Source organism: Capra hircus, chromosome 13 (assembly GCF_001704415.2).
Source record: "Capra hircus breed San Clemente chromosome 13, ASM170441v1, whole genome shotgun sequence".
Lineage (NCBI taxonomy): Eukaryota > Metazoa > Chordata > Mammalia > Artiodactyla > Bovidae > Capra > Capra hircus.
Window position 1 is genome coordinate 26,332,515 of NC_030820.1, and position 144,179 is coordinate 26,476,693.

Sequence of the window (144,179 nt, forward strand, 5' to 3'; positions counted from 1 at the left end):
CGTCCTCTGAATATGGGGATGGAGTAGTATATAGTCTCCACAGGAATCACATAGCATACTCAATTTCAAAAGGAGTAAATAAGGGCAGGAGGAGAAGGAGACAACAGAGATGGTTGGACCGCATCACTGACTCAATGGACATGAGTTTGAGGAAACTCTGGGAAATGGTGAAGGACAGGGAAGCCTGGTGTGCTGCAGTCCATGGCATCACAAAGAGTTGGACACGACTGAGTGAATGAACGATAACAGAAAGGGGGCAAATTACTGAGGGGTGGGTAGGGTTAAGGAGGCCAACAAAGAATGGTGAAGCTCCCAGGGACTAGGAATTATGGGAAGATGGTGCCACCCCTGAGGCTGAGGTCCGCAGAGGCAGCTGTGTCACGGAAACAAAATGAGTCATAGTCGTGGGAAAGCCCTGCAGGTGGGAGCTGGGGCCAGGAGGAAACTCAGCTGGGGTGCCACGTAAGGCTGACCCCACATAGGAGCCTGAGGGCAAGGAAGACCAGGTAATGCCGAGAACAGGGTGAGAGGGGCAAGAGGTGGGGGTGAGGGGGTCAGGGTGTGCTTATTTCTGGAAGGATCAATGCGGCCTAAGCATCGTGTCAGTGGAACAAATATGTTAGGAATAAGGAAGTGGGGACGCAGGAGGAGGTGGCAGCCTCTATGTCCAAAGCAGCCCTGAATCCATTCTCCATCCCTGGGCCAGGGGGATCATCTAAAAGGCAAACATAGCCCAGTCAATTTCCTGCTTTGAATCTTTTTTCAATTTTTAGTCTCACCCAGTGGCATGTGGGATCTTAGTTCCCTGGCCAGGGGTCCATTACATGTGCCCTACAGAGGAAGTGTGGAATCTTAAACCACTGGACCACCAGGAAAGTCCATTTTCCTGCTTTTACCCTTTAGGATAAAGATCTTGGTGTGTGTGCCAGGGCGAGAAGTTCCAAACCCACCTTCTCCCTCCAGCCTCCCTGCCACCTCTTCCCCTGATGGGTCTGAGCTCCAGAGATTGGATTCCTTCAGCTTTCTTCTCCCAGGTGAGCTTGTCTGTGACCATTGCTTCTTCTCAAAGCCACCCACCTGCTGCTCTCTTCAGGTGGGTAACTGGATGATTTTGCCTCCTGTCTGTTCCACGAAACTGTGAGCCCCTCCAGGGCAAGGCTTGGCCCTCCTTCCTCTATGGAGGAGGATCTGTGGGATGATTTCCCACCTAAAGGAACCCTGAATTCATTCTATTCCGCAGCCTTTATCACCATCCAGGAGAGCACTGCCTGGGGCTAAGCCCTTGCTCTATATCTCATGACCTTGACTGAATCTCTGAACTTTTTGAGTCTATTTCCTCATTTATAAAACAGAGATTTAAAAATAACTTTTGGGATGTTCTGAGGCACAAACATAATACTTTGGCCACCTGATGTGAAGAACTGACTCATTGAAAAGACTCTGATGTTGGGAAAGGTTGAAGGCGGGAGGAGAAGGGGATAACAGAGGATGAGATGGTTGGATGGCATCACTGACTCGATGGACCTGAGTTTGAGCAAGCTCTGGGAGTTGGTAATGGACAGGGAAGCCTGGGGTGCTGCAGTCCAAGGGGTTGCAGAGTCGGACACGACTGAGCGACGGAACTGACTGATTGACTGAGGCACAAATGTAATAATTGTAAGCCTTCTGGTACCTGATGCCAGGTTCCTACTTTTTTCCACCATCTAGTCCCCATGCTATGCTTAGTCACTCAGTCATGTCCAACTCTTTGTGGTCCCATGGACTGTAGCCTGCCAAGCTACTCTGTCCATGGGGATTCTCCAGGCAAGAATACTGGAGTGGGTTGCCATGCCCTTCTCCAGAGGATCTTCCCAACCCAGGGATCGAACCAGGGTCTCCTGCATTGCAGGCAGATTCTTTACCAACTGAGCTATCAGGGAAGCCCCAGTTCAGTGTTCCTTGCAGTCTTTTAGTTCAGCCTGCTTTCCATGCATAGGCCGAGGCCTTCGCCTTGGCTCCACCGCAGCCCTGCCTCTTAGCCCCTGAGGCTTCTGACCTAAGCCCCCTTCATGGACACCCAGGTTATACTTCACCTTCTTTCTCTGAGCTCCAGCTGAACTTAGGCTCACACTTTAGGGAATGAGGTCAAAAAACCTGCTTGGAAATTGTAGACAATGGGGCAGACCAGTGGTTGAGACTTCGCCTTCCAATGCAGGGGGATGCGAGTTCGATCCCTGTCTGGGGAGCTAAGATCCCTCATATCTCCTGGCCAAAACAAAACAAAACAAACATAAAACAGAAGCACTAATGAAATAAATTCAATAAATACTTAAAGAAAAAAAAACTGTAGATAAAACAAAGGAGACTTTTTAGCAGAGTTGAGATGTTACGTGACCTCCAATCTAGTTCTGACACTTCTAGAAACAAAGCACAATGAGTCTCAAGTCAAGACATTTTAAAACACTACTAACTGCTTTTACCAAGCGGTGACAAAGGCTGTTGCTATCCTGTGTGTTAATTTCAGCTGGATATTTTACCACCATCACTGGAGAAACCAGAGTCAGGGACCTATTATATATCTTCACAGTGGCCAAGAGCTGGCTGGTGCCTTTCCCACAGGGTCAGCATCCCCTCCCCCAGCATCTTCCTTCAGCAGGGGTGCAATCTGCCCCTCTCCCCATTATTGTCAAATCATCCACTGGCCTTCTTTGATCTTGCCTGTGGCACAGAAATAACTCTATTTAGGGTCTGTCAATCTGTATAAGATTTATCGTAAAATGGATGTGGCATACAACGAAAAGTCGCATTCTGCTGCAGCCTAAAATTTAGAAAATGGAGCAGAAATAAAAGATTCCCAAAAGTATGAAATATTTGAATTGAATAAGGCCTTCTCCTCTGACCCCATCTCCCCTCCTCCTCAACCCCCCTCCTTCACCCCCAGCCTTCCAACACAAAACGGAGCAGCAGTCCAAGCTGGCCTTGTCAGGCAGCAGTACCGACTCCAGGAGGGCTGCATAATGCATTTACATAATTGCACAAATTAGAGATACCTCGGAATGAAAGGTTTCCTGGTGCTTTTTCTCTGCCCTTTCATTTGCTGGTCGCAAAATTACCAGCTCTCCCGTGGCGCTGCAGGCTCTCCTCTAGTAGGTGGAGGAGCCCTGTGTGGCTGGGTCTGCAAAGGGCCACCAGGCGACCCACCTGCACTGCGCATGCGCAGGTGACTCCCGGGCCAAGTGCTCACCCTCCCTGTACTTGTACCTCCACCTCCGCCCTCACCTCCACAGTCTGCAAAATGAGAGCCCAGGTCAGGTGGAGCTCCTGGACATGTGTTTAGTAGGGAGCTTTGTCTTTCCTACCTTAGATTACAAACTGCCCTCTAAAAAGTTCTGGGAGGGACGTCGTTGGCGGTCCAATGATTAAGCCTACTCCTTTCTTTCTCTTAGGTCTGATAGCTTTTGTAGAGCAGCTGGGAGTGATTTTCTATGTAGAACAGACCTGGTGATTCTGGATGAAGAATCCAGTAAAGACCTCAGAGAGGAGGATTGGAGATAAGAATGAAGAGATTTGGGGACTTCCCTGGTGGTCCAGGGGTTAAGACTCCATCTTCCAAGGTAGGGGGTGCCTGTTTGATTCCTGGTCTGGGAACTAAAATCACACATGCCTCTTGACCAAAAAAATCCCAAAACATAAGGCAGTAACAGTATTGTAACAAATTCAATGAAGACTTTAAAAAATGGTCCATGTTTAAAAAAGAAAACTTAGAAAAAATAGTGAAATGATTTTAATGTATGAAATACAGGCAAACAACAAGGTCCTACTGTATAGCCCAAGGAACTATATTCAATATATTGTAATAACTTACAGTGGAAAAGAATATATAAAACTAAGTCATTTGCTGTACACCTGAAGCTAACACAACTCTGTACATAAACTATGCTTCAAAAATAATACAGAAGAAAAGAAAGAAATTGAAGGTCAGAGAAGTGAAGTGATTCGCCCAAGATTACTCAGTTAAATACGTATCAGAATTAGTTCTCTGTTTCTTCCATTATTCCACAGCAATCCATGTCTCCCAAACTAATTATTCTACCAACATTCACTGCCAAGTTTTCGATCGTAATTTACTTCCTGTAACCATACTTTTAGCCAATGGGTCTAGACAAAAATAAGAGAATTAATAGGATATAAAATTGCAGGGCAGGTTTGCATAACATTAGAAGTAAGATACAGCCAAAGGTTATAACTAAATGAAATCCATGGCCCTTTTAAACCACTTTTCCTCCTTCATATATAAATTTTTTTAAGTAGAAATGGGTGAGTAAAGCTCTAGCTTCTGTGCTCACTACTACAGAAGTTAAAATCAATGGAACTCTAGTGTAATTAAAAATTAAAATGACCTCAGTGTTTTTCATGGAAATAAAAAGACCTCATGAATAAAGAATTACTATTATGCAAAAAATAAAGGAGAAAGGGGTTTTCATTCAGTAGACATTGCTCTACACTCTGGGGACAAAAACAACCCCAACCATTGATGGGCATCATCTCTCAGTGTTAGGAGCTCCAGGCTGGAATTCCTTGTTTAATGAGAAAATGGTCTTGAATGGGGAAAAAGAGGACTGTGAAGGGGCTTATTGGGTTGGCCAAAACGTTTGTTTGAATTTTCTGTGACACGTTGCTGGAAAACCCAACTGAACTTTTTGGCCAACCCGATACATTGCTCACCAGGGCCAGGTGGAGAGACGAGACTGGGAAGAGAAGGAGTCTTATCTACCAAGAAGAGCTGTCAGCTCAGATATTTTCAGAGGCTGGAAAATGGCAGTGATGGGAGGCTCTCGGTAAGACTTCTCCCACCCACAATAGACAGCATCCTGTGTCCATTAGAGAAGCAGGCAAGGAACCCAACTAGAGAGTAATTTATACCTGATTCATAGTCACAGCCTTTATGAAGAGAGTTTAATAAGAATGGCTTGGAGAAGGTGGGACCGTGGTTACAGGCTGTAACCCTGAGATAATGCTGCAGATACCTTGTTGACAGTGGGTGACTCTGTTGACTTGAGCCCAGGGTCAAGCCTGTTGCTCTCGTTTCAGAGCACAGTGATTCTGACTTACAAGAGCTGCCTTTACCTCGCAATTATATAAGCTATTCTCCTTAATTGTTCCTTGACTTGGGTGAACCTAATTTCTGACCAAAAAACTGAAAAAATACCCAGCTAAATTCAGGCAAAGATCTACCTTTTAACATTTTGCAGCTGCCTCTTTGTTTTCTCAGACTCTCTAGAATTTGGTAGTCGTGTCCAACAGAGGAAATTCACTATCGGCTTGAATGACAGACAGTCTCCCTTAGTCTCCGTTTGGGTTTGTAGTTGATTCATGACCTCATGCATAGGGAAATCCTTTCTCAATCTATCAAGTCACTGCAGACTTTTCTCACAGCAAACTGAAGGCAGCAGAGCTATCGGATTCCGTTGGTTTTTCACAGAGATTTCCAGCAAGTGGCTTGCATTTTCTCACCAGATCTATCTTCACACCTGGGTTGGTTTAGAAACTGTTTTCTCAGGCCATGATCAGACGATCGCTATGATCCCATGAGCAGATGCTCACGGTGATGACCCCACGAGCTGACGTCTTCTGGTTCTCCCCTTTAGCTCCGGGATGCCACCTCCTAGTATTCTCAGAACCCCCCACTCCTGCATTCCTCGCTCAGCCTTCCTCCTTTGCAAGCAGCAGAATTAGGGGAAACAAAAATAACTCCTTCATCAGGAAAAAGGGGTCTTAAACTGAAGGGACATGGGTGAAGGGGAAGAGGACAAAGACCCTCGAGGCATCAGAAACTTTAGGCTCTGGGGTGAACCACTTGGAGGAAATAGATGCTCAGAGTCAAAGATCTAATACAATGCAGGAAAGCAAGTAACTCCAATTCCTGGCTTTCCCATTCCCTCCTTTTACCTTTTTCTTCTCTCTCTCTTCCTCCCTTTCCCACTTGTTAAATGCATTTGATGTTCACAAGGTCTCCGAGAAGAGTATGTGTAATTTTCTTTTCGTCTGCGCTCTGCAAGCAGAGGTCCAGTGATGCATTTTTGTCAGCATTTTCCTTCTCTGCACAAGTTGAGCATCTGTCATCCTGTCATTTACTCGTGGATTCATTTGTGCATTTTAGATACTAGGCACATACTTTGTTCCAGTTCTAGTGCTTTAAAACAGTGCGAGCTAGGATTTACTCTTCTACTAGCAGGCCCTATGCTAATAGGCTGAATACATTCACTGAAAGGTCCCGACAGCTTATTCCTCCCTGTTTTCCAGATGCAATTTGGGGTTTAAGGGACATAAATAACTCGTCCTCAGGCAGCAGAGCCTGGGTTTGCACACAGCAGCTTGATGACAGACTCGAGTTGTGATCTGTGTTTCCTCTTTCTAGGCCACTGGTTCTCAAATGTTAGCTGCACTGAAATGACCAGAAGGGCTTTTTTAAGCACAATTTTCTGGGCCCCACTCCTAAAGTCTCTGATTCTTAAGGCTGATAATTTGCATTTCTAACAAGTTCCCCGATGGTATTAGCGAGGCCCCTATATTGAGAAATGCAGGTCCAGTCCTCTCGTGTGTCCCCATCCCAGTGGTTCCAGTTGCTTTACGAAAGATGAAATGTGAGATTGCTACCAATTTGCAGCTGGCTTGTACTGCACCCATCAGTAAAACAGCCAGGAGGCCACAGTGCTGCTTCTCCTGTACTGAATCTGTATCTGTGATAGCATCTCAGTTTTTAGTCTTCCCTCAGTGCTCCAGAGGAGGAAGCTGTTTTGAATTGAGGTGCTTGTTGTTCCCAGTGGCCGGCTGAAGACAATATTTCCTGTAACTCGGGATGTCCCAGTGTGTGGGAGTGGAAGGCTTACAAACAATATCGCACAGAGTCCTCCCCCAAGTCATTTCTGCTCAATCTACTGGGTCAGAGTCTAACTAATCTGGAGCACCATTCTGAATTTTGAAAGCAGATAGTAAAAACAGCAGCTGTACCAAGACTGTTTATTTATTTAATCCCTCATGTAAACACAGTGACAATGACAGATCATCACTCGGCTCGTCAACATGACCGAGCTCCAGCAGGGACCTTGTCCTCATGTGAGCCCACTAGCCTTTTCCTGTGTCTGCAAACAGTGGCAAAGAGGAAACAGAAGGGAACTATGAGTGAGGAAATGGTGTTGAGTTGCAAAACATGGATAAAACAATCGGTGCTACAATTCCCAGGATAAACAGGACCCTGCCGGGTTGCGGAGGTCCAAATCCTAGCAGGACAGTTCCGGTCTCTGGCACCGAGGTTATGCCCTTTTTGCAGCCTTGGACTTGTCGTGCCCCTGAGGAAACTATTTACAGTTTTGTACAGTGGGACAGTTTTATGAGCCAGCCCACTCATTTTTATGAGGGTCCCCAGGGTAAAGCAGTCCTACAATCTTACACCAGCGCACCGACATCAGCTCAGTACAAACAATATAAAGTAGGCCATCCAGGCCTGTAAAACAGGCACTGCCAAGCGGTTGTGATTTAAGTTCAGTTCAGCGGTGACCTGGCTCATTACGATAAGATAGAGGAATGAATAGGGCCTACACAGAGAGAAAGAGCAAGTGAGTGGGAAATAAATAATTCACTGGGCTCCTTCCAGAGGCTGTAAGTTGAAGGGACTGAAATCCTGGTATCAAAAAAGGACCCAAACTCCATCTCTAGGATGGTCTTTCAAATGACTTTTCAGATTTGTTGGCTGAGGGAAATGACACCACCTTCCACCAAATATTTGGTCAGCACTCCATCGCCAACGCAAGAAGTCTTTCAGGTCTTAATATGGCTTTCTGTGATAAACCAACTTTTCCCCAGTGAAACTGTCGAGCACCGAGGTCTCTGGCTGTGCTTGTATTTACAAATGAGTGTGCTAAGCTTTGACTTCATAAGAAGACAGGGTTAATTATGAACCAGACTATGGATCTGAAATTTATCAGCAGGCTAAGTAGCTGGTGACTGCCCCAATCAGAGTCAGCTTCCAGGAAATGAAACGGGACTTATTTACATTTAGAGTGATGCCCAGCTTCTTAATCACCTCAAAGCATTTAAAAATTAACTTTCCTACTAGCAGCTTGAGAGGCATAATGAACTCTGGGAGGGCGTTGGCTACTCTGGTTCCCTTCTCCTCTGGAGTACCCTATTCCTTATTTCAGTCTGTGTTCTTTGCCTGTGTCTTTTTGTTAAAGCTTGGAAACTTTCTTTCTGTTTATTTGTTAAGTCTCCCGATAAAGCAGTTTTCTACAACCTTACCAGAATTGCAAATGATCATTGGGATAGCTGAGTGTTTGGGGTACAATAAGAGACAAGAATCATTCTGCTGAATTTCCTTTTATATAGAATCTTTCAGCTAAATAGGTCAGTTACCAAAAGATTATTATGGATTACATGTGCTGGACAAGAGGGGTGACCCAACACCCCAAGAACTTCTCACATGGCCATGTGGTTCCTTTTAATTTTTATCATTTTTGCTTTTGTAAAAGATTTGTTGTACATCTGTTTTTAAAATTTTTTTTAAATTTTATCTTAGTGTATAGTTGACTACAATGTTGTGTTAGTTTCAGGTGCACAGCAAAGTGATTCAGTTATGCACATATCCATTCATTTTCAGATACTTTTCCCATGTAGGTTGTCACAGAATATTGAGTAGAGTCCCCTGCGCTATACAGTATGTGCTTATTGAGTATTTTATATATAGTAGGGTATATATGTTAATCCTGAATTCCTAATTTATCCCTCCTTCTCCTTTTCCTCTTTGGTAACCTAAAGTTTGTTTCTGAAGTCTGTGAGTCTGTTTTTTAGATAAATCCATTTGTATCAGGACCCCAGGCATTTCTCACATGGCCATGTGGTCCCTTTTAAATGAACACTAGACTAGTATTGACTGAATAAATTGTGGGTTAGAAGTAACTAGTCAACAACAATGACCAGAACAGCTAGGATGAGAGATGCCTGTATAAATGGCCATTTCTGCCACATTTTAGTTTAACACAATCTACAATTCAACCTAAAATTTTTATGATTTAGACCTGCAGTCTCTATTTCATAGTTTTGAAATCAACAGAGGAAGTTATGATTTGCTGGTGGAATGTGAGTGATGGTAATACATCCCTGGCCCTCCTCAAAGGAGCTATTGGAAAGATTCCCAAGATTTTTGTCAGTTTAGAGGGGCTGTGCAAACATAAGATATTTTAATATTCCAGTATTCACTTCCATTATTTAATATATTAGAATCTTTATCCACTGTTTTCAGTTTTAAAAACTGAAACTGTATAAAATATCATCCCTTTCAAATCATTATTTCTCCTTTTTATGTAATAATCTGAAATGCAGAAACCTTATTTTAAAGAAAACTTTTGTTTTCTAGAATATGTTAACAACAACAAAAAATTGGATCTAAATGAGGCATGATCAGAGGGACTTTTTGGTTATAGGGGAAAGAAAGAAATATTTCCATGTAAAGGATTTGTGTGCTTTCCATTTAGAAATCCAACATGACATGAATTTGGGTAAAAATGAGGCTTCTCATTCTCGTTAATTGCAACAATTAAGGGGCAAGCCTGGTAGGTTCTTGGAGCTTCAATATTGACCACAGAAGTTGGTTTACCTAATATGGTGAAAGGAGGGATACTCAGCTTCTTAGGGGCTATTCTTCAAAATTGAGCAGAAGCCAGTGACTCAGGATCTGTGTCTTTATTAGAAGCAGAAAGCCCTGTTCCTACAGTTAGTTGGGAATGTGCAGATTCTGCTGGAGGAAGATTGGCGGCTGCACCTCTTGGGCTTTCCCATAACAAGATATTCATCTCTGGAGGCTATCCTGGTGAGTCAAGGCATACATAAATCCATTCTAATTAAATATGCTACTCTCCAGGGGGAGATGCCTTCATTAGAGGACTTATTTCAGGGGAATATAGATATGTGCATATCTATATTTTAGTGATAGACACCAGTGTCTGTTTGCAAGCAAGCAGCTCTACCCTCCCCCCTCTCTTCCCTCTCATCTTCCATCTTGCTATCTGGAGACTCACACAAAACAAATCCCCTGGGAATGAACATACTTGCGAATATGTGAAGTTAAACCCTTCTCAGACATATGTGTCTTTCCATTAGGAGTACAATGAGAAGCTTCCTACAACTCTGCATTTGATGGTGCCATCTCTAATTGAAGCACCTGGCCCAATTAGGGCTTAATGAGTGCTTTCTGATGATCAAGATAATGAGAGCTCACAGCTACAACCCAGAAGCATTGCTTTTATATTTTTCTAAAATATAATCCAAGGAAGAAAAGCAAACCTACAAGTTAGTGGTGAAAATATTGTCCTCTTCTTGCTTTTTAAAAAAAAATAATTAATTTGTTTTTTATCTGTGTTGGGTCTTAGCTGCAGCACATAAGATCTTCAGCTGCAGCATGCGGGCTTCCCTCTAAGGGGTTTAGTTGACCTGCAGCCCTGGGATCTTAGTTCCTGACCAGGGATCGAATCTGCATCCTTCGAAGTGGAATACAGATTCTTCTTAAATACTGGACCACCGGGGAAGTTCCCCCTTGCTTGTTTATAAAAGTAAAATTACTGTCAAATCTTAAAGAAAAAGTTATACTCACACCCCATACTGACTTATTAACTGGACTCTGCTTCAGAAATAGAGGCGATAAGAGAAGATTCTAGAAGCACAGAACTTGCTGGAGAAGAGTTTTGACTCCTCCCTTATTGATCTCCAGAGCCACACGGAAATGACAGCAGGATCCTGGGTAAAACGTGACACAGATGTTGAGGTCAGAAGAGTTTCCTTCTCACCTTTGTGATGTGATGAGTCATAAGACCTTTGTAAAGTACTGTCAGTCTCATCCTCTAACTCAGGGATTTAGTCATTATAGGGTACAAGTGAAAGTGAAGTCGCTCAGTCGTGTCCGACTCTTTGCGACGCCGAGGACTGTAACCTACCAGGCTCCTCTGTCCATGGGATTCTCCAGGCAAGAATACTGGAGTGGGTTGCCATTTCCTTCTCCAGGGGATCTTCCCAACCCAGGGATTGAACCCGGGTCTCCTGCCTTGCAGGCAAACGCTTTAACCTCTGAGCCACCAAGACAGAGAAATGAACCAAGCACTACACATTAAAACTTTTTTTTTTTTTTTTTGGCAGCGCTAGGTGGCATGTGGAGTCTTAGCTTTTAACCAGGGATCAAACCCATGCCTCCTGCAGTGAAAGCACAGAATCCTAACCACTGGACCACCAAGGAATTCCCTAAACAATTTGTACATGTAATCCTATTCATAAAACCTTTGAGCTGCTGATCTCATTTAGCACAATGCCCTCAAGATCCATTCATGCTGTTGCAAATGGCAGAATTTCAGGAATTATGTATCATATTTTTTTTAAATCCATACATCCACTGATGGACACTTAGGTTACTTTCATATCTTGGCTATTGTAAATAATGCTGCAGTGAACATGCAGGTGCAGATACCTTTTCCAGATAGTGATTTCATTTTATTAGGATAAGTACCCAGAAGTGACATTGCTGAATCATATTGTTGCTCTATTTAATTTTTCAAGGAAACTCCCTACTGTTTCCCATAGTGGCTGCATCAGTTTGCCTTCCCACTAACAGTGCATAAGAGATCCTCTTTCTCCATATCCCCACCAAGACTTGTTCAGTTCAGTTCAGTTCAGTTCAGTCGCTCAATCGTGTCCAACTCTTTGTGACCCCATGAACCTGCAGCACACCAGGCCTCCCTGTCTATCACCAATTCCCGGAGTTCACCCAAACCCATGTCCATTGAGTCAGTGAGGCCATCCAACCATCTTATCCTCTGTCGTCCCCTTCTCCTCCTGCCCTCAATCTTTCCCAGCATCAGGGTCTTTTCCAATGAGTCAGCTCTTCATGTCAGGTGGCCAAAGTATCGGAGTTTCAGCTTCAACATCAGTCCTTGCAATGAACACCCAGGACTGACCTCCTTTAGGATGAACTGGTTGGATCTCCTTGCAGTCCAAGGGACTCTCAAGAATCTTCTCCAACACCGCAGTTCAAAAGCATCAATTCTTCAGCACTCAGCTTTCTTTATAGTCTAACTCTTACATCCATATATAACCACTGGAAAAACCATAGCCTTGACTAGAAAACCTTTGTTGACAAAGTAATGCCTCTGCTTTTTAATATGCTGTCTAGGTTGGTCATCGGAGAAGGCAATGACAACCCACTCCAGTACTCTTGCCTGGAAAATCCCATGGACGGAGGGGCCTGGTGGGCTGCAGTCCATGGGGTCGCTAGGAGTCAGACACGACTGAGCGACTTCACTTTCACTTTTCACTCTCATGCATTGGAGAAGGAAATGGCAACCCACTCCAGTGTTCTTGCCTGGAGAATCCCAAGGACTGGGGAGCCTGGTGGGCTGCCGTCTATGGGGTCGCACAGAGTCGGACACGACTGAAGTGACTTAGCTGCAGCAGCAGCAGCAGCAGCAGGTTGGCCATAACTTACCTCCCAAGGAGTAAGCGTCTTTTTATTTCATGGCTGCATCACCATCTGCAGTGATTTTGGAGCCCAAAAAAATAAAGTCAGCCACAGTTTCCACTGTTTCCCCATCTATTTGCCATGAAATGATGGGACCGGATGCCATGAATTTAGTTTTCTGAATATTGAGGTTTAAGCCAACTTTTTCACTCTCCTCTTTCATCAGGAGGGTCTTTAGTTCTTCTTCACAAGACTTGTTATTTCTCCTCTTTTTGATAATTGCCATTCTAATAGATGTGAGGTGATGTCTCATTGTGCTTTTGATTTGCATTTTCCTCATGGTTAGGGATATTGGGCACATTTTTATGTATCTGTTGGCCACTTGTTTATCTTATTTAAAAAAATGTCTATTCAGATCCTCTGCCTATTTTGTAATTGGATTTTATGCTGTGTGTTATGTAAGTTCTTGATATATTTTAGATATTGACTCCTTATCATATAGATGATTTTCAGATATTTTCTCCCATTCTATAGGTTGCCTTTTCATTTTGTTGCTAGTTTCCCTTGTTGTGCAGAAGCTTTTTAGTTTAATGTAGTCCCACTTGATTATTTTGGCTTTTGCTGCCTTTGATTTTGGGGTCAAATCCAAAATATTATCACCAAGTTGCATGTCAAGGAGCTTACCTAATAGGTTTTCTCCAGGGAGTTTCATGGTATCAGGTCTTATGTTCAAGTTTTTAATCTATTTTGAGTTGGTGTTTGTGTATGGTGCAAGATAGTGGCCCAGTTATATTCTTTTGCATGTGGCTGTCCAGTTTTCCCAACACTATTGAAGAGGCTGCCCTTTCCCAATTATACATTCTTGGCTCTTTTGTTAAAAATTAATTGACCATATAGGTGTGGTTTTACTTCTGGACTCTCTTCTATGTGTCTGTTTTTGTGCCAATGTCATTCTGTTTTGGTTACTATAGCTTTATAATACAGTTTGAAACCAGGAAGCATGATGTTGTCAACTTTGTTCTTTTTTTTTTTCCAATTTCTTTGGCTGTTTGGGGTGTTGTGTGGGTCCATGTAAATCTTAGGATTTTTTGTCCCATTTCTGTGAGAAATTCTGTTGGAAGTTTGATAGGGATTACATTGATACGGTTAATTGCTTTGGTTAATGCTGACTTTTTTTTTAAAAAAACAGCTTTAATTCTTTCAAATTGAAAGCATGGAATATCTTTCCATGCATTTGTGACTTCTTCAGTCTCATTCATCAGTGTCTTACAGTTTTCCATGTACAAGTCATTCCTGCCTTTACTTAAATTTATCTCTAGGTATTTTATTCTTCTTGAGGCAATTTCAAATAAAATTGTGTGGGGGGAATACTCTCCTTGGAGGATGGAATGAGGGTAGCAGACCAAAGGGGACCAGAGTCGCGGCTTAGGGTGGATAAACAAGGCTGCTGAGACCAGGAGACTGTTTTAGGGGATGTCCCAAATAGAGTGGTAATCTTATTTCAGGAAAAAAAAAATAAATTTAAACCTCTCCCCACAGTCATCTCCCTTAGAGAAGCAGCTGTAGGGGGAGTGTTCAGGGAAGACATCAGACCGAGTTTTACCGTGGTCTGACCTCAGCGTGATAGGGACATATCTTTCTACTGTTTGTTTCTTCTCTTGATCTCTCGGCTTAGATGCTAAATCAACATGGCAGGAACATTTATGTTTCTGTTCACTTGCTAGAGAGCTGGGCACGCAGAGCATACCTGATATGGTTAAATGGTGATACTGTGACAAGAAACACAGACCCTGAGCTGGGGTTGGCAGGCAGAAAAACAGTGCAAAATAGGTGTCAGAAAATGTATACAAGTTTGGGCAAATCGTCCACCTTTGCCGTTGAGTGGCTTGTGACAGATACGAATGGGGCCTTACTCATGAGTGGTAAAATACGTGCAAATTGCAGCAAAATCAAGCTGTGAACACAGGAAATAGCATTCAGAGGAGCCAGTGAGCAACTTGATGGTGTGAAGACCCCAGAGCAGCTGGGAGCTGCAATGTCATCAACCCCTGGACCCTGTCGCCTTAGCTCGTCACACCCCGGGGCGGCTGCAGGTGGAGGAGGGAGCCCGACTTCAGGCTGGATACTGTCTTCTCAGGGCTGCCCTTTGTCCTTTGTTCTCATTCAGGAGCCGGGGTTGGTGGCTTTTGTTAACCAAAACACAGGATAAAAAAGTAACGATTTTTAAAAGGAATTCTTCCGATTAGCTGTGAAAGCAAATTTGCTCCCATCAAAGAATGCAGTCATTTGAAAATGCGTTTGCATACCCTTAACAACCTATAGCAGTGTGGGTCACTTGCCTTTGGGGATTTAAAAGTCTGCACACTGAGAACGTTGGGTAACCAAGAATCGAGTGAATTTCTCCAAAGGCCCGATTGGTACATTCTCTCCAGACCCCACAGCTGGGTGCTGACCTGGACAGTCCATGTGCCTTGAGGACCTCAGTGTGCATCTGGCCTAAAACAGATGGTGCAGCAGGGCTGATCAAGCCCCGTGCTGGGGGCCAAGGACACAGTGGCCCGCAGACGCTGCAGGGCCCAGCTCTCATGTTGTTGACCCCTTTGGGACCTCCAGGGGCCACAGTCCAAGGGCTTTCCCAGGGGGTGCCTGGCCTGGGAGGGGCTCTTGGGAGGAAGTGAAGGTCAGCCTCACAGGTGTCTGCAATGGGATGGGTTCTCGGTTTACGGGGCTCGGGGCAGTCCTGCACTTTGGGACCCACAGTAGAATTTGCTGTGTGGGGGTTGATCCTGGACCCAGCTCTGACCAGGTTTGTCTAATAGCCGTTTGCTTCCATGAACAAGGACCCCTGGCAGCACAAGTGACCTCCATGGCCTTCCAGCCCCTCGTCCTGCAGTGGATCATAAATATCCCTTAAATTTCAAAAGAGACTCTTGAGAATTTTCAAAACCCCTTGCACAGTTATTTGATCTTCCTGGCCACCTGCAATGGTGGCTTGTGTCTGTGTTAAAGATGGAGATGCCAAGATAGGAGGAAGAGAGAGCTTCCTTGGTGTATTTGCTGTGGAGGCATGGCTTGAACTCAAGTTCCTCTCACCCAGCCCAAGTGGCTGCCTGGTGCCCGTCTCCCAGGGCCCTGGTGCATGGTGAAGCTGGGGCAGCACAGCGTGGGGTAAGGACCAGCCCTGTTGCCAGGTGAGGGCCCAGCTCCACTGCTGACCAACTGTGTGATGAAGCTGTGTGTTCACTCCTGTGCTCAGTTTCTGTCTGTAAGTGGGACTGGAACTAGTGCCCGTGCCAAAACTGTGTAATACACACTTGTTACTGCAAGTAGAGTGCCTATCATAATGGAAGCTGGAGACTTCCCCACCAGTCTTCCTTCCAATGCAGGGGATGCAGGTTCGATCCCTGATTGGGGAGCTAAGATCTCATATGCCCAAATATGCCTAAGATCCCATATGCCTGTGGCCAAAACATAAAACTGAAGCAATACTCTAACAAATTAAATAAAGACTTAAAAAAAAGTGATCTGCATCAAAAAAATCTTTTAAAAAAAACAAGCTATATTTTGATGTTTATTAGTGCTGGCATTATGCTATGCACTGTATGTGCATTATTTTATGGTGGCATTATAGCATGTTCAGGGGATAAGTTACTATTCCCATTTTTGAGAAGAAACAGGCACAGAGAGATGAAGCAGTGTCTTGGTGGTAGGAGGCCCAGGGGGCCATGCTCTTAGCCACAGCACCAGGCTTCGTTTACAACAGGGCTTGGATCCAACTAAGCACTCAAGTAGCTGGGGAAAAAGTGGAAACATTGACAGACTTAATTTTCTTGGGTTTCCAAATCCCCATGAAAGGTGACTGCAGCCATGAAATTAAAAGACGCTTGTTCCTTGGAAGAAAAACTATGACAAACCTAGACAGCATATTAAAAAGCAGAGATAGCATTTTGTAGACAAGGGTCCGTCTAGTCAAAGCTATGTTTTTTTCCAGTAGTCAAGTACAAATGTGAGAGCTGGATCGTAAAGAAGGCTGAGCTTTCAAACTGTGGTGCTGGAGAAGACTCTTGAGAATCCCTTGGAGAGCAAGGAGTTCAAAACTGTCAATCCTAAATGAAATTAACCCTAATATTCATCAGAAGGACTGATGCTGAAGTTCCAATACTTTGGCCACCTGATGCAAAAAGCCTGATGCTGGGAAAGATTGAGGACAGGAAGAGAAGGGGACAGTAGAGGCTGAGGTGGTTGAATGGAATCACTGACTCAATGGACTTGAGTTTGAGCAAACTCCAGGAGATGGTGAAGGACAGGGAAGCCTGGCATGCTGCAGTCCATTGCAAAGAGTCGAACACAACAGAACAACAACAAAGGTTCAATACCACTTAACAACAACAACTCGAAGGTGTATGATATCAAGGTCCCGTCACCCAGATGCGTCTGCAGGTTAGTTCCCAGTGGCTGGAATCCCAGAGGCATGTGTCCCCTGTTGAAATGCAGAGTCTCCCTGGATGGCTTACACTTAGCTTTAATTCTTTTCTAACCTTGGCAGCAGTGAGGCTGTTTCTGAAGTGGCTTTGATGGGGGAGAGGGAGAGAGATCCCAAGGACATTGCTCAGAGAGGTAACGATGGACATTGTTGTCGGTGGGGATGTGGCAGAAGAGGTAGAAATTTCGTAAAAAAAGGAAGATGAGGACTCATCTGGTTAAGATTTTTTTCCCCAGCTGCTAAAATGATCCATATTGTAGGACCTCTTTAGAGTTCATTTTCTGAGCACTCTTTGCATGAATTGTTTTAGTACTGTTATGTGATGGGAATCACAGACTAATAGGGCTCCTCTGACAGAAGAGGGATTCAGAGTACAGAAAGTTTCTACAACTAGCCTCCTAAATCCAGCACTTGACACCCTGCCTCCGGTATGAATACGCACTGCCTTCCCGATGCTCTGCTGAGACTTTCAAGGAGGTGCTGCCTGTGATCCTGGCAATAAATGGAACACTTTGGTGTTGAGTCTCTTCCTTGGCTCTGATGGGGAGGCCAGGTTCTTACTTGCCAGTTTGGGCATCAGGCTGAGCCTTTCTAGTGGAGGGTTTCAGCTTCCCATCTCTTCTCTTGAAACCAGGTTCAGAGATGCTTCCCAGCTTTCCAGGTATTCAGGGAGGGTTAATTAGGTAGTATTTGTGGAGGGCTTTGAAGAGGAAAGCACCGCACAATTGTCACTACAGAGCATCTCTTCCAGAAACCAGGAATGTTTCTGCTTCAAGGACACTTGACTTTGTCTTCACAGGCAAGGCTCACTTGAGGGTAAAACTTGGCAGTCACTGGTGAACTAATGCTAGCATGTAGAGCATGAAGGATCAAACAGGCAAAACAGACAACAGGAATGGAGAAGCCCTCATATCACCAGGAAGCAGCTGCCAGGGGGCTTGTGATGGCAGGCGCCCACCAATTGGGTTGCCAGCTGCCAGGCAGCATTTCCGTCACTGGGCCCAGCACAGGGAATGTGGGTCAGGAAGAGAAGATCATGGCTCTGGAGGCCTGAAAGTGCTGAAATAGGATCTCCCCTGGCAGTCCAGTGGGTAAGACACTACACTTCCAACTCAGGGGCCTCAGGTTCGATCCCTGGTCAGGGAACTAAGATCCCACATGCCGCATGGCGTGGCCAAGTTAAAAAAAATAAAATAAAATAAAATCTAAGAAAAAAGAAAGAAAATGTTGAAACAGACAGGAGAGGCAGGAAATGACATTTTGGAAGAACTGGGACAGGAGAGAGGGGGTAACGTGGAGTGAAAGACCCTTCTTTATCTGCTTGAACATTATTTCCAGATGCCCCCATTGGAGTCCCCACGTGCTGTTTGAATCCAGTGTGTGTTCCTTCTACTGTCTGGTTCATTGCACTTTTCACCATGGCTCATCTGTGGTTTGTAAATCTTTAGGACCATCCTCTTGCTTAGAAAATGAGGTCCAAACCTTTCCTGTGACCTCAAGACCCTTTATCTTCTGCCTCCTATTGGTTTTTCCAGTCAATTCACTTACACCCTTCCTTGGGTGGGAACTCTCTCTCCCCAACCAGCCCATGACACCCCCAGGCTCAGGATGAAAATGCCTGCTCTTCCCAGCACCCATCCCCACACCAATCCTGCCCATTCAGCCCAGTTCCTGGTTCCTTGCTGACTTTCTCTGATTGTACAAGTCCCAAGAATTCTCTTCTTCTACTCAATTCTGTTCAAACCTCTAGCACTTACCAGTATATTCTTATATTGGTATACTACTGTTTCTATGAATATGTTCTATATTGCTATTTGTATAGCAAAATCGGGGAGACCAGAGTTTGCTTACCTGCACAGAGATTACTGGGTCGGCAAGGTTTAAACTCCACGAGGAGAGAAGTGTCCCAATACCTAACACAGTGCCTGACGTACATTAAGGACCTTTTCCAATTTTCCGTGCCAAGAAACAGATCACCCAAATTCAGTGGTGAAAATAGTGTCTGATGTGGAGCTGAGAAAAAGGAAGCATGGAGAATAAATCTGAGTTTTCTGTCTCAAGGATTTGGGTGCTGATGCCACTCCCAGACCTGGGTACCCCAGCATGGAGTAAGTACTATGGCGAAAAGAGAAAAGTACCCGACCCATTTTGAGCATCTGTAAGAACACAGTCCTTCTGAGGCAACAAGGTGTGCAGGTGATCACTTTATAACATCTTCCCCCATCGCTTCCTCACATTAGAGGAGTCTTGGCATCTGCCACCCACTTTGAGTTTTTGCACCATTCCTGTAAACTTGGTCACTCAGAGTGAGGTCGGACCCTCAGCACTGTCCACAAAGGGGAGCTGATTAGAAACAGGCTCTCCCCAATTCTACCTCAGCCATGCTGGAATGAACACTGCCCCACCCCAAGATGAGCTACCTGCACAGTAAGGTCCAGGCGCCTTGGACCTCTATTCACTCATCTTCCACCCCCTTCTCTGCCTGCATCTGCAGTGACTATTGAAATCTCAGACAATCTTCCATCCCACCCAGTGCTCTGCATTGATCTCTTGGGAAGGAGAGGTGGCTTCTCTTCCCCCCGCTGGGGGTCAGGGGAAGCTCCTGGATGGAGGGGAGCTTGGAGTGAAGATGCTAGGACAATGTGCCCAGTAGTTGTTTCTTCTAAGTGACACTACAGCCCTGGGGGCAAGAGGCTGTGTGCACCCCTAAAGGTGGTCTTCTACCAGGAGCATCTTTGCATCTCCTAGATTTTCTTCCCATGAATCCTAGTATAAGTGAGGCAAAATTAGACGATCCCTCATCATCTTATGTTTGTAGCTCACAGAACATGTGCCTTTATTTCTCTGTATCATCTTCAGTAACATCTCAGTATGGTAGGCTGAAACTTGCTAGCTTCTGTTTTCAGGCAAACTTATCCTTGACTCAATTTATTGTTGGTGGTGGTGGGTTTTTTTGGGTCTTGTTTTATTTTACCCTTCTTCCTCTTCCTGTAGATGGATGCATTGCTTCTTACTAAGGAATGACTGTTTTTCTCAATACTGACATGCAGGCCAATGGAGTCAGTATGATTATTTTCATTTGACTGTTAGGGGATCAAGTTGTGCCATCTGTTGGGTGGAGTTAGGAATATTGCTTGTTATCCCAGGGGCTAGCTGAGAATGCGGTATGGTCTTCTCTCCTGTGGTAGAGCTGAGAGGGGAGCTGCCCTCTTTCCAAATACCCACAGAAATATCCAGATCTGAGATACTTTGGATGTCAGTCTTGCTAGGCTTGGTTGTTTAGGCTAGATCGTTATTCTGTAGGGTAGCTGAGAGGACACAGGAAGCTTTGAGCTTGGAGTCTGGCTTCCTCTTCACAAATAATGCAATGAATGTAGCAACTTCTCTCTTGGGTGAAAGATCTGGATTTAATAAACGATCTACTACTTGGCTTGCAAGATCCCCACAGATGTCTTATTCTATAGCAAGAATTCCTTGTAATGAGTAGAAAATGGCTCTATGTCATTTTAGAGGTTAAGAATCTTTTAAAATAAATAATGACAAGTCTTCTGTGGAGCTGGAGTTCTATTTCTTGGCAGTCCGTGCCTAACTTGTGCCCTTTGTCATTCCAGTGTTTGAAGATAAGGAGTTGTCTAAAAAATAAAGATAAAAAATCCAAAATTTTGATTTTCTTAGCATAATTCTATTTAAGTTATACTGCAAACAATTTCTCTTTCTCTGACACACCTAGCTATTGGAATTCCATGTTGACTTTTATTTTTATTTTTAAAAATTTATTTTAATTGGAGGCTAATTACTTTATAATATTGTATTGGTTTTGCCAAAACGTTGGCTTAGGATCATTGAAACCAACAGCATTAGAAATAGCTGGCAACTTTAAAAAAGTATAAAACTTATAGCTGATTCATGTTGTTGTACAGCAGAAACTAACACAACATTGCAAAGCAATTATCCTTCAATTAAAAAAAAAGAGTATAAAGTTTAACCGGTCATCTCCCTACCACCCACCCACACCCCTCCCCACCCCACCCCCCTACACACAGCACAATTCTGCAGAGACTAGTCAGCTGACTGCGTGGTGGTTTAGCATAAGGTCTTACTTCTCAGGTCTGTTTGGACAGAACCCATTCCCTGGTGCTTAAGCTCTTAGCTCCCATGCAAATACCTGCTTCGAGGGGGCTGAAGCCTGTGCTGCTTTGGGGCCTAAATTGATTGCTGAAGTTACAGGATTGAAATGCCTCGGGTGAAAAATTCAGTCAAAAGAAAAACATTAAGTCGACAGCTCTGTAAAGCCTGCTGTCTGACAGCCAGGGACGCTCCGGGGATGGAGAAGCTGCAGCAAATAAGGTCAGCGGAATTAACACTCAATTACCCCTGACGATGAAAAGGATGAAAGGCTATCCAGGGGGGTTGCCCCTCCTCCAGACAAATTTCTGACTTAGTGGATTTGAGGTTAACCCCTTTCTCTACTCTCACTGTCCATAAATGAAAGATGGATCATCCATTTTCTCTTTCCTGCCCCATTTTCAGCTGTTCTCTTTACTGTTTGTAACTTTTGGTCTCTAAGCACCCCAAATTATATTAATGCTGCTCCTTGGTTTGTGTCAATTAAAAGATTTATTCTAATCAGAAACCTTTTCATTGTTCCCTTTCATCTTTCAACTGCAGTGGCTCTCATAAGGGGCTGAATCCCGTCAGCTTAATGGTCAGTCTTCTTTTATGGATACATATGGATATCTATAAAAAATACGTGTTTTGCGTATCCTCTGAACTTGATCTTAATATAACTGTATTAGACACTGGGTTGAACTTAGGTTTTTTTTTCTCAACATTGTTTTCCAGTTCCGTTCTTGGTAATGAATCATTTCTTGACCTCTGAATAGTTGTTACTGTTGTTTAGTTGGTAAGTCATGCCCAACTCTGTGACCCCATGGACTGCAGCCCGCCAGGTTCCTCTGTCCATGGGAATTCCCAGGCAAGATTACTCGAGCCGGCTGCCATTTCCTTCTCCAGGGGATCTTACCGACCCAGGGATCAGACCCTTGCCGCTGGCATTGGCAGGCAGAATCTTTCACCACGGAGCCACCTGTGAAACCCCTCTCTGAATAGTAATAGGTACAAAAACACCATTTGGAAAATATTTTCCCCTTATTTTGCTATTCTAACAAACTCTTTTTAAAGTCTTTATGGAACTTGTTTTAAAATTGTTTTTATGTTTTGGTTTTTTGGTCTTGAGGCATGTGGAGTCTTAGCTCCATTGAGGGGAGCTAAGACCCACAGCCCCTGCCTTGCAACATGAAATCTTAATCACTGGACCTTCTGAGAAGTCCCTATTCTAACAATCTTTATACATTGTCTTTATTGAGTTCTCTGGAGGCATGTATCTGGAAATTCTTGTGTTAAAGGGTGTGTGCTAATATAATGTTACAACATACTGCTGGATTGCTCAGCAAAATGATTGTTGTAAATATTTGCAGAGTCAGTAACACATGTGAGAGTAATGATTTCCCATCATGCTTGCTGACATTGGCTATTATCTGAATATTTATTTTTTGTCTGTGTGGCTGTAAATTGATGCCTGTATTTTGGCATTCTCTGGTTACCTACCAGTGAAGACAAGTATATTTCGTATCAGTCATCCCATTCCTACTCAGGAAGCTGAGCTTTTATAGCTGTTGTACATTTTTCTATTAGATGGCTTTTTGTTTTTACTGATTTATAAAATTTTCTTAAATATTCTGAGTATTAATCTTTTTCTTGATTGTATACCTTGGAAACATCTTTTCTCCATCTGTCACCTATCTTTTAACTTTGTCTATAGTGTATTTGAAATAGCAACCCACTCCAGTATTTCTGCCTGGAGAATCCCAGGGACAGAGGATCCTAGTGGGCTGCCGTCTATGGCGTCGCACAGAGTCTGACACGACTGAAGCGACTTAGCAGCAGCAGCAGCAGCAGCAGCAGCCAGTATTCTTGCCTGGAGAATGCCATGGACAAAGGAGCCTGGCAGGCTATAGTACATGGGGTCACAAAGAGCCGGACATGAATGAGCAACTATCACTCACTCATAGTGTATTTAACAAAGCAGAAATCTTTAATTTTGGTGTAATCAGATCTTTCCATTCCCCCCCTTTACAGGTAGTGCTTTTTCTGGCATACTTAAAAACATCTTTCTTAATCCCAGAATCATAAAGCTAGTCTCCTTCTTTCCCCTCCTCACTTTACTTGTTTAATGCTGAAGTTTAAAATTTAAAAAAATTGAAGTATAGTTGATTTACAATGCTGTGTTAGTTTCAGGTGTATAGCAAGCGATTCAATTACGCACACATAAATCTATTTTGTTTTCATATTATTTTCCCTTATAGGTTATTAAAAGATGTTGAATATAGTTTCCTGTCCTGTTGTTTATTTATTTTATGTTCAGTAGTGTATATCTTTTAATCCCAGATGCCCAATTTATCACTCCCCTACTTTCCCCATTGGTAACCGTCAGTTTGTTTTCTATGTCTGCGAGACTGTTTCTTTTTTTGGTAAATAAGTACATTTGTATCCTTTGTTATATTTTTATTCCACATACATGATATCCTGCGATATTTGTCTTTCTCTGTCTGATTTACTTTACTTAGTAAGATACTCTCCTGGTACATATACTAAGGTTTTGAAGCCATCTGAATTTATTTTTCCGTGTAAAGTGCGAGAGGGATATAATTGCACCTTTTCATTACAATGATCTCATTTCGCCAGCACTACTGAACATGATCGATGTTTCCTCTGCTCGTGTGTGATGCCACTTCTATCACAACTCAGTTTGGTATGAGTCTGGGTCTGTTTTAAAATTCTCCATTCTGTTCCATTGCTCAATTTTTTAAAATAACTGGACCAGAAATATAATCTTTTAATCGTTACAGCATGTTCCATGCCTTAATATCTGGTAGAGTCATTTTAACTACATGGCTCTTGTTTTTCAGACTCCAGCTGGAATTCTGGTTGGAGCTGCATTGGTTTAATATGATTCTGGGTAGTTTTTGCCTTTGACGTCTGTACATGTGGAATATACTGTCTCCAAATAGCACAGGGACTCTGCAAAGTTCATTTCAAAAGGTCTAGATTTCTAGAGAAGGAATGAAGTTCTGCGCTAAATAAAGCTTTCAATTTTGCAATTGAAATCCTGTGATGATGGCTTTAGAAGCCCTTCCCTCCTGAGTCCATGTCTAACTCTTTGTGACTCCATGGACTGTAGCACACCGGACTTTTCTGTCCATGGAATTCTCCAGGTAAGACTACCGAAGTGGGGGTGCCATTCCCTTCTTCTGAGTATCTTCCTGACCCAGGGATAGAACCTGGGTCTCCCACATTGCAGGCAGATTCTTTACCATCTCATGTTTGTTAGACAAACCAACTATTCTTTTATCTTATAGAGATTTAATAACTGCTTGGATGATAAGACTTCAGGACATCTGTGTTTTGTAGTAAATAACTCTGTGTATTTTAGTAAAAGATATTGACACTTTCATGGCTTAATGTTGTCAGATTTCGACGCAGATATTGGCCCATGTTCTCTGGAGGTCTGGGCTTTGGTTTCCAGTATACTACCAACTCACAGATCAGTTAAATGACCTGAGCCTCAGTTTTCTCATTTGTAAAATTAAGACATCAGACAAAGTGGTTTCTACAGTTTCTTTCATCTCTCAAATGGATTTATGAGTCCTTGACAAGCGGGCTGTGGAAGCTGTCAGGTTATACATGAAAGGGTGCCCATGAGTCTGGGTAGTGAGGTGAGTGATATTAAGTGGGAATATTGTCCCCAAGGAGCAGAGGTGGAGCTGAGCTGAAGGGACGTGAGGTGGGTCACTGAAGGACCTAGGAGGCAGAATCATAGCAAAGACATGAACCACATGGAGGGTGAAAGGTAAATTTTTCTCACTGAAATATATCTGAGCTGAAGCTGAAGGTCAGAGAGAGAGATGAGAGTATCAATTGTAGGTAGACCTTAAAATCTTTACTATTCATGACATGATTCTTCATAATAATGTGTGCCTTCTGTTTACTGACGCAGTACAGAGGGAAGTCGTATGTGATTGACCTGATCTTCAGAATCCCATCCTTATATATATGAAGAATTCTTAGCTTTCTTTTGCACATGAGGAAACAGAAGCCCAGAAGTTCATACTGTCCATCAGCTTATCATGGTGGGTCTGGGCTCAGCCTATATGCTTCCTGACTCCAAAGTGAAAGTGAAAGTGAAGTCGCTCAGTCATGTCCGACTCTTTGCAACCCCATGGACTGTAGCCTACCAGGCTCCTCCCTCCATGGGATTCTCCAGGCAAGAGTACTGGAGTGGGTTGCCATTTCCGTCTCCAGGGGATCTTCCCGACCCAGGGATCGACGGTGCTTGTAATTCCACTTCCCCCCACTATATGGACCAGATTTTTTTTTTTTTTTAATTTACTTTTATTTTTTTAGTTTTTATTTTTACTTTATTTTACTTTACAATTCTGTATTGGTTTTGCCATACATTGACATGCATCCACCATGGGTGTACATGTGTTCCCAAACATGAACCCCCCTCCCTCCTCCCTCCCCATAACATCTCTCTGGGTCATCCCCGTATACCAGCCCCAAGCATGCTGTATCCTGCATCGGACATAGACTGGCGATTCGATTCTTACATGATATTATACATGTTTCTATGCCATTCTCCCAAATTATCTCACCCTCTCCCTCTCCCTCTGAGTCCAAAAGTCCGCTATACTTGATTTTGCTTTTACTTTAAGATTTTTTCTTTAAAATGCGGACCATTTTCAAAGTCTTTATTGAATTTGTCACAATATTGCTTCTGTTTTATGTTTTGGCTTTTTGGCCACAAAGCATATGGAATTTTAGCACTCAACCAGCAATCAAACCTGCACCCCCTGCATTGGAAGGTGAAGTCTTAACCACTGGACCACCAGGGAAATTCCAGACCAGAGTTTTAATTTAATGATATACGCATTTAAGAAGGGTCTAGGACTTCTGTACCCAGGGTCTCAGAATGAATCATCTTAAATCTGGTGGATTTCTTTGACTGTCTTCAGCAACCAAGGTTCTGATGGAAGCCCCCTGATTAACAAAGAATACTCCCTGACCCCCTTTAAAATATATCTCAGTTTATATTTGCTGTTGAGACAGACCTGCAACTGTCAGGGCTTTCAAATTCCCCTGACCTCCCCAGACCTTCCCACATGGGCAGTGGGAAAGTATTGCAGGGGAAAACAAGCTCAAATGTTGGCCGTGTATTGCAGCTTCCCGATTTCATGGCATTTGGAGAGTTCAATTGTTTCCAGTTAGGGGCTAAGATGGGCTTCTGTTCTTTAAATAGTATTATGAAAACAGGTGGAGACAGAGCCTAGCAAGGCTTTCCAAGAGTTCAGGAAGCCAGGCTGGGAGCTGGAGATGGACACACCCTGGAGCCTAATGCCAGAGCTTGGGGCTAGTCTGGTGATTCACTGTCCAGGACACAGAGAGAGGCCATGAGGGTCTGGGTTTAAGAATGTTCTGATTCCATGTCCCTAAAATGGTAGGGACTCTATCTTTTTGAAAACATTAGATGCCTTCAATTTGAAGTTAAAATTTTGGTTTTCTCTATGATAAAAAAATTTCATATTTTTCTGCCCTAATTCAAACTCTTTTCTTTTCAATCACACTAATCTTCAATATTCTAAGAAAGAATTTCTCAAGAAAATAAAGTGAAATAAACCAAGAAAGAGTCTGTAGTTTGCTGCTTTAAGTGTTTCAGTTCAGTTCAGTTCAGTCACTCAGTCGTGCCCAACTCTTTGCGACCCCGTGAACCGCAGCTTGCCAGGCCTCCCTGTCCATCACCAATTCCCGGAGTTCACCCAAACCCATGTCCATTGAGTCAGTGATGCCATCCAACCATCATCCTCTGCCATCCCCTTCTCCTCCTGACCTCAATCTTTTGCAGCATCAGGGTCTTTTCAAATGATTCAGCTCTTTGCATCAAGCGGTCAAAGTATTGGAGTTTCAGCTTCAACATCAGACCTTGCAATGAACACCCAGGACCAATCTCCTTTAGGATGGACTGGTTTGATCTCCTTGCAGTCCAAGGGACTCTCAAGAGTCTTCTCCAACACCACAGTTCAAAAGCATCAATTCTTCGGCACTCAGCTTTCTTCACAGTCCAACTCTCACATCCATACATGACCACTGGAAAAATATCTCTGCATTTCAATATGCTATCTAGGTTGGTCACAACTTTCCTTCCAAGGAGAAAGCATCTTTTAATTTCATGGCTGCAGTCACCATCTGCAGTGGTTTTGGAGCCCCCATAAATAAAGTCAACCACAGTTTCCACTGTTTCCCCATCTATTTGTCTTGAAGTGATGGGACCAGATGCCATGATCTTCATTTTCTGAATGTTGAGCTTTAAGCCTACTTTTTCACTCTCCTCTTTCACCTTCATCAAGAGGCTCTTTAGTTCTTCTTCACTTTCTGCCATAAGGATGGTGTCATCTGCATATCTGAGGTTATTGATATTTCTCCCGGCAATCTTGATTCCAGTTTGTGCTTCCTCCAGCCCAGTGTTTCTCATGATGTACTCTGCATATAAGTTAAATAAGCAGGGTGACAATATACAGCCTTGACGTACTTCTTTTCCTATTTGGAACCAGTCTGTTGTTCCATGTCCAGTTCTAACTGTTGCTTCCTGACCTGCATACAGGTTTCTCAAGAGGCAGGTCAGGTGGTCTGGTATTCCAATCTCTTTCAGAATTTTCCACAGTTTATTGTGATCCACACAGTCAAAGGCTTTGGCATAGCCAATAAAGCAGAAATAGATGTTTTTCTGGAACTCTCTTGCTTTTTCCATGATCCAACAGATGTTGGCAATTTGATCTCAGGTTCCTGTGCCTTTTCTAAAACCAGCTTGAACATCTGGAAGTTCATCGTTCATGTATTGCTGAAGCCTGGCTTGGAGAATTTAAAGCATTACTACTAGCATGTGAGATGAGTGCAATTGTGTGGTAGTTTGAGCATTCTTTGGCATTGCCTTTCTTTGGTATTGGAATGAAAACTGATCTTTTCCAGTCCTGTGGCCACTGCTGAGTTTTCCAAATTTGCTGGCATATTTAAATGTTTAAAATTTGTTAAATTGGCTAGAATCACTCTCTTACTTATCTTTATATTTCCAGAATCATGGCTGAAGCCCCCAGGTATCTTAACGGAGAAAAGGAAAGGGGGGTAACATTGCTTCCTGCTATGAAAAAGAGACATATTATGCTGATTACAAAGGGTGCAATTTTATGATATGGTTATATGAGATCTTTCTGTTGGCAAAACTAGACTTTTGGTAATATGAAAAGGTTTTAAAAATTGCTGATGCCCATCAGCAGAGATTCTGATTTATTGTTATTAAGATATATCAGGTGATTTAAATGTGCAACAGGGCTGAGGACTATTCATGCCTTCCTAGACCATCCTGACCTGAAGGTGCTTATTTTGTTAGGATCTTGATATGAAAAGAGGACAGACCCAGCTGGACATTTCTGTCAATCAAAGCTTAGGATGACAGACTTCCCTGGTGGTCCAATGGTTAAAACTCTGTGCTTCCACTACAGGAGGCGTGGGTTTGATCCTTGGTCACAAGAAGTGGCCAATAAATAAATAAATAAATAATTCACAAAACAAAAAATAGTTTAAAAAAACTTGCTATGAATTTTATGTGTTTTTAAATTAATGGAACAGATTTAGAATAACACAAAAATTGAGCAAATAGTATAAAGAATTCACATATATCCCCTGTACAGTAGCTGTACTGCTATTTTCCCAATTATTAACATCTTACACTAGTATGGTATACTTTTTATAATTAATGAATCAATATTGATACATTATAATTTACTAAAGACCATAGTTTACTCTGATGTCCTTAGTTTTTATCTAACATTCTTTTCTTGACCTCCGAATCCCATCCAGGATATTGCCTTACATTTAGTCAAGGTTCCTCTTAGCTGTGACAGTGTCTTAGACTTTCCTTATTTAAGGTGATCTTGACAGTTTGGAGGAGTACTGGGCAGGTATATTGTCAGATGCCCCTCTATTAGAATTTGTGCAATTGTTTTCCTTATGAGCAGGCTGGGAGTTTAGGTTTTGAGGAGGAGATCACAGAGGTAAAGCACCATTGTCATCACATGATATCTTGGGAACATAATATCACAGTGTGTTGACCTTGACCACATGGCTTGAGTAGCATTTGCTAGACTTCTCCTCTTTGAAGTTACTTTTTCCCCACTTCCCAGACTGTAGTCTTTAGAAGGAGGTCATGAGGCACAGCCCACATTTAAGGAGCAGAGAGTTATGCCCCTCAGCTTTAGGATGAAGTATCTATGTCATTTGCTTGTTTTTATGCATGAGAAATTGTCTCTATCTCCCCTATTTATTAATTTATTCAATTGCTTATCTATATCAGGATGGATTTATGGGTATTTATTTCATACTCTGAATTATAATCCAATGCTACCCTATTTTGTTGTTTAAATTGTCCAGTGTTGTTCTTGGGGACCTCTTTCGCTTGTCTTCTGTGTCCTTTTGACACAACCTCATCATTGTGGGCTTTTGTTTCTCTTTGCTTTTTTTGAGTACTACAAATGCTCCAGGCTCATCTTGTATTTTTCCTGTTCCAGTCGTCAAATCAATCATATCTTCAAGGTGCCCTGCTCCCTTTTATTGGAGAATGGTACTAGAATCCAAGATCTGGAAGCTTATAGTTTATCTTCAAAGAAACTTAAATTGCATCGGGTAAAAACTCTAACTTAATCAGCCTGGTCTGCTAATGTCTTGCTCTGATTAACTAGAATATTTTATTAACTGGCATTAAGTCATTCACACTGTGATGTTTTAGAGGAGAAGATTTGTCTTTAATTGCTCTTCAGTTTATGCCAGGGTGAGTTGTGATATTTTTTGTGAATGACACCCCCTTCAAACATGTTCAGAAAGTAACACGTGAGCCTGAGTCAATTATACTTAAGGTTCACTCTATTATTTATTTTTAAGCTTTGTTTCTATATTATTAAAACACTTTTTTTCTACTCCCACCACCCCTCCCAACTATAACTCCCAGCAATGATGAAGGGGAACTACATGGAGTTCTGAAGGGACCTTTTGGCTATAGAGCTGGAAAATCTGTGGTACTATTTTTGGCACTTGCCCTATAATTTAGTAAAAAGTGACTTCATTTTAGTCTGACATGTTGCTAGTAGAATTTTTTTAATCATTTGGTCACAGCTCTATGAAAATATATATACAGACTTGAAGAAAAATACCAAAATGCTAACTAAGTGTGATATCTGGCTTTCTATGACATATGTGACTTTTCTCTTTCCAGTTTTAATTGAGAAAAACTTTCAAAATTTTAAAAATCTATGCAAACTGTTATATATAAGATTGATAAACAACAAGATCTCACTGGACAGCACAGGGAACTATATTAAATATCTTGTGATAAACCATAATGAAAAAGAATATATATATATGTACAATTGAATCACTGCTGTCCAGCAGAAATTAACAAAACACTGTAAATTAACTATACTTCAGTAAAATAAATTTTTTAAAAATTGTAAGAACCTGCTTGCAGATACCCATGAGACCAGTGTTGGCTTCCTGTTTTCCGAGGTCCAACCCAGCTGTCCTGCCACTTCCCTCACGGGGACCGCCCCGTGATGGAGGAATCTGACTGGTCAGGGAGGCAGAGGCAGCTTCCCCAAGGAAGAGGGCTGTGCATTGTGGTGTCGGGGAGGAGACACTGCTTGGTGAAAAGAGGCATGTTCATTCACGCTGAGTGTGTAGATGATCCTTGGAGAGTTTGGGAAGTGTGTGCATTGATGCCTTTACAAAGAATTGACCTTTACAAAGAGTTCTCTCCTCTGTAGGATGGGAAATCGTCTGGGGAAAAGCCATGTGTATCAGAGCTTGGAGGTTGCTGAGACAGACATTGAAGACCAGACAATGGCATTAAAGATATTCAGCAGGTCTGGGGATAGATAAATTAGAGGTGGAGGACAAGTCAAAGAAAGGTGCCCAGAGGTTCTTCCTTACTCCTACATTGAGCTGACTGGTAACTTTCAGTGGTGACTCTTCTTGGAAAGGGAGAGGACTAGAGGACGATCAGATCCACAAACCAGCGTGGGGGTCCTAGGGAGGAGATGAGGATAGAAAATCAGATCATAATTAGGATGGAAGAGCTTCTTGAAAAACTGCTTTCAAAATCTTTGGATTTGACCTTAAGGGATAACTGTGAATTGTTTTATAGAGTTACACACAAATTCTTCCTATTTAGATCAGGATGATTGTGTGCAAGGCTGTGTGGTGGCTGGAGGAGGTGACCAGAGAGCATCCTATTCATTTTGGAGTTGAGGAGCTGAGTCCAGATAGCTAATCCAACTTCCCCCAGGGCCCCCAACTGCCTCTAATTTCCTTGTTCTGGTTGCTCAAAATTTTTTCTTTTAAAAAAGTATTCCATTGAGTTCAGGTTTGGGGAAATCCTACGAAAAGAAGAAAGAAGATTCCTCTTCCCTCGTTTTTACTGTACATCCTTAAGCCCCCCTGGGGAATGGAAAGGTTGATGAGAGTCCTTTCATGCCAACCCACCAGCTCTGTTTGGGGGCAGAGACTTTAACTAGAAACCAATACTTTATCTCACATTTCAGACACACACTCCAGAAATGTATCATGTCAGCCTGTGGCCTCCAGGCTGGAATTCTGAAACACTTTTTTTTTTTTTTTTTTTGCTGTGGAGGAGCACCTAGAAATATTTTATTTTGCTAGTATTGTGGAAATAAATCCATGGTTTAGAATTCTTTAAAAAAATTTGGCCATATGATGTTTACATTTTGATCACAGTAAAATTATTCTGTAAAAAGACGTATGTATCTTTCTGTGCCTAAAGTGACAGTGTTGGGGAGGCAGAGATGGGAGGCAGTCCCTCAAGTAATTCAGTGGAAAATATGCTTGCTTTCCCAATTGTTGAAATAATTCATATTTATCAAAAATTATAATTGTAAATTATAATCTATTCTTTCCAGTGTCCTAAGACCAGAACTTGGAATTTCTTAGTCCTTCATTCTTTTTCTTATCTTAGAGTGCCTCATTTTATGTTGTGGAATGATTATATATTTTCTTCTAGATTTATTGAGGTATAATTGACAAATGAAAATTGTATGTAATTTAAAAATTATATATATACATATATAAGTGCACAACCTCATGTTTTGATAATGCATATCCACTGTGAAGTAATCCTCTCAGTCAAGCTAATTAGCATATTCATCACCTCACAGTTACCACATCTTTTTTTTAATGTGATGAAAACAAGTAAGATCAACCCTCAGGAAATTTCAGGTATACAATACAGGCTTGTTAACTCTAGTTACAATGCTGTGCATCATATCTCCAGAACTATTCACCTTGCATAGTTGAACCTTTGTACTCTTTGGCCAAAATTGGGCCAATAGGTGATTTAATAGCTGGTCTCATAAGAGAACAGAGTAGCTGAAACATCTTGTAAAAGAATTTATTCATATATATACTCTATTGTGTATGAAGTAGATGACCTGTGCTACTGTACAGCACAGGGAAAATAAGGAAGGTACAATTCATTTGTGGGACATCTATTAAGTTAACCTTAAAAATGCATTCCAATATACAGTAGATGCAGACAAATACTGCTTGATTTACTTATACGAAGTACCTAGAATAGTCAAATTCATAGAATCAGAAAGTACACTGGTGGATACCAGGAGCTAGGGATGGAGGGGTAGGGAGTAGAAAGAGAGATTTAGTATTTAATAGGGACAGAGTTTCAGTTTCAGAGGAAGGTGAAGAATTCGGGAGATGGATGATGATGGGAGTTGTACAACCATGTGAATGTATTTAGTGCCACTGAGCTGTACAGTTAAACATGGTGAAAATAGTATGTTTTACGTAATGTGACTTTTTCAACAATAAACAAATTTAATTTAAAGAAGCCTGGATGGAGGAGGGTTTGGGGGAGAATGGTTACCTGTATATGTATGGCTGAGTTCCTTCACTGTTCACCTGAGACCATCGCAACATTGTTAATCAGCTATACCCCAAGACGAATTTAAAAATTCAAAAGAAAACAAAAAAGAACCTACTCAGATGTGAACAACGGAACTCAACTCAAATGACTGAACAATGAAGAGAAGTTATCTTCTCTCGTAAAAAAGCTTAGAGGAAGAACAGATCCCTGGGGAAGTTAATTGAGTGGCTCTGCAGATATCAAGGGCCAAGTTCCCCTCATCTTTTTTTCTGCCTTTTGCCATCAGGCTGCTCCCTTGTGACTGTAAGGTGCTGATTGGTTCGATGGGGCCATCCTTAGACAACACTGAGGCCAGAGGATGAACAAGAGGTCATCCAGATTTTATGATCCATCTTAAGATGGAGGAAATTGTCCCCAGCAGAACTAGCAGAAATCTCACATGTCACAGACTGGAGTTGTGACTGACAGACTGGAGTTGTGACTGACATTCCTGCTGACCCCTCACTGGCAAGAGGAACAGGAGATTTGGCTCAGAAAATGTCTATTTCTCTACAGTTGAACTGGGATTCTGGAGTGAGGAGAGAGTGGATGAATGATTAGTAGGCAAAAACACTGTCTGCCAAGTCCTTCCAGCCCTGATGGTCTCAAGAACTCCACATTCTGGTCAAGCTTTTCAGATGATCGCATCACTGCTGCGAGCTTCCGTGTTGCCTTGAGTGAAGCCACCTGTCAACTGAACAAGGAGTTATAGATGGAACCTCAGGACTGGCTCTGCTCATGGGGTGTGGTCCCAGCCTGTCCAGGTCTTGCCTTCTGTTTATGCAAATAAGGGCTGGGTACATGACCGCTGGCATATCTTCCAGGACTACCGAGGCCTCCCCTCTTGTTTAGATGATCTAAGTGGTCATAAACTCTCCCAGAGAAGACTTCTTGTGGACCAGCATCTGGGTGCTGGTGTGTTTCTCATCTAGGGAGCCAGGGAACCAGATTTTCAGGGCCAAGGTCTCTGGCTCACCCCTCTGTGTTGCTTCAGCTTCACACCTTGACCTTCCTCAGTGAGTCTGATGTGATTAATCCTGAAGACCCACTAACAATTTGAGGTGCATGACCCAGGGGGAATATCTTACTGAATTTAGTTTCACATAGGAAGGGCTGTGGGCGAAAAAGTTGCAATTATTCAAGCTAATAGTCTAGACAGATTGAGTCTAGAAAAATCTGGAAAATGTACATTTACATGGTGAGAGAGCAGCCGAGTGAAAACTATGAAATAAATGTGAAGAAAATAACTGAATTTTGAATGTTAGGAGGTATGATGAGTTGGTTTCTAAATATTTAAATGCAATTAAGATAAAAATAGACAATGTAAAGTTTTTTTGTCTTCTCTCATCTTTTTTTCCTATAAGGAAAAAAGGCTAATGAACAGAAACGGAAAGCAAACAATTAGAAAAAAATTTCCAGTAAAGGCAATATGCAAGGAGTTACAGAAATGTCGGTAACGGTTTTAATTTTTCAGGTTTATGGCACACATTCCCAGACACATTGCTTAATAATGATTATCTTGGACAGACTCAGGTTTTTCTTGTCACTGTTTGCTTCTTTCCATGAAGCAAACATCTGGGAGAAACATCTTAAACTGGATCCTTTACTTCCTAAGAAAAATAAAACAGTTTTTCATCTATTTTTTCCCCAATACTAAGAAATATGTGTTCCTATACAGCATCTGTAGTTTGACTAGGGCTGCATCTCCAGGTCAACATTTCTTTTGAAATGTTTGTCTGAAAAAACAATCTATTAATAAGTATTTGGGCCTCTAGCAAGATGTAAAACTAAGAGGGAAGCCTGGAGTACTGCAGTTCTCAGGGTCTCAAAGAGTCGGACACGACTTAGGTTACTGAAGACAAAAACTAACATCTAGTGGCATGTACCACGTTTTAGACTTTGGACACTTGACATTGTGTTGATGAATATAAAACACAATTAATTACAATAATATGGCTGATTTTTTAGCACAAATCAGGCCTATCACAAATGCCACTCATCAAATGGGTGGATAATAGTTTCAAAGAAAGGGAAGCCTCATCAAAGTTATTCTGAATATGTGGCACTTTCTTAAAGCCTACTCATTAGAGAGTAGTGACTCAAGTTTAGGGGGAATTTTGAACCATCTGGAGCCACTAAGTTCCAGGTAAACAAGAAGCTATTGCTGCTATGCTATGGGCATAAGTCCCTGACTATCTCTCTGCAGATGACCTCAGCGGCAGATCTTTGACTTCTGTTGGATTTCCCACGGACTGACATAGTCATGCAGATGAACTATAGACATCTTTTACGTATAAGCAGATATTCTATGTACCAAAAGCCCAGACCAAGTCAAAACTATGCCTTGAACACAACTCGTAAGCGTTGCCTTTGTTTGGCTCGTATTGTCTGTGCTCTGTTATTTATTGCTAGGTGGCAGAGTTAAAAATTCTATAACATTCATTCTCAAGAACAGCCAGAAAAAGCTCAAAAATTATTTTATCTTTTCCATTTCTTGTTCAATAAATAACTGATGAATTTTCTAGTTGGCAAAAATGAAGAACTGTTCAAGATGCTGTTATTAATTAATAGCAGTAGTGTGATCAACAAAAATATTATTTTAGTTTGAAAACATGTTCTTAATTTTTTCTAGGTCCTTTTGTAATTTATTAAAGCAGAGAGTTGCAAAAGAAAAGACAATAAAATAATTACTTTGTCAGCTCATCGTTGTTCCTGAGATCACGGTTGTTTTGATGCCATGAGTAAGAAACTGCAAAGGTAAAACAAATATTTTTAGAGTTAATTATGAGCCAGGCACTTTCAATGCATCTTGTGGGGGTATGAAATATTATTATCATTTTGTAAAAGAGAAACGTTAGGCTCAGTGTGGTTAAATTGTTAGCCCAAATTCTCACCATTCACAAGTGGTGGTCCTGGATTTTGAAGCCACACTTATTTAACTCCAAAGCATAAGCCATCCATCCTGACAGAGCATGAGAGAGATTTCCTCTGTCATAAACATATTGAGGGAAATTCGACTAAAGTCAAATATAGGCTACTGTGCAGTGCGTTTCTTCCAGGAATCTCAAATTACAGATGAACAATCTGGTGTGATGGTTGCTATCTCATGCTCATTAAATGGAGTCACACAGTCTCCGGCCAGTCAAGAGAGGAACAGTGCAGAGCTGGGGGACCTTCCCAGACAGCATTAACCCCATTCTCAGAAGCGTGTTGAAAGGAAGATGACGCAGCGTCCTCAGCCTCCCAACCAAAAGGGACACTTTCCAGTTCGAACAATCACCCCTTTCAAACTTTTCTTTGCTGTCCATTTGTACAAACATTTCCTAGATTCATAGATATAGTGAAAGTACTTTTTAAAAAATTCAAATTCTTCACAGGAAAATAAAATCATATTGAGATGTGCTTTCTAGACCTTGTTGGTAATGAGATAACTGCAGGCAATAAACCCTTTTTTTTTTTTTAGCTCAGTATGGCTCTGACTCAGAGGTTAACAAAAACCGTCTTAACATTAGAATTTTTTTTTAATTTTTTATTTTTTTTAAATTTTAAAATCTTTAATTCTTACATGCGTTCCCAAACATGAACCCCCCTCCAACCTCCCTCCTGGAGCAGGTGCTCAAGAAATAGATTCAGATTTAATTAAGTTATTCACTCTTAGACACCAGATGATAAATGTTTGTACTTGTGATTGACCAGTCTTTTAGGTGTATTTTTTGTTCAAATTTATAAATAAAAGTGAAGAAACAGGATCTAAGTGATTTTGCTTTTTATGAGCACCAGGAATCTTAGCACCTAATTTAAATGCCCAGTTGATACCCATAGTAGATTTTTGTTGCTGTAAATCGTGTCCAACTCTTTGTGACTCCATGCACTATAGTCCACCAGGCTCCTCTGTCCATGGAATTCCCAAGACAAGAATACTGGAGTGGGTTGCCATTTCCTTCTCCAGGGGATCTTCTTGGCCCAGGGATCGAACCTGAGTTTCCTGCTTCAGTCAGTTCAGTCTCTCAGTCATGTCTGACACTTTTTGACCCCATGGACTGCAGCACGCCAGGCCTCCCTACCCATCAGCAACTCCCAGAGTTTACTAAAACTCATGTCCATTGAGTCAGTGATGCCATCCAACCATCTCATCCTCTGTTGTCCCCTTTCCACCTTCTGTCAATCTTTCCCAACATCAGGGTCTTTTCAAATGAGTCAGTTCTTTGCATCAGATGGCCGAAGTATTGGAGTTTAAGCTTCAGCATCAGTCCTGATGAATATTCAGGACTGATTTCCTTTAGGATGTACTGGTTGGATCTCCTTGCAGTCTAAGGGACTCTCAAGAGTCTTCTCCAACACCACAATTCAAAAGCATCGGTGCTCAGTTTTCTTCATAGTCCAACTCTCATATCCATACATGACTTCTGGAAAAACCATAGCTTTGACTAGACGGACCTTTGTTGGCAAAGTAATGTCTCTGCTTTTTACTATGATGTTTAGGTTGGTCATAACTTTTCTTCCAAGGAGTAAACGTCTTTTAATTTCATGGCTGCAGTCACCATCTGCAGTGATTTTGGAGCCCCCAAAATAAAGTATGCCATTGTTTCACTGTTTCCTTATCTATTTGCCAAGAAGTGATGGGACCAAATGCCATGATCTTAGTTTTCTGAATGTTGAGTTTTAAGCCAACTTTTTCACTCTCTTTTATCAGTTTCATCAAGAAGCTCTTTAGTTCTTCTTTGCTTTCTGCCATAAGGGTGATGTCACCTGCATATCTGAGGTTATTGTTATTTCTCCCAGCAATCTTGATTCCAGCTTGTGCTTCATCCAGCCCAGCGTTTCTCATGATGTACTCTGCATAGAAGTTAAATAAGCAGGGTGACAATATACAGCCTTGATGTACTCCTTTCCTGATTTGGAACCAGTCTGTTGTTCCATGTCCAGTTCTAACTGTTGCTTCCTGATCTGCATACATATTTCTCAAGAGGCAGGTCAGGTGGTCTGGTATTCCTATCTCTTTAAGAATTTTCCAGAGTTTGTTGTGATCCACACAGTCAAAGGCTTTGGCATAGTCAATAAAGCAGAAGTAGATGTTTTCTGGAACTTTCTTGCTTTTTCAATAACCCGATAGATGTTGGCAATTTGATCTCTGGAGCCTCTGCCTTTTCTAAATCCAGGTTGAACACCTGGAAGTTCACGGTTCACATACTGTTGAAGCCTGGCTTGGAGAATTTGGAGGATTACTTTACTAGCGTGTGAGATGAGTACAATTGTGCAGTGGTTTGAACATTCTTTGGCATTGCCTTTCTTTGGTATTGGAATGAAAACTGACCTTTTCCAGTCCTGTGGCTACTGCTAAGATTTCTAAATTTGCTGGTGTGTTGAGGGCCGCACTTTCACAGCATCATCTTTTAGGATTTGAAATAGTCCAACTGGAATTCCATCACCTCCACTAGCTATGTTTGTAGTGATCCTTCTTAAAGCCCACTTGACTTCACATTCCAGGATGTCTGCCTCTAGGTGAGTGATCACACCATCATGATTATCTAGGTCGTGAAGGTCTTTTTTGTATAGTCCTTCTGTGTATTCTTGCCACCTTTTCTTAATATCTTCTGTTTCTGCTATGTTCATACCATTTCTGTCCTTTATTGTGCCCATCTTTGCAGGAAATGTTCCCTTGGTATCTCTAATTTTCTTGAAGTGATCCCTAGTCATTCCCATGCTATTGTTTTCCTCTATTTCTTTGCATTGAACACTGAAGAAGACATTCTTATCTCTCTTTGTTATTCTTTGGAACTCTGCATTCAAATGGGTATATCTTTCCTTTTCTCCTTTGCCTTTCTCTTCTCTTCTTTTCTCAGCTATTTTTAAGTCCTCCTCAGACAACCATTTTGCCTTTTTGCATTTCTTTTTCTTGGGGATGGTCTTGATCACTGTCTCCTGTACAATGTTATGAACCTCTGTCCATAGTTCTTCAGGCACTCTGTCTATCAGATCTAATCTCTTGAATCTATTTCTCACATCCACTGTATAATCGTAAGGGATTTGACTTAGGTCATACCTGAATGGTCTAGTGGTTTTCCCTACTTTCTACAATTTAAGTCTGAATTTGGCAATAAGGAGTTCATGATTGGAGCCACAGTCAGCTCCTGGTCTTGTTTTTGCTGACTGTATAGAGCTTCTCCATCTTTTGCTGCAGAGAATATAATTAATCTGATTTCAGTATTGACCATCTGGTGATGCCCATGTGTAGAGTCCTTTCTTATGTTGTTGCAAGAGGGTGTTTGCTTTGACCAATGCGTTCTATTGGCAAATCTCTATTAGCCTTTGCCTTGCTTCATAGTACTCCAAGGCCAAATTTGCCTGTTACTCCAGGTATTTCTTGACTTCCTACTTTTGCATTCCCGTCCCCTGTAATGAAAAGGACATCTTTTTTTGGGTGTTAGTTCTAGAAGGTCTTGTAGGTCTTCATAGAACCATTGAAGTTCAACTTCTTCAGCATTACTGGTTGGGGCATAGACTTGGATTACTCTGATATTGAATGGTTTGCCTTGGAAATAAACAGAGATCATTCTGTTGTTTTTGAGATTGCAATCATGTTCTGCATTTCGAACTCTTTGGTTGACTGTGATGGCTACTCGATTTCTTCTAAGGGGTTCTTGCCCACAGTAGTGTACATAATGGTCATCTGAGTTAAATTCGCCCATTCCAGTCTATTTCAGTTCACTGATTCCTAAAATGTCGATATTCACTCTTGCCATTTCCTGTTTGACCACTTCCAATTTGCCTTGATTCGTGGACCAAACATTCCAGGTTCCTATGCAGTATTGCTCTTTACAGCATCAGACTTTACTTCTATCCCCAGTCAACATCCACAACTAGGTGTTGTTTTTGCTTTGGCTCTGTCTCTTCATTTTTTCTGGAGTTATTTCTCCACTGATCTCCAGTAGCATTGGGCACCTACCAACCTAGAGAGTTCATCTTTCAGTGTCCTGTCCTTTTGCCTTTTCATACTGTTCATGGGGTTTTCAAGGAAAAATACTGAAGTGGTTTGCCATTCCCTTCTCCAGTGGACCACGTTTTATCAGAACTCTTCATCACGATCCATCCATCTTGGGTGGCCCAAATGGCTTGGTTCATAGTTTCATTGAGTTAGACAAGGCTGTGGTCCATGTGATTAGATTGGTTAGTTTTCTGTGATTGTGGTTTTCAGTCTGTCTGCCCTCTGGTGGAGAAGTATAAGAGGCTTATGGAAGCTTCCTGATGGGAGAGACTGACTGAGCGGACAACTGGGTCTTGTTCTGATGAGGGGGGCCATGTTCAGTAAATCTTTAATCCAATTTTCTGTTGATGGGCGGAGCTGTGTTCCCTCCCTTTTATTTACCTGGGGCCAAACTATGGTGGAGGTAAGGAAGACAGTGGTGACCTCCTTCAGTAGCTCCCATGCATGCACTACTACGCTCAGTGCCCCCAGCCGTGCAGCAGGCCACCACTGACCCACTCCTCTGCCGGAGACTCCCGGACGCTCAAGAGCAAGCCTGGGTCAGTTGCTTGTGGGATCACTGCTGCTTTCTCCTGGGTTCTGGTGCACAAGGTTCTGTTTGTGCCCTCCAAGAGTCCGTTTCCCCAGTCCCGTGTTAAGTTCTGGCAGCTCTGTGGTGGGGTTTATGGCGACCTCCTCCAAGAGGGCTCATGCCATACCTAGGTGCTGCACTCAGAGCCCCTGCCCCTGTGGCAGGCCACTGCTGACCCATACCTCCAAAGGAGACACTCAAACACAGTTCTGTCTCAGTCTCTGTGAGATCTCTGTGTCCTGGTGCACACAAGGTTTGTTTGAGCCCTCTGAGTGTCTCTGGTGGGTATGGGTTTGATTCTAAATGTGATTTCACCCCTCCTACCATCTTGCTGACTTTCCTGCTTGGCAGGTGAACTCTTTACCGCTGAGCCACGTGGGAACCCATGTAGATACATCTTATAAATTGTTTACTTTATTCATTTTAACATTTTCCTTATCTGTGTTCATTTTTAACTTGTTTTTGGTACCTCTGTAAATCCCCTCAATTCCTTGCTTCTCTTTCTTTTTTTAAAAAATTATTTTGTTTTTAAAGGAGAGAAAGCCAAATTAATGGCATAAATGATATAGAATGACCTTGTTTGCCTTAGCTACTGCTTCGTTTCTAGTCTATGACAGAGCCAGGAATGGAATTCAGGCTACCTTGTTCCCTTCCTTAAGGGCTAGGTTCTGAATAATCATACCTGTAATTAGTGGGATTGCTCTTTTAAAAAACGGCAGCTCCATCCTCAATAGTTCAGGGACTGATTGGTAAGAGAGAAAGAGGAAAAATTAAGACAGAAAGCAAACATACTAATGGACCAAGACGCTGCTCCAGTGGCCTTTAAGAGCAGGGAAGATGCCATCACAGGTTTGCTTCCTCCCCTCCCTCCCCTTGTCCACCTCCTTGAAGTTTCAGCCTTGAGGTGAGAGACCAGACCAGACTTCAGTAGACTTGCAGGAAAGAAGGCAAGTCTGGCCAAGCAGAATTCCAAATCAGGGGGCATTTCTTTCAAAAGTGGTAACTTGGTTAACAAGTGACACCTTTCTAGACTTCAAAAGGCAGGCAAGTGTGAGGAGAAAAAGTGCCAAATGCACTCATTAACCTCACGGAACATATTTTGTCAACATGCTGCTGTGTGACCTTCTGCTGTAGACACAGCTCAAACTCAGTCGTCACAGCTGGAACTCAGAACGTGTGAAGTCTGAGTGGCGAGATGCTGTCTTATCCACACCCCGGAGCTGGCATCATCATTTGTTGTTGCTACTCTGTAATTCACACCCACGTGTTTATGTAACTCTAGGTAGATCAGATGACATGGTTTCCAGTTTAATGACATTCTCTGGAGTGAAAAAGTGAGAGGAATGACTTTAAAAAGTGCCATTCACATAGGTGTTTGTTGACCAGATAAATAAGTACAATGGATGAAAAGTAAATGATGAAGCAATTAAAATAGATTTTCTTGATCAAGGGTCTGATGCAAGAATGCTGTACAATTTTTGTTAGAGAAAGAGTATCCCAATTTGTTCAGTAATAAAACCACTCCTTCTAACCCAGAAGTGCTGTGTAGCAGAGATTTAAGGAGCTAGAAACTTGGAAAACTGTGACATTTGTTGTTTAAAAAAATTTTTTAAATTATAGAATAGTTGATTTACAACATTGTGTCAGTTTCAGGTGTACAACAAAGTAATTCAGTTTTACATATATGAAGTGAAAGTGTTAGTTGCTCAGTTGTGTCCAACTCTTTGTGATTCCATGGATTGTAACCCACCAGGCTCCTTTGTCCATGGGATTTTCCAGGCAAGAATACTGGAGTGGGTTGCCATTTCCTTCTCCAGGGATCTTCCCAACCCAGGGATCAAACCTAGGTTTCCTGCATTGCAAGCAAAGTCTTTACCATCTGAGCCACCAGGGAAGCCCAAAATAAAATAAATACTTTAGCTCAGTTGTGTCTGACTCTTTGCAACCTCATGGACTGTAGCCCACCAGACTCCTCTCTCCATGGGAATTCTCCAGGCAAGAATACTGGAGTGGGCTGCCATGCCCTCCTCCAGGGGATCTTCCCAACCCAGGGATCGAACCCTGGTCTCCCACATTGCAGGTGAGTTCTTTACCATCTGAACTATCAGGGAAGCCCATGAATACTGGAGTGGGAACCTGTCACTTCTCCAGGGGATTGTCCCAACCTAGGAATCGAACCTGAGTCTTCTGCATTGCAGGTGGATTCTTTACCAGCTGAGCTACCAGGAAAGCACGTATATATATGTATATAAACATATATATGACTATATATACAGAATGTATGCACATATATATGATTATATATAGAGAGAGTATGTATAGCATATTTAGATATATTTTGTTGTTGTTTAGTTCTTAAGTTCTGTCTGACTCTTTTGTGATTCCATAGACTGTAGCCCACCAGGCTCCTCTCTCCATGGGATTCTCCAGGCAAGAATACTGGAGTGGGTTGCCATGTCCTTCTCCAGAGGATCTTCATTGACCAGGGATCAAACACACATCTCCTGAGTCTCCTGCATTGGTAGGCAGATTCTTTACCACTCTGCCACTTGGAAAGCCCATTGGGAAGCAATATATATGTATATTATATATATAATATAAAATATATACTATATATATATGTATGGTTTTCCAGGTAATGCAGTGGTAAAGAATCCACCTGCCAATGCAGGAGACTCAGGAGACATGGGTTCGATTCCCATGGAGGAGGAAATAGTAACCCATTCCAGTATTCTTGCCTGGGAAATCCCATGGATAGAGGAGCTTGGCAGGCTCTATTGTGATGGGGATCACAATAGAGTCAAACACAACTTAGTGAGTAAACAACAATTTGTGTCCCTTTGATGCAAAGTCAGGTAGACACACACTCATTATTGGTTTGGCCTAATTTATCATTATTGGATGCTCATGTCTAGCATGGGGCCAGGTTTTTAGGAGAGACAAAGTACTTCCATATTTTCCTTCTGCTTTGCCAAACTGTTTCTCTGTGTCATATTATTTTGAGTCTTTGATATTTTTTTTCTTTTCAAATCTTGCTTAACCTCATTGGTGAGATGAATTCTTTTTGTATGTTTACTTCCAATTGGTTCTAAAAGACATGTTAGACAATGTCTTCACTTTTGAAACAAATTCTTCATTTAAAAAAAATCGTTTATTTTTTCAGATACCGCAAGCTGTTTAAGGCCATTTCCTTCAAACAGCAAGAAGGCAGTTTTGTTTTGTTTTACCTTACTGCATCTTATGAAAACACTTCATTGTCAAAGGAAAAAGCCAGTTTAACACCCTATGGTATTGACTAGCTAACTCTAGTTGAAACTTTATGCTTATTAAGTTAAGAACATGTAGAGTTCCCAGTCCTTCTACAGCTGTAGACACTGGTAAACTGATGACGTGTCCCTTACCTCCCCACCAATGTGTCCCTGTGTCCCTCCTTCTGAGGCTGCTGTCATCCCCTTTATGTGACTTCTGCAAGTTCCTTCCTGCTTTTTCTATTCTTACAGTGCTGCATCTGTTGGATCTGCCCTGGATGCCTGACCATGTTCTGAGTGGCTTAAAGAGGCTTTTTCTTACACTGAGCCCATGCTTTCAAAAATCGCATCTCAGTGCTTACTGCTGTCTTAGTGCTACAGCCAAAGCTACATAAACTTCCCTTCCTGGGGGCCATCTGTATTTCCTGTTGGCTCTACAATACCCTACTCAGACTTTAGACTGGTGCGTATTTGAGAAATGGAAGGGAGGGAGGGGATATTCTAGAACCCACGAGGAGGCACGTGTAGACATGTTCTCCCTGAAACTTATTGGCTTCAGGTAAATGGTCCAACAGTTAAGTGCTCATCTGATTTATATCCTGACTGTCCTGAAAACGCTGGGGGCTTTCCAGAACTGTGAGTTATGCTTCATGTGTTTGTTTCCCCGGCAGCACTCGCTTTCCTGACTGTATTTTTGGTCTTGACTCTATCTCCACTCATCACGGGGTGACCTTGCAGTCACCCAGACTCACCCTTGGTGATGCAAAGCCGCTGTCTCTTTCTCACCATGGGAAATAACATCCCTGCCCTTCATCCAGTGCTTGGTTTAAACTTCCTACTGACTAATTCTAACAGAAAGAAATCTTACTATGCCCTATATTTAAAAGCAAAACAAAATATCTGTAGCAATTGTTTTTTTTTTCTCCTTGATTTGTTCATGAAGTTATTTTCCAACCAAATTTTAAGATGCAAGCTAAAAATTGCTTTCACAGATACCTATTCTATAAAAACTTGTTTTCCAATCTTACGTGAAATTTATTCCTCAAGAACGAATGTAGCCTCTCATAACATCTTTGCAGTTGACCTATTTCTGTAGTTTCTGTCAGGATTTTTGTTGTGCTAGCTTCCCAGAATGTGACCTGAGGATGCATTTTCTGTGGCTGATGTTTTTCCTCACACTTCTTGCTTGGACAGAGTACCTGCTGTGAAAATACAGATGCTGCAAGTATGAGATGATGATTCTTTAGCACCAGGCTTGAGGGTACAATTCCAGACTCAAGGGTCCCCAAATAAGACCTAAATACTGAAAGTACTGAGTGCCTTCAGTGACGCCTGCATCCATCCATGGGATCGCAGAAGATGAAAGGGTACTCTGAATTTGAAACACTCTACTCTTGGTCAGAACTGTTCCTCTGTGAACATGTGCTTGTGTAAGCAGCAAACATCTATTTGTTTGTTACCAGTAACAATTTGTTTGTTGCTATGTTGGGCACTGGATCACTTACTGCTCATATGATGCTGCCTTTGTGACATAACCAAGGATACACAGACTGGACACACAAACACGAAGAGCATACAATGCTTGCCCACAAGGAGTTTATAACCAAGTGGGTCTGACAGATCCACAACTGGACTATAGTTCCATGTTCCCTATGCCACTTTGGCATGTGTCTTTGTACACCTGTATTTCCTGGGTGGCACTAGCAGTAAAGAATCTGCCTGCCATTGCAGGAAATTCAAGAGATGCAGTTCGATCCTTAGGTCAAGAAGATCCCTGGAGGAGGGCACGGCATTTGACTCCAGGATTCTTGCCTGGAAAATTCCATCGACAGAGGAGCCTGACTGACTTCAGTCCATGCAGTCGCAAAGAGCTGGACACGACTGAGTGACCAGGCACACATGCACTGATATTTGGGGCCAGCTTTATGGGTATGTGACCTGTATTGTCATACAGCACCCTATGCTGAGGTGCAGCCAATGCTGTTTAATACTCTGCTGTTACTATCTTGCAAGTCTTCCTCATTTTCGAATAAGACTCTGTGTTTTCATTTTACACTGGGTCCCACAAATATGGAACCTGTTTGGCTGATATTCGTATACTCATTCAACATGCCTCTTTGAGGGCTAACTGCCACACACTCTTCCGGGTGCAGAAATATTTCAGGGAACAAGGCAGCAGAGTTTCCTGCCTTCATGGAATGTACATTCCAGTTGCCAGAAGATGACAATAAAGTCAAGCACACTAAAACATTCTTATATGTCATGCTTGAAGATGAAGGATGCTAAGGAAAAAAAAAAAACAAAAAACAGAGCCAGGTAAAAGGAGGTTAGGAGAATTCAGAGGAGGATTGCAGTTTTAAATTATGCCAGGAGCTGGAGTGTAAGATGGCTTTTCCATGTGTTTGTTGTTATTAATGTGACTTTAGTATTATAACTGCTGCTGCTGCTGCTGCTGCTGCTAAGTTGCTTCAGTCTTGTCCGACTCTGTGCAACCCCAGAGATGGCAGCCCACCAGGCTCCCCCGTCCCTGGGATTCTCCAGGCAAGAATACTGGAGTGGGTTGCCATTTCCTTTTCCAATGCATGAAAGTGAAAAGTGAAAGTGAATTCAGTTGTGTCCGACTCTTAGCGACCCAAGGGACTGCAGCCTACCGGGCTCCTCCGTCCATGGGATTTTCCAAGCAAGAGTACTGGAGTGGGGTGCCGTTGAAAACTAGAGTCTCACAAAGCCACAGAGAGCACAGAAACCTACTGGGTGTCATATTGCTATCCTTAGGAATTGTGTCTTTGGCAAAAGAAGAAAAAAATGAGAGGAAAAATGTTTATTAGATCTGATCTTCTCAAATTAGGTGGTAAAAATTATGAAAGAAATACCTTAGAGTCTGAGGAATCAGGTGAAATGCCCAGTAAAAAGAGTTTTTAGAATCAGGCAGACATTAGAATGTCATGAAAGAGCAGTGAACCAAAACCAAACCAACAAATAAACCTCCTAGATCCAAACAGGCAGGGCATGAGGTTAACTGTTCCTGTAAAGCAGGTGGGAATAGGTGCAAGTCAGAGGGGAATATTAAGCAATATGGAATTCAATATAGTGTTGTATACCAGGAGTTATAAAGTTATAAGTTAAACTTAAAAGCTTAGGTAACCACAAGTCTGTCCTAGAAATCTGTGAATCTGCCTCTATCCCACAAAACAAGTCCATCTATATAATTTCTTTTTAGTCAGATTCCAGATATGAGTGACATCACCTGATATTTGTCTTTTTCTAAGTATGATAATGTCTAAGTCCATCCATATTGCTGCAAATAGCATAATTTTATTCTTTTTTATGGCTGAATAACACTGGATTGTGTATATAAAATAAGTACCACATCTTCTTTATCCATCCTTCTGTCAATGAATATTCGGGTTGCTATTGTAAATATTGTTGCAATGAACATTAGGGTGAATGTACCTTTTCAAATTATGATTTTCTCCAGATATATGCCCAGGAGTGGGATTGCTGGATCATATGGTAGTTTTATTTTTAGCTCTTTTAAGGAAGTTTTTTTTAAAGGAAGCTCCATACTGTTTCCCATAGGAGCTATACCAATTTATTTTCCCACCAACATGTAGAAGGGTTCCCTATTCTCCATACCATCTCCAGCATTTATTGTTTGTAGATGTTTTGATGATGGCTGTTCATACCTCATTGTAGTTTTGAGTTTCTCTTCTCTGATTAATTAGTGATTAGTGATGTTGGGCATCTTTTCAAGTACTTTTTTTGCCATCTATACACCTTCTTTGGAGAAAAGTCTATTTAGATCTTCTGCCTGGTTACCAAGGGGGAAATATGGTGGGGAGGGGTGAACTGGGTGCTTGGGGTTGACATTCATACACTACTAAGTATATATAGGGTAGATGACCAGTAGTGACCTACTCTGCAGCATGGGCAGCTTTACTCAGTGTTTTGCGGTCACCTGTATGGGAGAGGAATCTGAAAAATAATCTGAAAAATACATGCACATATATGTGCCTGTATGGCTGAATCACTATGCTGTATGCTTGAAAATATAATAATACATTGTAGATCAGCTATACATCAATAAAATTTTTTAAAAATAAAACCTTGGGTAAGAAATAGAGTTTTGAATTAATGACTGTGATAAAGCTTAAAGTCCAAAGTAACTATAGCCTTTTTTGTACCTAAAAGTCACCGTCAAGGACACCTAAATTAATTGTGGTGTTTGAACTAAAGTTGTCAGTTAAGTATTTGTGGCCCCAACTGGCTGTTGCTTTTTCTTTAAAGTCTGCCTTGATCTTTGTTGTAAAACAAATAGGACTGGAATGATGAAATTACCTTTTCTCTCTCTTTTAAATATATATATATATATATATATATATATATACACATATATTTTGTTGTTGTTGTTGCATCTGGGCTTAGTTGCAGCGTGCACACATAGTTGTCCCACAGCATGTGAGATCTTAGTTCCCCCTGTCAGGGCCTAAACCCACGTTCCCTATATTAGAAGACAGATTCTTAACCATTGGGCCACCAGGGAAGTCCCCATTTTCTCTTATAAGATGCAAGGTTATGAAGGATTTTTCTAAAAACAAAGATTAATTTTACCTAAAGAAACACTACTCACCAATGCTTGAAATTCCTAGAATGAAAAGTGCATTCATGTAACACTGGCTATCCTAGACTGCTGAGAGATAAAAAGGCAAGTTTTAGACCCAGTGAACTTTATAATCTGGTTAAGAAGCTGGAGCATTTAAGAATAACTAAGAACCAGTGTAGAATATGATACATGATCAAAGAAAAAGTGAAGAGAGACTGAGGGGTGAGAAAGAATTCTATTTGAAGAAAGGATGGAAGCGGGTCATCTCAAGTGTGTGAGGAGTATGGCAGAGGTCTTCAGGGTCTTTCCAGATAGAGGTGGGCTGTGAGGGCAGCCAGCTGGCTAGATCAGAGGGAACAGAGGTGCAGAGGCTGAAATCTGAAGTCACACATCAGTAATGAGGAGAGGATCTTGGAAACAGGAGTAAAAAGGGGAAGTAAGATTGGAAGACTCCACGTTTGCTCCTGGGGTATTCTTCCCCACTCACCATCCCCAGATGCTCCCTCCAGTTCCAGGAATGCCTCTTCCTCCACTCAAATCCTTCCACTAAGAGTCAGGTATTCCCAAGTGTTAGATGATGCCTCCCTCTTCTAAAATTCTCGTTCACGCCACTTCTTTGTCATGCAGGGTCATACTGTCAATATGGTGCTGGACGGTGTCCAAAGTGAACTGTCAAGGAAGAGGAACACTTCTGTTCAACTCCTCTTGTTTCCTGGAGGGAAAATGCTTCCCTGAGCATACTGCCTCTTGCCCTGATTGGTGAGCCTGGGATGGGAAAATGGGTGGTCCATTGCTTGGTCCCTTCCTCTCTAATCCTCTCCTTGGGGCCAGACTTTCCTACACATTATTTCTTGCTTCTCTGCTTGAAAAGTTTTCTGGGGATAACATCAACACAAATTTCTGTGGCTGTCCACTGTGTCTGCAACTGGGTGATTTTGTCTTATTTTGGGGTTTCTTATTAGGAAGCCCATTACTGCCACATACCAAGGGCATATTTTCCAGCCCAGCCATTCTGTGTTGAAGGTATTATTTTGATTTTCATTTTCCTTCTCCTTGCCTCTTTCATAGTTGGTTCAGCATATGATATGGTCACCTGAAAATAAGTATTTTACCTCTGCAATGAAACCACAAACACAAATCAGAATAATAATATGTACTTTGTCCACCCCTTGGTTCATTCACTTATTTGTTCTTTTAGCAAACATTTGTGGGTCATCTGGCATGTCATCTGTTGATAGATGATTTTTTGTTTCCTCCATAGTATTAGGGCTGTACAATGTAAAATGTTAGGCACTCAAATATTTGTTGATTTGTTAATGTTAAGGAATTCGGGCTTTACTCCACAGTCAATGCCAAGTAATCAAAGGTCCAATGAGACAATGTCAAAGTCTTTCTCACCCTTCCGTCCTTCAGAGGTCAGGTATAGATTCCAGGGGAAATACATAAGGATCACACTGACTTAACTGTACATTTATGTGCAAATAACTAGTCATTTTCTACATGCAGTTTTGCTTGGATTAGAATATAGATGCCACGAAATAAATCTAAGAAGTCTGGAGGGTGAAGAAGGATATCTGCATGCAGAAAATTAGGTTGGGAATCTTTAAAAAATACTTAAATAAGTAGGTCTCACCAGAGAGTGCTGTAACAATTAGGCATTATAAGTGATAAAAAAAAAGTCTTCCACATCTTTGTCCTTTGCTGTTTTCTTAATTCCTTGCAAGACATCATAAAGAATCATGATGGATAAACCCAGACTGTGCTATTGACTCTACAGCCCTTTTCTCTTTAAAGCCGTAGCATCGGTCCCACTGACCGGTTCATTTGGATCAGCCCAGCTTTTTTGACAGGTAGTCCCAACTAGATCTAGAGTCTTAAATACATTGTATCAAGATATGGATTGTGACACCTGATACTTGCCAGTAAAGCCACAGCCTGGAAGGCTCATATCATCAGGCTTATTTACAACAGAGAAATGCAACATGTCAAGTAGTTACCTTCCAGATAAATGAAGCCAGTGACAAGGGAAAATCATCTTCTTCCCTCTGCCTGAGGAAATCTTATCCCTGCTGGGTCTTGCCTGGGAAAAGATTCCTGCTTGGTCTTCCCTGCTGCTGGGAGGGTTGGCCTAACTCAGGACAGAATTCAGCTCAGAGTCTGTGGGAGTGGAACAGACAGATTCTACAGGCAGGGTCCTTTCTACCCAAAATTCAGAGTCAGGGACCACATGTGGCTGAGAAAGAGCTCCTTTTTTTTTTTTTTAACCAGAGGCGTTTCTTGTAATCAAAACCCAAGGCTTTGTGGTTCTGTTCAGAATAGTGTGCGACTTGTCACAATGTGTTTGCCAAGTCCGAGAGAGCTTGAGTGAACATGTGTGTGTCTAATCCCCAGCCACGTCCGCCTCCGCAGCAGGGGCTGGCGCTCAGGGCAAGATTGGTTTTCACCAGCTGTTTGGAGACCGAGACACATGACAGGTGGGCAAGGCTGGCAGACGCAACAGCTTGCTTTCTGATTGCCAAGAAATAGATGGGCCAGCTACAGACGTGGTTGGTCTGAGGAGCCAGATGCTTTTTGCACAACCAGAAAAGTGTGGCCACCCTGATAGAGAAAGTCACCAAAGCATCCTGGGAGTGCCTGGGTGGTCCTGATTTCAACCACTGTGGACACTGTCAGACTGTGTGACCGACATGCCCATCCCTGTGTCCCCTATACCAGGGCACACATGTAGCTTGATTGACAGCCCATGAGCAGTACTTCTTTCCTCTAGTTGTTTCCGGTTGTTTGCTGTTTTTGTTCAGTTGCTCAGTTGTGTCCGACTCTCTGTGACCCCACAGACTGAGGCCCGCCAGGCTCCTCTGTCCATGGAATTTTCCAGGCAAGAATACGAGAGTAGGTTGCCCTTTTCTTCTCCAGGGGATCTTCCTGACCCAGAGATTGAACCCACATCTCCTGCATTGGCAGGATAGTTCTTTACCACTGAGCCACCAGGGAAGCCCTTTCAGTTGTTACAGGTCTGAAATTCCATCATTAAGAATTTTATCCTTGGGATTTCCCTGGCTGTCCAGTAGTTAAGACTCCACCCTCCAATGCAAGGAGTGTGGGTTCAGTCTTTGGTCAGGGAGCTGAGATTCCTCGTACCTCTCGGTCAAAAAGCCAAAAAGTAAAATAGAAGCAACATTGCAACAAATCAAAAAAGACTTTAAAAATGGTCCACATGAAAAATTAAAAAAAAATTTCAATCCTTGGATGTGGAAGTCTTTTGTAAAATTTTCAAGAACTTCTATTATAATAGCTGACTTCATAAGTCATGACTCACAGAGAGTAAATTTCTCATTAGGGCAAATGGTACCAGGAGTGGAAGAAAGTCATTTAAAAGTCTTGGTTGATCAGGCAACAGAAGAAAAACTCTACCTCATTGAAACTCTAGTCCATGGCTGCCCCTCATCTAAGGCCATTCCAATTAATTTGCTGACCTTACTGAAAAAAAGTTTTTTTTAATGAGAAAAGACAGGATTTTAGATTCTATTTTGTTGAAAAAAAAAAACAAAACAAAACACTATCTACTTTGTTTAAAAATGTTAGACCATATGTAATGCTTTTTAGCACTAGAAAACAGCAGAGGCTAATTTCCAGATTTCCTTGTGACCAGGACAGTGATGGTAAGATTTCCAGTCCCTGATATGGGGAGAACAGGAAGAGATGGAATAATCAGAGTACAGGAAATGGTTGATGGGTAGGGTAGAATCAAATGTTACAAAATTCGATTTCTGCTATTGCCTCATTTCTGTACTTTTCTTTTGCCACCGGGCAAAAGCAATCTGCACTATAATCAGAGAATTGCTCAGAACATGCATGGGCTTCCTCTCAAATGAGTTGGAAGTAATTGGGTCTGTGTTATAGGAACTACATGATCAAGGGGGCGTGGAAGCTCCTTGAGAGGAAAAAAAGCCCATCTCACCACTTAGCATCCCTCAGATTAAGGGGAAATCAACTTTAGGTGAATCAATGTTGAATGCAGATGGTTGGAAAATGTCAACACTTTTTAGATTAGTAGTCCCTCAATCTCACTGTTCAGTTCTGCAGAATAAGTATGTTCCAGAAATCTGCTGCACAACAGCATGCCCATAGGAACAAGACTGAATTGTGTACTTAAGCCTTTGAAAAGAGAGGCGATCTCATGTTGAATGTTCTTACTACAACTAAGAAAAAGAGAAATCTATTTCAATGTTTCAGAGTGTTCCTAGAAACTTTTTTCTAAATGGTCTTCAACTGAATATTGAATATTTTTGATAGTTTCTTTCTTTTATTTTTTTGGTAGTATTGTGTTCTGTATTCTCTGATTTAGGTAAATGTGTCTGTGGGAAGTGACTGCCTAGACCATAAGACATCACTGGTCACCTGGTGACCCTTGATGTTGGCTGTGGTATGAGGACATTGCTGAAAATAAAAAAGGCCACCTGGGTACTGACCCCTTAGTTGTCACCATGCCACTGAAACTGCCCTTGCTAAGGTCTCTACTGCCTCCTATTTGAAAAGTCCAATAGAATTTCAGCTCTTTTTTTTTCCCCAGTGAATTTCCTGAGATATCTAATGCCATCTCCTCCTAGTTCTCTTTCTACTGAGATGATTGCTTTTTCCAGGCTTTTCCACTGGCTTCCTCTCAGACTCTGGATACTGGTATTCCCTGGGATTTCATGTCCCCACTGGCTCTTTCTTCTCCTTTCTACTCCACTGTCCTGAGTGACCCCACACATTCTTGTGGCTTCTCCTTCCTTCTGAATGGGGCTGCAACCCCCTGACAAAGCCAATGAAGCCTTCATGTTATGTCTTTTTGTCTGACTTTCAGTTTCATCCCTCTCTGATCAGCCCCTCACTACTCCAAAATGACAGCATTTTTACATGACATATTCTTTCCACAAATCAGGCTGCTCCCTCCCTCTGTGTGCGTGTTTATCCCCACTGCCTGGAATCCAATTGGATTGACCCTGTATCCTAGTAAAGAACCAGTGAGGACCCCTTCGTTTGATGTCATTTGCTCCCTTTTCTCTCTCTCTACCTTGTGTTTACCTATCTTTCAGCCTAAGTGCTGTATGCAATTTGTGCATTTCATATTAGATTAGAATCTGAGATCAAAGGCAATCATAGGTTTTACTTGGTTTTGTATCTCCCGTCACTAAGGGACTATATTGACTCATATAAGAAACTTGGTAAAACCTTGTACACAAAATTTCTGAAGCCAACCCTTAACTCAGTGAAATGACTACATGGATCAGAGTTGATCTGATCTTTGTTTCTCCCATCTCATACCCCCCAATTTAAAGACTGCACAGTTAATCGTAAACCCGAAAGGACTAATTTCAGATGCATCAGTCAACTGGAGGGAGAATGACAGGAAGGGTTGGGTCCAAGTCTCCTCTGCTTATTTTGTAAATTGGATCAAATCAGGTAGTCCCAGTCTCATCACACATCAGCAGCAGCCTTGCACTTCCCTTTTGATGCATCCTATACATTTGCTTAATCTAGATGAAAAGCTCACCCCAAATCCTAACTCTAGGTTGATAACCACACCATTTACTTTTCCAGGAAAACACAGTCAACCCCCTGTCTGTCCAAACTTCCATCTTTTTCTCCTCTTCTGTTGAGGAAAGTGTAAGTTCTCCTCCAACCCTTCTCCTTCTCCCCCTCCATTTCCTCTTCCTCCCCATCTCATCCAATCATTTCCTTTTCCCATCCTCCTTCATCTAAATCTGGTCTCACTTCTCTCTGCTTTTCTGGTTGTTCCCTGCCCCAATGTTTTTCACCTTTAATACAGCCTTCTTCCCCGGTTCTTCTCTGTAATCTCAAATGTGTCCTATTCTTTTCCCTCGAATGTATCTGCCTTTAAGCTATCATCCTAATGCCCACCTCACCACTGCCAAGGCCAGCTTGGACCCTCAGCAACCTGCTCTCTGCCTCCTCACTCTGCTGTTGCTGGTTTTGCAAGGATCGCTTAGCAATTACCCTGCTTCCATGTCTCCCCATCTTGGTCTTCCTGTGGAATCAGACAATTGTTGATTGTTCTCTTCCTTTATCTTGGAGGTATAGCTTCTCATTTTTTGCTCTCATCTTTGCGATAGTCCATCTTAGCTTTTGCATTCCTTGGCTAGGGCTGCCATAGCAAGCACCACAGACTGGGTGGCTTACTCAACAGAAATTGATTTCCTTATAGATCTGGAGGCTAAGAATTTAAGAATCAAGTTTTCAGGAGGATTGGTGTCTTCTCAGGCCTTTCTCCTTTTTTGTAGATGGCCATCTTCTTTCAGAGTCCTCTCTTGGCCATCCTTCTGTGTGTGTCTGTGTCTTAATCTTCCCTTCTTATGGAGACACTAGTCATATTGGACCACCAATATGGCCTTGATACACTTTGATTATCTCTTTAAAGGCCTTCTCTCCAAATACAGTCCCATTCTGAGGCAAAGAGTGGGGAGGAGGTAGGACTTCAACATATTAATTCTGGGGGTTCACAGTTCAGTCCTGAGGCATTTAGGCTTATCCTTATGTTGGGTCCACATCAATGTTTCTCAAAATATGGCCTCTGGGATCACCTGTACTTCTGGTTACAAATATTTATCCCTGAGCCACATCCTAGCCTCTTGGATCAGAATCTCTAAGGAATAGCTCAAGGAATATATCTTTGAACAGACTTCTTAGTTGATTCTTATTCTTTTGAAAGTTTGAGAGCTATTAGTCCACATGGTCCCTGGTTAATTCATCTGTTGCCCTGGCTTCAGCTCCTGTCTCTTGCTGGTATCTTTCTGTTTAGGGGTCTTCACTGTTTTTAAGCTTAAAATACACTTTTCCAACTATCATATGGACAGATCCACCTTGATGCCTTATTGATATCTCAAACCCCACCTGTCTAAAGTGAAACACTTTATCATCCTTCCCCTGAAACTGATATTCCAAATACTGAAACTCAGTCAGTGGCATGTCTGTCTACTTAGACTTTTGAGCAAGAAGCATTAGAGTTATGCTCTGTTTCTCCTGATTGACCTCACCTCCTTCCCATAACACCTGGGGGATTCTTCCACGGAAAGCTCTCTTCAGTCTCCCCATAAAGCCATGTTCCAGACCAGATCCACATCACTGCTGCCTTCCCTGATTCTTGCAGTGCCTTCCAGGCGCCTTCTCTTCGCCCTCCACACTGCATTCCCCTCCATACTGCTTCTGCAGTCACTTTTCCAGTCTCCAAAGGCCATCACATTACTTTCTTTACTTAAACCCTTCCGTGGTAGATTAGGCCAGGGCTTCCCAATAAGACTGGTCATCAGCATGATGGGGGTAGTTTTTAACAGCGCAGACTCCCAGGCTCCATGGCTCTCCTGATTCATTGGTCTGGGCTGAGATCCCGGTTATTCTGAGGATCAGCAAGTCTGGGCACACCTCGCAGCTGGATTCCAGCCTGTAGGATGGAAAACAAACTCCTCGGCTTAGCTGCCTTCCCACAGGACTAACCCTAGTCTTCCACCTCACCCTCTGAGCTTCAGATCCACGGGCAGCAGGACTCACACTTTTCTAAATGTGGCTGAGGTTCTCATCATAATTTTGCAGCTTCTTTTATCTAAAATTCCTTTCTTTACCATCATCAGCCGACAAACTCTTGTTCATCCTTTAGATTCAGTTTAAATGCCCCCTCTTTGGTCAAGTTTCCCTGAGCCTTTGGTACCCACCAACTTGTCATTCATATTTCTGGAGCAAAAATTACGACATTACAATGCAATTTATTTATACATATCTTTCCAAAACATCAGTAATTCCTCAAGTATCTAGTGTCCAGTGACATAAAGCAGAAGCCTAGTAAACATTTATTGGTTGAATAATCTGGGCCAGAATGTAATATTCTGGTGTCTGATCTTATGAAGAAAGCTAGAAGCCACAAGAACCTCTTACCATGACTGGGGCACAAGTTTGGAACTGGATACCAGCTGGTGCCTTGGGGTACAGCTGTTTCCTGGGGGACAGGGGACGGTCACAACCCAATAGACTGAAGCTCAGGACAAGACTCTAGACCCAGCAGAGTAACCAACGTCCATCAGAGAATGGATTCAGCACCACAGTTGAAGGATGGGCTTAGCAGAGGGTGTTACATAATGTGAGCATGTGATGGGTTAAACATATTCACACATTCTTTGCAGCTCCTCCCACCAAGACATGGAGTCTATTTCCCCCACACTTGACTCACCATGTGACTGGTTTTGCCCAAAAGAGCACACTGGATGCTGTACCACTTGACTTCTGAGCAAGTTCTCGAGAGCGCTTCTCACTTCTCCTCTTGTCCTCTTTGGATGCTCCCACCATCAAGAAAAAGAGCTCCATCCAGCCCACTGGAGGATGACAGGCTTGTGGAAGAGAAGCTGGGAGCCCTGGCTGACCACCCCAGGCAGCTGCCAAGTGTGAGTGAGGCCACCTGGGGTGAGCCAGTCTGCAGCTGACCTACCAACACCACAGGGACAGAGACCTGCCCTCCCAGCTGTACCCCAGCCTCACTGTGAACCCAAAGAATCAGGACCAGATAAATGGGTGGTTATTCTGGTCCACTAAGTCTTGGGGCAGAGTGGGAAGTTCCCCTGGAGAAGGGATAGGCTACCCACTCCAGTATTCTTGGACTTCCCTGGTTGGCTCAGTCGATAAAGAATCTGCCAGCAATGTGGGAGACCCAGGTTTGATCCCTGGGTTAGGAAGACCCCCTGGAGGAGGGCATGGCAACCTACTCCAGTATTCTTGCCTGAGAAACCCCATGGACAGAGGAGACTGGTGGGCTACGGTCCATGGTGTCAAAAAAAGTTGGACGTGACTGAGCGACTAAGTGTGCTCAGCACAGCATAAGAGATAAGGCATACACAGCTTAATAGGCATAGCAAGGGTATTTTGGAACATTTATTACTGAAGTAACAGACATCTTCGAGAAACCTCCATGTGGGCAGGCTCCGATCTACTGCAAGACTTGGGGACTGGGAGGAGTGGAGCGGAGCCTCAGCCTGACAACCAGGTTGTGCTCTTGGCAGCCAAGAGACTCTAGGGCAGACAGATGGGCAGGAGAGGGGAGCAAACCACAAGCATCCCAGGGCAGCATGGCCAGTTGTCAATGATCTCATCCGTGGACATGAGCTGGGCCAAATTGGATGTTGTTGACATCAGGTATGTAAAACTGTAGCAGGACTCAAACGGGCTCCTGAGAACTCTGTGAAAATACATGCCTTTCAAGTGTTGTGTGTTAGTCACTCAGTTGTGTCCAACTCTGTGCAACCCCATGGACTGTACCCCATCAGGCTCCTCCATCCATGGAATTCTCCAGGCAAGAATACTGGGATGGGTAGCCATTTCCTTCTCCAGGGGATCTTCCTGACCCAGGAATCGAACCTGGGTCTCCTACATTGCAGGTGGATTCTTTAGCATGCCTTTCAAAGTTGTCTTCTATTCTTAGTTTCTTAGGTATTATTGTTTCAAACACCCTCCTAATGCCATCCAAATCCTGATTTGTGTGTGGGAGTAATTTACAGTGGCAGCCTCATCTCTAAAACAGTGTTCATCTGAGTCACCAGTTCTGTGGCTCCGTGGACTGGTGGCTGGGGGCACGCACATCTACAGGACCCATGAGGTGTTAGGGGAGGTGTCTGGCACCCAAGGCCATGCGGTTTCCAGGACCAGCAGAGATACGAAAAATCCGCTACCCTTGACCCCACGATGGCTTTTGTCTGTCATCATATCTCCATGCATTTCAGAATCCAGCTTCTGTTGTAAGTTTTTCACTCCTCTCTTTAAAAGATTTCATTACATTTTCCATGTTTTAATCCAAACAACCAATGCCAAGAGAAAAAAAAGAAACTACAGCTGTGGTGAGTCATTAAAGTGATTCTTCCAGCTGCTTAACTATTATGTCTGGCCCTTCAGCAGCCTCTAAAATGCTCTGCTTAGACTTTCGAGAGCTGAGAGTTTACAGATCTCTGATTTTTCTTACATTAATAAACCCCTATTACCACCTCTTTGAGCAGTGGTGCAGAGGAACAGGGGAGGAAACAGGATAAAAATGTTTTAGCGTAGTCATAAAAATCTTGAGCCCTGGAATCAACAGGCGGACGTGAGTTGAAATCATGGGTCAGCTGCTGATTAGCTCAGGACATGGAGCAAAAAATTTAACCTCTCTGTGTCTTTATCAGTGATGTGAGGATGTCATCTAAGATTTAATGAGTGGATACAAGTGAGCATAAATTAGAAAATGCATCCAGGTAGTATGGGGCCATCAGTGATGCTATTGAGTGGCTGTATTTGTGATTATTCTGATCTTGCCACCGCCCCCCCCCGCCCCCCTGTCCCCAGCCTTGTGTGTCCTGCCCACTGAGGCCTGGGCTGTGCGTTGTGCTTCTCCAGCGGTTGAGGTGTCCAGGAGGAGCACACAGCCAGATGGCCCAGGTGTATTGCTTTCATGAAATTTGCGACACAGGGAGTATTTGCACCTGTCAGAGCTGTCACTCATGACAGATGAATCAGACGGCATTCCCTGAGAGGTGAGCAGAGATCTGTCACAATCCAGCTCTGCAGAAAAGCCTGGACTCCTTTTTGCCACCTTACAGAGTTGGGCATGTGCCTTCTCACCTTCTGTAGTCAGCAGCTGTGCTTGCCAAAGAGGAAATCTCGCTTTGCCCTCTCACTGCCTGCCTCCTGCCTTCCTTGGGTACTTAGGGATTTGAAGGGGTTTCTCCCTTTAATAGATCACCAGGCCTGTAAGAAAAGAACCCGGGAGTTGGAAGGCAGGGTACAGCCTTGGGGCTGATCCAAGCTCTGGAGTTTTGATTGTGCTGCTGGTTATCAGTGGCTTCTTCTGGGAGTTGTTTAATCTCTCCAAACGCCAGCTCCTTTCTGAGATAAGAAAAAATATTAAAAGTTTTGAATATGAATAACCTCTATGAAAGCTACCAGTGCTATAGCCCTCTGACTTTTTCTAGTAGGGAGAACTCACCCAAAATTGCTAACGTAAGATATCAGAAATAATAAGAAGAAAAGAGTGATCTCAGTGATGCCTTGGCTTTACCTCGTGTTTATTTCCAAAGTTATCATTATCCTGGCCTCAATTGATCAAGGACTTTTGCTTTAGAATGAGAGGGAATTGAGGACAATCCAAAGGAATAACAATTCTTAACAGGATTATGAATTCTTTTGTCCGCAAGGGCGAGGCAACATGTCCAGATGCAGACAAGAGATAAATATAATTCGCAGTAGCATACATATTAGAAAAAATTCTAAGAACATTTTACTAGAAGTTAGCTGGATATGAACAAAGAGGAGAAACAGTTCTTGATTAATCTGAAAAAGAATAAACTCACTTTCCTTCTAAAATCTACTCATTATTCCTAATCACTATCTTATCTCAGAAGAGGACATATTGCTAAAATATATTATAAAAACCTAATGTTCCCAAGAATTCTTGGTCAGTCATAAGTATTTGGAAAAGTTCAAGCAAGTTACCCAATCACTCAAATATTTGTATGGTGTTGAGGATTTCAACGACAAGAGGTAAGCTGATTCTAATGATCAACTGAGATGTTGCTTAATATTATATATCAATTTAGGAAAGAGGGTGAAGGTAGATTTCAATATCATCAGAAGGATATAGCTGAGTTTCAGCCTTCATAGAAGTTGAAGTTCCACTGGTTTGCAGTGTAAAACTTTCTAACCTCATGGATAATCTGCTGGTTTGCAGTGTAAAAACTTTCTAACCTCATGGATGAGCAGGAAGCATAAAACCCATGGCTGTTAGCGTATGAGCAAGAGGCTCTTCTCCAGCGTTTCTTGTCCCTGAATTTTCTCATGTCCAGTAGTGCTGGAACCTGACAACAACTGGCTACAGTCCTCCAGACAGGATGGCTGTCATCCAAACCATCTGGAGGCTTCTGCACAGGATTGTCACAACTTCAGTCCTGCCCTGACAGCACGCAAAAGTGCAGGTTTCTTTTGGATCCTTAGCTCCTGCGTTAGGGACGCATTATGACTTAGAGATTCTCATGAAACACCCTTTTATCACAGAATCACTTTCCATCTACTGCAATGTGAAACGCATCCTGGGAGAATAAGCCAGCCTGCTCTTACGCCTGCTTCTTCTTTCATTTGCAGGGCTACATTAAATAAAGTAATTAACATAATAGTACAATTGGTGGTTGTTGTTTGGCTGCTAAGTCATATCTGACTTTTTGCAACTCCATGGACTGTGGCCTGCCAGGCTCCTGTGTCCGTGGGATTTTTGCAGGCAAGAGTACTAGACTGGGTTGCCATTTCCTTCTCTAAGGGGATCTTCCCGACCCAGGGGTCAAACCCCCATCTCCTACGTTGGCAGGTGGATTGTTTACCACTGAATCACCAGGGAAGCCAGTACAAGTGATAGATGTGTGATACTGCAGCCTTAGGTTTCTTATAAAATAAGGTGTTACAGGAGTATGATCAGTGGAAAATAAATGAACAGGACATTTTGTTGGTTGATTATTGTGAACTGATGCACGGTTCTCTTGAATAAGTATATTAATGGCAGAGCCCCATAGTTCAAGAAATTTTAAAATCTTTTTTATGTGGACCAATTTAAAAGTCTTTATTGAATTTGTTTCATCAAAAAGTCAGCAAATCTTGAAATAATTTAACTGACGTAATTCTCACAACAGACTTTTTTCATGAGGATGCTTTGAAATCTCAGGATTTTTAAAGCTAGTATTTGATGATTTGGAGATGAGTTTAAATGAAGCCCATATAAATTTATGAGGCTTCCCTGGTGGCACAGTGGTAAATAATCTACCTGCCAATACAGGAGATGTGGGTTTGATCCCTGGGTCAGGAAGATCCCCTGGAGAAGGAAATGGCAAACCACTCCAGTATTCTTGCCTGGAGAATCCCCTGGACAGAGGAGCCTGGTGGGCCACAGTTCATGGATTCAAGAAATTGAAATGAGTTGAACACAACTTAATGGCTAGACAACGAAAACAACAAACAGTTTATTATTTTAACTATTAATTAAAATATATACACAACTATATATAACTACTAATTTTCTTTGTTGTTGAAAGTTCTCCAGGAGAAAATAAATTTGACATTATCAATATGGAACTGTTAGGACCCCACAGCTTTTCCTGCACTGAAACCAGGATTTCCTCACCTTGGTGCTGTTGGTGATTTTGGCTGGAGAATTATTGTAAGGGACTGTTCTCTGCACAGTGTGAAAGTCAGCAGATTTTCTGGTTCCCAAGTAGTGTAGCATTCTTCTGCTCCCATTGTAATAACCAAAATACTTCTTAAGTGTTAGTCATTCAGTCATGTCCAACTCTTTGCAACCCCATGGACTGTGGCCTGTCCATGGAATTCTCCAGGCAAGAATACTGGAGGGGGTAGCAATTCCCTTCTCCAGGGGGATCTTCCCAATCCAGGGATCGAACCCTGGTCTCCCGCATTGTAGGCAGGCATTTTACCATCTAAGCCACCAAGAAAACCCTAGGCACTGCCAAATACTCCACACCCTGGGGTCAAAATCACCCCCACTTGAGGAATACTGATTTAAATAATTGTGTTTCTACTACCATGCCATCACATGTAGTTTTCTTTTTTTTTAAGATTCAGTTCTCAGATTATACCAGTACAGACTTTGTGGTGCTTAGAGACAGATTTTTAATAACATGTACAACTTTATTATCAGTGCTGTCAAGAAAATAAGGTGTTACTTTTAAATATTTATCTAGATTTTGACACTGAAACTTAGCACTCTATTGCTCTAAAACCTTAAAAATTGGATGTTCATCAGTCAAGAAAATTAAGCCTCGTGATGTCAGATCACTGGGCTTTTTTGTAGGTTATTATTTTCCCCTTCAGTTTAAATATTTTAGTAATGCTGTTCAAGTCAATTTAACAGGCTTTCCCATCCCTTCAATTTACTACCTCACATATATGAAAATAGTCCAATTTATTATTAGAATTATCTTCAACTTAAGCACAAATAGATTCTTTGTGAGAGTTGGAGGCATTCTGTAACTAATAACTTGAAAGAACTTTGGGCAGGTAACTTTGTGCAAACCCAGGTAACAGCTCACAAGTCTTCCTAGATCTTGACTAAATTTTAAACAGCCAAAGTTACCAGGAAATGAACTTTGGCTAAGTGATCACCCGAGTCCAGAACTGACTGGTGCTCTGAATTTTAGAATACTCTTTTCAGGACACATCTCCAGTAAAGCTCCATCACTGGGTTCTTACTAATTTTCAGGAAGGCATTTCCACCACCGCCAAATGCGCTATACTCCATTCTTCTTGCTCTTGTCAGGCTTTGGTTTTGACTTTACCTTCTTTAATGTCTCTTTACCTTCTTGTAGACTGCTATCTCTGCCCAGACTGGTGTCTCCCTCTTTTGTGGAGCAAACTCCTATTCATGCTTCAAAGCCTCCTTTCTCTGATTCTCTGTGAAACCATCCTGAAGTCTCTCTTCCTCCTCTGACTGCTTATCACCTCTGAGCCCTTCACATAACATTTTCTTCACTCTATTTTGCTTCTTTGTACAATTCTCTCTCTCAGTAAGTTGGGCTTTCCTGGAGGGTGGGGCCTTTGTCTTTTGCAATTTTGTCAGCTCAGACACATTACTAATGCTCCATATGAGAGGCTCCTGTTGATATTCACATAGCTGCCTTCAGCTCAAACCAGTCTGCCTCGTTTTTGCATCCAGGACAAACCAGCATCCTCATACTGATTCATTTCTTTGCTCCTGAAAGATCTAGCCATCCTTACTGTTCCTCTTTGATTGAAATAGAGACAACCTTTCCCTTCCTTTCCTTCCTAGAAACTAGCTTTCTGTAGATGAGATGCTGGGAAGAAATTCCAAAGTGACACTAAGCTCCTCTAGCCTGGGTTAGTCTGAACCAGCCCATCGTAACCTGTTAGTCATTGTAAAGGAAGGAGAAGGATTTTGATATCTTTGATGCAACCCAGTGAAGACAGAGACCATATAGACACTAGCATGCAGGTGACTATTTAATTCTTTTTGTAATTAAATGGGGACAAACTGTCTTGTTTTTGAAGTTAACTGGAGAGAACGGATCTGGAAAAAATTTAGCAAAAATAAATAATAAATTGAAAGTGAAAGTGTTAGTTGCTCAAGTCATGTCTGACTCTTTGCAACTGCTTGGACTGTAGCTCTCCAGGCTCCTCTGTCCATGCAATCCTCTCCACAAGAATACTGGAGATCGTAACAATTCCCTTCTCCAGGGGATTTTCCTGACCTAGGGGTCAAACTCTTCATTTTAGGCAGATTCTTTACTGTCCCAGTCACCAGGGTATAAATAAATAAACTAGCTTTAAAATAAGAGCAACACAATGGAATATTCATCAGCTTTAACCCAGAAGAGGTTCATCCAAAGAAAGGAATATATTCAGTATAACATTTGGAAAATTTTCAGCCTGAGATTAGAAATAAGACAGGGATGCCTGCACTCACATCTCCTCAACATTATACTGGAGGTTCTACCAAGTGCAATGAGGCAAGAAAAATAAATAAAAAGCACAAAGATTGGAAAGGAAGAAATAAAACTTTCTTTATTCACAAATGACATGAATGCGTGCCTAGAAAATCCAAAAATAATCTACCGTCAAGCCACTAGAAGTAATAAATGGATTTAGCGATGTCATTGTACACAAAGAGCAAAAATCTATTTTATTTTTATGTACCACAAAAGTAGGAAATGGAATTTTTTGAGGAAATGGAATTTTTGTAAGAAATATCAAGTACCTAGGAATAAATCTCACAAAATATGTGCAGGAAAAACTAAACAAAGAGAGAGGAATATGTGAAACAGAGGGAAGAAACATAGACTTCTGTGCTCAGATAAAAGATAGAGCTGCTGACCGGCGGTCTCAAAGTAGAGGGACAGCTGATGAGATCCATACCTGAGTTGTCTTCTCAAATGCTGTTTCCAGCTTTGCTGAGATTTTGCGTCCTTGCTGGCTCTAGCCGCTGGATTGCAGGCAAGGAGGAGGCTCTGCAGATGGTGAAGACTTAGGGGAAAACTGACAACGAAGCAGCTGGCAGCCTTGCGGTATCTCCTCTTCTTTCCTCCCTAAAGGGAGCCCTGGAAAAGGAGTGTGCTCCAGTGGGGAGAAACCAAGGCCAGATCTGACCTGCTCCTTCTCGCCATTTCAAAGAGCCCTATACCCACCCATGGCCTTGCCCTAAAGCCTGTGGTAGGCCCAGTTGCCATAAGTCTGTATTAGAAATAGAACTGTCACAGCACTAGGAAATGGCCTTTTAAAGAAACCATTCCAACTCAAAGCACAAAGTTCTGGTATTTCTTCAAGGTGCATGTAGACTGGTGAGGGTAATGATTACGATGAATGCTCCAGCTCCCCCTTAAATTTCAGAGGCTGATGAAGCATCAGAAATTCTGGGGTGTCAAGAGCCTAGTACAAAGGCTGTGAACCAAATTATTTTCAAAGAAAATATAATTATCTTTTATTTTCCTCATAATTTAGCTCTTTCTCTGATGAATTGAGCCCCTAATGCCCTTAATAGTGGTCAATAACACGTGCTCAGTCACATCCAACTCTTTGCGACCCCATGGACATAGTCCACCAGGCTCCTCTGTCCATGAGATTTTCCAGGCAAGGATACTGGAGTGGGTTGCCATTTCCTTCTCCAAGGGATCTTCCTGACCCAGGGGTTCAATCCGCGTTCTCGTGTGTCTCCGGCGGCAGGAGGATTCTTTACCCCTAGCACTGCCTGGGTAATCACTAGTGCTGTTAATACCTCACATCCAATTCTCCTTTGAGAACAGAGGGGAACAAGCATCCAAGTCGGGAAAAAGGAAATAAAAGTCCTCTTAGCGGGCTCCCAGCTTCATTCGCTTCATGGGGCAGCCCCTCCTCACACTGTGCAATTTGGGGGAATGATGTTCCCCCAAGTGATAGCAAGTGAAATACAAATAAGTTTGAAACAAGTAAAGTTTATGGACCTTCCCAAAGAAGAAGGAGGGAGCCTGTAGTTGACCACTAAAATCACGCCTCTCCCGTACCATCTTCCTGGGCAGAAGGACTGTCAGGGTGAGCCCACGCTGAGTTCAGAATAGCCTCATTCTTCCCTTGGTCTTGGTCATCCCCTATAGGTGGGGCCTTGAGCTGGAGCCATCTGGAAACGTGAAGGGTCTTCCTGAATTTCTGGCTTGGAGTAACAGTTGATTACAGAAGTTGATGGGGCCCAGGATTGACCCCCAGATGCTTCACAGTATCCTGTGCCTCCATTATTTTGGTTCACATCACAGTTCCTTGCAACTGGCAGTGGCATTATATCTTTCCCTCCCTGGAGAGTGAGCCCTAGGAGGCAGGAAACTGACCTGCTCTCAGTTAGCATTTGAATTCTCTTTGGCAGTTAACAGTCACTCAGTAAAATCTGTAACACGATTGAGTCTCCCCAGTTTGAATCCAAATGTCCTTGCTTCTGGAGCTGTTTCTGGATTCATCCACAAGTTGAGGATATTCTGTTGTCCAGACACTTGCCCAGGTACCGAGTGGCACTTTAGCTCAACTTTTGTAGGGAGGGATATTTAAGCTGAGGCTCCATTCTCCAAGTAGCACACCGATACCTGTATTTGCAAGAGGTTGGGGACTGTGACTGCAGTGGAGACCTGGGCATCTCCATGAATGGAGAATGGAGCCTTCACACCTCGAATCCACCTTCCCTCCATTTGCTCCTTTTGAATAAACTGAGATCAGAAATGCAACCCAGCTAAACTCTGTCCATTTTGCCTAACCATGTCACACACATATAACTTTCTCCCTTGAAAGTTAATTTCCAAGACTTAAAGCACCAAAAACCATTTCCCATGTAACCTGGGATCCCAATGCGCTCCTCCCCCCACCCCCAATAAGGGGGATTGTTTGAAGCAATACTTTGCCTTCAAGAAAGAGTGACGGTTGTTCAGTGTATTTCTATCAAGCCCATAGTATGCCTTTGCGCACACACACACATGCACACACACACACATATACACAGGGGCTAAGCTAGTCCTGAATACTGCCTCTCAACTGTTTGATTCAATGATGGTTATTAAGCAGTAAACCCACACCAACTGCGCAGTCATTGTGCTTCTAAAAAACGTAAATGTCACTTTTTTGGTCTTTAAAAATTATTAAGCAGCGAGAAAGCTGGCAATTTCCAGTGTTTGCTTGGATGGTAAGATGCAGGAGAATTAGCATTACTCTTGAGAGCTGCCATTGGTTAGCTGGAGGGAAAAAGGATATCAATTATACATAATCTAAGAAGCCTCTGCATAATAATCAGGCCCAGTAGGGGCTTTGGGGCAGCTTCGTTATTCTCTTGTAAACACAAGAGCCCAGATAGACATGTCAGTCAGGAGTAGGGGAGCAATTCTTCCTTTTTAACACCTTCACTATCTATTGCTTCGATATGCAAACAAGGCTGTTTAGCTGGGGGTAGAGCCGTGCTAATGAGCTCCTTGCACTAACCCTGAAGTAAAAAGGTTCTGTTTCACAGCTGCTCCTAGACAGCTCCTCTGGGCATGCTCAGGTATTGGAAAATAATGCCTTTCAAACACAGAAATGCCAATCAGGATTTTGTGCATACTTTCTTTCTTTCTTTTTTTTTTTTTTCCCCTATGTGCTAATGCAATTACCTCATAACTTGTGAACTTCCAGTGCGTTTGTCTGGCCTTTTCTCTCTAAATGATATCTTTGGAATGTAGCTGGGGAGAGAAAATGCTTGAAAAATGCAGTCACTGTAAAAATAAGCTCTCCTTTTTTCATTCCTGGAGGATGCTACCTGGAAGCTAATCTCACACAGCTGCCTGAAAAGTGGACTGTTCTTTCATCTCCTTAAAATATATATATATATGATTCCTCTTGGTCTTGAGGTCACTTGGGTGACCTGCATGGACAATGCCAGTCAGGAGAGACTTCTCAAGCCAGAGGGTTTGTGCCCCGGCCTCTGTGGTTTGGGAGCCATCGTGGTTCCCGGGGCTCACTGCAATGAGGAGACTCCATAATTGGCTGAGCAAAGACGCACAGGGCCGAGGAGAGGGGGCAGGGAGGGAGAGGGCTTCACACATCAGTTGACAGTTTCAAATCAAGATACAATACATGATGGTTTTTCAATATCCAATTATTCTCATGAATAAAGAAATCTTTTGCACAGAAATATGCCCCCAATCCCCACTGGATTAATTTACCATCTACAGAAACCACTCAGCTTTGCTGGCTAAATAGCAGAGTATGTGATTTCTCGTGTAATTTTAGGATATCCTCCTTCTCACCATTAATTCAATCTCAGGGCCAGGCCTTCTAGGTGCCTGACACGGCAGACAGGGCCTGTCCATCGCACCCAATAAATGCACGTGAAATACAAGCACCAATATCTGCAACTCTTAACCAGTGTTTTAACTCTTTGCCCATCAAAAGAGATGGTGTATTTCCCATCCCTTAGTTGACCAATCAGTGGGCAGGTTCCTAACCACCGACTGTCTCCATTTATGACAGTCCTGCCAGGTATTACACAGTCAGCAAGAAAGCCTTTCTGCTGGAATATTTTGACATTTAAATTATTTATTACGTGAGCTTTATGGCATATCACAACCTATTTGAGACAGGTAGACTGAACTCCTTTCTGCCATAAGGAGGCTCATTAAATGGCCATCATAACTGGTCAGACTTAATCACTTTACAATGGGTAGTTCTCTGTCATGATTCAGAACCCTAGCAAGGCAGCTGACCCCAATTCTCAGGGTGATTTGATTCACCCCTAACTTGGAAAATGAGAGTAGGTTAAGAGTTTGCTTGCGCATTTTAGCATCTGGTTAATGATGTGCAAGCTTGTGTGTTACTATAGGAAACAAATCACTGGCAATTGCATGTGAAAACAGTTCATAAAAAGTTACAGTTAGTTGTTCACTTTTGTTCATTTCTTCAAAGTACGGTATAGCTGTTCAAATTATTTTTGAGGGCAACGTGTTTATAAAACTGAGTTGTATCATTTACAAACTAATTGTGTTTATGATTAGAACATGAGGTGAAGAACAGATTATATTCAAATTTGAATGCCAAGTCCTTTGGCTATGATTGCTTGTGCATCTGATTAGTATTTTAAGACCAGGCCATTTGTTTTGAATAAAATAATGAAGATATTCAGCCAGAATGAATTTAGATTTCTAAATTTTATGCTATATTTGGTAGAGTGCTTATGTTTGCCTTCTGCTTTCTGATGAGAAGTAACATAGCATATGGATAAGAGTGCAAACTTTTGAGATGGAGTCTTGGAACTCTGGCTCTGTGACTTACTGGCTGTGGGGTCAGCTTCCCTGGATGTCAATTTCCTCCTCTGTAAAATTCATGTAAAAATAGTACCTACCTCCATAGTATCCAAAACTCTTAGAACTCAATACACACTAGCTGTTGCTGTCATTTTCATGCATTGCTTTGGTGCTTTGCCTCAAAACTTTATGGCAGAGACATCTAGATATGACATCTTCACTTATGGCTCTCAATGGGCAGTAGTCCGTCTGAACTTACAATTTGCTGAACAAAAGCCAAGTCAGCAGTCTGTCCTTCTGACAGTAAAGCATCCAATCTCGTCACCTTTAATATTGATATTTAGAAAGGTGAGTTGTGTTAAAGTCTGTACCACCATGAGGCACCCACTGATGGATCCATCCATTCTTATATGTTGAGCTCTTTATGTTGAGCTGAAGAACCCCAAACTGTTCCTTCCCAGTTCATATTTATATCATTCACATTCCTCTGACAGGGCTGGATACTCTCCACGACTCACTCACTACCGATATTATTAAACAAAGAAGAGTGATGCTGTTTCCACGGCTTAAGTTCCCTTGTAGTATAAAGTGAATTCTCTTTTAATTGTATGTTCTGATTGGAAGACACTCCTAGCAGAATGGTAATTATAACAACATGAATATATACTCAAATCTACTCTGCAGGAAACAAGAGTTTCTTGGGATTGTGCAGTGTTATCCTTTGTGTGTGTGCCCCATACCCTTCATAAGAATAGGAAGAACAGTGAAATCTTGAGACACTGGTATAAGTCGTTAAAACATTGTTGTCGTTTTTCTTTAAGCCACCCTTTGCTCTATAATTTGAGGGCTTGTCATGCCTGGATTGAGTTTGGGAAATCCAACAGCCTTCTCCATAAAGGGGAATCTCTGAAAGCCTTTAATTAACTGGAGGATCAAGTCAAGGTGTGCTGACATGAACATACTTTATTCCAAATACCAAAGTGAGGGAAGGAGGAAAAAAGGAACACACTGGTGTTTTGCATTTTGATGAGTTCAGGGACCTCCCCTTCAACTGGAAGATGGATAGAGCAGGAGGGTTGAAGAATGGAGAATGTAAATGGCTGTTTTTGAAAGACATTCTTAGAAAATAAGACAGTTATGTTTAAAAAAAACTTATAGTTTTGTTTTTTTTTTTCTCATAGCGTCTGGAAGTGAATCATATGTGACATTCTACAGGTTGATTCCTTCGATTTTTTTCCCCCCATCAGATTTGGCCACAGATCTGGCAGGTGAGGGACAGGGGTTATTTTTAGGGTGACTGCTATTGGGGCTTGCTTTGTGAATGTTCTACTTGTACAAAGACTCAGACATGTCCCACTAGGCTGGACACTCTCCATCACTGTCTTGAAATACTGAACAAGACTTTGAACAAGGGGCTTCATATTCATTTTGCACTGGGCTCCACAAAATATGTGGCCAGATTGAGATTTCAATAGGTATGCATCAGGAAGTCAGAGCAGTGAACCTGGGGCGGCAGCGTGGCTCCCACAGCGTGTACATGGCAGGTAGAAGGTCCAGATGTCTGCATGCCCACGGAGGAAGGCAGGGCCACTGAGGCAAGATGGGGTGAATGGAGGCTAGGGCTAGGATGAAGACGCTCACAGTGTGTGTGAAACTTGAAATTAGAGCCTGGGACAACGGACTCCACTCATGGGAGCCAGAACGTCGCTCTGGCATGGGCAGATGGCACAGGACCGCATAACTCAATGGTTACAGATCAAAGACCAGACCAGAGGGCAAAAGGCGAAGGGAACCCAAGATCCAATGGGCGTACATGGATTCCACACCATCTTCTTCCTCATGATCTCGAGGACCATGTAAGCCAACAGCGGGACCTTTAAAGTGACCTTGGCAAAGAGATTAGCTACTCCAGGGAATTCTTTGCATTTTGAGTGAATATGAGTTTGTCAGATTGTCTAAAAAGATCTTCCTGCTCCTCTATCCATGCCCTCCTTCAATAAAGAGGCTTAAGAGGAAGATTAAATCTGTTATAGAAAATGAAGAAAAAAGGTAGGGAGGGAAGGAGAGAAGGAGGAAGGAAGGGGAAGGAAAGAAAGAAACTATATTGTCTATGTATACTTTGTGGGAAAATGTGCAACTGTGAAGTATTTGTTTTACCTAATGATATTATGTATTAAGTAGATAAGTAATGATAACCTACCTATATAGCACAGAGAACTCTATCCAATGCTTTGTGATGACCTAAATGGGAAGGAAATTTAAAAAAAGAGAGCTGATTCATTTTGCTGTGCAGAAGAAACTAACACAACTTTGTACAGCAACTATTTGTTGTTGATTAATCACTAGGTCATGCCTGACTCTTTGCGACCCCATGGACTATAGGTTGCCAGGCTCCTCTGTTCATGAGATTTCTCAGGCAAAAATACTGGAGTGGGTTGCCATTTCCTTCTCCAGTGGATCTTCCCAACCCAGGGATTGAACCCATGTCTCTTGAATTGCAGGCAGATTCTTTTTACCACAGAGCCACCAGGAAAAAAGACTGCTCTGGTCTCTACTCTGTGTCAAGAAACCTGTTTATAATGTATCACATTATCCCACCTCATCTTTCCTCTGTTCTTTCCTTCCTCTTCCCACATCCCCAGTTCTGGGAATTACTCTGGATGCAAGTAGGAAACACATAATTTTCATTGGCTCCTTGTTTTTAAAGGGACATCATTTCCAGTGTATTTGTTTGGATTCTGGCGTGTAGGGGAAGGGAAAGATTTGCATATGTGAGGTTTTGGTTTCCTCCAATTCTACCCTGAGTTCCGCCTGCCTGCAGTGTTTCCCCCCTGCACACCTGGGGCTATATCTGTACCATATTACACAGGACCACTGTGCTGCACATTAGAATCACCTGGGGAACTCTTAAAAGTACAGATGTCCAGGACTGGCTCCATTTCAATTAAATCAGAACCTGGGGTGGGAGTGAGGGGCCAGCACAAGCATCAGGAGGTTTTTTGTTTAAACTTCCCAAGGGATTCCAACATGCAGTCAAAAACTGAGAACCAGAATTCAAGATCCAGTTTTTCAAACTTGCTTGATTATAAGAATTGCCCAGGTCCTATTTAACTACATACATTTCCCGGCCTCTTCCGTAAGAATTCAGATTTAGTGAGTCTAGCTTTGGGTCTAAAACTGTATATTTTGAACAAATAGACAAAAAGAACTTGAGGAAAAAGCTGTCTAGTGTGGATGAGAACACTTTTAGGGAGTTAGTGAAAGCTTCTGGAGTGTTTGGTTTGTTTGTTTTTAAGAGAAACTAAATAATTAAGAAAGTGAGGAAAGAGAATTATAATAAGTGCAACAGTAAGTTACATGTTTGGATTCCCTTTTTACATGAGAAGAGAAATAGAAGTGAAGGATCGTAGTCACCTGATAATTTCTTACGGAGGCAGACAGTGTTTTACTAAGACGGCCCTTTAAAACTGGACCACATGGGCTTCTATGTTTATCTGAGGATATAAGGATAAAGGAGGCAGTTATCTTGGTGAATGATATAGTGATGGAGTCGGAAGCTTGAGGAGCACAGGGCAGCTTGAAGGAGCTTCTAAGGAGATGGGGAAAGGTTCTTGAAAGGGATGTGGAATAGGGTTGCTCAGCATGTGAGATACCTGTTAAGGTGGCATCAGTTTCTAGTAGCCCCTATAGGAATGGCTTTGTGGTTTCCTCCAGGAATCCTTAGCCAGGCAGGTGTAACAGTGGAGGAAGCAGAAGGTAGATTAATCAATGGATGGAATTTATCAGGAAGGTAATGTAGAGCATGGAGTCAAAAGAGCAGGATATGCAGGAAAGAAGACAGTTATATGCAGGATAGTAGTTGCTTTAGTGTCGACCCAGTAATGCCACTCAAAGAGCAACCATGCTCTTTGTTACATGCAGTGGTAAGCCTTCACTGCTCACACGTCTGCTGGTCTTACCTGGACTCTTTCACGTGTCTGGGGTTTGCTGGCTTCCAGCTAAGCCTGGATGTCCACAGCTGGAAAGACATCAAAGTATAAGGGCAAACAGAGTTACCTGGCAGAGTGTGGACACAGGGCAGGTGAAGAATGGAGTCATCTTTGTAACTGACCACAGGAACTGTCAATGGGCTATTAGCATTCTTCAAAATTGTAAGGGAATAAATATTTTGTGTATGTAGGACAAAATATATGGAAACATCATTCAGATGTTTTTTCTTTAAAATGCCTGATATTACTGTAACTGCTATCTAATCAAAACTTATTTAACCACTATAAATGACTCTGAGGAACTAAACCAAGAAATACTGATTTTCCATTGTTCCTCTTTTGCGGCCCATGTCTAATATTTCACTGATCTTGATCAGAATTCGTTAAGCATTTCAACATATAAAAATGTGAAGGTTAAAATTAAATTCTGCCTCTATAAAATTATTCCCGGTATTCCATTTCCTTCAGGACATTCATTTTTTAAAAATGTGTTAAGACATGCAAAAGAACTTTGTACTTGGTCTTCCCTATAAAAGTGCCTGGAGTGAACTTTCTCTCAACTTAAGCTAAATTGTTAATTAGTTCAAGGTACACTAGAGATGTGAGCTTGAAATATTCTGTTAGGAAATGTTTAAAATAGTAGTCATCAGTCTTGCTTAGATTTACTGGGCGAGAAGGGGAAGGTTAGAGTCATTTTAACATGTCCTAAAGACCACAGCTGAACCATTTGGTTCCTAACAAAAAACACAGATACCATTTTATCAGACAGTCTAAAAGGTGCTGTCTCATCTTAAGACACATTATTTTTCACAGTCAGAAGCAAATTTCATTTCTGTGTGATCCCCACTTACAGGGACCCTGCATGCAATATGCTCCCTGAACATCATACCCTTTTTCTGTGATAGAAATGGGTTATGATTTGTTTATTTATTTACTCATTTATTTATTTTTGTCTGTGTTGGGTAGGAGCTACGCGGGTTTTTCTCTAGTTGCCGCAAGTGGGGGCTACTCTCTAGTTGGGGCACACGGGCTCAGTTGCTCAGCGGCAGGTGGGATCTTCCCAGATCAGAGATAGCATCCATGTCTCCTTCACTGGAGGGCGGATTTTTTTTTTTTTTAAACCACTGAGCCACCTGGGAAGCCTGACTTGTGGATTTTGATGCGGTGATTTGATGGGTTCTACTCCACTTCCTTCCAGTGGTCCAGGTGGGTGGGGCTGACTGGCGGGGCTCCGCCCACTGTCCGCATCTGGGCAAGTGCTAAGCGATGCTCCTGTGATTGCCTGAGTGAGGCGATGCTTTTCTGGGACAGGAGTGGTAACTGTCTGCCTCGAGAACCTGGAAGTGTTCCAGGGCATACAGGCTGTCCCTAAATATTTCTCTGGTCAGACTCCCACAAAGATCTCTCTAACGTTAAGCTCTGGGACCCATTTGAGAGGAGATATGCTGCTGACATATTCCTGCAAGAAACTTCTCATGTGCCAGGCGCCCAGCTTACTTTTCTTTCCTCCTGCTCCTTATGTTTTGCCCAAAGGAAACTGGAAGCCCCATGATGTCTTGCTCCCTGCTCTTATCTCTGAGAGTAGATCTCTTCACACAGGCACCTGAGGCCTGAGAAGAAGTTTCACATTCCTTGAAGGAATTTGTGAGCAGCATGTCTCCTCCCAAATGGGTCCCAGAGCTTAATGTTAGTGAGATCTCTGTGGAGGTCTGACCAGAGAAATATTTAGGGACAACCTATACGCCCTGGAACACTTCCCCACTTTCAGTTCTGGAGAGACTGTTATAGAGACATAGTGTATATTTACATCTCTATGTTTCTGTAAGGGATGCAGTCCTGTTAGGAGACCTGACCTCCAGGATGCTGTGCCTACAGCCTCTCCCAATCCCCGTTTAGGGCTCAAGCTGAGGTCTGTTACCCCAATCTTAGGGTCTTTCATGTAATCAGCACAGCCTGCATCAGAGATAAAACCCCAAGCAGAGGGACTTTTACTAGGTTTATTTTGACCCTTCTTTTGCAAAAAAGAAGAAAAAATCCTTTTCCCCATGTATCTTATAAAAATATATATATATATATATAAGTTGACATATTTAGAGGAAAAAAAAAGAGAATCTTCTTCCTGTAGCCTTGTAGCTTGTCAAGAGGGCCTTCTTAATATCCCTGCTTCTAAAGACTTGGGAAAACACACACCTACTCCGACAGCTTTTCCTGTTCTCAGATATCTCTTGCTAATCTGCCTCTAGCAGCGCCCTAAGTCTCATTCAGCCTTGAGTGAACATGACCCCCAGCCTCAGGAGAGGCTCCAGCTAGATCTGCATGCACATGCTGTCAGGATCCTGCCTCCTTTTAAGCCTTAAATCAGCCACTGACAGATTGACAACATCAAGTCATGTGTAACTCTCCCAGGTATTCGAGTCTGGAAATAAATAGAAATAAACACAAGATAGTAGCTTTTGCTGAAGCTGAAGCGCCAATACTTTGGCCACCTGATGCAAAGAACTGACTCATTGGAAAAGACCCTAATGCTGGGAAAGATTGATGGCGGGAGGAGAAGGGGACAACAGAGGATGAGATGGTTAGATGGCATCATTGACTCAATGGACATGAGTTTGAGCAAGCTCCAGGAGTTGGTGATGGACAGGGAAGGCTGGCGTGCTGCAGTCCATGGGATTGCAAAGAGTCGGACGTAAATGAGCAACTGAACTGAACTGAGTAGCTTTTGAGGCTGGTGCTCTGTCTTTGGGCTAAACCGGAGTCCACTGGGATAAGTGTTTTCCCAGGGACTTCAAGAATAATTTGGAGAAGAAAGGCCAATACACTCAGATCTGCATGTTTTATTTTCTCACATTTAAACACAAGAGCATCTGGACAGATGAGTCTATTAAGGAGACATCCTGTAGGCTGGAAGTGAGCCAAGGAGATTGGCTGTAGGGCAGTTATTCCAGGCCCTGCCTTCAAGAAACTTCTAATTTAGGGATAAGAAGCAATGCACATGTTAAAAAAAAAATCATAACTGTACTGAGACAATTAGGAGCTGATGAGTGGTCCAGACAGTGTGTGGTTTTAGGGCAGCACACAGACCCTGCAGTTCAGAGACTCCTTTTCTCTGTTTGTGATCACCGACAGTCTGTGGCCCGGAGCTTCTGTGAAAGTGGTCATCATAAGGATCAGATTATTGTTTGTAGCAAAGCTGTGAAATTCTGCACTAGCAAAGTATTTCAAAGTCACACATGAAATCTCTTGAGGTACCATGTGAAAAGGACCCACATTTGCTAAAGCTACTTGGAGTGAAATGCAATGTCTGGCAAAAGATCCCCTCTGGGCGAAGTATGGGAAGTGTTCCTGTCCCCCTGCTTCTCTTTTATTCTCCTTCCCTTTTGATCTCACCTCTCCCTCATTTCCCCTGACCCTTTTGCTCATTTCAGTAGATTTCCCAGTCTAATTGGGATCCTCTCTAACAGAGGGTCAGTGAAAGCTGGAAAAGAAAGGAGGGGCATTCTGAATGAAGATGGGACCCTATGACCAAGGCAAACTGCCATGAGTAAAATTTTCTATCTAATAGATATACTGCCCTATTTCCAATTTACTGCAATTAGAACTCAACTACATCATCTAAGTGGGCTCAGCTAAGTAAGAAGAACTCTTGGGATATAGTTTTGAGTGTTCACATTATAATTGCTAAATCAGAAAATCAGTCAATTCACACTGGGTCTGTAGTGCATTAATATCTAATGGTGAAATTTCACCATTGTGGGAATTCTGCTCAGTTCTTCCAAGAAGCAGAGGCTTTTCCATTAACCTTTGATATTAACCCTGGATAAATGAAAAGCATAGGGTCACAAAGAATCTGATTCCTCCTGTTCTTTAAACACTTGATTAAGATAATTGGGTGATTCTTCCCTGGTGGCTCAGAGGTTAAAGCATCTGCCTCCAATGCGGGAGAGCCGGGTTCGATCCCTGGGTCGGGAAGATCCCCTGGAGAAGGAAATGGCAACCCACTCCAGTATTCTTGCCTGGAGAATCGTATGGACGGAGGAGCCTGGTGGGCTGCAGTCCACGGGGTCGCAAAGAGTCGGACACGACTGAGTGACTTTACTTACTTTACTTTACTCTGCAGCAGAGGAAGAGGCTGAAAGGGTCTGTAGCAGTGAAGTGTGGATTCGACCCCTGGTCAGGGAGCTGAGGTCTCACAGGCCTTGAGGCCAAAAAACGTAATGTGAAATGGAAGCAATATGGTAACAAATTCAATGAGACTTTAAAAAATAGTCCACATCAAAAATATCTAAAAAATAAATTAAAATGTGACTTTCTATTGGTGCATGTTGAAGATAAAATCACATCTCCTCTTTGTTGGGGATACTGTTGCTGAAATGACTAGATTTCTGCATGTAGAAAGATGAGTCTAGACCCTATATCCTTAAGAATAAATGAACTCAAAGTAGATCATAGATCTACATGTAAATCAAACCTATAAAACCCTGAGGAGAAAATGTAGGAGAAAATCCAGGTGACCTCAGCACAGCCATGACTTTTAAAATATACCACCAGAGACACAATCCGTGAAAGAAATATTTGATAAGCTAAACTTCATCTAACACTTCTGATCTCTGAAAGACACTGTCAAGAGAATGAGAAGGTAAGCTACAGACTGGGAGAAAATATTTGCAAAAGATGTATTTGATAAAGGACTTACCCAGAAATGTATAAAAACTCTTAAAAGTGAACAACAAAAAACAACATCTTAATCATTAAAAAAATGGGCACAAGACTCAAACAGAGCCCCCCTGCAGTGGAAGTGCAGAGTCCTAACTAGAGGACTGCCAGGGAATTCCCCCAAATTCTCTTGTTTTAGCCACTAAATTTGTGGTTATTTGTTGCTCCAGTCTTCAAGGTAGAATGAAATGAGCATGAACACAGGTTGACATTTGGACATCCTTCTTTATGGTCTAATCTCACACAGGTAACCTAACCTTTGAATCTCAGTCTCTTTATTTGTATAAATACAGAAAACCCCATCTATACTACAGGGTGGGTGTGCAGATTAAATCCAGCAGCACAAGTAAATTGCCATGGAGAATTCACTTTCTTCCTCTTCTCACTCTCCTACTCTGGTCTACACAGAGCGAGATGATTGTTCCTCTTCTCTTAGGAGTAAGAGAGAGGATGCTGGAGGAGTCTCTTCTCTCCACCCCCTCACCCGTGCCCCTCAGCCAATGGTCTTCAGGTCAGGACGTGACATTCACTGGTCACTCCTCCCCATGGGCTCAACCCCTACATTGAAGGGGAGAGCAGGCTGGTCTCAGAGTTTCATAGATCTTTGTCCTGTTTCTGCAGACTTGACCGAGTAGGCTGATTCCAAAGCAAAGATTCAAGGAGCTCCTTATCCTAAGCTGTGTTTTCCAAACAACGTTTACTCACCATTCCTGCAGCTAGAGCTGTAGATTCTTATAGAACTGATAATAACCAGGATTTATTTTTGTTTGTGTCTGTGTTTTTCAGATCCCCACCAGGAGGAAACATGAGTTGCACTGCGAACCTCAGATGCCAACAAAGTGCCCAAAGATGCTGGTTCTTTCATACGGCATCCTGGCTTGCTCCCCAGAGGAATGAATAGATTTCTTTTTTAAAGGTGTGCTCATAAATGTATAGATGCCAATGAGAACACCTGTTCATTTAACCTAAAAACGTCAAAAGGGAGACTCACTCATCCTGCAAACTTGAAATTACCAATTTATCTTATTTTTCAGTGGCCTGGCTTCTCCACCGTACATGTCACAGTGAGACCCCAGATAATGACTAATGGCCTCAGCAGGTGAAAAAACGCCTTTATTCATGAACAGAGATTCATTACACCCGCTCCTGCCTACGCTGAAAATTTTGCTGGCTTCAAGTAAAAGATTCTGTGCTGATAAACCCCACCGGTAAGAGAAAAAGTTTGTGTTCTCGTGATGTGCTGGAATTTCACAACACGTACATTCCACAGCAGGACTCGGGCTCTAAAAAGAAGAAAAAAAATTTATGGACCCATAGTGGTCGTGTAGATAGATTTTGCAAAATGAGTCTGGCTTTTTCTTTTTTTTCCTCCTGTTTCAAGCTGGTCCTTATCCCTGCCGTGTGCTTCATGTTTTACACCCCAGACCCATCGGGTAGCTTTTTTTCCATTAGTGCTCCAAACAGTATGCACCCTACTGAGGAGCACAGGTCAGCACAGCGCTCTCATATGCACAGGGGCACTGTGGATTCAGTCTCATCATAGACACATGGGGTCATCTCTTGGAGGTTCATCCACCCATTGATTTCACAGAGCTCATCTTGGTTGCTGCACTTGCTCAGACATGGCACTCAAGCCCTTGTTCTTGTCTAAGATCTGGGCTTCTGGCTTGCAAACTTCCTTTTAACCTAGGGCAGAAACCAGATTCCTGTTTTATTTCCTTGGTCTGACTCAGTACCTTAGCTTCCTCTGGGATTGTTTCTTCCTTGGATCTCTTAGTCCTCTCAGGATGAGCCTAAGTTTGTGCATCCAATTTCTGCCCTACCGTGGCTTCTCTCCCACCTACCATCCACAGACTGCCTGTACCACTGGACTCCTTGATACCCTAGTTTTCTTTATGTATATTCCCTGGGGTGATAGAGGTGTAATAGGAGCTCAAGACAGGAGGAGGCTTTTCTGAGATCTAAGCTGATTTTGTTTTTCTGTTGCTTCCTGTTAGCAGTCGCTGAAGAAAAGCTTATCTCCTCAGAAGCTTGGCCATCACTAGATATCTGAGCATGGCACTCAAGGACCTTCGTGATTTGATGCTTTGAGGCTCTGCTCCCAGGCTCATCTCCCACTGCTCCAGTTCTTCTTCCTACAACATGAAGCTCAGCCCTGCTCACTGCTTGTCATTTCTTGAGCACTTCATGCTCTTTCACCTCTCCTTTCAAGGGACAGCTGATGATCTTGTTTGTGAAACCTTCCCCAGCCCACCACCAATTTGGTTGGAGGTCTACAGATATTCTGCAGATATTCCATCACTGGGGGCCCTCTGGTCTTGAGTCCTGCTACTACCATTACCGTCTGTTTGGATCTCGAGGAAGCACCGAAAGTTAAGATCATCTTTCCCACCTCCCTTCCCAGTTGTAGTAGTAGCTGTATTGGCTGCAGATGTAGTACTTAATTAATTATCTATTATTTTATTGTTTTGTGGTGATACATTTGAACACTTTCTGGTACCAGTGTAAACACATGGTAAACATACGATGAAATGGTTTGTTACAAAGAAGGGAAGGATGCATCGCTGGGTTAAGGAGCCTCCTTGACTTGGTGTCTGATACCTTGATACCAGGACCAAGGAGTTCACAAATTACATGAGATCATACAGACGGTTCTTATTGTTTGTCTGGTACATCAACAGGGACAATTTGCCATACAAATCATTAATGTATTCAAAAGCTGAACTCAATGGCTACATTTATCTATACGTACACTGGGCATTTCCATGATATATGTACTTGTTAAGAAATTATGGCAGGAAATTCCCTAGCAGTCTAGTGGTCAGCACTCTGCTCTTCCATTTCGGGGGCATGGGTTTGATTCCTGATCCAGGAGGTAAGATCCTATGAAAGTGAAAGTGAAAGTGAAAGTGAAGTCGCTCAGTCGTGTCTGACTCTTTGCGACCTGTGGACTGTAGCCCACCAAGCTCCTCCATCCATGGGATTCTCCAGGCAAGAATACTGGAGTAGGTTGCCATTTCCTTCTCCAGGGGATCTTCCTGACCCAGGGATTGAACCCAGGTCTCCCACATTGCAGGCAGACACTTTAACCTCTGCACCACCAGGGAAGCCCTTAAATACAAGAATACGGTCTCTCAGAAAACCTCCTATAGAGACACAGAACTTCAGATCCAAGTACTAACATCAAAGATTTCAAGGGAGGAAAGGAAGCCAGGTTGGAAGAAGAAGGGGGAGGAGGTGGGGGGTGGGGCGAAAGGGATGGCCTTACAGACGTCTCCTGCCACCTACAGATAGCCAGGCGTTATGGGACTTTTTTCCCTGGGCCTCCAGAGAATGGAGGACTGGAACTCGGCCCTACCAGAAATCAGACCAGACCAGAACCAGAATTCGAGTTCTCTGCCAAGAGGAGGTGATCAGTCTTCAATCCTCAGCTCGGGCTGAGGGCCCTTCGACCAGATTCCTGCATCCAGGACTGAGGGACTAGAAAACCGGGGAAGGATAGGAAGGGTTAAGGAGAGGAAAGAGAGAGGGAAGGGGAGAGAGGTCAATAAAATCTCTTGTTCCTTACCCTATATGCATGGCCAAAAGAAAAAGAAGTCATGGCAATCTAAAAGTGGTAAATTCTGCATTTAGCAGGCCACTGTTTGCCTTAGAGCCTGAATTCAAGCCTTATTCACTAGGGTCACTTCACTCTACCTCCTTTTCCAGAAAAGCAGGCTACTCAAATTCCACCAAACATGGTTGTACCCAAGGAGCAAACCACATACCTTACCCAGGGGTCCAGAATACACAGCAAGCAACGGCAGAGGGGAGATGTGCGCACCCAGCTAGGCTGTTTCTCCACCAGCATTTCTACTAGTAGAACAACTGATTTGAGACGGGCTCTGTCTTCATTAGGGACTCATCAGCTAACTTTGTTAGCTGACATTTACTCTAGTTAACAGCTTCCTTGCTCCTTAGTAAAGCTGTCATTTTGATTTGCTAATAATTCCCAATGAAGAGAACTAGGTAAGAAGGTTGCGGGTGGGTAATAGCACATCTAAATACAGAAAAGACCCAGTGATGCACTGAACGGTGGTGAGAGAGGCTAATGCGATGCTTTAGAGTGCATCTCTGCCTGGGCACTCATGGAGCCGACGCTTTTTCTGGACTTCTTATCTCTTCTCTTCTCTCCTTCTTCCCCCCCCCCCTCCCTGTTTCTCTCTCTCTCTCCATCCCTTCCTACTTTTATTTGGGATTCCCCCCGCCTCCATGGAGGAGGGGGGGAAAGGATAGATCAGGTCAACAGTTGGTGGGAATTTTAGGAAAAGGGTGATTATTCTCAATTCATCTAACCAGGTAGGCTTCTTGCATGGATGTGGGGTTTTCAAGGCTTGTGAATTAGAAAGCAGGCTGGCTTGGCAAATGACAAGAAAAATGAGAAGAAAACACTAAGTGGGACAAAGGCATTGGGGTTGGGAGTGAAACATGAGGTGGTGACTCCAGTGGGTCTTTCCTTGTGGATGAAGTCACCCACCAGCAGAGGCACCTGGACTCAGTTCAATCCATCAAAGCAGGGACATAATCTGTAGTTGGGGGCTTCCCTGGTGGCTCAGTGGTAAAGAATCAACTTGCAATGCAGGAGATGCAGATTCAATTCCCAGGTCAGAAAGATTCCCTGGAGAAGGAAATGGCAACCGTCTTGCCTGGAGAATCCCATGGACAGAGTAGCCTGGTGGTTATAATCCATGGGGTTGCAAAGAGTCGGACATGATGCAGGGACTAAAGAACAACAGCAACATGCGGTTGTGAAGATTACCTTGGGTTGTTCAGTAGGACTGATGTCTAAGAGGTAAATCCTCAGAAGTCCTGGGGTCAGTTGTCTCAGTCAAGTTCAGGAAGCCTATGACCTTTTTTAAGATTGATTAAGTAAGTCAGACACAGAAACACAAATACCATGTGACATGGCTTACATGTGGAGTCTAAAGCGTACAGATGAACTTATTTACAAAACCTAAATAGAGTCACAGATGTGGAAAACAAACTTGTGGAGACCAGGGGATAAATGGGGAGATTGGGACTGACAAATACACACTATTATAAAGTAGATAAGAACTTACTGCTTAGCCCAGGGAACCCTATCCAATACTCCACAAAGGCCTACCTGGGAAAAGGATCTAAAAAGCAGAGCAGATGTATATTTATGGTTCACTTTGTTGTATACCTGAAACTAACACAATATTGTAAACAAACTATACTTCAATAAAAAACATAACTACTTCAAAAAATTGATTAATCTTTTCAAAAAGACATGCATAAAAAAAGACAAAGCAGAAACTGGAACCGCTGCATGTTAAGTGGCTGGGCCTCCTCACGATCTGGGGACAAGTGAGTATAAATAGGGCTTCCCTGGTGGCTCAATGGTAAAGAATCTGCCTTCCAATACACGAGACACAGGAGACATGGTTTCGATCCTTGGGTGGGGAAGATTCTCCTAGAGGAGGGTGTGGCAACCCACTCAAGTATTCTTGCTTGGGAATCCCATGGACAGAGGAGCCTGGAGGGCTATAGTCCATGGGGTTGCAAAGAGTTGGATATGACTGAAGTGACTTAGCATGCATATTAAGTATGAGTATAAATAAGAGCTGGCCTATGTGTTCATGAATTTTACAGAATAGTCCTAGAGAAAGACATGGATGAGAGTTGTGTTCTTTGCCCCCATGCAGGAAGAGGGCCTGGTCTGATGTGCTTCTAGTAAGCTCCTCAGCTCAGGGAGACTCTGACATCCCCTTAGGGGCTCTGACATCCCTTAGGTCTGTATCTTTATCCAGTAAATGGTGTGTGTGGCTGCTGATGGGTGGGGACAGGTCTGCTGAGTAAGCTGAAGTGCTTGCTGTGTGCAGGGAATCAAGATGTGACTCATTTTGGACCAAAAGTCAGGAGAACTGCAATTTGGTTTCCTCACTCCTGATTCAGATGTTATATTTTGTTGTGGTTTGGAACCCCCCTAAACCTCCAGGAGACATTACCTGGCTCCTGCTCAGGGTTCCCAAAATGCCCCGTCCTTCACATTTTCAGGAGAATGATGTGGAAGTCTGTAGAAACTCTCCTCTCTCTCTTGCAGTTTTTCTCACTAATTAATTTGGGGTTGAGCATTTTACCTCTGGACAAAGTTTTACTATTTTGTGAGACAAAAATCCTAAATTGAGGTGGAAATCTTTTTCTATCATGGGAAATGACTCAGGATGCAATCAGAACGTATTTTGCTGATGGCAAGATTGGCAAACCTTGGCTCAGTGAAAAGTACGTGGTTTTTGCTCAGTGACGAAGCTGGCAAAAAGTCAAATGTTCCTGTTTCTCTCCACATGGGTGATTTTTGAGTATTTGCACTCTCCACTCACTGTGTATGCTCTGTTTTCCTCTGGGGCTATAATTAGACCAATAGGGGTGAATATTTTAGCAGAAACATAAAGATTTGGGAAAATAAGAACTGCAGGATTGCTCAAATCTAACTCTGGGCTCATTTCTTAGTACACTGCCTTCCTCTTCGCACCCTTGTTACATTTTTAAAATGCGAACTTTTTGGTAGATTTATATAAGCTAACACCTACCTACTGCTCTCTGAACACAACAGCTTATTTCAGCACTTGGCTGAAAGTGTCTGGTGACATCTAATGCCAACTGATCCTGTCTAAACGCCAGTTGCTGGGCTTCCCTGGTGACTCAGCGGTAAAGAATCCACCCGCCAATGCAGGAGACATGGGTTCGATCCTTGTTCCCAGAAGAGCCCACATTAGGCCTGAGCAACTAAGCCCGTGTACCACAACTACTGAGCCTGAGCTCCAGAGCCCGGGAGCCACAATTACTGAGCCCACGCGCCCTACAGCCTGTGCTCCACAACAAGGAAAGCCGCCACAATGAGAAGCCTGCACACCGCAGCTAGAGGGTAGCCCCTGCTTGCTGTAACTAGAGGAAAGACTGAGCAGCAATGAAGGCTCGGCACAGCCAAAAGTGAATGAATTACTAAGTAAATAAAAATTTTTAAAAGCCAGTTGCTATCCCAATTGGTGGGACAACGGGCAGGCGAAAATATTAGCACTACAACTGCCCAAACTTATCAAGAAAAATTAGGAGTCTTCTTAATTCAAACAGTTGCTAACTAGTTGGCCTTTCTCAACTCGAAGAAATCATACAGCAAATGAAAGCATCAGAACCATCCGAAGCACATCTCCCAAAAGTAGCTTATATTTCATTTGTGTGTTGAAGTAATGTTACTTCAAATCAAATGAACTAGTTTGTTAGGTGGAATTATTTGCCTAGCAAAAATCACTAGTTTTCGAAGGTGGTTGGTGTGCTGCAGCAGTTTAAAAGTGGTGTTCTTTTTCAGGCCCGTCAACAAGAGAGCTGGCATTTAGTTAGATGGACCAGACTTTGAAAATTATTGCACCCTGTGACATGATGTGGAAAAACGACTAGTCTGGACTCTAGTACGTCTGCTCTTTCCTTAGGAACTGCTGATTAGGGAGGTTTCCTTTCCAAGTCTATTTCTGACTTTAGCCATTGTTCACATTAGAAATTAAGAAAAATAAGAGAAGCCTGATCCCTGGTTGTTGAGATGTTCAAAACAGTGTAAGAACCTGTGTGTGTGTGTGTGTGTGTGTGTGTGTGTGTGTGTGTGTATGTGAGTATGTGCACAAGAGAAGTATCCTCAGAGTCTGCTATGGTATACTATGGATTGGGGTTTCTGGAATCTTCCACCTTCCAGAAATACTTTGAGATATTTACGTAGTCTTTCCATCACTCCTGCCAGGCTTTCTAGCCTTAAAGAGGAGTATCGTTCAAAAGAAAAGTTCCTATGGCTGCATCTTTTCCAGACTGTGTGTGTGAAAATTAATATGATGCTAACTCCTTAAAGAAATTTATATCCAAGTTACTTTTGAAGTAAAACATGGGGTATTTTTTTTTTGCCATCAAAGATGAGAGATGTTTGCCTTTCTAATTTCTTGCTTGTCTTCTTTGTTATACATCCTTGAGATTCTCATCAGCCTCTGTTTCCAGCCAGCTATGCATACAACAAGGAAGAGAATCAAGTGTGTTACTATTGTTTGTTGCTCAGACGTGTCTGACTCTTTGCGACCCCATGGACTGTAGCCCCCCACGCTCCTCTGTTCGTGGGATTCTCCAGACAAGAATACTGGAGTGGGTAGCTATTCCCTTCTCCTGGGGATCTTCCTGACCCAGGGATTGAACCTGGGTCTCCTGCATTGCTGCAGATTCTTTACCATCTGAGCCACCAGGGAAGCCCATGGATGAGAATCTTTGGGGTCAAAATGTAACTCAGATAGCTTCCATCCAAATTCAGAACCAGCTGAGAACTAAGAACCAGGAGTCAGAGATAGAAAGTCACCTTGTTACTGATGAAGCCAGCTGGGTAATGTGGCTCTTGACTTGTAGGGGAAAGGGCTTGTGGACACATCCCACTTGGATTGAGGGTTGAAGCCCTTGGTTCCTGGCAGCCCCAATATCTCCAAGCTGCCACCACCAACCAAGTGTGATTACAGAGCAGAGAGAGGACCAGCATCACGCCCTTTGCCGTCGGGCAGGTTCCCGAAAGGGCAAGCATCATCACCTGATGCTGAGTGAGGTAGGGGGACAGGGAAGAAGGACAGGGAGGGCGAGTCCCGCTCAAGGGCCTCCTTGTGCAAGCTGGAGAGTGGGGAATAAATGTTCCTCTCTAACAGCAAGAGGAATTGATGAGTCCTTTGAACCGAAATATTCAGGAAGAGTGATTTCTGCTGAGACTTGGCTCTGAAGTGCATCTCTCTCTGGTAGGGTGTTTCTTTGGTCCCAGCAGTCTCGTTTGCACCTGGTGGCCAGTGTGGTTGTTAGCAGAGCTCCTTTGAATCTCAGACCTGCCCCAGTGCGGGTGACACATCCCACGGTGCCCACAGCTTTGGGGATGAAGGGGTCGATAGATTACATCTCCTTGGACAGCCTGACAGTAAGCTCTGGCTTGTGTTGTCCTTGGAGTTTGCGACTGTTTTCCAGGACATCCATGTGGTGGGATTTCATAATAGTGAGAACTGAAACCCTTCCCCAGCATGAACAATACTGACAGTGTTGTCAGCATACAGCCAGGCGGCACCACCACTTCCCACGCGACTTGGGTGAAGACCTTTCCAGATTGTCTGTCATGTCCCACTGGACAAGCATTTTTTTCATTTCAGAGATGGGTGATTTAAAGGGAATTTCCTTCCTTTCCACAAGCACAGCTGCAGCATTTATTGACAGGTTTTGTCTTTTATGACATAGGGATTAGGACAGTATTAAGTCTCCAGAGAGCATGGCACTCCTGGAGGAGGGAACATAAGAAATAAACTGAGGAGTGGGGGTGGGGAAAAGCAGACCCCAAGATGACTTTATGGGTTGTCCTGAAAAAGTGACTTTTAAGCCAGGATAGAGAATCCCACCACAGCTTGGGAAGAGAGATAATGTTAGAGTAAGAAATAAGAAGGAAGGAGAAACAGAGATGGGGTATGTGTCCTGAAGGAATCACACGAGTTCCTTGGTCAGCAGCAGCAGACTGGGAGCAAGGCTGCTGAGCCCAGACCCGCGCCTCTCCTGCGCCTGCATGACCACGGGACCCCTGGCTGCTCCACTGTCATTGCAGTTCAGGAATATGGGTCACCTTCGGGAGTTAGCATAGGGTGGGGAACAGATCACTGGTTAGAGAGAACTGGTTCTAAAGACCTGGGTCCAAATCCTGATTCTCCCTCCTGAATCTCTTCATGTTTATAAGATAAGGACAGTGAGGTAAGCCTCACTAGGGACAGGTAAGTTAAATGTGATGCATTTTCTAGCACAGTGCCTACTCTATCTTCTTTTGAATTATAAAATGGAAGCTTCAAAGATCCTTTTTTTTTTATCTTTTTTCATGTAGTAAAAGTCACATAAAATATTATTTTCACCATATTTAACTGTACAGCTCAGTGGCACTAAGTACATTCACATGGTTGTACAACTCTCACCATCATCCACCTCCTGAAATTTTCACCTTCCCAAACTGAAATTCTGTCCCCATTAACCACTAAATTCCCCTTTCTACTCCCTACTCCTTCATCCCACAGCCCCTGGCATCCACCGATGTACTTTCTGACTCTATGAAATCCCAGGGATGGGTGAGCCTGGTGGGCTGCCATCTATGGGGTTGCACAGAGTCGGACACAACTGAAGCAACTTAGCAGCAGCAGTAGCAGCAGCAATACCTCATATAAGTGGAATCGAAGAGTATTTGTCTGCACCTACAAGACTGAAGGCAGGAGAAGGGGATGACAGAGGATGAGACGGTTGGCTGGCATCACCGACTTGATAGACATGAGTTTGAGCAAGATCTGGGAATTGGTGATGGACAAGGAAGCCTGGTCTGCTTCAGTCCACGGAGTTGCAAAGAGTCGGACACGACTGAGTGACTGAACTGATTGTATATTGGAATGCAGTTTTAAGATTACCTTAATATATGTCCCATAAACAGATTGTGCTTTCTCTCCCCTCCTCTCCCATGCTATACAGTAGGTCCTCATTAATTACCTATTTTTACACAGTAGTGTGTATGTGTAAATCCCAATCTCCCAACTTATCCCCTCCCTTTCCCCCACCCTTGGTGTCCAATGTTTGTTCTCTATGTCTGAGTCTCTATTTCTGTTTTGCAGATGGATTCATCTGGACCTAGAGAGTCATACAGAGTGAAGTAAGTCAGAAGGAGAAAAATGCTTACCGTATATTAATGTATATATGTGGTTTCAAACATCCTTGATGGTTCTGTTTCATGGGTCTTTGGAAGCTGAGGAAGGTGGTTGGTGGGACAGTTCTTTTTAGTTATTTCCATCAGGTACATGAAGAGCATTTTCTATGGGAGCCTCTCACTGGGGTCTGCTAGATTAGGTTAATTATTTGCTGTGGATTAAACTGAATGTTAATTATGAGTTCAGATAATATCCTGGAGTGTTTATCCAAGGCAAAGTTAAGACTTTACTTTATTCTAATGATTCTGATAGAGAAAGGGGAAGGTTATTCTCGGAGCATGAAAAAGGTCTAAATAGCCACAGCTGGTTTAATTACAACTAGGAAGAGATCTGAGGAAAGAAAAAAGATGAGGTATATGATCCCATGATATGCTAATTAGAGATTTTCATATATGTTGCTTTGCAAAATACCGTGATATCATGTACGTTGGCAAAGACCTTAAAGAGGAAAAATGCACTTTTTTTTTAAATGAGTTCCTACTTTCTCTGAAGATAGTAACTTTTCAAACCACACTGGTCAGGTTGAAAAAAAAAATGACTTTTCTGCAGTTGTTCTGCGGTCAGGTCTTTGCCTTCATGGTGACTGAAGTGAAAGCGCTGATTAAGGGCTTGGCAGGAAGGTGACATGTGCAGAATCGTAATAGGAAGGTGGCAGCGATTCAACCGTTGGGTCATTTACTTTGGCAACGGTCATTAGCAGGTGACAGGACTGTGGGGGAGGGGACATCCCAATTATGTTCCACAGCCTTTCCTTGTTTCTCCAGTTCTACTCCTGACGTCATTTTGCTTTTTTTACTCTAGTTGTTTGCCTATCTATCTCTCCAGTAAGGTTTTAAGCTGTGTCAAGACTTAAATGAGACATGTATTCATCAGTGAATCTCTTAGCATTTTGCACAATACTTTGCATTAATAGTTGCTTAATAAAGGCGGGTTGAATTGAATTTTCAAATATCTGGTACCCTGTCAATGTATTCCATGGTTCAGTTGGCGACAAGCACGGGAGAGACATGAGGTGGGCTAAGAGAGTTTGAAATGAACTTTTGTTTCAGTCAATGGATTTTTATTTTGCATTTGACTGAGTTGTTTGAATGCACTTCCGGTCAGGAGCTGAGGCTGGTACCCAAATCAGCTTGATAGTGAAAACGCCCCAAGAGAAAGAATCAAACGAGTTGAAATCAGCTGATAACTGATTCTAATTCTGGACACCTCTTGGTAACAGTAAGAGCTTCTTGATAACTCCAGTCTCACAAAATGCATTTTAATCCCCTTTATTTTTATGTCTTCTCATAGGAGAGATGGATTTATGTCACTTTGCTATGTTATGTGGAAAGATCATTTATGCTTTTTACCATGGTAGCAAGATTAGCTCTTGGCCCTTAGTGAGGCTGGGCTGAATCATCTGTTGGTCTTTTTCCCATTAACTGGTCAACTGCAAAGTTAGGACCCATCAGTACAGAATCAACTTTGAGACTCGGTCATTAGCACATGTCTGATTAATTTCCTTTACTCTCACATTTGTCAGAGACAAAGCATTTCCCTTGATTGAAAACGTTCCCCTCCTCCTTCATTGGGGCTGATTGATCGGTGGCCAGATAGAAGTCATTTCTTCTGGCCCCCAATTAATGGGAATTCCACTGTAGATGCTCCCACTGAAAGCATCAGCTTTGTTAGACTCATGCAAGGAGGGAAAAGATCAGGTTTCTTCTTTTCTGCACAGGCCTTAACAGCTTTTTCAGAATCTTCATCCTTTTCCCCTTCTCCCCTCAGCCAGCCAGGAGAGCTGGTGACAAGGCATTGATTTTGAACTGAGGGATGGGATTGAAGGCTGCTCCTGCTTCTTCCACAGTCAATGCATTAATAAACAGCTCAGAAAATAACATGTCAGCTCAGATTTCCTCTCTCAGCAGTGAATAACATTTCAGAACCCTTTGGAGGTGCTCATGACTGCAGTGCATTATTTGTGATAGGTCCCTCCTTCCCCCCACAGCATGTGAATTCATTTCCTCTTCCTTTTCCTAAGCCAGAGTGGTAATGTTTCCTGCTTGCCCAAGCATCATTCTCTAAGGGAGGGATCAAATCTTTGTCCTTGTGTTTTAGCTCCACATTATGAATGCTTGAGGGACCATTGAACAAGACTCTGAATTTTAACCATTTAAAAGTCAGGAGAAGGAGAAGGTAGGATGAATTGAGAGAGCAGAACTGCCATATATGCACTGCCCATGTGTAAAATAAATAGCTAGTGGGAAGCTTCTCAATAGCCCAAGGAGATCAGCTTGGTTCTCTGTGATGACCTAGTGGGATGGAATAGGGGTGGCTGGGAGGGAGGCTTAAGAGGGAGGGGATGTATGTATACATATAGCTGATTCACATTGTTGTAAACAGAAACTAATACAACATTGTAAAGCAATTATTCTCCAATTAAAAAATAAATTTTTAAAAAAGTTGGGACAAAATGATGAAAATCACATTCAACCCAGCTTTTTTCTGAATGACGTTACCTAACAGTTATCTTAGCTCCTAATATTAAGTAACTACTTACACATCATACTGTTCATACTGTTCATACTCTTCATGGGGTTCTCAAGTCAAGAATACTGAAGTGGTTTGCCATTGCCTTCTCCAGTGGACCACATTCTGTCAGACCTCTCCACTATGACCTGCCCATCTTGGGTTGCCCAGTGGGCATGGCTTGGTTTCATAGAGTTAGACAAGGCTGTGGTTCTAGTGTGATTAGATTGACTAGTTTTCTGTGAGTATGGTTTCAGTGTGTCTGCCCTCTGATGCCCTCTTGCAACACCTACCATCTTACTTGGGTTTCTCTTACCTGGGGTGGGGGGTATCTCTTCATGGCTGCTGCAACAAAGCACAGCCACTGCTCCTTACCTTGGATGAGGGGTGTCTCCTTACCGCCGCCCTTCCTGACCTTCAACGTGGGATAGCTCCTCTAGGCCCTCCTATGCCCGCGCAGCCATGAGGAACTCCCCAGGTCATTAGGTGCCCAATATGCTACTGGAGATCAGTGGAGAAATAACTCCAGAAAGAATGAAGGGATGGAGCCAAAGCAAAAACAATACCCAGCTGTGGATGTGACTGGTGATAGAAGCAAGGTCCGATGCTGTAAAGAGCAATACTGCATAGGAACCTGGAATGTCAGGTCCATGAATCAAGGCAAATTGGAAGTGGTCAAACAGGAGATGGCAAGAGTGAACGTCGACATTCTAGGAATCAGTGAAATAAAATGGACTGGAATGGGTGAATTAAACTCAGATGACCATTATATCTACTACTGCAGGCAGGAATCCCTCAGAAGAAATGGAGTAGCCATCATGGTCAACAAAAGAGTCTGAAATGGAGTACTTGGATGCAATCTCAAAAACAATAGAATGATCTCTGTTCATTTCCAAGGCAAACCATTTAATATCACAGTTATCCAAGTCTATGCCCCAACCAGTAATGCTGAAGAAGCTGAATTTGAATGGTTTTATGAAGACCTACAGGACCTTTTAGAACTAACACCCCAAAAAGATGTCCTTTTCATTATAGGGGACTGGAATGCAAAAGTAGGAAGTCAAGAAACACCTGGAGTCACAGGCAAATTTGGCCTTGGAATGCGGAATGAAGCAGGGCAAAGACTAATAGAGTTTTGCCAAGAAAATGCACTGGTCATAGCAAACACCTTCTTCCAACAACACAAGAGAAGACTCTACACATGGACATCACCAGATGGTCAACACTGAAATCAGATTGATTATATTCTTTGCAGCCAAAGATGGAGAAGTTCTATACAGTCAACAAAAACAAGACCAGGAGCTGACTGTGGCTCAGATCATGAACTCCTTATTACCAAATTCAGAATTAAATTGAAGAAAGTAAGGAAAACTGCTAGACCATTCATGTATGACCTAAATCAAATCCCTTTTGATTATACAGCAGAAGTGAGAAATAGATTTAAGGGCGTAGATCTGATAGATAGAGTGCCTGATGAACTATGGAATGAGGTTCGTGACATTGTACAGGAGACAGGGATCAAGACCATCCCCATGGAAAAGAAATGCAAAAAAGCAAAATGGCTGTCTGGGGAGGCCTTACAAATAGCTGTGAAAAGAAGAGAAGTGAAAAGCCAAGGAGAAAAGGAAAGATATAAGCATTTGAATGCAGAGTTCCAGAGAATAGCAAGAAGAGATAAGAAAGCCTTCTTCAGCGATCAATGCAAAGAAATAGAGGAAAACAACAGGATGGGAAAGGCTAGAGATCTCTTCAAGAAAATTAGAGACACAAAGGGAACATTTCATGCAAAGATGGCTTCGATAAGGACAGAAATGGTATGGACCTAACAGAAGCAGAAGATATTAAGAAGAGGTGGCAAGAATATACAGAAGAACTGTAAAGAAAAGATCTTCACGACCCAGATAATCATGATGGTGTGATCACTCATCTAGAGCCAGACATAATGGAATGTGAAGTCAAGTGGGCCTTGGAAAGCATCACTACGAACAAAGCTAGTGGAGGTGATGGAATTCCAGTTGAGCTATTTCAAATCCTGAAAAATGATGCTGTGAAAGTGCTGCACTCAATATGCCAGCAAATTTGAAAAACTCAGCAGTGGCCACAGGACTGGAAAAGGTCAGTTTTCATTCTAATCCCAAAGAAAGGCAATGCCAAAGAATGCTCAAACTACCACACAATTGCACTCATCTCACATGCTAGTAAAGTAATGCTCAAAATTCTCCAAGCCAGGCTTTAGCAATATGTGAACCCTGAACTTCCAGATGTTCAAGCTGGTTTTAGAAAAGGCAGAGGAACCAGAGATCAAATTGCCAACATCCGCTGGACCATGGAAAAAGCAAGACAGTTCCAGAAACACATCTATTTCTGCTTTATTGACTATGCCAAAGCCTTTGACTGTGTGGATCACAATAAAGAGTGGAAAATTCTGAAAGAGATGGGAATACCAGACCACCTAACCTGCCTCTTGAGAAATCTGTATGCAGGTCTGGAAGCAACAGTTAGAACTGGACATGGAACAACAGACTGGTTCCAAATAGGAAAAGGAGTACGTCAAGGCTGTATATTGTCACCCTGATTATTTAACTTCTATGCAGAGTACATCATGAGAAACGCTGGAATGGAAGAAACACAAGCTGGAATCAAGATTGCCGGGAGAAATCAATAACCTCAGATATGCAGATGACACCACCTTTATGGCAGAAAGTGAAGAGGAACTAAAAAGCCTCTTGATGAAAATGAAAGAGGAGAGTGAAAAAGTTGGCCTAAAGCTCAACATTTAGAAAACAAAGATCATGGCATCTGGTCCCATCACTTCATGGGAAATAGATGGGAAAACAGTGGAAACAGTGTCATACTTTATTTTGGGGGGCTCCAAAATCACTGCAGATGGTGACTGCAGCCATGAAATTAAAAGACGCTTACTCCTTGGAAGAAAAGTTATGACCAACCTAGATAGCATATTCAAAAGCAGAGACATTGCTTTGCTGACTAAGGTCCGTCTAGTCAAGGCTATGGTTTTTCCAATGGTCATTTATGGATGTGAGAGTTGGACTGTGAAGAAAGCTGAGCACCGAAGAATTGATGCTTTTGAACTGTGGTGTTGGAGAAGACTCTTGAGAGTCCCTTGGACTGCAAAGATATCCAACCAATCCATTCTGAAGGAGATCAGCCCTGAGGTTTCTTTGGAAGGAATGATTCTAAAGCTGAAGCTCCAGTACTTTGGCCACCTCATATGAAGAGTTGACTCATTGGAAAGACTCTGATGCTGGGAGGGATTGGGGGCAGGAGGAGAAGGGGATGACCGAGGATGAGATGGCTGGATGGCATCACTGACTCGATAGACATGAGTCTGAGTGAACTCCGGGAGTTGGTGATGGACAGGGAGGCCTGGCGTGCTGAGATTCATGAGGGCACAAGCAGTCGGACACAACTGAGTGACTGAAGTGAACTTACACATCAAGCTGGGTCTGTTGCCTGCTACTGATGCTGAAACCAGAAGTATTGAAAGTAATGATTATAACTTTATATGAAAAATTATGCTTGAGATCAGAATTGATGTCAGTGTATAATAATCATAGCTCATATTTATCAAGTGATTATGAATTAGGTACTTAGTAATTACTTTGTGTGCATTATCTCGTGGAATTCCAACAATGTCCTTAAGAGGTAGGTGCTATTACTATTATTATTTTGCAGTTGAGGCAACTCTGGGTTAGAGTTTTAAGTGACTGGATCCAAGGTTGTATGGCCAGGACATAGAGAGGGTGGTACTCCAGCTGCTGTCTACTTGCTCCCAGTAAGTACAGTAAGCCAAGCACTGTCCTATTTTCAGATAGATTGTGAGGGGTTGAAACTTAAGAATCTGCCTGCCAAGCAGGAGACTCAGGTTCGATCCCTGGGTCAGGAAGATTCCTGGAGAAGGAAATGCCAACCCACTCTAGTATTCTTACCCCAAAAATCCCATAGACAGAGAAGCCTGGCGGACTACAGTCCATGGGGTCACAAAGAGTATAAACTTACACCTGTAGGCTGCTGCTGCTGCTAAGTCTCTTCAGTTGTGTCCAACTCTGTGAGACCCCAGAGACAGTAGCCCACCAGGCTCCCCCATCCCTGTTGGCTACTAACTGGTTAATATCAGTTTCTGGGACAGTTTTCTCAATAGCTGTCACTGGCATGATGATTACTTTACTTCTCCTAACATTTGCTTTTATTTAAATTCTAGGATATTGACAAATACATGTATTTCAGTCAAAGGGTAGGTGATTGGTTTAACAGAAGAGGACTATGTCACTTGCTGGAAGGAAGGATGGAGACTTAAGATTGGTCTTAAAGAATGGGCAGGATTCAGAATGATTAAAAAGAAGTGATGGAGGCTTTCCGGGTGGTTCAGTGGTTAAGACTTTGCCTTCCAAAGAAAGGGGTGCAGGTTCGATCCCGGGTCAGGGAGCTAAAGTCTCACATGCCTCATGGCCAAAAAACCTAAACATAAACCTGAAGCAACATGGTAACAAATTCAATCAAGTCTTTAAAAATGGTCCACATCACAAAAAATCTAAATAAATAAATAAAAGAATGATGATGGTGAGTTATCTGCTACCACATGGTAAAGTCTGGATAAACTGGGTCTTCTCAACATCATCTTCAAAAGACAGAAGATGGTTTTCTTCTTAAGTGAATGGAAAGCATTTTTCATTTAACCCATTGTAATTCGTTTCCTGTCACTTTTGTCTGTGGCCCTTTCCAGTGCTGCAGTTTTATACAGTATGTGGTGATCATGTGTCAGCTTTTGGCTTCAAACATTTAAACTCTTTCTTAGTGAAGAGGCCTTCATTGTGCAGATATTGGTGGGAGGGAGGGCCAAGAACCCCAAAGAAGCCGCAGAAGGGGACAAAGTTCCCCTATCCTTGCTTCTTGACCTTGACCACAACATGAACTTGGCCAGTCAGATGCTCTTGGCCAATACTGTGAAAGTGTCTGCAGAAATTTACAGCAATGATGAGTGCCCAGGGTGGGGGTGGGGGCAGGGAGGGTGACACCGTCAGTTATGGATCCCTAAACAGATTTTCTGGTGCAAATATGGATGGATTCTGGGTTCTCAAGCTTGTTCTGTTTTCTGTTAATATCCTTAGAGCATTCTTCAGACTTTCCAGAATTTTCTTTTCTGCTACCCAGTATTTCACAGATACATTTATTTAATGTCAGCATTATTGAAATATTATTTATATACCACACAATTCTCACAATTGGCTTTTTATACATGTAGCAACTGGCACAAATCTCCTTTAAGAAATGTACAACTGGATTTTCAATATAGAATGATTTTTTTAATTGATACAAAACACATTACAGAAAATTTGTGAAACAAAAAAGAATGATCTGTAACCTACCATTCTAATATAATTATTATGTTTGTGGCTTTTATATTCCTTTTTAAAAACTATACACATTCCTAGTTATCCTTATGTCTCATCCAGCTTTAAAAAGATGCTTACTTGACCACAGCTCTCCAAGGGAACACAGTTGTTCACATGATTCTGGGGGATCTATTTTAAAAATGTTGAAAATAAAGGACCAGGGTTGATCTGCCCCCTTGCCCAATTAGCTTTCATTGAGAAAACTGGCAGCCTGCTTTCAGAAAAGTTTTGTTCACAGATAAAGGAAAAGTTGTGTGCAGAAAAGTCTTCAGCTACACAAGGATGAAAATGTACGGGCTATTAGGGAAGGTGGGTTTCTAAAAGAAAAGGTTGGTTTCTAAGGGAGAAGGTGTGTGACAAAAGCCTGGTTATGACTTATTTGGATGCATCCATTCAAATCAGATGATCATAATTACATTAAATGGTGCAGATATGTATCCACGGGCTGGGTATAGGAAGATAAAGAATCTCTGAGCAATGAACTTCCTTGCTGGTCCAGTGGCTAAGACTCTGATCCCAATACAGGAAGCCCAGGTTCAATCCCTGGTCAGGGAACGAGATCCCACATGCCATAACTAAGAGTTCATAGCTGCAACTCAAAATCCTGTGCAGAGCAGCTAGGACCTGGCACAGCCAAATAAACAAATAAATATAAACATTTAAAAATAGTCACTGAGCAGAGTCTCTTCTCTTAAAGATAATAATCAAGTTGGCATGATGAGACATAACCTTGGACAACCAAGGCCATACAATACAGTGCGCAGGCATTTGCAAGAGCCGTGGAAGTCGGTGCCAGTGAGATTTATGACTTACAGTTCTCAGGAAGGGCTGCTTGGACATGAGGCCCTTCAGATACACCTGGAAGAACTGGCAAGATTTGGGAGGATGGAGAGAAAGAGGAAGGGCAAGTTGAGGGGCCAATTATATCAGAGATGCAAAAATGTGCTGCCTTTAAAGGCTGCTTGGGGCTTCCCAAGTGGCTCAGTGGTAAAGAATCCACCTGCCAGTCCAGGAGATGCAGGAGACACAGGTTTGATCCCCGGGTCGGGAAGATCCCCTGGAGAAGGAAATGGCAACCCACTCCAGTATTCTTGCCTGGAGAATTCCACAACAGAGGAGCCTGGTGGACTGCAGTCCATGAGGTCGCAGAGAGTCAGACATGCCTGAGCACACACAGGGGTGGCATCTCCCAGCCCAGCTTCAGTTGTGGAGCAACAGGCTTGTGTCAGGGGTTCTTATACTTCAGGGTCCTGAGACCCCTTGACACTTTAAAAAATTACTTAACATGTCAAAGAATCTTTTCTTTATGTGAGTAATTTCTATCCACATTTACTAGATTTGAAATTAAAAATGAGATATTGGAAAGATTTATTTATTATTGACTTAACAATAGCAAACTCTTACAAGTCAATGTAAGTAACACTTTCGGGAAAAATAATTCTGTTTTCTAAAACAAAACATTTTAGTGAGAAGAGTGGCATTGTTTTTGCAAATCTTAGCAGAAGACAGCTGGTTTCTTTTATCTGCTTCTACATTCAATCTGTTGCAGTTTGTTGTTTTGGTCAAAACAGCTGGAGGAAATCTGGCCTCACCTAGATTTATTAGAAAGGGTAGAAGTATTTGAATAGCATTTTCAGATCCTTGTGAATATTCTTCGATACTACACTAGAATTTGACAAGAAGTAAGTTCTTAAAGGTTGGTTGCAGTTGTGGAATTTTGGTTTCTTGTGCACTGAGGTTGGATCTTTAACCTGTGTGTGATTTTGTAACTTCATTCATTGGTTATTTGGAAAATATTGATTCAGTGAGTTGTACAGATCTTCCAAATGCTGCCATATTCCCTTAAAAAGCATCAAAAGATTACATCGGGTACATGTCCTTCCATCTCATTAACAAAGTCTCTAAATCCTGGGAAGTTCTCAAGCTCATGGTGGCAGATAGAGATTTTTATCATTGGCAGCAAGTTCTGTAAGTATTATTCCTTGAAGTGACAAGGTCATGTCATTCTTTTTCGAGACAATGCCTCACAAATACCCAAGTCTGAAGGACCATTGTTTGCCAGTCAATAGTCCTTTCAGGTAAAAGTCTATTCCATGAAAAGAGCCTTGTTTGGCTCACAATTAAAATGACTGCACTTTAGTTTTCTTCCTTAGGCAGCAGAAGTGCCATATGTATACTTCTTGTCTTGTCGTGCTAAATATTGTTCATTTACGCTAAATATCATTCAATACACTAAAGGTGTTCATTCAAGAACTGAGGTTTCAGTTCAGTTCAGTTCAGTTGCTCAGTCGTGTCCGACTCTTTGCGACCCCATGAACTGCAGCACGCCAGGCCTCTCTGTCCATCACCAACTCCCGGAGTTCATGCAGACTCACGTCCATCGACTCCGTGATGCCATCCAGCCATCTCATCCTCGGTTGTCCCCTTCTCCTCCTGCCCCCAATCCCTCCCAGGATCAGAGTCTTTTCCAATGAGTCAACTCTTCGCATGAGGTGGCCAAAGTGCTGGAGCTTCAGCTTTAGCATCATTCCTTTCAAAGAAACCCCAAGGTTGATCTTCTTCAGAATGGACCAGTTGGATCTCCTTGCAGTCCAAGGGACTCTCAAGAGTCTTCTCCAACACCACAGTTCAAAAGCATCAATTCTTTGGCGCTCAGCCTTCTTCACAGTCCAGCTCTCACATCCATACATGACCACAGGGAAAACCATAACCTTGACTAGATGGACCTTAATAATATTAATAATTAACCTCGTCACATCAAGGACATTCTTAAGTTCTTACATGGCACTGACTTTTTTCAGTGACAGTGAAGACTCCCAGGAAAGACCACTAGCACCACTGGAGTCTTGATTCGTGTAAAGGAATTCTACCCACCTCTGCTGTTACACTATCAGTGCAAATATCAGAATGAAAATGGCAAATAATGCCTTCATGTTATAAGGAAAATTGTTTTGGTCTCATCATTCCTCTGAAATGGTCTTGGAGACCTCAGGGCTCTGTGGAACACACTTTGAGAACTACTGACTTAGCTTTATTAAGTGTATTTTATGCACCAGGCACTTCTCTACTCTCTTTGGGAGGCGATATTACTCTCCCACTTTACCCAGGAGGACACTGAGGTCCAGAGGTTACCTGTTCAAGGTCGCACAGGTGGGACGTGGCAGAGGCCTCATCTGGCTTCCACCCAGGGGTATCTGAGCCTTGCTTCTGAGATGGGCTGGATTGTTGTCATTTGCATGGAGCCCAGGGCTGGTGGCTGCAGCTCCAGTCCACATTCATAGTAAATGTGCGGTTAGTCAGTGTAGTCAGTAATCTGTAATCAGCCAATGCCCTGCTAGGAAAGACAAACCACAGACAGAAGCTTCGGCTTTTGGGGATTCTTACGAGTTCCTTGTGCTAGAGACCTCCACTGCCTTCAGCATCCACCTGCCCTTTCCCTACCCTTGGTGACTTGCAGTCCCAAGATAATGTGCACCTTTTTAAGCCTGGTTCAGCCTGGAGGGAAGGAGAACGGCCTTGTGGAGAAAGCTTCCCGAAGGACCTTTGGAGTGGGGAATACTGGCAGCCAGCCTGTGATGTGTGTCCCCCCACCTCAGGATTCTCCATCCCTCTGGTTTCCCATTCCACCTTCTGCTCAGAGCCAAGAGCCAGGGTGTTCCCTGATGGAGCTGCCCATGATGGGGAGAAAGTGGGGTGTGGGTCTGGAAGGTGGCCAACACAATGAATGGGGAAGAGTTCCTCGATCAGCATGTTTTGTATTTCAACTTGGTTTATATCCTATGCTTTATTCAAACAGCTGAAAGATATACTATTTGTTCACACGAGTGCTGGGGATGTATTTCAGACATGATGATGCTTCTCAGGGGCCTGTCAAGGCAAACAGAGCTTCTCCTACAGGGCTGCCTTTAGTTCCTGCTTTACAGGGTTTGGAACAATCCTCCTGCCCCTGGGAACCATAGCCCACTCTGTGTGTATGTGTGTGTTAGTTGCTCAGTCATGTCCATTCTTTGTGGACCCCATGGACCCTAGCCCGCAAGGCTCCTCTGTCCACGGGATTCTCCAGGCAAGAATACTGGAAGGGATTGCCATTTCCTTCTCCAGGGGATCTTCCCAACCCAAGGATTGAAGCTGGGTCCCCTGCATTGGCAGGCAGATTCTTTACCAATTCTGAGCCACCAGGGAAGCCGAGCCCATTCTGTACCCCTTCCCCCTCTCCCCGCTGACTCTGTGTCAGGGACTCCCCACCTGAAGTTCTTAAATGGCAGAGGAGGCTGGTACTTTTTTTCTGATCCTAGCATCATGTCTCCATTTGTCTGAGATCTCGATAAGTCTCTCTCTCCAGATGATTCCAGGATCTCAGTCTCAAATATTTCCTGCTTGTTCTCCAGCTCCCTCAGCCTTCCTGGTGCCCATGACTCACTGGTTAACAACACCTGTCTTCTTTGAAGGTAAACACATGGACTAATTCAGTTCAGTTCAGTTCGGTTCAGTCGCTCAGTCATGTCCGACTCTTCGCGACCCCATGAATCACAGTATGCCAGGCCTCCCTGTCCATCACCAACTCCCGGAGTTCACTCAAACTCATGTCCATCGAGTCAGTGATGCCATCCAGCCATCTCATCCTCTGTCGTCCCCTTCTCCTCCTGCCCCCAATCCCTCCCAGCATCAGGGTCTTTTCCAATGCTAGTAAACAGTTTAAATAATTGAAGAAAGGTGGGAGGAGCAGAATTGAAGCACTTTTCTGGATGGACCCAGAGCTGAGACATCTCTGTGTTATCTAGGCACACCATCTGAAGGTCACTGCGGTGGTTAATCTTGAGTTAACTTGGCTGGGCTATGCTGCAAAGTTGTTGGGTCAAACACTAGTTATATATTTTGCTATGAGGGTCCTGAGGGTCCTTTTTAGATGTGATTAACATTGAAATCAGTAGACTTTAAGTAAAATAAGTTAGCCTTCATAATGCAGGTAGATATCATCCAATCAGTTGAAGGCCTTAAGAGAAAAGATTGAGGTCTCTCAAGGAGGAAGAATTTCTGCCTTCAGTCTGCCTTTGGACTTCTGTTGCAATATCAGTTCTTCCCTGAGTCTCCTGTCCTGTAAATTTAAGAATTGACATCCTCCTCAATCACATGAGTCAATTCCTTAAAATAATTCTCTCTCCCTCTCTCTCTCCGTAAGCATATATACATGGACACATTCTATTGATTCTGCTGGTTTCTCTGAACCCTAACTTAAATGCACTGGAAACTAAGCTTACTGGGAAAGTATTATTTGGTTCTCACAACAGCTCTCTTTAGGTTAAAAAATTATGCACATCTTTTAAGGAATTGTAGTGATGAGTTTAATATTTCAAGCCCATGGCAGCACATTAGAATCAACTGGGGAGACTAAACATTCTGATGCCCAGGCCCCACACCAGAAAATGAAGAATCTCTAGTGTTTGATCCAGGACTGGGGTTTTAAAAGCTCCAGGGCTATCCAAGTGCGAAGCCAGGGTCAAGGACCAGTGAATTTTCCAGAGGGAAAGGCAGTGCTGAGAAAGCACAAAGACAGTCTTTCTTCCTGGGGCATCAAATGCAGCCACCTATAAGGGGCAAATTAACCAGGAACAATATTCATGCTGATTACACCTCTTCACCCCTGGCATTCACCGCCAGCTCACTGGAACATTCGGTTTCCGGAAACCTATAATTTATGGAATTCTTTGAAGATGCCTCTGTGAATAATGCATGTCTATCCACCGTCCATCAAATGATTTTGTCATTCCGAGTGGGTATGGCCAATATGAATAGTCAGAATTGAGCTCCTGCTGGACTTGAAGGAGGATCACCCTTCTATTCATAATTACCTTATGTCATTGGGAAAAAAAGAGCTCTGCCCTGGATTCACAAAAGACGTTGGTTTGACACGTTACCTTACCTTAACCATAGGCTACTGTACAGGTTAAAAAAAATAATGTCTTTTGAAACTGACTGGAGTTATATTCATTTCCCCCTAAGATAAATAGACTCTGTTGAACATATTCATTTTTTCAAAGACCATTCAGTATCCAGGAACGTGCATCTGATCTTTAGGTGGGTGGTGCTGTCAGAGAGAGATGAAGTGAGTGAAGGCAAATTAGTGAAGGTTGTGCCCCAGGACTAACCTCTCCTTGGTCTGAAGGGCTAGCCCATTGTTGCTACCAAGGTTCCCTCTGTGAGATCCTTGGCCTCTGACCCTTGTCCTAATTTATTGAGGTGAAGCTGAGAAGTGGAGCTATTTTTACTTTTGGCCACAATGACAGTCAGCACCACATGGAGAATAAGTGTGCTGGGCAGCAAAGTTACAAGGGATGTGAGTGCGGGCGTTCATTCTTTACCCATAGCAGTGGCTCCGAGGGGTGGTTCCCATCCCAGGCGGGGTTCCAGGTTGGGAAGGTGTGTGTGCGCGATGTAGAGGAACATGCTACTGCATACCTGCTGCGACGAAACTCCGACCTGTGAAAATGCTACCCTCCGCCTGTGACTGTCTACCTGTCATGTGTGACAATGCAACCTCTTTGCAGGGTATGCTTATCATGATGAGCTCATGTCATTCTCATTCTGTTCTAGGAATATCACTGAAAAACTAGGAATATCATTGGAAAAAGACCCCTATTCTGGGAAAGATTGAGGGCAGGAGGAGAAGGGGATGACTGAGGATGAGATGGTTGGATGGCATTACTGACTCAATGGACATGAGTTTGAGCAAACGCCAGGTGACGGTGAAGGACAGGAAAGCCTGGCATGCTGCAGTGTATGGGGTCACAAAGAGTTGGACAATTCTCAGCGATTGAACTACAACCAAAGAATATCATCCTTTGGGGGCAAAAGAAATCTTGAAGAAATAATGACATCCAGTCTTGTGTCTGTCCTCACACAATTAAGGAATGGCAGCTCCATGGCTGGAACCCAATCCTAACACCTATTTCAACACTCTTAAAAACCAATGTGATATTTATCAGCTCCTTTTTAACTGGGAAAGAGATAGTATGTTTGCCTGTGGAAGGAGGAAGAGGTCCTCTGAAGAGAGAGAGAAGTTAGGGGTAGCTGGTTACATCCTTGCTTTGGATCCTAGGAGCAGGTGGAATTCCAGGGTCTTCTCACCTGTGAGGCTGCCCAAGTGCTCTCAGGGTATCTGGTTCCTGCCTAGCAGGGAAAGTGGGTCTAGGGATGTTTCTTTCATTCTGAACCAGTCCTGGAGGGTCCATGTGGCTGCCGTGATTAGACATTTTTCCAAAATATACAAGGAACTTTTACAACTTAACATAAAACAAACAATCCAGTTAAAAATTGGCAGAAGAACTGATTAGATATTTTTTAAAAGACAAATAGATGGCCAATAGACAAATGAAAGGATGTTCATCATCCCTAATCATCAGGGAAATGCAAATCAAGAACACAATGCTATATCACCTCACACCTGTCCAATGGCTATTTGTCTTATTTATCAAAAAGACAACAAATAACAAGTGTTGATGAGGATGTAGAGAAATGGAACCCTTGTGCACTGTTGATGAGAATGGAAATTGGTACAGCCAGTATGAAAAACAGTATGGAGGTTCCTCAAAAAACTAAAAATAGAACCAGCATATAATTCAGCAGTTCCACTTCTGGCTAATTTTCCAAAGAAAATACTAATTTGAAGAGCTACATGCATCCCTATGTTCATTGCAGCATTACTTAAAATTGCTATGATATGCAAGCAACATAAGTGTTCATTGATAGATAAATAGAGAAAATGTTATATATATATACACATATACATCTGTATGGCTTTAAAGGTGGCACTAGTGGTAAAGAATCCACCTGTCAATTCAGGAGACACAAGAGGCATGGGTTCTATCCATGGGTCAGGAAGATCCCCTGTAGGAGGAGTATATATATCTAATATTCAGTTCAGCTCAGTTTAGCCGCTCAGTCATGTCTGACTCTTTGTGACCCCATGGATTGCAGCACACCAGACTTCCCTATCCATCACCAACTCTCAGAGCTTACTCAAACTCATGTCCATTGAGTCAGTGATGCCATCCAACCATCTCATCCTCTGTCAACCCCTTCTCCTCCCACCTTCAATCTTTCCCAGCATCAGGGTTTTCTCAAATGAGTCTGTTCTTTGCATCAGGTGGCCAAAGTATTGGAGTTTCAGCTTCAGCATCAGTCCTTCCAATGCATATTCAATATTAATTGAATATTCAAGTAATATAGAATATCCAAGTAATGTAGCATATTGCTCAGCCATACAAAGGATGAAATCTTGCTATTTTGACAACATAAACAAACCTAGAGAGTATTAAGGTAAGTCAAATAAGTCCAACAGAGAAGTAAAAATATCATGATTTCACTTACATGTGGAATCTAAAACAAAACAAATATACATAGCAAAATAGAAACAGATTCATAGACACAGAGAACAAACAGGTGGTTGTCAGAGAAGAGGAGGAGGAAGGGTTGAGTGAAGTAGGCAACTGAGACTAAGATACAAACTTCAGTTACAAAATAAATGAGTCATGGAGATAAAACATACAGTCAATAACACTGTAATAACTTTGTATGGGGCAAATGGTAACTAGAGGTACTGTGGTGATCATTTTGTAATGTATAGAAATAGTGAATCACTATGTTGTATATTTGGAAGTAATACAGCGTTGTTGGGCTTCCCAGGTAGCACTACTGGTAAAGAACCTACTTGCCAATGCAGGAGATGTAAGAGACACGGGTTCGATCCCTGGGCTGGGAAGATCACCTGAACGAGGGCACAGCAATTCATTCCAGTATTTTTGCCTGGAGAATCCCATGGACAGAGGAGCCTGACAGGAGTCGGACACGATTCCAAAGAGTCAGACACGACTGAAGCGAATTAGCAGCACATGTTGTGTGCTTGGAAGTAACATAGCATTGCAGCTACACTTCAATAAAAAGCAAACAAAACAAAACACAGAAAGAGAAAAATAGCCTTAAAAAAGGCAAGAGAAAAACAAATAAGAAAATGGAAGGATACCTTACCCAACCAGAAATTGAAAAGCAGGAAATACTCTTCCTATCAGAGTAATGAAACTTCCTTCTATTCCTAGTTTTCAAAAAGCTTTATCATGAATGAGTGAGTGAGTGAGTGAAGTCGCTCAGCTGTGTCCAACTCTTTGCAACCCCGTGGACTGTAGCCCTCCATCCATGGGATTCTCCAGGCAAGAATACTGGAGTGGGTTGCCATTTCCTTCTCCAGGGGATCTTCCTGAACCAGGGATCGAACCCAGGTCTCCTGCATTGCAGGCAGACGCTTTAACCTCTGAGCCACCAGAGAAGACCCTTATCATGATTAGATGTTTATTATTAAATGTATCTTGGAAAAAAAGATGTATATATATATATATATTATAATAACCATAAAAACACCTTAAGAAAACATCAAAATATTAGTGGTGATCATCTCTGGGGAGTGAGATTAATGGTGGTTTTCTTTTCTAATTTTTAACTTGGCTGTATTTCTAAATTTTCTACATTGAAGTCATGTTTGCTACCAGAATAAACTCAAATGTGATTAACGTACACGAAAGACCTCTATAGAGATTGTCTCACTAGTTTTCAGTCAGAAGATAGATAAAAGTAGGCAAAGGCCGACGTATTTCCCATCTCAATCTCTTACTCATTTCTTTGTTCAGCATGTATTGAGAGACTCTGTCCCAAGGTTGTACAAGCACTGGACCCCCAAGGTTGAGCATGCATTTGTCTCCCAGCAAGCACTGCTGTGTTCTGAAGGGCAAGGTCAGACATGACAGGGAGATGAAACAGAAAAAATGAAATAGAGGCCCCAGCAAGATGGTTCAGTTCAGTTCAGTCGCTCAGTCATGTCTGACTCTTTGCGACCCCATGAATTGCAGCACGCCAGGTCTCCCTGTCCATCACCATCTCCTGGAGTTCACGCAGACTCACGTCCATCGAGTCCGTGATGCCATCCAGCCATCTCATCCTCAGTCGTCCCCTTCTCCTCCTGCCCCCAATCCCTCCCAGCATCAAAGTCTTTTCCAATGACTCAACTCTTCGCATGAGATGGTCAAAGTACTGGAGCTTCAGCTTTAGCATCATTCCTTCCAAAGAAACCCCAGGGTTGATGTCCTTCAGAATGGACTGGTTGGATCTCCTTGCAGTCTAAGGGACTCTCAAAAGTCTTCTCCAGCACCACAGTTCAAAAGCATCAGTTCTTTGGCTCTCAGCCTTCTTCACAGTCCAACTCTCACATCCATACATAACCACTGGAAAAACCATAGCCTTGACTAGCCGGACCTTAGTCAGCAAAGTAATGTCTCTGCTTTTGAATATACTATCTAGGTTGGTCACAACTTTCCTTCCAAGGAGTAAGCGTCTTTTAATTTCATGGCTGCAATCACCATCTGCAGTGATTTTGGAGCCCAAAAAGATAAAGTCTGACACTGTTTCTACTGTTTCCCCATCTATTTCCCATGAAGTGATGGGACCAGATGCCATGATCTTCATTTTCTGAATGTTGAGCTTTAAGCCAACTTTTTCGCTCTCCTCTTTCACTTTCATCAAGCGGCTTTTTAACTCCTCTTCACTTTCTGCCATAAGGGTGGTGTCATCTGCATATCTGAAGTTATTGAGATTTCTCCCGGCAATCTTGATTCCAGCTTGTGTTTCTTTCAGTCCAGCGTTTCTCATGATGTATTCTGCATACAAGTTAAATAAGCAGGTGACAATAGCCAGCCTTGACGTACTGTTCCTATTTGGAACCAGTCTGTTGTTCCATGTCCAGTTCTAACTGTTGCTTCCTGACCTGCATACAGATTTCTCAAGAGGCAGGTTAGGTGGTCTGGTATTCCCATCTCTTTCATAATTTTCCACAGTTTATTGTGATCCACACAGTCAAAGGCTTTGGCATAGTCAATAAAGCAGAAATAGATGTTTTTCTGGAACTCTCTTGCTTTTTTTGATGATCCAAGTAAAACCATCCAAGTAAGATCTAAATCAAATCCCTTACCATTATACAATGGAAATGACAAAGAGATTTAAGGGATTAGGTCTGATAGAGTGCCTGAAGAACTATGGACTGAGGTTCATGACATTGTATGGAAGGCAGTGATCAAGGTCATCCCCAAGAAAAAGAAATGCAAAAAGGCAAAATGATTGTCTGAGGAGGCCTTACAGATAGCTGAGAAAAGAAGAGAAACTAAAGGCAAAGGAGAAAAGGAAAGATATACGCATTTGAATGCAGAGTTCCAAAGAATAGGAAGGAGAGATAAGAAAGCTTCCTCAGTGATCAATGCAAAGAAATAGAGGAAAACAATAGAATGGGAACAACTAGAGATCTCTTCAAGAATATTAGAGATACCAAGGGAAAATTTCCTGCAAAGATGGGCACAATAAAGGACAGAAATGGTATATACCTAACAGGTGTGGAGCCTGGTGGGCTGCCATCTATGGGCAGAGAGTCGGACACGACTGAAGCGACTTAGCAGCAGCAGCAGCAACAGAAGCAGAAGATATTAAGAAGAGGTGGCAAGAATACACAGAAGAAGTATACACAAAGGATCTTCATGACCCAGAGAGCCACAATGTTGTGATCACTCACCTAGAGCCAGACATCCTGGAATGTGAAGTCAAGTGGGCCTTGCAAAGCACTACTATGAACAAAGCTAGTGGAGGTGATGGAATTCCAGTTGAGCTATTTCAAATCCTAAAAGATGACGCTGTGAAAGTTCTACCTTCAATATGCCAGCAAATTTGGAAAACTCGGCAGTGGCCACAGGCCTGGAAAATACCCGTTTTCATTCCAATACCAAAGAAAGGCAATGTCAAAGAATGTTCAAACTACCCCACAATTGCACTCATCTCACATGCTAGCAAAGTAATGCTCAAAGTTCTCCAAGCTAGGCTTCAACAGTATGTGAACCTTGAACTTTCAGATGTTCAAGGTGGATTTAGAATAGGCAGAGGATCCAGAGATCAAATAGCCAACATCCGTTGAATCATCGAAAAAGCAAGAGAGTTCCAGAAAAACATCTATATCTGCTTTATTGACTATGTCAAAGCCTTTGACTGTGTGGGTCACAATAAACAGTGGAAAATTCTCAAAGAGATGGTAATACCAGACCACCTGACCTGCCTTCTGAGAAAGCTGTATGCAGGTCAAGAAGCAACCATTAGAATTGGACATGGAACAACAGGTTGGTTCCAAATCGGGAAAGGAGTGCATCAAAGCTGTATATTGTCACCCTGCTTATTTAACTTATATGCAGAGTACATCATGCAAAATGCAGGGCTGGATGAAGCACAAGCTGGAATCAAGATTGCTGGGAGAAATATCAATAACCTCAGATATGCAGATGACACCACCATTATGGCAGAAAGTGAAGAAGAACTAAAGAGCCTCTTAATGAAAGTGAAAGAGGAGAATGAAAATGTTGGCTTAAAGCTCAGCATTCAGCAAACGAAGATCATGGCATCTGGTCCCATCCCTTCATGGCAAATAGATGGGGAAACAATGGAAACAGTGAGAGATTTTTATTTGATCTCCAAAATCAGTGCATATGGTGAATGCAGCCATGAAATTAAAAGATGATTGCTCCTTGGAAGAAAAGATACGATCAAACAGACAGCATATTAAAAAGCAGAGGCATTACTTTGCCAACAAAGGTCCATTTAGTCAAAACTATGGCTTTACCTGGAGAAGGCAATGGCACCCCACTCCAGTACTCTTGCCTGGAAAATCTCATGGACGGAGGAGCCTGGTGGGCTGCAGTCCATGGGGTCGCTAAGAGGCGGACACAACTGAACAACTTCACTTTGACTTTTCACTTTCATGCATTGGAGAAGGAAATGGCAACCCACTCCAGTATTCTTGCCTAGAGAATCCCAGGGATGGGAGAGCCTGGTGGGCTGCTGTCTATGGGGTCGCACAAAGTTGGACAGGACTGAAGCGACTTGGCAGCATGGCTTTACCAGTAGACATGTATGGATGTGAGGGTTGGACTATAAAGAAAGCTGAGCTGAAGAATTGATGCTTTTGAACTGTGGTGTTGGAGAAGACCCTCGAGAGTCTCTTAGACAGCAAGGAGATCTAACCAGCCCATCCTAAAGGAAATCAGTCCTGAATATTCATTGGAAGGACTGATGCTGAAGCTGAAACTCTAATACTTTGGCCATGTGATGCAAAAAACTGACTCATTTGAAAAGACCCTGATGGTGGGAAAGATTGAAGGCAGAAGGAGAAGGGGACGACAGAGGATGAGATGGTTGGACAGCATCACCAACTTGATGGAGATGAGTTTGAGTAAACTCCGGGAATTGGTGATGAACAGGGAAGCCTGGCATGCTGCAGTCCATGGGGTTGCAAAGAGTCAGATACGACTGAGTGACTGAACTGATACATGGGTGCAAGCTGCTATGAGAGTCAGAGGATGTGGTTGGGTGAGGTGTTAGAAAACAGACCCTGAGTTTATAATGAAGAATGACTATTTGCCTAGAATAAGAAGAGAACAGTCTCAGGAGATCTGGACCCTGTGTGGAGACATGAAAGACAAATACTGGAGGCTGGCAAATGATTTCCTGTGACTAGAGAGTAAGATGGATGGAGAGATAGTAATGGGAGAGGAACCACAGAAATTTCAGTGGTCCTAATCATGCTAAGTTATTAGGGCTTTTTTTTTTTTTTTCTTTCGAAGTTAGTGTTGATCAAATCGTGGGTCCTGAAATAAATTGGTGGGTTATAGCCTGCATTTGGAGAAGGAAATGGCAACCCACTCCAGTATTCTTGCCTGGGAAATCCCATAGACAGAGGAGCCGGGCAGCCTATAGTGTATGGGGTCGCAAAGACTCAGACACAACTGAGTGACTGAGTGCTACTACTACAAGCCTGCATTAAAAAAAAACCCCAGAGTTGGGGATTTACAGACATACACTACTATAATATTGTATATAAAACAGATAATCAACAAGGCTCTACTGTATAATCAGTGATTCTAAGTTGCCCTCCTGAAAAATCACATTTTATAATCAAAGCTGCATACCCACTTGTTAAATAGGATGATACTATGGTTATTTAACATTTTTTTAAACAATCTCCACCCATGTTTAGTGATAGTAAGATGTTCAGGTTCTGTTTATTATCACTTGCTTTTTTATTTCTTTTACTATTTTTTTATTCTTCACTAGGAGGTTTTCGTTTTTGTTTTAATTCAAAATACTGCTGGTTGATTTAACTTGTCCTTACCAATAATGCCTGTCATTATCAACGAAGGATAGCAAGCAACCTGTGTCCCGGTGTGCTAAGTGGCTTCAGTTGTGTCTGACTCTTTGCGACCCCATGGACTGTAGCCTGCCTGGCTCCTCTGCCCATGGGGATTCTCCAGGCAAGAATACTGGAGTGGGTTGCCATGCCCTCCTCCAGGGGATCTTCCCGACCCAGGGATCGAACCTGCATTTCCTGAATCACAGATAGACTCTTTACCGCTGAGCCATAAGGGAAGGCCCACTTAGGTTGTATACAGGCACTAAAAGCAGAGTGATCCAGACTCAAGTTTGGTGCTTTGGGAGGGAGAATACTGAGACATGGAGGAGGAAGATATGCGAACACTTAGGAAACCAAGATAATCTTTGCTAAAGAGGTCAGTGGGATATTCCTCAGAAGCCAGTGGGCACTGGTCAGCAGAAATTTTGGGAAGGGAAGAATCAACTGCTTTTCCAGTTCCAGGCAGAGGGCAGATCCATTCCTTTTACCCGAAACTGGACTCTAATCAGCCTCCTTTTATAATTTCCTCAATGGGTAAGACAGAATTGTAGTTGTTCACAGGTCATATTGTTTATAAGGACAAATCTACCATATAAATGTTGGCTTTGTGATTCTATTAAAATTCTGTTGAATAAACAAATGCTTATGCTTTTTTTTTTTTAATAAACCAAGGCATCATCAGAGGGAGGGTGGGAGATGATAGTACCAGAAAGGCATTCAGTTCCTTTCCCTTTATAGGAAAGGCAATGGAACTATCCTGCACACCAGCCACATAGCAAAGTTCTGTTTCACGTCCAACACTGACTAATTATCAAGTTCCGCTCTCTACTGACTCATTTGGAAGATCCCTGCTCTACATAGGAGCTTCTTTATATTTCTAAAGCTTGTTGTCTGTAAGGAATTTTTTTTCCCCTCTTGCTTTTTAACTCTGAATTCATGGTGAAATTTCAAGCACTGATATCTTTTCTAATAAAACAATGACCTGGTCAGACGCACCAAGATTTGTCCCAGTGGAGAAAGCTTGCTCAGCCTTGAGATGTTTGAAGCAGCACAGCCCTGACTTCCTCCTCATTCTGCTGGATGGTCTCAGGAGCCCACTCCTCCTTTGGCAGGAAATGGAGAGAAGGTCAGCCAGGAGACCTTCCTGCATCCTGGTCTGTGATTCTCTTTAACTGTGGAATTGCAAAAAAAAAAAAAAAAAAAAAAAAATCAGGGGGTCTTTTTCCCTTTTCTCGCCAAGATATCATCTAAATATACTAGCTAATAGAACACGACTGGTCGGGGGACTGGATCTTTCTGGCAGGGTCTGAATTTGTTTTCCCTGCAGCCTGGAACTCTGATAAATTGAGTTCTCTTATTTTTCCAGAGCAACTGGAAACTGACTCTGCCTTGGGTCAGTGATGCCTCATCAGGGCACTTACTTCCTGTGTGGTCAGCTGATGGGGGAAAGGGTGGTAACCAGGGAGCTGGCAGCAATCCAGTTTTAGGGAGCTGAGGTGTGCCATTTTGGAGAAAAGATAGCAATGAAAATACAGTGGAAAGCAATAAACAAAGGACAAGTGACGGTTTGGAAGAATTGTCAGTGTATGTACTTTGACTGGAGCTTTGAACTGATGATGTATTAAGCCCCTTTTCTCTCTTCAAAAAAGTGTTTTTTGAAAGAACTGTCAACAGATCCTAGTAGGAGAGGACAGTGAAGACAGACCCTGGAGAGCAGGTGAAGCTCTCCAGCCCCCTGGTCCATCGTACCTGCCAGCCCATCATACTGGAGGAGATTCTGATGTTGCCGACAGACGGGGAACAGGAGGTTGCTTGTAACACCTGTTAGCCCTGTGCATGCCGCGTTCTCGCTTTCTTTTCCTCTTTTGACTATTCATCTGACATGGCATGAGAAGGGACCATGCAGTGTGGGAAGAGGAGATAATTACCAGATTTGAGCAGCGATAGGACCATCTGTTCTATCAAATGAAGGTTGCTGCATGTGATGCCCACCACTGGGCAATGTGGTCCACCGTTCCGGAAAATGCAGATCACCGGAAGTTGAAGCTAAATGCTGGTGAGGACTCAGGACACTCGTGGAGGTTCCAGGACTCGGTGCTTTTGGTGTTATCTTAATGAGCTGTGGAAGTCAGAATAATCAAATCTTTAAGCTGTGCCCAATTTCCTTTAAGAGAAAGAGCCAGAGGCAAAACACCGCGGGTTTCTGGAGGAGGCAGCTAAGCTAGTACCGAGGATCTGGATCGTTATCATCAGGAAAGGAGAGGTGACACTGAGCCTGTCACTTGCCCTGCCTAATCAACCCGGGGCTGTGTCATGGGAGGGAGGGGAAACGAGCCTGTGATCTTTGAGAAGCTAGCCAAAAACGATTCTTCCTTCGGCCTAAAATATCCTAAAAATGAAGTCAATGTGAGCTGAGGAGAGGATCAAGATCTGAGAAGAGGAACTCATATAACCAGATGGTTAGTTAGCCATATAACTTTGGGACTTGTGTGTGTATTTAAGGTTTAGTTATTAGATAGGGTGGTAAGAGAGTTCCAGAAAAATATCTATTTCTGCTTTATTGACTATGCCAAAGCCTTTGACTGTGTGGATCACAATCAACTGTGGACAATTCTGAAAGAGATGGGAATACCAGACCACCCCTTGAGAAACCTATATGCAAGTAACCTGACCTGCCCCTTGAGAAACCTGTATGCAAGTCAGGAAGGAATAGCTAGAACTGGACGTGGAACAACAGACTGGTTCCAAATAGGAAAAGGAGTATGTCAAGGCTGGATATTGTCACCTGCTTATTTAACTTATATGCAGGGTACATCATGAGAAACACTGGGCTGGAAGAAGCACAAGCTGGAATCAAGATTGCCAGGAGAAATATCAATAACCTCAGATATGCAGATGACACCACCCTTATGGCAGAAAGTGAAGAGGAACTAAAAGGCCTCTTGATGAAAGTGAAAATGGAGAGTGAAAATGTTGGCTTAAAGCTCAACATTCAGAAAACGAAGATCATGGCATCTGGTCCCATCACTTCATGGGAAATAGATGGGGAAACAGTGGAAACAGTGGCTGACTTTATCTTTTTGGGCTGCAAAATCACTGCAGATGGTGACTGCAGCCATGAAATTAAAAGACACTTACTCCTTGGAAGGAAAGTTATGATCAACCTAGATAGCATATTGAAAAGCAGAGACATTACTTTGCCAACAAAGGTCCATCTAGTCAAGGCTATGGTTTTTCCAGTGGTCATGTATGGATGTGAGAGTTGGACTGTGAAGAAAGCTGAGTGCCGAAGAATTGATGCTTTTGAAGTGTGGTGTTGGAGAAGACTCTTGAGAGTCCCTTGGACTGCAAGGAGATCCAACCAGTCCATTCTGAAGGAGATCAGCCCTGGGTGTTCTTTGGAAGAAATGATGCTAAAGCTGAAACTCCAGTACTTTTGCCACCTCATGCGAAGAGTTGACTCATTGGAAAAGACTCTGATGCTGGGAGGGATTGGGGGCAGGAGGAAAAGGGGACGGCCGAGGATGAGATGGTTGGATGGCATCACCGACTCAATGGACATGAGTTTGGGTGAACTCCGGGAGTTGGTGATGGACAGGGAGGCCTGGTGTGCTGCGATTCGTGGGGTGGCAGAGTCAGACACGACTGAGCGACTGCACTGAACTGACAAAAGAATGTACTTGTGTAAGATTTTTTAACTTCATGGGTCATTATGTACAAATTTGCTCTTTTAATGGGGCTTCCCTGGTGGCTCAGCTGTAAAAGAATCTGCCTGCAATGCAGGAAACCCTGGGTTCAATCCCTGGGTGGGCAAGATCCCCTGGAGAAGGAAATGGCAACCCACTCCAGTGTTGTTGCCTGGAGAATTACATGGACGAGGAGCCTGGCAGGCTACAGTCCATGGGGTTGCAAAGAGCTAGACATAACTGAGCGCCTAACACGCGCACGCGCGCGCGCACACACACACACACACACACACACTTTTAATGGATACACAATTGAATATTAACTGTAGTGCATTTCTATGGCTTTTCCAACTTTTACCCCCAAGTAGGGATTTTTCCCTTAAATCAAAATCCATGCATATATGAAATACTCTCAGATATGAATCACATTCTACTTTTATTTGGAGAAAATAGAAACTATTATAAAATAATCAAAGAAACAATATTAAAATGAACACTGTATTAGTACAAAGATTTTTGAATCACATCTTGATGAATTTTATCATTTGTGGAATCCCTCTCTTGGTAAGATTTAGTTTTGTTTTGTTTTCCCTGATTTCTATTTTGTACACTATTATTTATATTAGGACTTTGTGTTTTTCTGTGTATGAGGGGTAGAGAATGCTCTCTCAGTTGATTTTGAGAGGTAATCTTCTGACCCAGTCTCTAAGAAAAGCTATGTAAAACATGCCCTCAAATGGATTTAAAGGTATCAAATCAAATGAAGGCTTTTCAGAAATAGATTAAGAAACAGGAAACGGCTACATCTCTTCTCTTTGAATTAATTAAATCACAAAGCCTATGTCAGTGAATGTTTGATTGCTCTCTCTTTAAGTTATTTGATTGACAAAAATATCATTTTCCCAATTAGTCAAGATGGAATGTGGAATTAGGAAGCATTTATATGAACTTATAATGATCATTCTCTCAGATGCAGGATGTTGGCCTGCCCTGGGTAACGCTCATATCATGAAGCTCTTCCAAAGGAGAGAGGAATCTTTAGAATGTCTTGACTTAGCATGTTGAAGGCTTCTTAGTGTTAAGGGCTTCCAAGTGAAATTGATTTTCCATTGAAAAATCACCCATTTGTTTTCCCACAACCATGCACTTCTGCATCTTCTTCTTTTTTTTTTGGCTAAACTGTGTGACACGTGTGGTCTGACCAGGGATGGGGCAGTGACCCCTCTGTTGGAAGCGTGGAGTCACTGGACCATCAGGAAAGTCCCTGTTTGCATCTTTAGTTCCTCACCATTGATATCCACACCACTGAAGAGCGCCTTGGCTCCTAAGTGCTTCAACTTCTTGGGTTCAGCCTTCTGTCCCAATGTTCATTCTTCCCATTTGGGAACAATCTTTTGCTACCCACTCTTCCCTCAATATGAAGGTCAAATCTCAAGGTCCACCCTCTACAAAGTACTTCTTCTGTTTACACATGAACTCAGCTTCTGTTTGATTCCATTTCTGCAGAAATTGAATTTAGTCTCATTGCCCTGAGCCTGCTATAAGTTTCTAGGGGAGAATTTGCACTCTTTAACATTCTATCCTTGTTGAACATGGCACATTTTAAAGATCTATGATTTATATAGAGCTGTACTGAAAACTGATGGCTTTCCTATTCTGTCCCCCCACCCCAGCCTGCGTATCTGTACACAGGTGAAATCAAAAGGCTCGAGGCATAAGCAGCTTAGAGTGGACAGTGTGTCTCCCACAGTTGCCTGATAGATGTTAGTGAGGGTAAACTTGCTTCAGGGATTTATCAGCTGATCCTGAGTGTACTTGCAGCCCTGGTGGAGCATGAACCCCTGCCCCATGGGCTGCCTCTACCAGGGATCTTCGGATGGAGTCACCACCCAGCCACAGGCAAGAGGAAAAGGTCAGCATCCCCTAGGCTGGGATGCTCTCTCCACCTCTTATCCTCTGGCTGCCTCTGACGACAGGCTGTCACTCAGCAGAATTTCTAAAAATGGTGTTGGAAAGGAAGGAATTCTCTGTGGACTACTTAATAATTTAGGGTAGTGGATCTCAATCTGGGGGAGCTTATATTCTTGGGAAATATTAAATGTTAGCCTTGCTGGGGATTTCCAGAAAGTGTACATGGTAAATCAGCAACTTCCCTGCCTTCATTATGACGATTCTGAGGGTGAAATGACACCATCACATGGTATATGAGGAGATGGAGTGGAGGGAGGACCAGGGAAATGCGAGACCATGAGGGCAAATTGTAAAATGCAGTTGCCTCCTGTTAGCCTCTCCAAAAGACTGTGGGTCGTGAAAAGCATATTTGAAGTCAAACATTGCTTTAACTGACTGCTGTGGGATTGGTGCAAATCAGCCAACTTTACTTTCCCCCTGTCTTCTTATCTAAACAATGCAGTGAGAATAGTTCCTGCTCAAGTGAAATAGTTGCTAACATTTTTAGGAGCTTATGACATGTTAGGCATTGTCCCAGTAGCTTGATATATATGAACTCCTTCAATCCTCAAGCCTACAAAATAGGTCTTTTTATTATGCCCATTTTACAGATGTGAAAGCTGAGGCACAGAAAGCAAGCAACTTGTATGTGATAGGACAGGAACTCAAACCCAGGCCCTCTGCTTCCAAGGCCACATAGGTCCACCTCATCCCCAAGATTTCACAGGATGTTTGGTCAGGTCAAATTGCTTCTTTCTCTCGGATATAAAATACACATATCAGATGCTATAGCATTGAAGGCAATGCTGATATTAACATATACCATGTATACTAGTCTTTAACTGGCCTGTGTGTCATTGTGTTTTGAGGGGTTTGATTTGATCCATGTCTATTCAAATCCATGGAATCATGAGCCACACAATAAGAGGATTATAAATTTTCTGAAATGTAGAGCTGAAAGAGCAAAAGTAATCTGTCCCCTGGAGATCAAATTTAAAACCTTTTAGCACTCAGAGATCGTGTTGCCTGCATACCGGCCAGAGGCTGCTGGCGAGGCAGCTGGGGCAGAGATATCAAGAACAGGGATTTGAACCTCAGCTCTGCCACTGTGAGTTCTATGACAGAGGGTGAGATGTTAACTAGTTGTAGTCAGGATTTTCCAGAATAGATTTTCTTTTCAAAATTAGTAGATACTGGGGACTTCCCTGGTGGTCCAGCGGTTAAAACTCTGTCTTGAAATGCAGGGTACGTGGGTTCAAGCCCTGGTCCAGGAACTAAGATCCTACATGCCTTGGGGCAACTAAATGCATTCATTTCAACTACTGAGAGAGGAGCTCTGGATCCTGAGAGTCGCACCTAGAGAGCCCATGTGCCACAGTGAAAGATCCCATGTGCTGCAGCTAAGACCCAATGCCACATAAACACATAACTGGTAGATATTGTAACTAAAGCAGGCCGACAAAGGCAGATCTTTCCCAAATAGTGAGTTTGTGTTTGTGTTGAAGTAAGGGGTAAGAGACAGAATATGAGACAAAATGAAAGACCAAATATGTGCTATATATGAATAAGGTAAACCTTCAAGGAGGAGAGAGAGTAGTGACTTGGCAGAAAACAGAAGAAAATGCATTCCGGGCAAGAGAGGAAACTTCAAGTGGCTGATCCTGAAAGGAACCCCGGAAGCTCATGGGCTTGTCTCTGGCCTCTCCCAAACCAGCCTGGGCCTCACGCAGACATAGGTCTGAGCTGATTTGTAAGGCAGGTGCCTGCCATTAGCTAACAATGGGAGAACATGCCTCTAACTCGTTTTCTCAGAGCTTGTGCTTGTTTGGCCGCTAAGTTGTGGCTGACTCTTTGCAACCCTGTGGACTGCCGCACACCAGGCTTCCCTGTCCTTCACTGTCTCCCGGAGTTTGCTCAAGTTCATGTTCATTGAGTCGGTGATGCTATCTCACCATCTCATCCTCTGCTGCCCTCTTCTCCTGTCGCCTTCATTCTTTCTCATCATCAGGGTCTTCTCAGAGCAAAGGAGTCTCTATTCCATTGCATTTTCCTTTGTGTCAGGCTTGTTCAGGACAGATGGATGTTCAGGATCTTCCAAGCTAAGCTTTTTTTTTTTTAAATTAGCAGGCACATCACAAACTCTCAGCATGGCTTCTGCATGCAGCTTTAGCTTATGTTTCTCGCCTTATTTACAAGTGTCGAACCAGTGAAGTCGCTCAGTTGTGTCTGATTCTTTGTGATCCCATGGACTGTAGCCTATCAGTCTCCTCCATCCATGGAATTTTCCAGGCAACAGTACTGGAGTGGGGTGCCATTTCCTTCTCCAGGGGATCTTCCTGACCCAGGGATTGAACCCAGGTCTCCTGCTTTGCAGGCAGATGCTTTACCATCTGAGCTACCGGGGAAGCCCTACAAGTGTCAAAGGTACCCCTAAGAAGACACTTCTTTATTAGCACCCTATTTTTAGTAGTTTGGATTCAGGGCAGGCACTGAGATATCCTCAATCATGCCATATTTAAATAAAAATAGGAAAAACACAAAATCTAAGACTTCATATCCCTTTGGGAATAAAGAAGATCAGCTGGAAACAGTGAACCAGTCAAAATGCTTATCTTAGGGAAAATATTCACATGAATCATTTCCGGTATGAAAAGAGACATAAATTCTCATCCAAGAAGCTTTAGAGAGTATGAATTTTGCCAAAGCTGCTTTAATAAAAATATGATTTTGAATTTTGCATAATCAACATCTGTGAAAATGATCACATTTAAAGTGTAATCTTGGGCTCCCTAATGGTTCAATGGAAAAGAATCTGCCTGTTAATGCAGGAGACATGGGTTCAATCCCTGATCTGGGAAGATCCCACATGCTGCGGAACAACTAAGCTCATGTGTCATAACTACCGAGCCTGTGCTCTAGAGCCTGCGAGCCACAAATGCTGAGCCCATGTGCTGCAGCTACTGAAACCCAAGAGCCCTAGAGCCTGTGCTCCACAACAAAAAAAGCCACCACGAGGAGAAGCCAGCACACAGCAACTAAAGAGTAACCCTCACTTTCCACAACGAGAGAAAAGACTGCACAGCATCGAAGACCCATAAATAAATAAGTAAATATTTTAAATTAAATAAATAAAATGCAATCGTATGTATACCATCAACTTGTTTGAAAGGTTTCAATGATGTCACAATCTTTAATGATTATTGCAAGTTCTAAATAGTGATGTTCAAATTAATATAATTTCATATTTGCAACAAAGTGGTCATTGTTGCGGAAGAGCAGATAATTTAAAACAAATACCTGATACATTATACATGATCAAAATGCCACATTTTTTCTTAAAGTTCTGTGTGTGGTCTGGGGAAAGGGTGAAGGTTTGCTGGTTACGGGGCAAAACAACAGCCACTTTGGAATCCGAGTTAGACTGCTGGATTTAAACACTGTCTCTGTCACTTTCCAGCCTTGATACATTGACAAGTCAGTGAACCTTCTGAATGTCAGTAACCCTATCTGCAAGATACAGGTTTGAGGATGAAGATTAGGGAATGTATATAAAACAGCACAGATCTTAACATCTGTTAGGTACCTGAAAGATGGTCTTTATTATCAGTGTGGTTCTAGTGGTTTTAAAATCTTCCCACAAAATTTCCCTGCAGAAGGTGGAATCTGATTCTCCTCCCTCTGGATGTGGGCTTGACTTAGTGACTCACTTCTCATGAATAGAATGCAACAAGTGGATGCTGTGTGTTTGCAGTCAGCTGCCATGTTGTGAGGATGCTCAAGCATTGAACTGATTAAATAGAAAATTTGTTTATTCATTCTCTCTCTTTGCAGGGAACATGCACTCTATGAGAGTAGGGATCTCCTACTTGGTCCTGCTCTCCTCCAGTCTTTCTCCATATTGGACTCAAAGTCAAACAGTGAAATTGTGAACCTAATCACATGACATTTCCACTTAAAATGATGAATTGACCCCTCCTTCCTTGTAGGAGAGACTACACAATTCCTACATGGCTGACATGCCTTCATGTCTGGCTTTTGCCCACATATCCATCCAGATCCAAGCTGCCTTCTGTTTGGCTCACTTCCTGGCTGCAGCCACCTTCTTTTGGGTCTCAGGCCACAGATTCCCAGCCTCACAGCCACTGCCATGCTGGCACTTTAAATGATGTACCTCCTCCACCCTTCCACCTGGCTAATTCTTGTCAATTACTCATCCTCAACTATCACATGCTCTGCCAAGTGCCCTTTCCCCTCCCAACAAACTGACTTAGCTTTCTCCATCATCATACTCATACCAGGGACTATTTATGGCAATTATGAATTATCTTATCAACAGTTTATTTAATGCACCTATTTTGAGCACCTACTAAGTACCAGGAAAATATCTACTTCTGCTTTATTGACTATGCCAAAGCCTTTGACTGTGTGGATCACAACAAACTGTGGAAAATTCTTCAAGAGATGGGAATACCAGACCACCTGACCTGCCTCCTGAGAAATCTGTATGCAGGTCAAGAAGCAACAGTTAGAACTGGACATGGAATAACAGACTGGTTCCAAGTCAGGAAAGGAGTACGTCAAGGCTGTATATTGTCACCCTGCTTATTTAACTTCTATGCAGAGTACATCATGAGAAATGCTGGACTGGATGAAGCACAGGCTGGAATCAAGATTGCTGGGAGAAATACTGATAATCTCAGATATGCAGATGACACCACCCTTATGGCAGAAAGTGAAGAGGAGCTAAAAAGCCGCCTGATGAAAGTGAAAGAGGAGAGTGAAAAAGTTGGCTCAACATTCAGAAAACAAAAATCATGGCATCTGGTCCCATCAGTTCATGGTAAATATATGGAGAAACAGTGGAAACAGTGACAGACTTAATTTTGGGGGGCTCCAAAATCACTGCCATTGGTGACTGCAGCCATGAAATTAAATGATGCTTGCTCCTTGGAAGGAAAGTTATGACCAACCTAGACAGCATATTAAAAAGCAGGGACATTACTTTGCCAACAAAGGTCCATCTAGTCAAGGCTATGGTTTTTCCAGTAGTCATGTATGGATGTGAGAGTTGGACTATAAAGAAAGCTGAGCACTGAAGAATTGATGCTTTTGAACTATGGTATTGGAGAAGACTCTTGAGAGTCCCTTGAATGTATGGAAATTCAACCAGTGTGTCCCAAAGGAAATCAATCCTGAATATTCTTTGGAAGGACTGATGCTGAAGCTGAAACTCCAATACTTTGGCCACCTGATGCAAAGAACTGACTCATTGGAAAAGACCCTGATGCTGGGAAAGATTGAAGGTGGGAGGAGAAGGGATTGACAGAGGATGAGATGGTTGGATGGTATCACTGACTCAAAGGACATGGGTTTGAGTAAACTCTAGGAGTTGGTGATGGACAGGGAGGCCTGGCGTGCTGCAGTCCATGGGGTCACAAAAAGTCAGACTCTACTGAGTGACTGAACTGAACTGAACTCAATATTGAGCACCTATTATGTACCAAACAGTTTAAGACACAAATATCACAATGGCAAATGAAATGACAAAGATTCCTGCCTTCATGGGGCTTATGCTTCCATGAAGGCAAATGGACAATAAATAAGATGAATTAAAAATATGGAGGAGTTCACATGCTAAGGGGTGTTATGGAGAAAATTGAGGCAGCAAAAGGAAAATAGTAAATCCTAGTGGCTGGACTGTTATTCTATGCAGAATGCTCAGGTAAAGCTCCAGTGAAGACATGGCATAGCATGCTGGGCCCTGGTGTAGGTCTTGTGGAGTTCAACTGGCTTTGAAACCCAGTCTTTTCCCCTTCTCTCCCATGGAACCAGCTGGACTTGCTCCCGACCGGCTCACTTCTGGTAAGAGTGGTCAGGTATCAGGGGTCAGATCATCCAACATCATTTGCAGGGACCATTTTTCACATCAGTGGGGTCTAAGCACTAAGCTTGAGGCTGCTTATGTGAACAAACCCATCAATTCTTTTAAAACACACAACTGAAAACCATCTATTCCCATCCATTTCAAACATAGCATTAGTGCCTAAGCTGCTGTCTTCTAAGCAAGTTGCATCAGCCAGCTTTACATCTTAGGCCCATCGGCATGATTTTGGAAGTCTGATGACCAAAGAGTCTAACTACAAAGCAGAAGGAGATTATGCAAACTAAATCTTACCACGACACCTGGGATGGGGAACAATGAATGGGATTCATGTCAACATGGACATGACAGGTACCTAATACTTTCTTGAAAGCAGGTTTTGTTAAAAGTGGGAGAGAATAGGAGAGCCCTGAGTGTTTGAATATGAAACTGAGTGGAGAAAAGAGAGGATGCAAAATACACCTCCATCTATTTCTAAACTTTATTCAAGATGTATACGTATAACTGAATCACTTTGCTATATACCTAAAACTAACACAACATTGTGAATCAACTATAATATAAGATAAAGATTAAATTTAAAAAAAACAACCCATAGTCTGGCTGTTCATCTTCTCAACTCAAAAGGGGATCTTGCCTCGTGTCAAGTTTTCTTATCTACCATGATTGACAATTAGCTGCTTTTTCTCCAGATAAACTGTATGATATTTTTACAATGTTGTTCAAAACTTCACTTACTCACGTATGTTTGTATTTATCCAGCAAATAATCATTGCACTGCAGTTAAGTCTATAGAGATGCATGCATGAGGATCTTGTTCTGTAAATCACTGGCTTGCAAGCATGGCTGTGTATCAGAAAAGGCAATGCATATAGTTAATGATCACTTGAATGTCATAATATTTATACAACTAAAATATATGAACACCTGTAAGTTAATAGTTTGGCAAGCATCTTTCCAGAAACATTGCTATTTTGCTTGCTTTCTCTCTTCACTTTTCTTACATTGATTTATTATAGAGATAGTTTTAAAATACGTCTCTGCTTGGCAAGGTAAATAGTTTCTCAGTAAAAATGCTAAATATATATGTAAGATCATAATAATTAAACATTTTGAAGTCTTGAACAAAGCGTGACTTTGTTCAGTTCTTAATATAACTAAGTGGTAGATGTTTAGCTTTTAAATTGTTTTTGCTATGTTAAACAATGCCATGGTTAGCATCTTAGTGTATACAATTTCCAGATGTGGAATTCTTAAAACCACCCTAAGTAAAGCTACACCCATCAACATTACACCAGCATTTTTTAACTGAATCTTTTTTATAAATTAATTTTTATTGCAATATAGTCATTTTACAGTGTTGGTAACTAGTTTCTGCTATCCAACAAAGTGAATCGGTTATATATATACATATGTCCCCTCTTTTTTGGATTTTCCTTCCTGTTTAGGCTACCACAGAGCATTGAGTAAAGTTCACTGTGGTATAATGTAGGTGCTCATTAGCTGCCTACGTTATAACACTGATAACAGTGATGTACACACGCTTAACTAAACCACATGTGTGTGTGTTAGTCACTCAGTCATGTCCAGCTCTTTGTGACCCCATGGACCGTAGCCTGCCAGGCTCCTCTGTCCAGGGGGTTCTCCATGCAAAAATACCGGAGTGGGTTGCCATGCCCATCTCCAGCCTATATTATACATAGTATCAATAGAATGTATATGTCAATCCGAATCTCCCAATCATCCCAGCCTCTTCTTTCCCCTTTGATATCCATAAATTTGTTCTCTAGTGTGTGTCCCTATTTCTGCTTTGTAAATAGGTTCCTCTGTATCACTTTTCTAGATTCCACATATAAGCAATATTATACAATATTTGTTTTTCTGACTTCACTCAGTATAACAGTCTCTAGGTCTAACGGATAGATTATTTTTAATTTTCTATCTGGCCTCATGGTATGATCAGAATTTCAGATAAAGCTTAGAAAAATGTGTAACTTTTGGAAACTTGGCAGTTTTCTCCAGTTTAGTGTTTCTTAAAATTTATGAATCTCGTGGGAAAGTTGTTTATCTCTGGCTTCTGGGATTTGCTAGAACTTTGTAGAAATCATCTGACAGGCAGCTTTTGGAGAGAGAGAAAAAAGATCCCAAATTTATATTTTAACCTTTTTACTGAAGTCTCTTGATACCAGGTTTCCCGGCTGCTGAGCCAGATACATTTTAATGTGCACAGCGGGTGTGGCCCATGGTGACGATCATGCCCATCGGGGCCTCACAGGAGCGACCAGAGGAACAGCACTGTCGCTTGGGCACCAGCGATCCCGTGAAAATGGCGAGTCCTGTCTTTCTTCCCTGTGTATCTTCTGGAGGTGCAGTCTGACACAGAGTAGCTGCTCAGTGGTTCTTTGTGGAATAAGAGAAGTGTATGTCCAGGGAACTTAAAAATGTACAAGGAAAGGGTGAGAGGACTGATATTGGGTTATCTGTTAAGCCAGGCTCTTTTCCACACTGCAGACTCCCTTTCTCTGCTTCTCTCTTGTACGTGTACATTATCCGGCCACCGTAGCTGAACAACAGGTGGCAACAACTAAACACAGTTTTTATGCCCCCTCAGTGTCCAATCACACCTGGTCAGTGGGCCTCACCATCTCTCTAAATATCCTTGGGAAGCAATTGGAACCTGTTCTTTGAGTAAATGAGTTTGTTTTCAAAATAGAAAATGTATTTGTGTTTTTTAAACTTCTATCTTTCCAATACAGTATAGCCAATTGACTATGTTGTGATAGTTTTAGGTGGACAGCGAAGGGACTCAGGCATACATATACATGTATCCATTCTACACCAAACTCCCCTCCCATCCAGGCTGCCACATAACATTGAGCAGAGTTCCCTGTGCCATACAGTAGGTCCTATACAGTAGGTTATCCATTTTAAATATAGCAGTCTGTACACGTCCATCCCAAGCTCCCTATCTCTTCCCCCCATTCTCCCCACCCCAAGCAACCGTCTAAGTGTTTATTCAAGGAAGATAACAGAGGAAGGATAGTATAAGCTGTAATTACTTAAGTAATTTGCACACATTCCATGAATTTATTGTAACTGAAAAAAAATGCACACAGAAAGCTTAGATTATGGGCTCTTCTGCTTTGAGCTCTGACCTTGGGGGAAAGCACATGGTATGCTCTGGGTCTGAGCACAGAGCACTCGGATCACTTCAGAAGTCACCGGCAATATATTCAGCCAAGTTAGATGATATTCACCACTTAATTCCTTTCTCTTCTGTTAGTGAATCACTGAAAGAACTGATTTTAATCTGAGGATACCTCTTTCAAAGAAATCTCAAGAGATTCACTGCTACTAGAGAAGCTGAAAGATATGAAAGTATTTATTACAAGTGAAGAGAGCTTTAAAACAATGTAGAATAGGAAATGTACACTTGGTGACCTCTTCCCTACCTCGGAAGATTGTGAAAAGAATCTGATGGGGATGACGACTGTCACTGAGTATGGATGTTAGACGGACTTTGCTAATGGAAAGACAACAAAGGCTACACTCAGTGGGTGTTCGATGATCAGACAAAACCGTCGAGAAGCATGAGGGTCTTACCTGAACATTGGTTCAAAGAAGTGTTCCAGCACCGAGAGACTCTTAACACTATATAGAGGAAGGAAGACTGGATTGATGTGAGATTGCCTACCTGAAATGATCACAGGAGATGCATAGATGGAAAACTATTTGATACATTATTTTTTCCCAGCAATTTGGCATTGATCTTAGAGTGTATCTTTCACCTAAATGTTTAAAGTGTAAAACTATGGATTCTTTCATCCAGTCACCTTACATTGGGAAGCCTTGAGTAACTGTGACACTGGTGTATAATCAATTATCTCTATTTTGAGTAAAGGAGTAGGTGTGACATTTTTAAAATACTGACTTTAATTCAGCTGAATTAAGAACTGTGATAATCTATATTAGAAAAGAGTGAATGAATATATGAGAAAAAGAATGAATACATTATATGTATAACTGAATCACTTTGCTGTACACCTGAATCTAACACAACACTAAATCAACTATAGTCCACTGAAATTTAAAAAAAAATAAAGCCAAAACAAACAAAAAAAGAATTATAAATTAGGAAGGGTAGTATGTATATATGTGTGTATTATGTGTGTCTGTTACAAAACTAAATAAGCCAAAACAAACAAAAAAAGAATTATAAACTAGGAAGGGTAGTATGTATATATGCGTGTATTATGTGTGTCTGTTATAAAACTAAATAAGGTAATGAACACATATGTGAAATGTGTTTTATTCACTGTGACAGCCATCATTGTAAGCAATAAGTTAAACTTATGTCATTTGCTTTGAATATTTAAAATTTACATTATATGAGTAATGGCTCATTGGCTTTATACTGGTGTACATAGTGGTACAAATGATTTTTCTACCTACACTGTGTCTAGTGGGATTCCAATATATATATGATGTAAAATAAATATTCTGAAAAGATACATTCTCCTAAAAATAGACACTTCACTAAAGCCATAAATATTAATAGGTAGAAATAACTGATGAATGATATGCCTGAGAATCTTTTATGATTTGAGGAATATAAGATAGGGTGAAATAGATATCTACAAAAGCAAAAATCCCTGGGAACATAATTGCCCATTAACCATGTCTTTTGTTGGTTATCAATGGATAAGAAAAGGTGATCTCAGGACAGTGGAAATAATTCCATGGACTAGTTAGAGGAATGAAAAATACAAGGGAAACTTCCCAGTAACTGGTAAGATATATATACATAAACATGTATATGGACTTCCTGGGTAGTTCAGCTGATAAGGGATCAACCTGCAATGCAGGAGACCTCGGTTCAATTCCTTGGCCAGGAAGTTCCCCTGGAGAAGGCATAGAGTATCCACTCCAATATTATTGGGCTTCCCTGGTGGCTCAAATGGTGAATAATCTGCCTGTAATGTGGGAGACCTGGCTTCCATCCCTGAGTTGGGAAGATTCCCTGGAGGAGGGCATAGCAGCCCACTCCAGTATTCTTGCCTGGAGAATCCCCATGGACAGAGGAACTTGGCAGGCTACAGTCCATGGGGTGACAAAGTTGGACATGACTGAGTGGCTAAGCACAGCATATACATATATAATTTATTCTTTTAATTACAGTTATTTCACACTTTCTCACACAATTGTTCATATAAACCAGGTTCCATTTGCTAAACACATAGATCTTGTTTCAAATTAACATACAAGATTAATTAGCAATTATAAATCAATCTTACAATATCTGAGTGCATAAATATAATGTAGTATGCTCATCTGTTTTAAAATCTAGTTATATATACCAAAGGCATTTGGGTAGGTACATATGAGGATGGGAGACACCAGGGTAAAGATGTTAGTGTGTGAGTGACACACTCACAATAGTGTTTAAAGCTATGGAGTCACAAAAATGTAGATGGAGAACAAGTGTAAGGACTGAGCCTTCAGTGGCTTCGTAGTCCTGGTGATTGGTTGGTTGGCTTGTTTCTCTTCAGGTGTTGGAAGGGTTAGGGTTAGGGTTGAGAGCATGCTGATAGCTGGGGAAGGGCCTCTACGGGAGCAAAGCTTGAGATATTTCATTACTGTCTCTGGCAAGTTACTGCTCACTGAGGGCGAGTGTATGAAAAGCCTCAAGTTAGATGGATGACCACTTCACGCATCTCCATCCTCACCCATCCCTGCAGTGGGTCACTGGGATGGGTCTCATTTTACAGAAAGGAGCCAGTCAGTATGTGGCACATGCTTCAGCTGCACCCTGGGCACACAGAGCAGAGAAGAACACAGCCCCAGGCTTGCAGAATGTTCCAGGGCAGGCTCAAAGTGGAACCTTTGTTGGAGTTTAGTTTGGAAAATGCATTTATTTACCTTATCGAGAATTCCCCTCTTTGACCTGAATTGGGTCTTAGGACAGTCATCATCTAGATGCCTGGCAATATGATCCCTTTGTTTCTATTTTATAGAAATTACAGTTTCTGCATCATCAATATGAGCCTGCTCCACTCACTTTTTTGTAGTGCTATAATGGGTGTGTGTGTGTGTGTGCTGGAGAGGTACCAGTCAATGGGATTTGGGAAAAGCAGGAAGGTGAACATGGACTTGTCTTGAAGGAGAAGCCATTTATAAAGTTGCATTGTGTTCTAAGGAAAGATACATTTAAATTACTTTTTTTTCTCTGAAGGCACCTGAGATTGTAAAATTACCAATCATAAAAGATCCAAGTAAATATTTAAAATGTAAAATATATTTTACTTTTAGTCCTAGATGTTACAACGTTAATAAAAATATGGAGAAGTGGAAAGTCTCTGGAGTCATTATAGCTACAACTGTGTAAATAGCTTGCTTCAAATGATATCAAAGGGAGAGTTAACCTCATTAGATGCAGTTCTAACAGCAAGAGAGCGGAAGGCATGGCAACAATTGTATCTGAAGATTGAATTGGAAGGATGCTGTCCTTATAAAGGCTATGATTCAGTGAAACTTTACTTGGTGAAATTTTCATTTGCAAAGTGATGTTTCTTCTTACAAGTTAGTAATATGGTTTACTTTGGGGGTCTGGAATCAATTTTTCTGTTCATGTTTTAAAATGAAAAGCAATTAAAATACCAGATTAAGGAAAACAATACACTTGACCATAGGGACATTCTGTAATTGACCATATTATTTGTGATGTGAATGAAACTAGAATGGGGAGGAGACATAAATTTGTGTATGCTGCTGCTGCTGCTGCGTCGCTTCAGTCGTGTCCGATCTGTGCAACCCCATAGACGGCAGCCCACCAGGCTCCGCTGTCCCTGGGATTCTCCAGGCAAGAACGCTGGAGTGGGTATACTAACTAGGAAAAAAAGGTGACACAGCAAATCCCTAGCCACTGTGCTTCGATGCTAAATAATAGTACTCAATTTATATTTGAAGGATTTTCCATAAATTAACAATCCTACTCTTTTGAAAGCATGTACCAGACTTTAGGGGGTTAATGGGAAAAAGCTGAGCATTTTTGAAAGAGGTTGCTGATAAGACAAAAATGGAAGATATATGATATATATATATTTAATACAGCAAATTCTACAAAGCAAATTGTATTAGTAGTAGTATTTCTGTGCCTGAACCACACTGTTAGCCCTAAGATGGAAACTCTGATGTTGTTTTCCAGTCTGGCTAGGTATTTTTATATAAATAGCAAGATCATTTGGCACTTCAGTAGTTGAGTCCCCCTGAAAACGATGCAAATTAATGCTTCTCCTAATATTTTCCCTATTATATAATGGCTGCAATGAATCTATTGCAAGAGTCCGCCTGCAATGCAGGAGATACAGTTTCAATCCCTGGGTCAGGAAGATCCCTTGGAGGAAGAAAATGGCAAACCACTCCAGTATTCTTGCCTGGACAGAAGGAAAAACCCACTGGACAGAGGAGCCTGGTGTGGTACAGTCCAAAGGGTCTCAGAGAGTCAGACATGACTGAACAGTCGACTAAGCAAATTAGTGAGTTATTATGGAGAGTTGCTATCTGTGTTAGCTGTTTTCAGTTTGACACCTTCTACCCCCAAATTGCTGTTCTCTGCCTTGTTCCTAGGAGAAGGCAATGGCACCCCACTCCAGTGCTCTTGCCTGGAGAATCCCATGGATGGAGGAGCCTGGTGGGCTGTGGTCCATGGGGTCACTGGGAGTCGGATATGACTGAGTGACTTCACTTTCACTTTTCACTTTCATGCATTGGAGAAAGAAATGGCAACCCACTCCAGTGTTCTTGCCTGGAGAATCCTGGGGACAGGGGAGCCTGGTGGGCTTCCGTCTGTGGGGTTGCACAGGGTCGGACACAACTGAAGCAACTTAGCAGCAGCAGCAGCAGCCTTATTCCTACGAGGCAGGCTGCCCCGATGGACCACACAGACTGAGCCGCTTTGCCACTGGCCAGTAGTGAGGTGCAGCCAGGGGTGAGATCAACCAGAGATGGCAGCAGAAGGAGCTAGTGTGTCCCTTGTTTCTAATCTACAAGCAACTCTTACAAGGATCTGGCTGCATTACACAGCACCTACCTTTGTCCTGTCAGCTTCCCATGGTTAAACTTCTGGGTGCTTCAGCATCCTTTGTAGGTACCCTTAACTCTGGGCACACCCCTGAAATTATCTCATTAAATACTCTTCTGATGAGTCATCAGAGTGGGATTCTTTTCTTACTGTGGCCCTGGCTGACACAGGCACATGACGCTGATGTCATATGACAGACCGAGTAGCATGATGAGCTACTTCATGAGCGCTTCCCTTATAATCAGGCAGGTAAGCACTGTACAGATTTGAATCTGTGTGCTGATGACTGTGGTACCACTCAACAATAATGCCTTAGTTATTGTCATAATTATAAGGTACTGAACATCCACTGGATTATGGAAAAAGCAAGAGAGTTCCAGAAAAACATCTATTTCTGCTTTATTGACTATGCCAAAGCCTTTGACTATGTGGATCACAATAAACTGTGGAAAATTCTGAAAGAGATGGGAATACCTTCCACCTGACCTGCCCCTTCAGAAACCTGTATGCAGGTCAGGAAGCAACAGTTAGAACTGGACATGGAACAACAGACTGGTTCCAAATAGGAAAAGGAGTACGTCAAGGCTGTACATTGTCACCCTGCTTATTTAACTTATATTCAGAGTACATCATGAGAAATGCTGGGCTGGAAGAAGCACAAGCTGGAGTCAAGATTGCTGGGAGAAATATCAATAACCTCAGATATGCAGATGACACCACCCTTCGGCAGAAAGTGAAGAGGAACTAAAAAGCTTCTTGATGAAAGTGAAAGAGGAGAGTGAAAAAGTTGGCTTAAAGCTCAACATTCAGAAAATGAAGATCACAGCATCTGGTCCCATCAGTTCATGGGAAATAGATGGGGAAACAGTGGAAACAGTGTCAGACTTTATTTTTTGGGCTCCAAAATCACTGCAGATGGTGACTGAAACCATGAAATTAAAAGACGCTTACCCCTTGGAAGGAAAGTTATGACCAACCTAGATAGTATATTCAAAAGCAGAGACATTACTTTGCCAACAAAGGTCTGTCTAGTCAAGGCGATGGTTTTTCCAGTGGTCATGTAGGGATGTGAGAGTTGGACTGTGAAGAAGGCTGAGCGCTGAAGAATGGATGCTTTTGAACTGTGGTGTTGGAGAAGACTCTTGAGAGTCCCTTGGACTGCAAGGAGACCCAACCAGTCCATTCTGAAGGAGATCAGTCCTGGGTGTTCATTGGAGGGACTAATGCTGAAGCTGAAACTCCAATACTTTGGCCACCTCATGCAAAGTGTTGACTCATTGGAAAAGACTCTGATCCTGGGAGGGATTGGGGGCAGGAGGAGAGGGGGATGACAGAGGATGACATGGCTGGATGGCATCACCGACTCTATGGATGTGACTTTGAGTGAACTCCGGGAGTTGGTGATGGACAGGGAGGCCTGGTGTGCTGCGATTCACGGGGTCACAAAGAGTCGGACACAACTGAGCGACTGAAATGAACTAAACTGAACTGACTAGTAGCCCTACCTTTTGAGATGACAATGGGGTAAGGATGCCAGAGATAATTGTTCCATGTGCAGGCAGCAACCTCAAGAAAAAGGGTAGGCTGTGACCTCTTGACCAATAAACTGACTTCCCTGGCCCAGTAGAGCATTCCAGTTTTCCATGCAGACTCTGTGAAAAAAATGCTAATTTGCCTGTTTCCATTTCTGAATCTCTACCCAAGGAAATTTTAATGCAAAATCTAGGTAACTAGAAGATGACCATGAAAGAAGGGATCTTCCCCAGAAGTGAACTCATGAGGAGATAGCAAAGGGAAATGCAGGTTCGACTCACCAGTGGCAATACATCTTAAAAGCTATGCTGTTTTTGCAGAAGAGCTGAAAATTGGCAGTTTCATCTGGGTCCTGGATATTTGGCGCAAGAATGTTTCTTGTGGTCCCTGGGCTCCTTTCTCCCAGTCCCTGGGTATCTGAGTCTACATTTACCTTCACAGGTAAATTCCCTGTCCTGTACTTCTCTTCATATGCACCTATAGGGTTCATTCCCTGGGATCCCTGGTTGGCAGTCTTTTCCCCTTAGATTTGAGCAGTGAGAGACACTTGCCAGAAGTCAAAGACCAAAGCAAAGAAGGAAATCTGGATGATGTCCCTCTTCCTTTCTCCTTTGTCTGTGTCCCTGAGTGATTGGAGTTCTTCTGGGTGTCTCTGCACTGCAGACTGAGGCCACGGCTTCAATAGCACACCCCCATTTTCCTGTCCCTTCAGCTCTACTGGTGTTAACAATTTCAAGTCTGGATATCTCAGTATTCCTGGCCGCAGCTCTCTGTGTAACTCCCTTATTAAAGTACTTTTATTTAAAACACCTGTGTTGGGTTTCTTCCCATCGCCTATAATCTATCTTGAATTTGTGTCCTTTCCATAGCATTAGCTCTGAAATCATATGCAATTGGTTTTACTGTTGAAGCACTTTCACAATCATGTTAAATAATGCTATAAGACAGAAATAATCTTGGTAGCATTTTTACATAAGAGTTAAGCAATGGATGCATTTTTTTGGTCATTGGAGAAAGAACTCCAAAGACCAATTAAAGCCAAAAACAAATCAAACGAAACTCTCAGGAGCTGGGAAAATGCTTAGCCACAGTTTCTTGAAAAAGTCCTTGTAAGTGTCCAGTGGCAGGAGAAGTGTACCTTGCAAGCAACTATGCCGCATGTAAAGTTTCACAAGCTAAATCCAAACGAGCTCTTTTCCTGGTTTATAAAAAGACAAACTGTGTGACCTTTTGGATTTATGCTCTTTTTTTTTTTCATCTCCTTTAGTCTAGCCTTTCCCTTTAGTCTAGGGTTCTATTTTAATAGAACACATTGCTAAAATGTACACTGTTATTACTGAATAGAATTATATAACAATTTTATATAAATAGGTCTATGATTATTTAATTAAGATGTTAAATTTTAATATTTTATTTTAAAATACATATGTAAATATTTGCAATAAAGAGAAACAGAATTGGAAAAATATGGGCAGAGTGTCCTGGAGGATAGACTGAAAGAAAAAAAAAACTCAAAGAAAACAGAATGTGAGTCTTTGGCCAGAAAAGCAAAGAGAAGAGAGAATGATTAGGTTTTAGGGTAAGACAACTCACTCTCTTTCCTCAATAAAATCAGTAGAAATTTAATGGTGCTGAATCGTGGGTTTTAAAAAGCTGATTTAATGGCCTGAAATGAAAGAACAGGTCATGGATTCTTGGGAGGTGGCGACAATAGCTGTTAGCAGATCAAAAATCCAGGAGATGAATTGATTGCAACAAAGAGGGCAATTCCATAGCAATGTGGGGCATACTGACAAGGCCATTTTAAACCATCAGTTTTGACATTACTGTATGAAAATGACCCCATCAAGGTATAAAGCTACATTTTAAAGTTATAACCCTGCCACTTCACCTACCCACACCCACCAAGATTATGGACCTTTTTATTCATTTTTGTATTGTTACAACTATTGCTTTGTTTCTTTTAGTTTGACTACATTCTATTCATTTTAAAGAAATTTAAAGCTCTATTTATTACCAATACTGAATTATATAACACAATCATAATATAACACTTTAACTTATAATCAGAAAAGACAATAAAAATATTTTTTACAACCCAAATTGAGTAACATACCACTGATTGTTTTACAACAACCTGTGTCTAAAGTGAGAAACTACATTGACTTGCTATAACCTGTTTGAAATGTCCCACCATGGGACTTCCCTGGTGGTCCAGTGGTTAAGAATGTGCCTTCCAATGCAGGGGACACAGGTTCAATCCCTAGACAGGGAACTAAGATTCCTTGTGCTGAGGGATACTAAGCCTGTGCACCACAGCTAGAAAGCCTGGGCACAACAACTATTGCACCCTTATATTCTAGAGCCTGTGCTTTGCAACAAGAGAAGCTCTCTTGCCTAGAGAAAGCCTTCATTGAAGATCCAGTATGGCCAATGATTAAAAAAAAATTAAATATGATGTTTGCTGTTAGATAATAAATTGTGACAAGATATGGAAAATTTGCATAACTGACTAAACCAATATTTTCCAAAAGACTGATGATCACAAAAATCATTCATGATTCAAGAACCACTGAAAATGCAAGATAGGCAAATAAGCTTTAAAGAGGATGAAAAGTTCATGGATGTGGTTTCAGAGTCTGCATTTCAATTACTTTTTAAGAAGTTAATACTTGTTGGTTCTAATGAACTGACTCATTGGAAAAGACCCTGATGCTGGGAAAGATTGAAGGCAGGAGAAGAAGGGGATGACAGAGGATGAGATGGTTGGATGGCATCACTGACTTGATGGACTTGAGTTTGAGCAAGCTTCAGGAGTTGGTGATGGACAGGGAAGCCTGGTGTGCCGCAGTCCATGGGGTTGCAAAAAGTCAGATACGACTGAGCAACTGAACTGACTGAACTGACTAGTTGGTTACACTGAGAATAAAGAGGAATATCCACAATTATCCACAAAGATGACTAAAATAATATTCCCTTTTCCATTAACAACAAAAAATATCTTTTGGAGTTCATAGATTTTAATATATTTATTAAGATACAGTACATATTCCATAAAATTCACCTTTTTAACATGTATAGTTTAGAGACTTAAGTATATTAACAGATACTGAAACTGGTATCACTGATATCACCATCAATTTTTAGAAAATTTTCATTATCTCAAAAAGAAAACCATATCCTTCAGCTACCTTTCGCCATTCTTCATCTTCTCAGCTCTCCACAACCACAAATCTAATTTTTCTCTCAGTAGGTTTACCCATTCGGGAAATTTCTTTTTAATGGAATCATGTGATGTGTGGGGTTTTGTAACTGGCTTCTTTCACTAAAACAATGTTTTGAAGATTCATCCATGTAGGACTTCCCTGGTGGAAGCAGTGGAAGAGAATCTGCCTGCAAGCTAAGCGACACAGGTTCGATCCCTTGCCTGGGAGGATCTCATATGTGGAGGGGCAGCTAAGCCCAAGTGCCACAACTACTGAAGCCCTTGCGCCTAAAGCCTGTGCTCTGCTACAAGTGAAGCCACTGCAGTGAGAAGCCCGTCACAGTGCAATGAGGAGTAGCCCCCACTCCCACCCCCACCCCAGCTAGAGCAAGCCCGAGCAAAGCAACAAAGACTCAGCGCAGGCAAAAATAAATAAATAAAATAAAATTACAACCTGCTTTCTAAAAAAAAGGATTCATCACGTTACAGTATATACCAGTACCTTGTTACCTCTCTGAGTCAAACGATATTCCGTTTTATGGATAGACACGTGGTGTTTATCCATTCATCCATTGATGGCCATCCTGCTTTGAACAATGCTGCTGTGAAGATGGGTGCACCAGTTTTTGCAAGGGCATACTTTTATTTCTCTTGGGTCTAAATCTCAGAGTGAAATTGCTAGGTCATAACATTGCTGCTGCTGCTGCTAAATCGCTTCAGTCATGTCCGACTCTGTGTGATCCCACAGACGGCAGCCCACCAGGCTCCCCCATCTCTGGGATTCTCTAGGCAAGAATACTGGAGTGGGTTGCCATTGCCTTCTCCAATGCATGAAAGTGAAAAGTCAAAGTGAAGTCGCTCAGTTGTGTCCGACTCTTAGCGACCGCATGGACTGCAGCCTACCAGACTCCTCCGTCCATGGGATTTTCCAGGCAAGAGTATTTGAGTGGGGTGCCATAGCTTTAAGCTCAACCACCTGAGGAACAGCCAGACTGTTTTTCAATGTGGCTCCACCATTTTAAATTCCACCATGAGTGTGTAAAGGATTTCTCCACATCCTTTACAACATTTCTTATTATTTGACATTTTTATTATAGCTCTCCAATGAGAATAAAGTAGCATATTATTGTTGCTTTGATTTGCATTTGATGATTAGTGATATGGAGCACTGACCTCCTCCCAGTCACCCATCACTGCAACCTCTACTGCTTGTGAGAGGGTCCTGAGGCTTGAACTTCTCAGCTCTTTTTTTCAAAAGAGGTCAGTTCTTTGAAAAGAGAATATAAGCTGTTCCAGGGCCTCCTTCTCCTTCCAGGCAGTCTCTGTACCATGGCTCCAGGGCTGGGAACAAGGCAGTGCATGCTTCGCTCTGTGTCACAGTGTAACTAGTACTCAGTGCAGGACACACGGTAATACCTTCAGGGCTTGTGGGCTTCTCGCTGAGTGTGGAACCTCCATCTTTACAGCTGAGACAAGGACAATTAAGACTTATGTGTGGGAACTTTCCTGGTGGGCCAGTGGTTAAGACTTTGTCTTCCAATGCAGGGAGTATGGGCTCGATCCCAGGTCAGGGAGCTAAGATCCTACATGCCTTGGGCCACAAAACCAAAACATAAAAACAGAAGCAATGTCATAACAAATTCGATAAAGACTTTAAAAATGGCCCAGATCACTCTGCTCAACATGATGTGGCAGCCTGGAAGCGAGGAGAGTTTGGGGCAGAATAGATACATGTATATGTATGACTGAGTCCCTTTGCTGTCCACCTGAAAGTATCACAACATTGTTTATCAGTTACACTCCAGTACAAAGTAAAAAGTTTAAAAAAAAAATGGTCCACACCAAAAAAAATCTTAAAAGAAGACTCATGTGTGTACATACATGCAAGTATACAATTTTAAATATATTAATAATTTACATATAACCATGAAATAATGTAATAATTTGTCTTGTTTTATATATATACATGTATTTAATAATTTTGACCAGTTTTGCTCGGGAGTGGGTCTCACACTGTGCCAGAAGTGGGTCTCACACTGTGCCAGAAGTGGAATCTCATTTGCAAAATAGATTTGCCTCCAGATGGGTTATAAGTCCTATTCTTGAAAACCAAAGATGAGTTTTATATGAACTACATTATTGAGAGAGAAGTTATTGCAGATTTCTTATGCAACCTGAACGGCATGTTGCTCTAGCTTCTTCCTTCTAGTCATGTATTATTGAATATAAGGGAGAAATCTGAGAAGTCGTGATGTGGTGCTTTCAAAATATAAGCGATTTTTCAGGGGGAAAAAAAAAACAGAGAGTTTGTTCGGAGCAGGTAGTGGTCTCTTTGGGGGTGAGAGTCTGTGGCTGAGTTCGACTCCAGTGGCCTGTAGTTTATCCAATCTCTGAGCCACTCCTTGATTCACTCACACCTCTTGGCTGATGCCCACATTATTTGTTTTATTTTTTAGTGACTTAAATTTTTTTTTATTGGAGTATAGTTGCTTTACAGTGTCAGGTTAGTTTCTGCTGCTGTTATTGCTAAGTCGCTTCAGTCGTGTCCGACTCTGTGCAAATCCAGAGACGGCAGGCCACCAGGCTCTGCCATCCCTGGGATTCTCCAGGCAAGAACACTGGAGTTTCTACTGTATAGCAAAGTGAATCAGCTATACATATACATACAGCCCCTATTGTTTGGATTTCCTTCCCCTTCAGGCCACCACAGAGTTCTGAGTAGAGTATCCTGAGCTATAGAGTAGGTTCTCGTTAGTTATCTATTTTATACATAGTATCAGTAGTGTATATATGTCAATCCCAATCTCCCAGTTCATCACACAGCCCCAGTTTCCCCTCTGGTATCCATGTATTTGTCCTCTACGTCTATGTCTCTATTTGCTTTGTAAATAAGACCGGTTATACCCAGATTCCACATATGCATTAGTATATGATATTTGTTCTTTTTCTCCTTCTGACCTAATTCACTCTGTATGACAGTCACTAGGTCCATCCACATCTCTGCGGATGACCCGGTTTTATTCCTTTTTATGGCAGGCTAATATTCCATAATATATATGCTCCACACCTTCTTTATCCATTTCTCTGTCGACACTTAGGTTGCCTCCATGTCCTTGCTCTCTCGGAGACCTCTGATGCTCACTTACAGGCTGTAAGCCTGAAATGGGTAAGGAATGCTCAAGCATAGGATGGCTTTGCATATATGCAACTAATATAAAAGCTTATCTTACAGTATTTCATTATTTTTAAGTTGGGTCAAAACGTCTGTGATCAAAATACCCTATGGCAGTGTCAAAAACCTGATATTGAAAGGACTGCAGTAGGAACACAAGATCAGCAAAGTTACAAGCATGTTCCACAGAGAGGGTATTTTTGACAGCCTCTAGATTTCAGCGGCTTAGGTGAGGGAGAGGAAGGATTGAGAAATGCATGCCAATGAGATGGTCAGTGTACCTCATGAAGAGGACTAACTTCAGGGAAGTCTGGGAAAAATGAGGAGACAGGCAAGTGTCGCCAGCATCACACACTGAGATGAAATGACTTTCATGAGCTAAGTCACTCAGGAATTATCGGTCATTCTTTGCAGTCCACACTAAATATTAGAAGATGTGGTACTTGGATCTCTGTTAATAAGGTCTTTCTGTGTAACTTCTTACATATTTTAAATATTTCCAGGAGGGCTAGAAAAGAAGAATATAACATATGCCATGGTGGTATTCGACATGAGTACCTGCTGTGGAAAATTCCTGAAAAAACAGAATGGGGTAAAAAAATGTTACTTACTGCAAAAACAAATTTTAATAACATAATAAAATATCAGTCCATAAAATATCAGCCCATGTCAAATTAAAATATAACTAATGTTAACTCCTGAGAATTACTGAATAAACCTAGAAGTACAAGGGTTAGACCATTCCTGCTTTCAGGAAATTCCAGTAAGCTCTGTGCCTGCTTATGTCAGATGATGTTCAGCAACATTTTATCACTTAAGCATGTAGAGTCTCTCAGCTTTCCAGCACTAAGCAAAAGTAAATACTTAGAATTAAGCGAGTGTTTCTGGAGGTTTTAACTCTATACAATAGAGGGGATAGATACACAGTATTCTTCTTGCTATAGTTAGAGATGCATCAATGTGTGTTTAGAGAAACTGGTTTTTCTCAAACATAGCCCGCAAATCAACATAGAAAAACTCCCAATTTATTGTCCAATGTGTATATGTATGTATACATAGATGCAAACATATATACACACACATATACACCTTATACATATGTGTGCATGTTTGCTAGCAAAAGGCAAACAGTATATATTAAGTGACTATTAGTTACTTTACAGCTAAAATAGTCCTATACATTTTTCCATTATAGTTTGTACCCCTCAGGACCCAAAGGTACTGTGTAGAAAGTTTATCCACACCTTCCACTCCGCAATTATGACAGTGGCTCAATCAAGTTAAAGGCTGACAATGTGAGAATAAAGGAGAGAGTTGAAAAGGGCTGTAATTCAAATTACAATTTGTCAAATTGGAATATCTTGAATTGGCATGTGGTTCTTTCAAAAAATAGCATCATGTTAGGAATCATTTTAGTTTTTGATTCGTGATACAGTAGCAAACATTCTCCTCTTGCCATTCTCTCACTGGTCATTTGTGAATATATTTTTATTTTTAAATAATGTATTGTGCAGCATAGACTTCATTAGGAAGGACATTCAGAGGGGGTTTTTGAGGAGAATAAAGTCCTATTCGGCATTTATTCCGAATAAGACCAGATGTTTTCCCAGGAGTCTTGCATTCCTAACCACAGGCCAGATTTGAGTGTTAGGTCTCAAAAACCAAACACACTAGGCTTAATGCAAATTAAATGAGAACGAGAAAAGTAATTATCTGGGACTTACGATGGCCAAGGAAAGAAACGCAATGATCGTCCTTCATACAAGGAGGTGCTATGGATCTGCATTTTCAAGGTACGTTCCTTGGAGATATTTTTCTTGGGTTGTAGTTGTGAGGAGTTGTGCAGAGTAGCTGTATCTTCTCAGGCTTCCTGTCCCATTATTCCTAAAGGTACACTTGAGAAAACAGCTGGATGGGCTTAAGGAATAACTTCCTTCACAAAAACTTGCCTGACAGAAGATGTGGTTTAATACATCCACAGAAATCAGCACTGGCCTGTGTGCTGAAAATAGTCCTGCTAGGTGGGAGGCAGGTGGAGGCCAGGCTGATAAAATGTAGGGCAGTCTCAGTCCAGCACATCGTGCAGTGGGCTGAAAAGATTTTCTGCTTTCCTTTCTCTTTTGGATTTTTTTGTTTGTTTGTTTCCATAGGAATTTGGCAGGGAAGGGAGATGGAGGAGAGGGCAGCTGATGATTTACAGCTTTTGCTTAACATTGATTCATTTATTTATCTGAGCAAGTCCTGATCTCACATCCTGAAAATTTACTTCACAGTTGAACAGGGTGGGGGATAACCCAGGGTACTCTGGTGGGAACCCATCATCGTAATGCTGAAATCTAAGTCTCGGTCTAATTCCCATGTAAATCAAGCTTGCTCTGACATTGTTTTTGTGCTGTGGGAGACCTGATTTTGTTTGGGTTATATCTGAGCTGACTGTATTGTAAGAACAAGCCCATCTATGACAAGATTAAACTTCATCTCCAAGAAGATATACAGAGTTTTAAAGCTGGGAAAAGTACCTGGTTTAAGTTCCTGATTTTATGCACAGGAAGGTAAGTGACTTGCCCAAGGTCACACAGCCTGTTTGCATCTCTCCCCAGAGAACACAAGCAATTTTAGAGGTGACCTTTTCACCAGGCCATGAAAAGGACTGGTTCTGAAAGCTAAGATTTCTTTGGCTTCAGTTCTGGTTTGGTCAGTTTTTTCCCTTGAACAACCCTGGACGCTGCAAGAAGCTTCCTTGTATCTTTCAGCAGCCGCGCATGAGAGGAGGTGTAGCTTTCAAAGGGCAGAGCTCTGGGAACCATCTTCTGATAATGCAAAAATCACAACATGCAACATAATTTTCCAGAAAATATTCAGTTTAGCTGCAAACATAGCATACAAGTCATCTAAGTTCACTGTGGGAGAGATGCACTCCTAAAAGGAACCTGAAGGTGCATAGTGAGTGAGTCACCAGAAAAAGCAATGGCACACCTTTCAATTTGTCTTCTGAAACCTCTTCCTCAGTGATTAAAAAGAGTTTCAGCCAGGGGAAAATGTGTGGAAAACTCTTCTCCACTCATTCTATATCAAGCTAGTATTTATGGGCAGCTTTCTATGTATCTGACACTCCTTCTTACCACTTGAGATTACCAAGACTCAAGGCTGAAACGAAGAGGGGTGCTTCCCTGGTGGTCCAGTGCTTAAGAATCCGCCTGCCAGTGCAGAAGGCACAGATGTGACACCTGGTCCAGTGGTTTAGAATCCATCTAGTGGTTAAGATCCCACATGCCTCAAGATAACCTAAGCCTGTGCACAACTGCTGAGCACCCACTCTAGAGCCTGCGCTTCACAACTACTGAGCCTGTGCACCTAGAGCCCACAGCAAGAGACACAACCACAATAAGAAACCCGTGCATTGCATCTAGAGAAAGCCCTCAGGCAGCAATGAAGACCCAGTGCAACTAAAATAAATTAAAAACAAGCAAACAAAAAAGACTGAAGTAAGAATTTCATTTCCAGACTAAGAGAATTTTTGAGTAGGAAGGTACGTTAAAGATCATCCTGACGTCTCTACTGGGAAGCTGAGTGACACAGTCATGAAGCCGCATATCCAGGATGAAGAACTGGGATTAGATTTTCTGTCCTTCACCCTATGTCGCTTCTACCATACCAGTGTCTTCCTTAGCTGTTAGCTTACTGGTGAAATAGCGGTATCATGAGTATGGGCTTCCGTTGGTAAAGAATCCGCCTGCAATGCAGGAGACCCTGGTTCGATTCCTAGATCAGGAAGATCCACTGAAGAAGGGATAGGCTACCCACTCCAGTGTTCTTGGGCTTCCCTTGTGGCTCAGCTGGTAAAGAATTCACCTGCAATGCAGGAGACCTAGGTTCGGTCCCTGGGTTGGGAAGATCCACTGGAGAAGGGAAAGGCTGCCCACTCCAGTATTCTGGCCTAGAGAATTCCATGGACTGTATAGTCCATGGAGTCACAAAGAGTTGGACGTGACTGAGTGACTTTCATTTTCTTTCAGGAAGCTCCATTAACATGGGCTTTTTGGATACAACCAGTACGTCTGTGTTCACATATGCTTTCAAATCTGAAAACCCATCTTGTTACTCCTATAAAAGAGAAAACTATGGTAATAATTTATATCTATTTGGTATTAAGGTAAGGAAGACAATGATTGTGTCTCATTAATACACATCCAAAGAAGAGCGGAGAAACAGAAACCCTTCAGGGTGACTCAGTTTCAATAAGAGAATTAAATTTACATTCTGGCCTTTTAGGACTTTCCCACTGGACTTGGACACTGAATGTGTGCAGAAATTCCTTCAATGCAGGATATAGGGGTGGGACCCAGAACCCATCTTGTCCTAATCCTTATCACACTGATGAGGAGGAGAATGCTAAGAGACTGTGACTAGCTGAGGTCACACAGCCATGTAGCAGTTTAGAGGCAAAGCCCATTGATTCAGACTTCAGGATGTCCACCCAGAGGTCTGCCCACATATGATGCTCCTTCTCTGGTCAACTATCCCAAGATTCTCAAAAGTATGACCCAACTGAGATTCTAGACATGGACATTTTCTTCCTGGACTCAAAGCGCTGGGGCACAGCCACATTAACATTGGAAGGTAAATCTGAAAGCTGAAATCTGTGAGTTGGAGTGTTCTAAACAGAAGTTCCAGACTGACTGTGCCCAGATTCAATCAAACTGTCCTTCCAGAGAAACCCCAACATCTAAGTAATAGTGAATGTGCTTAATGGCTGTACAGAACTTAGATTCCTCCAAGGAGGATCTGAATCTCAGTAGATATCTGGACCAAACTACAATCTTTGCCTAATTTAAACTTTCATTTAAAGTTTTTCTGTGAAATATGAATCTGTGAATGGGAGTTGATAGCAAGAAGCTAGGGAGTTCGGGGATGTTGAATGAGCTGTCACATTACCATAACCTGATTTAGAGCCCCAGAAGGCAATTGAGACTGGAATTTTCTAAGCTGAAATGATGATTGGAGAGTTATACATAGAAAGGTTATGACAGACTCAGCCTCTGGAGTGACTGTAAGGGCAACGGATTGTGACTGGAGGTGAAATTCACGGATATGTAAAGGAATGCTTTCAGGGAAGGACATTACTGAGCCAAAGAGAGAGAGTTAAATTTGGGATTTTAAGGGCATAGAAAATTTCAGGATCAGAATAACTAGCAGTGGGTGCATTGAATCATAAATCAGGAATTAAAAAAATACAGTCACACGTCAGTCATCGTGGTGAAGCAGCCGAGGCGTTGATTTAAATGATACCATCTTAGAACTATTTTAGAAGTAAAAGCTTCAATTTCCAGTTCCATGGGCAATCTTTGGCCAAGACTTCACATTTCCAAACCAAGGGAGAAACAGTCTGACCACCAGTGAGTAGATGTCTTGTAATTGAACTATTTGAGGCAACAGTTCAGAAACCTTCCTGGTGAACAGGGAAATATTTGCTGTGAGCGTTATAATCTCCCTCGCTTTAATCCTTCGCAGTACTTCTGAGGGTGCTTCCTGGGTGGCTCAGTGGTAAAGAATCGGCCTGCCAGTGCTGGAGACACAGGAGATAAGGGTTCGGGGAAGATCCCTTGGAGGAGAAAATGGCAACCCACTCCAATATTCTTGCCTGGAGAATCCCTAGGTAGAGGAGCCTGGCGGGCTAGGCTATTTCTCATCTCTTCTCCTCGGAAGGATCACTGATTCTGCTTGGAGAGCTTGCCCTCGGGCTATGCTAAGATCACTGGATCATCTTTATGCGGCAAATGCAGTTCAGAGATTTTGACTGAGGACTCAGGTACATGGAGATGTGATATTGGCTCTATTCAAACTCTTTTCTATGTACTTTCCCACTTATTTACTAATTTAGGCCTCAAGATTTCACTCTCAGGATATTAGCTCCCACTTAGAAATAGTTTAAATAATTTGCCCCAGGATGGCACAGGTAGAATGGGGTAAGCCTGGGGCTTGCACCCATGCCCTTCTTCTGCCTAGCTCCTAAGTACACAGAGTTCTATTCCCAGGTTTCGGGGAATTCTTTCACCTCAACCCACTTCCTATATTCTTTGTCCCTTCCTTCAGGCATGAGCGTCATGATTCCAATCACCTGTGTCTCGTTCTCCCACATGTAAATCGTGCCCTGGAAATATTGATTTTACTCCAGACACTCCCTAAGTGTGGTTTCTGAGCTGCGGCTTCAGATAGTTCAATTGACAACAGAACTACCATCGC